The sequence below is a fragment of the Scyliorhinus torazame genome, chromosome 14, assembly GCF_047496885.1.
Source record: "Scyliorhinus torazame isolate Kashiwa2021f chromosome 14, sScyTor2.1, whole genome shotgun sequence".
In the NCBI taxonomy this organism is placed as follows: Eukaryota; Metazoa; Chordata; class Chondrichthyes; order Carcharhiniformes; family Scyliorhinidae; genus Scyliorhinus; species Scyliorhinus torazame.
Genome location: NC_092720.1, coordinates 93,218,335 through 93,362,513, shown reverse-complemented (window position 1 = coordinate 93,362,513; position 144,179 = coordinate 93,218,335). Strand labels below are relative to the sequence as shown.

General features: G+C 47.0%; 1 protein-coding gene across 2 annotated transcripts; it reads left to right on the top strand.

The window, feature by feature from the left end:
• Window positions 1-39,542: 39,542 nt before the first annotated feature.
• Window positions 39,543-105,912, top strand: mfsd1 (major facilitator superfamily domain containing 1). Of its 2 annotated transcripts, XM_072474491.1 has the most exons (17): window positions 39,543-39,756; window positions 49,479-49,531; window positions 54,352-54,464; window positions 54,555-54,597; window positions 56,331-56,398; window positions 60,183-60,291; window positions 64,189-64,291; window positions 74,474-74,572; window positions 77,842-77,953; window positions 84,092-84,148; window positions 87,268-87,424; window positions 88,463-88,560; window positions 92,311-92,423; window positions 95,060-95,107; window positions 95,198-95,258; window positions 104,565-104,676; window positions 105,328-105,912. In XM_072474491.1, exons 1-17 carry the CDS (start codon window positions 39,585-39,587, stop codon window positions 105,385-105,387), a joined length of 1,578 nt encoding a protein of 525 aa, XP_072330592.1. In that variant the 5' UTR covers window positions 39,543-39,584; the 3' UTR covers window positions 105,388-105,912. The 2 variants fall into 2 exon arrangements, with proteins under 2 accessions (XP_072330592.1, XP_072330594.1); XM_072474493.1 differs by lacking the exons at window positions 104,565-104,676; window positions 105,328-105,912 and adding an exon at window positions 103,002-104,024 and having other exon boundaries at window positions 39,546-39,756.
• The last annotated feature ends 38,267 nt before the right edge of the window (window positions 105,913-144,179 follow it).

Here is a 144,179-nt window from a genome sequence, read left to right as displayed (position 1 = left end):
ATTGTCCTTCATTTGGGCTTTTCTTCTTTGGAACTTTAAATCTTCCCCCAGACATTGCAGAACCTTGTTTATTACCCCCAAATTCTCCCATATGTATGGTCTCGAATATAGTATCCACTGTTTCTATCGACATTGTACCATTTTCCAAAGAACATTCCGTTTCACTTTTCTTCTCAGGTACCTCATATGTAACTTTGTTTGATGTACATGCCTTCATGGTCTCTGGGTCTGATTTTGCTGGGACTGGCATGGTCACAGTCTCTTTTTTACTGTTCTCAATTGCCCACATTATACTCCCCATACATAACTGCTTGAGCACTGGGGTTAGTGTGGTACAATGGATAATCGGTTCGACCTTATCTGCATCTTCATCATTAGTGGAAAGCACACTTGGTTCACTTGAAACTGCTGTGGGTGTTAAATTCGTTATCTGGCTACTCGATGTCGGTGTCCTCAGGATTCTTGCTCCAATGTTCTGCTCAATAATCAGTGGAGTGTGTATAGGTTCAATGCAATTAATGTTCCCCTCCAGGTTTGAAGAGTCATTACTGACTAACTGCTGGTCTCCGAAGTTGGGATTTTGCGGCATTGTGTTGAAGGGAGACATTTGTCCCTGCTGTAGATATGAGTCAGGTTGTGTTATTTCCATTACCTGAGGATCAATGTCTTGTCCATTTTTTCGATCCGTACTAAAACACTGGCAATTCTCAGTCTGCTCCTTGCAAGTTAAACATACAATTAATTTCGTTAGCAAATCCTCAGCATCCTTCTGTGGCCGTGCTGCATTATTAATCTCTGTTCGGCTACAATGATCCTGAAGGTCAGCGCATAAACCTTTTTTCTTCGGGCTTGGACGAGGCGATTCCTTTGGCTTGTCTTCAGTTGGGCTTGAACAGTCTTCAGCGCTGTGCCCTTTATTGTAGCATGAGAGACCGTCATGGTCATGCTGCTGTGTAGTGGAGCATGGTAGGCTGTTATAGCCTTCTTGCTGTTCACGGGAGCATGGCAGACTTGCATCGTCTGCCGCTGGTTGGTCAGGAGAGGTTGCTAGACCCTCATGGTCTTGTTCCTGCAAGGACTGCGCTCTGGAGTCTTGCGTTCCTTCCATCGTGGAGTCCGTCCACGAGCTCTCTGTGGAGGCTTGTGACACTGGAGTCACTTCTTGTTCGTGCAAGGACTGCGCTCTGGAGTCTTGCGTTGCTTCTATCGTGGAGGCTGTCCACGAGCTCTCTGTGGAGACTTGTGACACTGGAGTCACTTCTTGTTCGTGCAAGGACTGCGCTCTGGAGTCTTGCGTTACTTCTATCGTGGAGGCTGTCCACGAGCTTGCTGTGGAAGCTTGTGACACTGGAGTCACTTCTGGTTCATGCGAGGACTGCACTCTGGAGTCTTGCATGTCTTCTTTCATAGAGTCGGGAACGTTGAGCGGGACGTGGACCACGCTCTGTGTGGCAGCAGGGCACTCTCCGTGTGCTTGCACCGCTCCCTGTCTGGTAATGTCAGGCTGCAGCATCATCCGGTACTGATAAGTTGGAACGTCATATCTGCTGGGTTGAAGATCCTCAAATCCGAAAAATGAATCCGCATCTGCGTCGGATTCAGTATGGGGGCCGCCAATGTGCAACACGAAAGGTTCGTCCGAGTCATAGTCATATAGGACCACGGAGCTATCATTGGGCTCGCGAGGTCCGGAAACACTGTAAAAATCGTCATCGAAGTATTCAAGGTCGGAATCATCGGCTTGTGCGTAGGTAACTGCTTGTCGGAGGGTTCTTCGGAGGTAAAATTCATCTCCTGGGTCAATTTGCGGCACTGCGCTGTCATTCCAGGTGAGGGAAGGTTGTTTTACAGCTTTAACAGATTTTTGTTTTTTTGATTTGGGACGTTTCCCTTTTAAATTGGATTTGGGACATTTCCTTTTTAAATTGATCCAGTCTTGGGCCTCTGACATCCTGACGCTCGGTATGTAGCACGTAGGAAGCGACTGCGCATGCTCAGATCGCTGTTCCTTTACCGATGGCCATTTTCTTAACTGCGGATGCGCACCATATTGCGCATGCGCAAACGAAACTTCCGGTTCTGCGCACTTCTCGCGCAACTGTGCTAGCGTTATACCTTTAGCAAGATGGCTGCCGACCTCGACCCAGCCTTTTCTCAGGCCCTGGATTTCGGGCTCCGGGATCCCAGCCACGATGTGAGTACTGCAGCTTGTCTTACCTTTAAGTCCCCATTGGATTGCGTATTCTTCACAGTACTTGGCGAATTTTCCCATGACTGCCTGGTAATCGTGCCTTTGCTGCCTCCTGAAGAACCTGAACCTTCTGAACATTGCTCTTGCCCTTGCACCGGCGACGATGAGGAGAAATTCAATTTTTTCCTTATCATCCAGGTCTTGGAGTTCAGCTGCCGCCAGGAACAACTCGAACATTTGCCGGAATCGCCGCCAGGAACAACTCGAACATTTGCCGGAATCGCCGCCAGTTTTCGTGGAGGTCGCCGTCGCACTGGAGCGCCTGCGGAACCGGGAGCTCTTGCATTATGCCTGGGCACTGCTGGTTGTCTCTGTACACTGGATGTATGCCGGCAGGTATCGATCCACTCCTGTACCATGTGGTGTTGGGTGCTCTGGTGCACAGATGAGCCAACACAGTTGTATGTGGTACAACTCTATTTTATTATAACTCTTATAATACAGTTCGTTCTGGATACTCTGCACGTGCTGTCTCCCTGAGTGTCCCCGGCTATAGCTGTGTCCTGGTTCTCCTCTGCCGCTCTTACTGACCACCAGGGGTTGTGTCTGTGCTTTTATATCTTTCTGTCATTGGTTGTGGTGTTGTGTGTTCTGATTTGTCTGTTGGTGTGTCTATCATGATGTGTGTGTTTGAATATCATGACAGGGACTTTTCACAGTAACTTCATTGCAGTGTTAATGTAAGCCTACTCGTGACAATACAGATTATTTTTTTAAAAATCGATTCTAATGAGAAACGGTGCCAGTTTCACGATTGACACTCAGGAGGCTGACATGCTGCAGCCGCATAGGCGCAATTCACTCTCCATCCCAGCCAACAAGATGGCAGCGAGGAGAGCAGCCCCAAGACTCACGTCTACCGAGCTGGAGACCCTCCTGGATGCGGTGGAGGAGAGGAGGATGACCCTGTACCCTTGCCCGGGAAGGAGGCTGCCAGCCGCCGCCATTCGCTGTGCCTGGGCACAGGTGGCAGAGGTGGTCAGTGCCATGGGCAACGTCATCCGGACCGGCTAACAGTACCAAAAAAAACTGCATGACCCTCAGGGCGGCCAGGGTGAGTAGGCAGCACTGTGCCCCTGGCACCAAACCCCCTCCCACACACCCGTGACCCTATCACCCCTCACCCCCCCACCCGGAGGGCAGGCGAACCACTGCCGGCACCCATGGCCGGATGCCCTGGCCACTGAGGACACCAGCTACCCACCCCTTGGGCTGCATGCATTGGACTGTCGAACTGTCGTTTTGTTTCCCCTACATCCGCCCCGCCCAGGAGCCCAGGAGAGGTATGTGCACAACCGCCAGGAGTGGGAAAAGACAGGAGGGGGACCTGCGGCCCCTCACTGTGGCAGAGCAGAGGGCCCTGGACTCTGTCGGCAGCCCGTAGGAAAGGGAGGTTGCCGCGGTGGAGTTCAGCTTCGGGCGAGGAAGTGAGACCCCGCTTAGTTGTAGTTCCCTGTGACATGTTTGTCACCCACCACCAGCACCCATCACCACCCTCACCCCCACCCACATGCTCACCCCAACCACCCCCCAGCCCAGGGTCCAATCACACGTCTTGCAGGAGTTGCTGAAGATGGGGCGGGTCCATCTGGCATCCCCCCGCCCCCAGCAATGACACAGCCGGAGCCCCCCGTGAGCCAGGCAGCGACAAGAGCAGCTCGGGTGGCAGCCCTCCACCCGAGACTCAGGAGACCCTGGAGCTCGAGTCGGAGGATGACACAGATTTCCAGCTGGCCCAAAACCCTCCACCATCCCAAAGACACTCACCTCGGTTGGATACTTTAGTGAAGAGACTCCTGGGACACTATCTGATGCGCACCACACAGCTGATCCAGTAAAACAGTTGGAAGTAAGAACACCCGAGGGGACGGATGGTCGGTGGACAGGGCAAACCTAGGAACTAGCTGCCATCCAGAAGGGTTTCGGTCTTCTGGAACGGACAGTCCCATCAATCATGGAGATGTAGTCGCAGAGCCAGAGTCTGCATGAGGGGTTGTCAGCGAACATCCAGTACCTGCAGGCGCAGTTGGAGGAGTCGACAATGCGTACCACCCAGGCCAACACAGCATGGTGGCGTCCGCGGTGGAGGCATTGTGGGTGGGGGAGGGGGGGGAGGAGGATGATGGTTTTGGCTATGGATCAGCATGTCCAAGACCTGAGGTGTTCTGTGCAGGCACTGGTCGAGCCCAGGACAGGGTTGCCGCCTCACAGGCAGCCATGTGCCAGAGCCACCTGGAAATTGCAGCGGCGCTTCTACGCGTGGCCGTCACAGCAGGCCTTGACTGAGAATGTCAACGGCATTGCCCAGGCGCTGGCCGAGATGGTCCACTCCCTGTTCTCCATGGCAAATCTGGTCAAGACCAGAGTGGGCCTTCAAGACGGCAACGTCAGGTGGCGGGAAAGCCTCAGGGGATAGCTCTCCTCGCACCCCTGTCACATGGAATAACCCTGGGGCCATGGGGCACCCCGAGCGAAGAGGAGGTGATGGGGCCCGTGCCGGGGACTCCCACAGGAGAGATGCCAGAACACGGCAGCACCTCGAACTCTCCCCACCCCCTCCCCCCTCCTGTCTCTGGTGCATCTGGTGGGCAGCAGGCGGAACATGTGGCACCATGCCACCTGGGACACCCGCCCAGTAGCCGGGCCCATCCGGGCCGGGACGCCCCAGACGACACCGCCAACACTGCTCACAGGGCGGGAATCACAGCAGGTCGCCTCCACTCCTGCTGTACTGTCTGGGGACCCACCTAGACATAGCGTTAGGGTCCGTAAGGCCAGAAAGTTAGACACCAGTTAAGTTGGCATGGGTGCAGGGCACAGTTTAGTTTTCGGGACTAGGGCACAAACCTGTAAATATTTGTTCACATTAAACACCTGTTACTACTGTTGCAAGCTGTCTCGGTGCTCTGTCAGATGGGTGTGAGTAGTGGGCTGGTCTGGCTAGCCAGAGAGTGGGGGCGCTGAATGAGCAGTTGGGTAGGGGGCGCTGAATGAGCAGTTGGGTAGGTGGCCTGGGCTCCCCACTCTGCCCCCACCACTCACCCCCGACTGTCCACACCACCGTTGCCCCAGGGATTCGATGGGACCGTATGATGGAATGGCCAGCCTGCATGCAGTGATCACCCAAGTGGAAAGTGTTACCGTTGGCAGGAGTCATACGATGCAGAGCACCAGAACTCATCGCAAAGCAGATTGTCATCATCCTCCATCCCATGGACCAGACCCACTGTTACTGCCAACCATAGTGTGGCAGGTATCACGGGGGGGGTGTGGAGTGAGGGGGCATGGGGGTGGGATGCGGTGTTCATGCCCCTGGCCAGTCCCCCCTCCCCCTGGCCAGTCTTCACTCCACCCCCCCCCCCCCCTTGTTGTTGAACCTGGAGGCGATCAGAGTCCCATGTGCGTTAGCCCTGGCGCACATGTCGTGCGGCCTCCTGTGTCTGCCTGGGCCTCGTGTGCTGCCCACCCTCCCCTCCCCCACATCATGAATGAAAATCGCTTATTGTCACAAGTAGGCTTCAAATTAAGTTACTGTGAAAAGCCCCTAGTCGCCACATTCCGGCGCCTGTTCGGGGAGGCTGTTACGGGAATCGAACCGTGCTGCTGGCCTGCCTTGGTCTGCTTTCAAAGCCAGCGAATTAGCCCTGTGCTAAACGCCATCCTCGTTGGACGAGGACGGGCATTCCTCCTCCATCAGTACATCGCCCGTCTACTGCGCGATATTGTGGAGGACGCAGCAGGTGGCCACAGTGTGGGCAACCCTCTCTCCGCTATACTGGAGGGCCCCTCCAGAGTGGTCCAGGCACCTGAACTGCAGCTTCAGGAGGCTAAAGCACCACTCGATCACACTCCTGGTTGCTGTATAGGCGTGTTGTAGTGGGTCTCTGCATAGGTCTGTGGCCTCTAGGACAGTGTCAACAGCCACGAACACAGCGGATAACCCCTGTCGTCGAGGAGCCAACCCCGCAGCCGGTGGGGCTTCTCAAACATTTCAGGAATTGATGAGTGTGCACACTGACCGGATATCAGGCGCAGACGTGAATGATGCGCAGCAGATAGTCCACATATCAGCTGCATGTTCATCGATTGGTACCCCTTTCGGTTGGTGTAGAGCGGCCTGTCATTTGCAGGCGCTCGTAGGGGGACGTGCATCCCGTCGATCACCCCCTGGATCCAGGACATCCCATCGATGACGGGGAACCCCGCCACCTGGGCATCCTGTTGAGCTCAGTCCACATTGAAATGGATGTATTGAGCAGCCTGGACATATAGAGCCTCCGTGATAATGCGGATACACGTGTGCACTGAGCTCTGTGAGATCCAGGACAGGTCCCCACTCCGCGCCTGGAAGGATCCTGTCGCGTGAAAGTTCAGGGCATCCTTGACGGCCATCGGGAGCGGGTGTCCTCCCCCATACCCCACAGTACCAGGTGTGCCATGATCTGGCAGATATGTTGCACTGTCTCCCTGCTGAGCCGGAGACTTTGACGGCATGCCTGGTCCGGCAGGTCCTTGAATGATGGGCGCTGCCAGTACACGCGAGGCCACGTGCGGCACCTCCTTGGCACCTCGTCCTACTCAGCCTGTTGGACGGCTGGCTCTCCAACATGGGCGGCTGCCACCTGCTCCTCTGTTGCATGCTCCACTGCTGCAGCTTCCTCCTCCTCGAGCAGCTCCAACTCGTACAGCCTCAGGGCATCCCCAGGGGCTGCGGCAACTAGCAGGAAGGCCACTAATGCACAATCAATTACTCGTGAGACAAGGAGAGTCATAACTAATCGGCTTTAATCTGCTAGAACTGTACCCAGCAGCTTCAATACAGAAAGTAAAGGCTGCTGGGACAGCATTGGTTCTTATACCCCACCTCTCAGGGCAGAGCTATGTTCATTAGCCAATGGTAGACTCCTAGGTCTAGCCAATGGGCATCCACCTCTCATGTACTGCAATACCTGGTATTACCACATTCACCCCCCTGTTAAAAAAGGACCCAGCGGGGTGATGGCCAGTGTTACTGTCGCCTTTTGCATGGTAGGACCAGGTATTGCAGGTACCATGATGTCGAGGGTAACAGAGAAAGTTTTTATTGTTTTATGGTGCAGCAATCAGACGATCGGGTGGCCTGGTCGTTCTTCTGGAGCGTCTGGGCTTCGGCGACGATCCTGGTGGAGGCCCCGGCGGTTGTGGCGCCGGGAACGTGGTGTCTTCCTCCCTGGCAGCTTTGTCACCCCTAGGCGGCGCTGTTGGGGCGAAAAGTGGGCAGGGGGAGGGGAGTCTGTAGGGGGCGGCGGTGCCTGTTCGGCGCTGAGTAGGGGCGGCGGCAATACTGACCCTCCGGCCAGGTGCTGCGGGGAGGGTGGGTGTGGTGGCAATGGTGCAGGTGCGCGTGGGGCTCCGGCGGGCGCCAGGTCCCGAAGGGCAACCGTGTCTTGCCGGCCGTCGGGGAACGCTACGTAGGCATACTGTGGGTTGGCATGCAGCAGGTGGACCCTCTCGACCAACGGGTCTGACTTGTGCGCCCTCACATGTTTCCGCATCAGGACGGGTCCGGGTGTCGCTAGCCAGGTTGGGAGCGAGGTCCTGGAGAAGGACTTTCTGGGGAAGACAAGGAGACGTTCGTGAGGTGTCTGGTTTGTGGTAGTATAGAGCAGCAACCGAATGGAGTGAAGGGCCACTGGGAGGACTTCTTGCCAGCGGGAGACAGGGAGATTCCTGGACGGAAGTGCCAGCAGGACGGTCTTCCAGACCGTTCCGTTCTCCCTCTCTACTTGACCGTTTCTCCGGGGGTTGTAACTGGTCGTCCTGCTGGAGGCGATGCCTTTGCTGAGCAGGAATTGACGCAGTTCGTCGCTCATGAAGGAAGACCCCCTATCACTATGTCTGTCGGCGGGGAAACCAAACAGTGTAAAAATACCCTGGAGGGCCTTGATGATTGTGGTCGTGGTCATGTCTGGGCAGGGGATGGCGAATGGGAACCGGGAGTATTCGTCAATCACGTTCAGGAAGTACGTGTTGCAGTCGGTGGAGGGGAGGGGGCCCTTGAAGTCCATGCTGAGGCGTTCAAAGGGACCGGAAGCCTTTATCAGATGCGCTCTCTCTGGCCGGTAGAAGTGCGGTTTGCACTCCGCGCAGATACGGCAGTCCCTGGTGACTGTCCTGACCTCCTCGATGGAGTAGGGCAGGTTGTGGGTCTTAACGAAATGGAAGAAACGAGTGATCCCCGGGTGGCAGAGGTCCTCGTGGAGGGCTCGGAGGCGGTCCACTTGCGCGGTGGCGCATGTGCCACGGGACAGGGCATCAGGAGGCTCGTTCAGCTTCCCGGGACGGTACAGGATCTCGTAATTGTAGGTGGAGAGTTCTATCCTCCACCGCAACATGTTGTCGTTCTTAGTCTTGCCCCGCTGTGCATTATCGAACATGAAGGCCACCGACCGTTGGTCCGTGAGGAGAGTGAATCTCCTGCCGGCCAGGTAATGCCTCCAGTGTCGCACAGCTTCTACTATGGCCTGGGCCTCCTTTTCGACTGAGGAGTGGCGAATTCCGGAAGCATGGAGAGTGCGGGAGAAGAAAGCCACGGGCCTGCCCGCTTGGTTGAGGGTGGCCGCCAGAGCTACGTCAGACGCGTCGCTCTCGACCTGGAAGGGGAGGGACCCGTCGATGGCGCGCATTGTGGCTTTTGCGATGTCCGCTTTGATGCGGCAGAAGGCCTGGCGGGCCTCCGTCGACAGGGGGAAGGTTGTGGACTCGATCAGGGGTCGAGCCTTGTCTGCGTAATTAGGGACCCATTGTGCATAATAGCTAAAGAAGCCGAATGAGGGAGGGGGAACTCCATGAGGGGGCGCATGCGTTCAGGGTCGGGGCCTATGACTCCATTTCGCACTACGTAGCCTAGGATGGCTAGACGGTCGGTGCTAAACACGCATTTCTCCTTATTGTAGGTCAGATTAAGGAGGTTCGTGGTCTGGAGAAATTTCCGGAGGTTGGTGTTGTGGTCCTGCTGGTCATGGCCGCAGATGGTGACGTTATCAAGGTACGGGAACGTTGCACGTAAGCTGTACCGGTCAACCATTCGGTCCATCTCACGCTGGAAGACCGAGACCCCGTTCGTGACACTGAAGGGAACCCTTAAAAAGTGATAGAGTCGCCCATCTGCTTCGAAGGCAGTGTACTGGCGGTCACCATTACGGAGGGGCAGCTGGTGGTAGGCAGACTTGAGATCCACCGTGGAGAAGACCTTGTATTGCGCAATCCTGTTTACCAGGTCGGCTATACGGGGGAGTGGGTACGCGTCCAGCTGCGTAAACCGGTTGATGGTCTGGCTATAGTTGATGACCATCCTATGTTTCTCCCCGGTCCTTACCACCACTACTTGAGCCCTCCAGGGGCTGTTGCTTGCTTCGATGACCCCTTCCTTCAGCAGCCTTTGGACCTCGGACCTGATGAAGGTCCGGTCCTGGGCACTGTACCGTCTTCTCCTGGTGGCGACGGGTTTGCCATCCGGGGTGAGGTTCGCAAACAGGGAAGGCGGGTCGACCTTAAGGGTCGCAAGACCGCAGACAGTAAGGGGGGGTATAGGGCCGCCAAATTTAAAGGTCAGGCTTTGTAGGTGGCACTGGAAATCCAGCCCAAGAAGGGTGGCTGCGCAGAGGTGCGGCAGAACGTACAGGCGGAAATTGCGGAATTCCCTGCCTTGGACAGTGAGGTTCGCTAGGCAGAACCCCTTTATCTCCACTGCGTGTGACCCGGAGGCCAGTGAGATCCGTTGGTTTACGGGATGGGTGACAAGGGAACAGCGCCTTACCGTCTCGGGGTGGACGAAGCTTTCCGTGCTCCCGGAGTCAATCAGGCACGCGTCACAGGCTGCTGGGACGGCATTGGTTCTTAAACCCTGCCTCTCAGGGCGGAGCTATGTGAGTTAGCCAATGGTAGACTCCTAGGTCTAGCCGATGGGCATCCACCTCTCAGGTACTGCAATACCTGGTATTACCACAGCCACCATTGCTGGTTGAATTCCAATATCCATTATCTGCAGGGGGTCAAAGGCCGACATGTTAGCATGGTGCGTATCCCCATGCCCATCCAGATCCAACGGGCTACATGGTGGCCCCGGTTGGCACTGCGGACTTTGCTCCCATAGGACGCCTCCAATCCCGCCAATACCTGACACCATGGGGGCCTCTGACCCTGGCAGCTGCCCCTGATGCCAAGGGTACCAGAAACCTGCCCGGCGCCCCCGTAAGGGTTACTGTGGGCATTGCCCTGGGTGGGTAGCCAGTGGGTGGTGGCCGGGTGGAGGTGGTTGTGGCGGAGGGTCGGATGGGGGGAGTGGAGGGACCCTTACGGCCGGTGTCACTCTGCAGAATCAGGGGCCAAGTGGGTGGCAGCAAGGTGGCTGCCTTGCAGGCTGTGCTAATGGCGGACCGGGATTGGACACCGCCCCAGTCCCATGAGGGGTCACCCCAGCCACTCAGCCTGTTCCCGTCACCCACTCCCTCTCCCGCCTGGCAGAGCCGCTCCCCACCACAGCCAATGTCTGGCCTGGCAGCCCACAGTTTCTCCTCTCTGTGTCGTACTACCTCCTCTTTCCCTCAGCAGCCATGAGGCCTTTTACAGGGATCCCAGTGTCACTCACTGACAGACTCCCACACTGCTCTGGTTGCTGATCGTCAAGGCATGCTTAGGCATTACGCGGCTCAGGTCCACTTGCCCAGAATCTTTCATGTGTTGTTTTAATTACTCAATTGTTTCAAACATATACCACCTCATTAGCTCCTCTTTCCATTGGGCCTTTCTTCTATCCCATTTTTTGGACATTCCCTGTAAGGTGGCTCATTTGGCCACAACTCCAACACTCTGGAGGACCCAGCCTGCGTTTGAGGAGATTGCTGGACAGGGAGCCCATATTTCATTTGTCCCTCATTCTTCCATGGGGTGTCTGTGTGTGTGTGTGTGTGTGTGTGTGCGCGCGCGTTGCAGGGCAGTGGAGCACATTATAGAGTTGGAATGCCTTTTGGGATTTCCCTTCCCATTTCTACTTCATCCATCCTATTACCTACTCCTCATTGTCGCTATCAATGGACGGAATAGTAAAAATGACGAATTGTACGATATCTTTCATGCACAGCCCTATCAATTACTGAATCTGCTGCCTTACTTAAAATTTGTCATAATTATTACAATCATCCCTGGAAAAGGCAGCCTGACAGTAATTTCTGCAAACACATTGTGCTTGCATTTCAGCAGGCCTTTTAGGACTTAGCAATCGGATATGGACACGTGACCCATGGCTTTCCACACTGTTTCTTTCACCCCTCTCCAGGTCCCAGTGCCTTTCCAAATTGAGGTAGAAAGAGACTTACATCTATCTGCTTGACAGATATGGAGGACTAATTTCACCTCATCTTCCTCATCGCAATTTTGTAAGTCAGCTACATATTCTAATGTAATTCTACTGCTACTCTGATCCTCCCAAGGTTTAATTTGTGGGATATTCTGAGCTATCTCTCTTGATTGTAGAACATCAACCAATAATGTGTAGTTCCCACATCTTCCCCTTACCCTTTGGGTAACAAAGAAAGGTGTCCATCAAACGTTTGATCAATTCCTTTCCCTCTGAGTCACTTATCACAACTTGCTTTCAGGTCACTCCCTTATTCCTCTCCCCACACATGCTATGTGTTCTACTTCTCATCCTAAAATGTGCGGTTCTCCAATGGTTGATATGATACTGCAAACGTAAGGTCCTGCCATTGCCTCAAATGATCTTTCAGTTCCTGAATCTGGTTTCGGTATATCTCATGACTTCTTCCATTTCCAATGGTTTTCGGTCTTTCACTTGCTGCTTAAGAACATCTCTTAAGCTGGTGCCCAGTTCAGGGTTTTTCCTTTGGTATTGTTCTACTAGCACCTTCTCTCCCAGTTCTGGCACACATCAATTTTCTGATCTTGTCACATATCACAATCCGTAAATAAGACCGGGAATTGCACTGCAGCTTTTTGTTCACTATCATTTTCTCAATTTCACTCAACCTACTCTTAATTATCTCTGCCTCTCCTTTTTCTCCTTTCTAATTCTTCTTTTTTAAAACATTTTCTTGGTATTTTCCAGTTTTACAACGTAACTGTCCATGTGTATCTTGTATTTAGTTTGTGTCTTATTTACAACTATTTTTACATGAGGTCCCCCCTCCCCCCCCCCCCCCCCCCCCCCCCCCCCCCCCACCACCACCACCACCACTCCCCTTTCCTCGTCAGTAGTTTAGTTCCTGTCTTCGTGTTGCCGTCTGCTCTGGGTGCCATTTTCTGCTGGGGCTTTTAGTTTTTATTGTTGGGGGGGAGGGCCACATGGCCCTTCCCCCCCTCCCCTTGTCCCCAGGCTTCGTTTTGTGATTCCCTTGGATCCCCCACCCCCCCACCAAACCACCCCTTTCTCTTGTGTGTGCATTCCTTTGTCTTCCTCCCTCTCTTCCCCTCCCCTCTCTTCCTGGTCGCTATTGGCCTCAAACAGGTCTTGGAACAGGCTTATGAATAGCCCACGCATTGTGGAAGCCCTCGTCCGACGCTTGAGCTATTTTCTGTGTTCGTCACAGAATAACCAAGGCTTTCCAATCACGCTGTTTGATTTTCTTTCCCTCTGTAACTTTTTATGTAAATTCTGATATATGTCACAGAGTGTCGACCTCGTATATCAATGGTCTGAAATCAAAACAAAAATACTGGAAATACTCAGCAGGTCAGGCAGCGCGGGAAACAGTGTTGAACATTGCAGCTCACCGATATCCTTTCATCTGCAGTATTTTGCTTTCGTACTAATATTCTGCCCACTCCGAGCTTTTTGTCCACACATCACTGAATAATACTGACCAAATCTTCCACTATGGCGCTTAATTCCAGTACTCAATATGTCAGCTAGTGACGGCCCACTAATTTATTGCACTGTACCATTCACATTGCAACTGTGCCTAGCTGTTTCTTTTAACATTTTAATTCAAAGCCACCAGGGGACACCAATATGTAAGGAATTCTGCTTAATTAGTTAAATGATTCCTTGTGGTTCAGGCTCAAGCATGTTGTCCAAATGCAAGTTTGTTACTTTAGACAGTAAAAATAGAGTAATTATTACAGTTACACAAAATTATAGCACCTGGTTTCTTGCGGACCTGAGGTAATCCGTTTGGATTCTGTAAGTATTTTTCTTCCGACTATCCGTAAGCTCTTCCCAGATGGGCCATCACTGTCCTAGGTGTTGTGTTATGCTGCTTCGGATAACACAGGCTGCTACTTGATGCAGCCTTAACTAAAGGATGCTCCAGACTCTGAAATGAGTTCAACGTGTTTCTTGAACGATTAACACAGTTCTCAAATGAGCTCGACTCTCTGCTAATCTAACTGTAGTAACTCAGTCTAACTGGACCAGCTTGCTCTAAGCCATGTGCTGGGGTGTGATGCTGCTGATCAACCCTGTCTAACTCTCTAGATGTCTGTCTGTGGAAAGAGGCAGGGTGTGCGCCTCATCCCTTTTATAGTGTTTATGTCATGCCCCCTTGCGGTGATGCCATCTCTAAGTGTCCTGACTGCCCATTGGTTGTGTCCTATTCTGCGTGTTCATTGGTTGCATGTTTGCATATCATGACATAGAACATAGAACAGTACAGCACAGAACAGGCCCTTCGGCCCTCGATGTTGTGCCAAGCATTGTCCAAAACCAAGATCAAGCTATCCCACTCCCTGTCATTCTGGTGTGCTCCATGTGCCTATCCAATAACCGCTTGAAAGTTCCTAAAGTGTCCGACTCCACTATCACAGCGGGCAGTCCATTCCACACCCTAACCACTCTCTGAGTAAAGAACCTACCTCGGACATCCCTCCTATATCTCCCACCCTCAATCTTATAGTTATGTTATGTCCCCTTGTAACAGCTACATCCACCCGAGGAAATAGTCTCTGAACGGCCACTCTATCTATCCCCTCATTATCTTATAAACCTCTATTAAGTCGCCTCTCATCCTCCTCCGCTCCAAAGAGAAAAGCCCTAGCTCCCTCAACCTTTCCTCATGAGACCTATCCTGCAAACTAGGCAGCATCCTGGTAAATCTCCTTTGCACCCTTTTCAATGCTTCCATATCCTTCCAATAATGAGGTGACCAGAACTGCTGGTCAATACTCCAAATGTGGTCTCACCAGGGTCATGTACAGTTGCAGCATAACCCCACGGCTCTTAAACTCAAGCCCCCTGTTAATAAACGCTAACACACTATAAGCCTTCTTCACGGCTCTATCCACTTGAGTGGCAACCTTCAGAGATCTGTGGACGTGAACCCCAAGATCTCTCTGTTCCTCCACATTCCTCAGAACCCTGCCATTGACCCTGTAATCCGCATTCAAATGTTTTCTACCAAAATGAATCACCTCGCACTTATCAGGGTTAAACTCCATCTGCCATTTTTCGGCCCAGCTCTGCATCCTATCAATGGCTCTTCGCAGCCTACAACAGCCCTCCACCTCATCCACTACTCCACCAATCTTGGTGTCATCGGGAAGTTTACTGACCCACCCTTCAGACCCTTCCTCCAAGTCATTGATAAAAATCACAAATAGCAGAGGACCCAGCACTGATCGCTGTGGTACACCGCTGGTAACTGGTCTCCAGTCTGCGAATTTTCCATCCACCACCACCCCCCGTCTTCCAAGTGATAGCCAGCTACATATCCAATTGGCCAAATTTCCCTCTATCCCACACCTCCTTACTTTCTTCATGAGCCGACCATGGGGAACCTTATCAAACGCCTTACTAAAATCCATTTGTACGACATCAACTGCTCTACCTTCATCTACACACTTAGTTACCTCCTCAAAGGATTCAATCAAATTTGTGAGGCAAGACCTACCCTTCATGAATCCGGGATTTAGCTGCACCTTTCCAAATGGTCATCAATCCTATCCTTAAGGACCTTTTCCATTATCTTCCCGACCACCGAAGTAAGACTAATTGGCCTATAATTACCAGGGTCATTCCTATTCCCTTTCTTGAACAGAGGAACAACATTCGCCACTCTCCAGTCCTCTGGCACTATCCCCGTGAACAGCGAGGACTCAAAGATCAAAGCCAAAGGCTCTGCAATCTCATCCCTTCCTCCCAAAGAATTCTTGAGTATATCCCATCTGGCCCAGGGGACTTGTCGACCCTCAGGTTTTTCAAAATTGCGAATATATCCTTCCTCAGAACATCTACTTCCTCCAGCCTACCCGCCTGAATCACACTCTCATCCTCAAAAACATGGCCCTTCTCCTTTATGAACACTGAAGAAAAGTATTCATTCAACGCCTCTCCTATTTCTTCTGACTCCATGCACAAGTTCCCACTACTGTCCTTGACTGGCCCTCCCCTCACCCTGGTCATTCTTTTATTTCTCACATAAGAGTAAAAAGCCTTGGGGTTTTCCTTGATCCGACCCGCCAAGGACTTCTCATGCCCCCTCCGAGCTCTCCTGAGCCCTTTTTTCAGCTCATTCCTTGCTACCTTGTAACCCTCAAGCGACCCTACTGAACCTTGTTCTCTCATCCTTACATACTCTTCCCTTTTCCTCTTGACAAGACATTCAACCTCTTTTGTGAACCATGGTTCCCTCACACGGCCATTTCCTCCCTGCCTGACAGGGACATGCCTATCAAGGACATGCAGTATTTGTTCCTTGAACAAGCTTCACTTTTCATTTGTGCCTTTCCCTGACAGTTTCTGTTCCCATCTTATGCTCCCTAATTCTTGCCTAATGGCATCATAATTACCCCTCCCACAATTATAAATCTTGCCCTGCCTTGTGGCCCTATCCCTCTCCATTGCAATAGTGAAAGACACCGAATTGTGGTCACTATCTCCAAAGTGCTCTCCCACAAACAAATCTAACACTTGGCCTGGTTCATTACCCAGTACCAATTCCAATGTGGCCCCCCTCATTGGCCTATCCACATATTGTGTCAGGAAACCCTCCTGCACACACTGTACAAAAACTGACCCATCCGAACTGTTCGACCTATAGAGGTTCCAAACAATATTTGGAAAGTTTAAGTCACCCATGACAACTAGCCTGAGACCTCCACACCTATCCATAATCTGTTTTGCAATTTCTTCCTCCACATCTCTATTATTATTTGGGGGCCTATAGAAAACTCCTAACAATGTGACCGTTCCTTTCCTAATTCTAACTTCGGCCCACATTACCTCAGTAGGCAGATCCCCTTCAAACTGCCTTTCTGCAGCCGCTAAACGATCCTTGATTAACAATGCTACTCCTCCACCTCTTTTACCACCTTCCCTACTCTTACTGAAACATCTATACCCCGGAACTTCCAACAACCATTCCTGTCCCTGATCTAACCATGTCTCCGTAATGGCCAAAACATCGTAGTCCCAAGTACCAATCCATGCTCCAAGTTCACCTACCTTATTCCGGATGCTCCTTGCATTGAAGTTGGCACACTTCAACCCACCTTTCTGTCTGCCAGTACACTCCTGCGACCTTGATACCCTCCTCAGTTCCTCGCTACTCTCAACACTGGCTTCTGGGCTACAGCTCGTTTTCCCAGCCCCCTGACAAATTAGTTTAAACCCCCCTGAAGAGCCGTAGCAAATTTCCCTCCCAGGATAGGAAGGAGGTTGAGGGGCGACCTGATAGAGGTATACAAAATTATGAGGGGCATAGACAGAGTGGATAGTCAGAGGCTTTTCCCCAGGGTAGAGGGGTCAATTACTAGGGGGCATAGGTTTAAGGTGAGAGGGGCAAGGTTTAGAGTAGATGTACGAGGCAAGTTTTTTACGCAGAGGGTAGTGGGTACCGGGAACTCGCTACCGGAGGAGGTAGTGGAAGCAGGGACGATAGGGACATTTAAGGGGCATCTTGACGAATATATGAATAGGATGGGAATAGAAGGATACGGACCCAGGAAGTGTAGAAGATTGTAGTTTAGTCGGGCAGTATGGTCGGCACGGGCTTGGAGGGCTGAAGGGCCTGTTCCTGTGCTGTACATTTCTTTGTTCTTTGTTCTTTGATATTGGTGCCCCTCTGGTTCAGGTGCAAACCATCCTGTCTGTACAGGTCCCACCTTCCCCAGAATGTGCTCCAATTATCCACGTACCTGAAACCCTCCCTCCTACACCATCCCTGCAGCCACGTGCTTATCTGCACTCTCTCCCTGTTCCTCACCTCACTAGCACGTGGGACCGGCAACAAACCAGAGATGACAACATGACTTCCACCCCAGTTCCCTAAATTCCTGTTTTAAATCCCCGTCCCTTCTCTTACCTATGTCATTGGTACCGATGTGTACCACAGCTTGTGACTGCTCCCCCTCCCCTTTAAGGATTCTGAAAACACGGTCCGAGACGTCACGGACCCTGGCACCCGGGAGGCAACATACCGTCCGTGAGTCTCTTTTGCTGCCACAGAACCGTCTATCTGTCCCTTTAACTATCGAGTCCTCAATAACTATTGCTCTCCTGCTCTCACTCCTTCCCTTCTGAGCCACAGGGACGGACTCAGTGCTGGAGATCTGTTCACCGTGACTTACCCCTGGTAGGTCATCCCCCTCAACAGTATCCAAAACAGTATACTTGTTACTGAGGGGAACGACCACAGAGGATCCCTGCACTGACTGCTTCCTCCCAGCCCCTCTCACCGTCACCCATCTATCTTGATTCTTCGGAGTAACTACATCCCTGAAGCTACTATCTATGACTACCTCTGCCTCCTGAATGATCCGAAGTTCCTCTAGCTCCAGTTCTCTAATGCAGTTTCTGAGGAGCCGGAGATGGGTGCACTTCCCACAGGTGAAATCAGCAGGGACACTGACGGCGCTCCTCACCTCAAACATTCTGCAGGAGGAACATTGCACTGCCTTCCCTGTCATCCCCTCTAGATAAAAAAAGAAAAAGAAAGAAAGAGCTTATCTGTTATTCACTCTACCCCTTGGGTTAAAGGGAAACTATTTACCAGTCACCAGCCAATCACTTACCTTTAGGCTGTGACGTCACGGTTCAACTTCTTTCTACTTCTACCTGCCCTCGAGTCTCCCTCTTGATCTTTGTTGTGCTGGGACCCGTACAGTGATTGTCTTTTTTTTTTGGTTTGAGGAGGAGGTAGGGAGGGAAACACTGAAGAAGTGTTTCGTATTTAACTGTCACTTGACAACAGCTCCTCCACAAACCACCTTCAAGATACGGTGACCGCAATGCACTGATGCTAATTTTCCCCACAACAGCCAGTCAGCAGCTCCGCTCTCCTGCCCTCTGCTGGATGCTTGCCTTCACTTGAACACCTAGGGTGTCTTGCTCAGATACACTTTCTGGATGCAGTGACTGCAATGCACTGATGCAAATTTTCCCCGCAACAGCCAATTAGCAGCTCCACTCTACTGCCCTCTGCTGGATCTTCCCCCCTTTTTTTTTAGATGTATATACATGTGAATGTGTCTGTCTAATGTGACTGACTGAGGAATACAGAACAGAACAAACAAACCAAATGCTCATAAGTCCAGTCTCTGAGGCTTGTGTCTGATCCTCGTCGACCGCCGGAGAGGTGGTGGAGGGGATGACGGTGTCTTGACAGGTGAGTGGGAGGCACGACTGGTGGCTTTGTGGTTCGAGGTGTTTAGAAATGGCAATTCGACATGTGGAAATGGAGGGGAAAGTGGTTGTGGGCAAGCAACTTTTCGCAGTGCTCTTCGATTCCTTCACACAATGGAGCCATCAGCCATACGTGTGACATAGGATCTGAGCGTGGCCTGTTGAACAACGACAGCCGGAGCAGACCACCCACCATCCGGTATCTTGATCCTGTCCGTGTCTGCCGGGGATAGTACGTCCAGATCGGTGGCATGTGCGTCATAGCCCTGCTTCTGGCTGTCGCGAAGCTGCTGCATCTTCTGCAACATTGGGAGGTGATCAAGGTTGGGCAGGTGTATGGCTGGAAGCGTTGTCTGCAGGTCCCTGTTCATCAGCAGTTGAGCTGGCAACATGCCAGTGGACAAGGGAGTCGCCCGGTACGCAAGTAGTGCAAGGTGAATGTCGGAAGTGGAGTCCGACGCCTTGCGGATGAGCTGCTTAACGATGTGCACCCCTTTTTCGACTTTGCCATTGGACTGCGAATAGTGCGGACTGGAGGTGACATGCCTGAAATTGTAGCTCTTGGCAAACGTGGACCATTCTCGACTGTGGAAGCACGGGCCATTGTCGCTCATGACGGTGTTCGGGAAGCCATTGTTGCTAATTGTGTTTCTCTTAGTTTGGCTCTAAAGGTGGCGGCCAATATGGTCGCCTTCCTTAATTCTAATTACGTTTGCTCTAGAGTCGCCAGGTATCTTTCGATACTCGCGACTCTAGTCTGTGAGCAGGAGAGCAATTGTTATTGGGGACTCGATAGTTTGAGGGACAGATAGACGGTTCTGTGGCAGCAAAAGAGACTCACGGACGATACTGCCACAAGGTTCAAAACCGAATACTGATCAAAGACTCGATACACCAGTTAGTAAGTTCAAACTCAATGCTCATTTATTTACACACATAGTCAAATATACTCATGCATAAAACTCTACAGACTAAACTATCACTACTGCTAAAGCCTATAGTTGGCTTCGGGCGCCCACTCAGTCAGAGGAACAATGGCCGTTGTTCGGTTCTGAGGCTGCTGGGGTCGAATTGGTACGGAATAACAGCTAGGAGCATCTGTTTCGTAGCGTGCGTTGACCTTGGACTTACTTGTTCTGATGTTGCTGTTGGGCAGGTCTCTCTTTGGTGAAAGCCGGAGCCACAAGAGAGCGATTCTCTCTTGGTGATTCTTCTTATACCCAAAAGGGGCTTCGCGCACATTTGGGCGGGCCTTGAACTTGGCCCCAATTAATTGGGCCGTTTCCCAATCGTTCCCATTGATTTCCTCCAATAGAGGGGTGGGTGCCCTGATTGCTGGGCATGTCCTAGGTGGCCGTTGGCCTGCTTTGTTCTGGTCTCCTTTGGCGCCGGGGTGTCTGTCTTGGTATCGTTTACTTGAATGTTACCTTTTTGTTCCCGGGGCTGGCTCATTAGTATGGAAATACTTTGCAGAATCGGTCTTGTCTGGGAGCTATGGCTCCAATCAACAGGCTAACTTTGCACCTGCTTGCTTTCTTAGTATTGTCCATTTTCCCTGCAATCTTTGCAAAGTGTCCATTTTGTAATCAGGAAGTGGCCATCCCAGATGGCTACACTTTTTCGACTTTACCATTGGACTGCGGATAGTGCGGCCTGGAGGTGACATGCCTGAAATTGTTGCTCTTGGCAAACGTGGACCATTCTCAACTGTGGAAGCACGGGCCATTGTCGCTCATGACGGTGTTCGGGATGCCATGCCGTGAGAATGTCTCTTTGCACGCTTTGATGATGGTCCGTGAGGTGAGGTCTGCAGCTTCAGCACCTCGGGATAGTTCGAAAAGTAATCGATGATTAAGATATAATCGCGACCATTCGAGTGGAATAGGTCAATGCCAACCTTGGACCACAGAGAGGTCTCTATGTCATGTGGTTGGAGCGTCGCCTTGCCCCGCGCTGGTTGGAACCTCTGACAGGTTTTGTAGTTCAGGACCATGTCCGTGATGTCGTGGTTGATGCCGGGCAGGTAGACAGCTTGCCGGGCCCTGCATCTGCACTTTTCTACGCCCAGGTGTCCCTCATGAATCTGCCGCAGCACCATGCTCTGGAGACGTAGCGGGATGACTACCCTGTCCAGCTTGAGCAGGATGCGTCGATCAGCGTCAGGTCGACCTTGACGGTGTAGAATTGAGGGCATTGCCCTTTCTGCCAGCCATTGCTGAGGTTGTGGATGACTCGCTGCTACAGGGGATCTTTGGCCGTCTCTTCTCGGATGAGAACGATCTTCTCATCTGTTGCCGGGAGAGTGCTTGCACACAGTTGTACCTGCAATTCAATGTGCTGGATGATCTCCAGTGGTTCACTGGGTGAGTTGACGGAGAGGGATAATGCATCAGCGATGATGAGCTCCTTGCCAGGTGTGTACACCAAATTGAAATCATAACTCCGGACACAAAGGATGTTGACAACTGTGTTTTCTTGTTTTTTACATGTTTTTATTGGATTTTTATATTTTATATTTGATGTGTTGGGTGTTCTGGATCACAAACAGGTCACCAACACTTGAAGTGGTGCAACGCTATTTTATTATAAGGTTAACTATATTAACATACTTGAACTGTGGGTAAATGCAATACCAGCTTTAACTGTTGACCCTTGCCTAGTCCTAACCAGGTGATGCACTCAGCACATGGTGAATGTCTGTGTTGCAGGCTGTGAGCTCTGTGCTCCGAGCTGGCTGCTACTAGAATGAGCGGGAACTCTCCTGTCCCCTGTCTTTATAGTGCGTGTGCTCTCACTGGTGATTGGCTGCGGTGTTGTGTATGCTGATTGGTCCCACTGCATGTCCATCAGTGTGTGTGTGTCTGCACCATGATATACTGGTGTATATTATGACAATATTCACCAATTAGAAAACAGTGCCAAAAAGGAAAAGAAAAATGAAAAACAGAAACCAACACATATTTACAAGCAAGTGTCTTCCCTCCCACTGTGGCCATGACCCCCCCACTCTACTTTAGGCTGACATACATATGTTGCAATCCCCACCCATTATGGCCAGAGCATGCATTTCCAAGTCTCTATTTACAGTTTGGTTTGGGCTATAACTCGCATTCGGACAAGTCCCCTGTGGTTTTGACCCTTGTCCCTCACATTCTCTTTGTGTGCCTTCGTCTCCCCCCCCACTCCCATCCCCCCTCCCCAACCCCCTTCACTGTCCCCACCTTTCCTTTTCCTCCTTGACCTGTGGCTCTCCGTGTCTTCCCGCCCTGGTTGCTGGCTACCAACAGGTCTTGAAATAAGTTGGTGATTGACGTGGAAGCCCTCTTCTGACCCATGGATGGCATTTTATTTTCTCCAGCCTGAGAAATTCCGCCAGGTCAGACAGCCAGTCTGCAGGCTTGGGTGGTGTTGCCAGTCGAGCAGGATTCTCCATGCAGCCGATCAAGGCCAAAGGCTAAGGTGTCGGCCCCCCTCTCCATTAAAAGGTTGTGGCTGATCTGCTACCCGAAGACCGCCACTTTTGGGCATGGCTCCACTCTCACTCCCACAACTCTGGACATGACCTCAGAGAAGGTCGTCCAGTACCCGACAAGTCTGGGGAAGCCCAGAACATATAGGTGTGGAAGGCCAGGCCTCCCTAGCACCGTTCACCTCCAGAAAGAACCCACTCATTCGAGTTCTGGTTAGGTGCACTCTGTGCACCACTTTTAGCTGCATTAGGCTCCGCCCTGCGCACATGGAGGTGAAGTTCGCCCTGTGCAGTGCTTCGATCCGAGTCCTCCCCATATCTCTGTGCCTAGTTCCTGTGCCCATTTTTTCCGCGTCTCATCCAGGGGGGACTGTACCTCCTCCAACTGTCGCCCACACATGTGTGCACAGTCTCCCTTCCCTAGGTCGCCCGCGTCTAGCAGTTCTTCTACTAACGAGTGTCCTGGCATCTGGGGGTACGTCGCTGTTTCTTTATTGGCAAAGTTTTTGACCGGAATGTATCTCAGATCGTTTCCTCTTGGCAACTGAAACCTCTCCGCGGGTTCCCTCAGGGTCGCTACTCTATCGACTTGTATATCTCCCTAACCGTCAGAGTCCCCTCGTCCTATCTCGACCTTTTGAAAGTGGTGTCCATTATTATGGGAGTGAACATGCAGTTGTTGCAGATGGGCGCCATGGTAGATATTTTGGTTAGGCCGAAGTGTTGCCTCATTTGGTACCATGTCTGGAGCATGGCTGCTAGACTAGGGCTTGGAGGGGGATACCTATGCAGGAACTCTCCTCCATCTTCACCTACTCTGCTCCTGGTTCATTCACCCATCTGCCCCAATGTCCAGGTGTCCCTCCCACTTTCAGAACCATGGATGCCTTGCCCAATTCAGGATCTTTTCCTGGTCTTAGTACACGTGCAATTTCGAGATGATGGCCCGTGGCTGCTCACCAGCTTTGGCCGGAATGACCTGTGGGATTTGGGGAAGCTTTCCCCTCCAACCAGCTTCCCCAGCATCTGGACCTCATACTCCATAGGGTTCCTGCACTCGGTCCCTCTGGTAGGCCCACAATGCGGATGTTTTGACGGCGTGACTGGTTAACATGGTTTTCAATCTTCCCCCACAGCGTCCCTTGGGTTACCACCAACCTTGCCATCATCGTCTCCAGTGAGGCAATCGGGTCGCTATGATCAGTCGCATCCTTCTCCAGCTCTCTGATCATCATCTCCTATATCTCCAGTCACTGCTCTGCCTTTTCCAGCACCGCTTGAAAGGGGACCAGTGCCTCTGCTACCCGCTGCCTTCACCATCGCCATCATTTCTAATTTGCTGCTGTTTCTGTGCAATTAGAGCTCATGTATTAAGGGGTCCATCCATTTGTTAATGGCCGTAGCCGGGCATATGACCTGGTAGCCCATCCTTTTGGCTGCGGCCGATTCCTCGTCGCCCTATGTGGTCGTCACCTCAATCTTCTTCTCCAGGCTTTTGCTGATTCTGTCATCCTTTCGACTCCTCAAATTGTTGCCTGGCATGCCTCGTTCGTTGTGATGGTGTTGGAGGAGGATGGTTTTTCTTTCCAGGTTTTAGCCTAATTCCAAGTTTCCAGGAGGAGAGGCATCTTTCATATATCCGCTCAGCACAAATGTGTGTTTTCTAACCTCGAGTCAAATGTTCCTGTCAGGATAGCAGACCAGACCAGACACTAATGTATGTTAGGAAACTAGAGGAGAAACCCCAGCAATTTGTAAACTGTGAGGAAGGGATACTTCACCCCAGGCATGATTCCACTGTGAAGCAGGGATTCATTTTTATATTAAAACAAACGTTATTCTTAACACATTAACATCACAGAAAATAGCTTACATTTAACAGTTAAGCCATTAATAATGAAAGGAAACACTTTAATTTCTAACTTATACCATCTCTATCTCCAATTAAGCAAAGCCCATTACAGGTCAAAAGCCACTTGTAAATAAAGTTAGCAAACAAAGAGGTACTTGCTTTTCTCTTTGTGGAGAGTTGCTTTCAGCAAAGGAGAGACCCTTTCAGACACGAGCTGCAAGTCCTTCTGTCTTTTGCCGATTAAAAGCTAAAACTGTTGGCTACAGTCCTGGCTTCTCCCATTAATTACATCATCTCTATCCGATTAACTGTCTTATGACCATTTTACTAAGGCTGAACACAACCCCATAATTATCTAAACCTCAGGGAACAATAGGGCAGCACGGTAGCACAGTGGGTAGCACCATTGCTTCACAGTTCTAGGGTCCCAGGTTCGATTCTATGCTTGGGTCACTGTCTGTGTGGATTCTCCCCTTGTCTGAGTGGATTTCCTCTGGGTGCTCCAGTTTCCTTCCAAAAGTCTCGAAAGACGTGCTGTTAGGTAATTTGGACATTCTGAATTCTCCCTCTGTGTACCCGAACAGACGCTGGAATGTGGCGACTAGGGGCTTTTCACAGTAACTTCATTGCAGTGTTAATGTAAGCCTATTTGTGACAATAAAAATTATTATTATCACATTCTTTCTACAAGCAAAATTACATTAGCCCTATATAGGTAAACAAATAAATAGTTATAATAAATGATTCTAATAATCTCACTTTTACGATATTTTAATTGCATCTTTTGCAGACACATCGCCTGCCTGTATGTTCAACCAGGATTTATAAAAACCTACTGCAACAGATATGTAATACAATATATTTAACAATTTCCTACATTCATCACAGTTCCATATTGCCAATGTCTGCTCATCATCTGCATTATATAGTTGGCCATCTACCAGCAGCAGCCTTCTGTGATGCATGTGACAATATTTCTGAACAGTGAGGGTTGGAAAAACAAAACTAACTCTGTTGGCAATGGCTGATACCTCAGTTGTGCTACAACAGGCAGTGTGGTATTACATACATTTTGAACAGTGACATGGACAGATAACTAGTCATATTGGCCTTTTACATCCTTGTTGATTGAGAGAAAGCAGAGTTAAGAGCATGCACAGATGTCTACATAGAGCTGAGCCTACCCAGGTTTCAAAAAAAATACGAAGATCTAAACAAGAAATTCAACAGTATTTCTGAGAAATGAAAAGACAGTTGGATAAGCTGCTTATGTTTATATTTTGAAACTTAACAAAAACGAAAGAGAGCTGATTCTTACAAAAGTTTCGTAAACTAAATATTTGCAAAACAAATGCAGGATTGAGTCAGTTGCAAAATTTGGCACATAATCTGAGCTGACACTGGAGTGCCATATTGAAGGAATGCTACATTAAGCTCAAGGTGCTTGCTATCTTTTGGATAAGACCTTAAACAGAAGCCACATCAACATTTTTATCCATAGTTCCAAAGAGGTTTTCTTTGTCCTAAACAATATTAGCCCTCAACCAATATAACCACCTGTTTAACTCAATGTTATTTGTGTGCAAATTAGCTGCATTGTTCATCTAATTAACAACAATGACTGCATTTCAAAATGTGGTCATTGTTTGTAAAGAACTTTTGAGATGTTCTGATAATGATTGCCAGAGGAGCCAGGCACCCAGGTAAGTGGGACGATTTTGCTGGGGCCTGGTAGAGCCCAAATTTCCAAACAGGAGGGCCCCTCTGACCCGAACGTGTGGCCACACGGTTGGGCTCCCGAGCCACTGCTAAAGTTTCAGCAAGGGTGAGAGGAGGCTCTTCAGTGGTCATTAATTGGTAAAATTATTTGATATGTGGAGGTTGCTAAGTGCCCACAATTGTACCCCCCCCCCACCCCCCACCCCCTCCCGTCCCCTGCTTGCCACTCTGCTCCCTGGTGAAGGAGAGAGTGAGGTGTAAAATTCCACTCTGCGATTCCATCGTCAGAGCTAAGTTTCTCTGAATCTATTCTTGCAAAAGATTTGAGGTGTTCAAGAAATGTGATCACCTGTCAACCATCAAACATCAAGGGTATACACACAGTTTTTAAGCATCCCCAACCCTGTCCTCAGAATTTAAATCTTGTTAACCACAATATCCTCCTGGTGAATCTGCGCTGCACTGCCTCCAAGGATAATATATCTTGTACTTGCTGATGCACTATCAATTACGACGAGACGAGAGTAGAGAGTAATCGAGGCTTTATTAAACAGAGATATGTGGCCTCCTGCAGCTGCTGCCGAAATGGCTGCAGCTCGCCTACTGGGAGGAGCCAGCAGGCAGGGATCTACCCCCGTATCTGTAGTCCAGGATCCTTACCGTATTACCTTTCGTATGTGATATATACAACAGTGGTGACTACCACATTCACCCCCTGTTAAAAAAAGAGTCCAGCGGGGGGGGGGGGGGGGGGGTGGAAAACTATTTACATGCATTTTAAGGTAAACATTTTGGGGAAAGTTCACAAATTCGGCCGATCGGGTGCCGTGATCCTCCATTGTGAGCGCCACAGTTCCGGTGGCAATGCAGGCGTCGGCTTGGTCGCCGGTGACTCCGGGAGCGTGTAGACCTCATTTTCATCCCCGGGTGGGACCAAGGGGAGGACGGATCATCCTGGAGCGGGGACTGTGGTAAGGTGCGCTGAGGGGAGGAAGGGTGGCGCCGGGGCAGAGGGGGAAGGGGGGGGGACCCAGCTGGCGCCAGGTCCCTGAGGGAGACTGTGTCTTGGCGGCCGTCGGGGTACGCCACGTAGGCGTCCTGCGGGTTTGCATGGAGTAGCTGTACCCTCTCAACCAACGGGTCCGCCTTGTGGAGCCGCATGTGCTTGCGGAGAACGGGTCCTGGAGCTGCCAGCCATGTTGGGAGCAAAACACTGGAGGTGGACTTCCTGGGGAAGGCAAGGAGGCGTTCATGGGGGGTTGCATTAGTCGCAGTGCAAAGTAGTGACTGGATGTAGTGAAGGGCGTCGGGGAGGACCTCCTGCCAGCGGGAGGCCGGGAGACTTTTGGACCGTAGGGCCAGCTGGACAGCCTTCCAGACCGTCCCATTCTCCCGCTCCACCTGCCCGTTTCCCCGGGGGTTGTAGCTGGTCATCCTGCTCGAGGCGATGTCCTTGCTGAGGAGGTACGGACGCAGCTCATCACTCATAAATGAGGATCCCCGGTCGCTGTGGATGTAGGCGGGGAAACCGAACAGGGCGAAGATAGTGTTGAGGGCTTTGATGTCATATCGGGGCATGGGACGGCGAAGGGGAATCTGGAGTATTCGTCCACCACGTTATGGAAGTACGTGTTTCGGTCAGTGGAGGGGAGAGGCCCTTTGAAATCCACGCTAAGGCGTTCAAAGGGGCGGGGAGGCCTTCACTAGATGCGCGCGGTCTGGCCGGTAGAAGTGCGGTTTGCACTCCGCGCAGACCTGCCGGTCTCTGGTGATAGCCCTGACCTCCTCAATTGCGGGCCTTTATGAATTGAAAGAACCGGGTGAACCTTGGGTGACAGAGAGCGTCGTGTAGGGTCCGGAGTCGGTCCACTTGTGCGCTGGCACCTGTATCTCGGCATAGGGCATCGGGGGGCTTGTTGAGCTTACCGGGGCGATACAAAATCTCGTAATTGTAGGTGGAGAGCTCGATCCTCCACCTCAAGATTTTCTCAATTTTGATCTTGCCCTGCTGTGTGTTACTGAACATGAAGGCAACCAACCGTTGGTCAGTGAGGAGAGTGAATCTCCTGCCAGCCAGATAATACCTCCTATGCCGCACAGCTTCTACGATGGCTTGGGCCTCCTTCTCGACGGAGGAGTGCCGAATTTCGTAGGCATGGAGGGTGCGTGAAAAGAATGCCATAGGCCTGCCTGCCTGGTTGAGGGTGGCGGCCAGAGCGACGTCTGATGCATCGCTCTTGACTTGGAAGGGGAGTGTCTCGTCGACCGCGTGCATCGCAGCCTTGGCGATGTCGGCCTTGATACGGTTGAAGGCCTGGTGAGCCTCGGCCGTCAGGGGGAAAACGGTGGAGTGAATGAGTGGGTGGGCCTTGTCCGCATAGTTAGGGACCCACTGGGCGTAATATGAGAGGAACCCCAGGCATCGTTTCAGGGCCTTGGGGCAGTGGGGGAGGGGGAATTCCATGAGGGAGCGCATGCGATCGAGGTCGGGCCCTAGAACTCCATTTTGCACCACATAGCCGAGGATGGCTAAGCGGTTGGTGCTGAACACGCACTTCTCCTTGTTGTACGTTAGGTTGAGGAGTTTGGCGCTGTGGAGGAATTTGGAAAGGTTAGCGTCGTGGTCCTGCTGGTCGTGGCCGCAGATGACGTTATCCAGGTATGGGAAGGTGGCCCGCAGTCCATACCGGTCAACCATTCGGTCCATCTCCTGTTGGAAGACCAAGACCCCATTAGTGACACCGAAGGGAACCCTAAGGAAGTGGTAAAGGCGGCCGACCGCTTCAAATGCAGTGTATTGGCGGTCCGCCTTGCGGATGGGGAGCTGGTGGTAGGCAGATTTCAGGTCCACTGTCAAGAAGACCCGGTACTGTGCAATCTGATTGACCATATCAGATATGCGTGGGAGGGGTACGTATCGAGCTGCGTGTACTGATTGATGGTCTGACTGTAGTCAACAACCATCCTGTTTTTCTCCCCAGTTTTCACAACCACCACTTGGGCTCTCCAGGGGCTGTTGCTGGCCTCGATAATACCTACCTGCAGCAGCCGCTGGACCTCAGACCTGATGAAGGTCCTGTCCTGGGCACTATACCGTCTGCTTCTGGTGGCGATGGGTTTGCAATCCGGGATGAGGTTTGCAAACCGAGAAGGCGGGTAGATCTTAAGGGTCGTGAGACCGCAGACAGTAAGGGTTGGTAGGGGCCCGCCGAATTTTAGAGTGAGACTTTGGAGGTTGCACTGGAAATCCAGACCGAGTAGCAAGGCAGCGCAGAGGTTGGGGAGGACGTAGAGTCGGAAGTCGCTGAACTCTACGCCCTGGATGGTGAGGGTGGCGGTGCAGTACCCCCGGATCTCCACGGAATGGGATCCGGAGGCCAGGGAGATTCGTTGTGCGATGGGGTGTACCGCGAGGGAGCAGCGCCTTACTGTATTGGGGTGGATGAAGCTCTCTGTGCTCCCGGAATCAAGAAGGCATGATGTCTTGTGCCCATCGACCTTTACCGTCGTCGACGTGTTTGCGAGGTTGTGCGGCCGGGACTGGTCGATCGTGATGGAGGCGAGCTGTAGCTGGTGTTGGAAGGCTTTTGCAGGCGATGAGCGGCCCGATGAGGTGCCCGACGAGCAGGGATCCTGAGGCGGGGAAGACGGCGGCGCCCATGGGGCGCACGTGGCTGGCGGCGTTAAAGATGGCGGTGCCCACGGGCTGCACGAGGCCTGATGGGGGGAAGGTGGCGGCACCCATAGGCCGCACATGTCCTGAGGCAAGCAAGATGGCGGCGCCTACAGGCTGCACGTGGTCTGAGGTGAGGAAGATAGCAGCGGCCATGGGCCGCACATGGTTTGCAGGGGCGCAAATGGCGGCACCCACGGGTCGCACGTGGGGGGTGCAGGAACAATGGGCCTGGTTACAGCGGCAATCGAGCGGGCCTGGCACACAGCAGCGAAATGTCCTTTCTTCCCGCAGACCTTGCAAAGTTCGCTCCGCGCCGGGCAGCGCTGCCGGGGGTGCTTTGTCTGTCCGCAGAAGTAGCACTTGGGTCTCCAGGGTTGGCTGGCTGCCGCGCGGCGCAGGCTTGGGGTTGGCTGGGGGCGGTCGCTAGTGGGGTCCACGATGTACAGGAGGGGGGGGCGCCGTGAAGTCGGGGGCGTCCGCTTGTACATTACGGGAGGCGACTGTTAGTGAGATCATGAGTTTCTTGGTCGCCGCGAGGTCGAGCGTAGCCCCTTCTAAGAGGCACTGGCGGATGTACGCCGACCCTATGCCCGTCACGAAAGCGTCCCTAATTAGGAGTTCGGAATGTTCAACGGCCGAAACGGCCTGGCAATCGCAGTCCCTCGCCAGGGCGTGCAGGGCACGCCAGAAATCTTCCACAGACGGGACGACGAAGGGTATTCTGTCGGTTGTGTCCCATGTTTGTCTTCTGAGGAGGTCGGTGCGGTTTTTTGCTGTGGCGCGTTGGAACTGTCGATCGATGAGTCGAGTGCCATATCCCGTTCTGGGACACAACCGACAGAATACCCTTCGTCGTCCAGTACTTCCCCGGAGCGGAGAAACTACGTCATCTTCTTCACAGCCTTCAACACGTCATTGATGACGATGAACATCTTGCCAAGGTCATCCCCACACCCCCACTACTTGCCTTCAAACAACCGCGCAACCTCAAACGAACCATTGTTTGCAGCAAACTACCCAGTCTTCAGAACAGTGACCACGACACCACAGAACCCTGCCATGGCAATCTCTGCAAGACGTGCCAGATCATCGACATGGATACCACCATTACACGTGAGAACATCACCCACCAGGTACGCAGTACATACTCGTGCGACTCGGCCAACGTTGTCTACCTCATACGCTGCAGGAAAGGATGTCCCGAAGCGTGGGACATTGGCGAGACCATGCAAACGCTGCAACAACGAATGAACGGACATCGCGCGACAATCACCAGGCAGGAATGTTCCCTTCCAGTCGGGGAACACTTCAGCAGTCAAGGGCATTCAGCCTCTGATCTCCGGGTAAGCGTTCTCCAAGGCGGCCTTCAGGACGCGCAACAAGGCAGAATCGCCGAGCAGAAACTTATAGCCAAGTTCCGCACACATGAGTGCGGCCTCAACCGGGACCTGGGATTCATGTTGCATTACATTCATCCCCCACCATCTGGCCTGCAAAATCCTACCAACTATCCCGGCTTGATACAATTCACACCTCTTTAACCTGGGGTTACCCCATCTCTGGATCTGTAAAGATTTAATCACCTGCTTATGGTCGCATTCCAAGCATTGTTTGGCATCTTTGAATTTGTCTATATATGTGTTTCTGGAACATACCTCTTCATTCACCTGAGGAAGGAGCAGCGCTCCGAAAGCTAGTGACATCGAAACAAACCTGTTGGACTTTAACCTGGTGTTGTAAGACTTTGTACGAGGCTCTATTAAGTAGAGATGTGTAGCCTCCTGCATCTGCTGCCGAAATGGCTGCAGCTCGGTGAGCACACACATTTATACTGCGCCTACTGGGCGGAGCCAGCAGGCAGGGATCTACCTCGTACCTGTAGTACAGAAGCCTTACCGTATTACCTCTCGTGTGTGATATATACAACAGTGGTGACTACCACACTTGCCAGTGAAGACTAAATGTGCAGTATGTACTACTCACAGGATGCACAGTAGCTACTCACTAGACTTACTATAACATCACTTCACAGCCCAGCAATCAACCTTAAAGTAAGACGAGAGCGGCAAGATTATGGGAACAACATCAGCTCGAAGTCAGACACCCTCCACCTTCCTGATTTGAATATTTATTGCCGTTCCTTCATGATAATTGGATCAGAATTCTGGGTTTATCCACATGAACTCCATTCCCTAGCTACTGACTCCACCCGTTTCTCAGGTTGTGGTGACCTATTTGGGCCCTACTTTTCGACCCAATTAAAATTGGCCATTTTAAATTAAAGAATTGGACACTTTAAAATAGCCGCAGTCACTCCAGCACAGAGCCCCATGGGAATTTGAACTGGCCCAAGTTTGAATACACTAAAGGTCAGACAGGCTGCGAAGACATTTCCGGACCTGCGCTGTCAATTGACCATCAAGAGATAATAGATCCGATTGCTATGCATCGATCTATTGTTGCAAGTCCAGGCTGGGCCAGACACTCGGGCACCTAGAGTTCCGTCGTCACCTTATTTGGTAAAGGTGTATGTGCGAATAATGTCACTGGGGATGGAGACCTGGGGCGGGCCCAGGTGACCTGTCAATCGGATCATTGAACACTGAAACCCCCTCTCGATACACATTGGCAAAAGGCCACAGGAAGTGGGAAAAGGTTGCAAAGCCAAAGGGGGATAAAAGTAGGCACTCCGGACCCCTCAGAAGCGAAGACTCGACATGGGAGGTGACCTTGACCAGACCAGAGAAGAGAAGACCAAACCAAGGAAGGAAGGGACTGCCAGTGCGAACCAGCTTCGTGATGACGGACCAGAAGAACGCAGTGATCAAATTCATAGCCCTACAAAGCCATGTTTGCGGGTAGTATACACTGATCTTGGGTACCTCTAGTATATTTTGTGGGTAATTTAAGGGTTAATTGTGTTAAATAAACATTGTTGAATTTGAACTTGTGTTTGTAGTTTGTTCTCCTTGTTAATAAAGGCACCTAGGTAAAACCTTTGAGTAAGCAAACTGGTCAAAAGTATTTGAGGTTTTACAAATACAACAAGGTAAAAGTCTGAGATTTAGCCAGTCTGTTCACAATCTTGCTGTTACATTTGATCCTAAGATGAGGCTTCCAACCTCATATTCGCACCATCACAAAGACCACCTATTTTCATCTCCAGAACCTCTCCCCTTTTTCAGCTCACCTGCAGCGGAAACCCTCTTTCAACCTTCAACCTCTTGACTCAACTATTCCAATGTTGTCCTGGCTGGTCTTCCACATTCTACCCTCAGTAAACTATAGATCATCCAAAACTCCTCCGTTCATGTCTTAACTCCCAGCAAGTCCTATTCCCGTTACCCCGGTGCTCGCTGACCTAATTGCCTCCTGGTTAAGCAACATCTTGATTTTAAAATTCTCATCCTGGTTATCAAATCCCTTCCTATCTTTGTGATCTCCCCCAAGCCTTCTTGTGCAATTCCAATTATGACTGCTCCACCACTGGTGGCTATAGCTTCAGTTGCCTAGACCCCAAGCTTCTTGAATTCCCTCCCTCCACCTCTCTACCCCATTTTGCTCCTTTAAGACACCCCTTAAAATCCACCTCTTTGACCAAGCACATGATCAATCTGACCGAACATCTTTGTGTGTGGCTCGGTGTCACACTTTATTTTATAAAGCACATTGAGACATGTCATGATATTCAGATAAACATCATGGTGCAAACATACATACACACTGATGGACAGATCAACGGGCCAATCAATACACACACATCACAGCCAAGAGCATACACACTATAAAACGGGGAACACGACACTTCCCGCTCATTCCAACAGGAGACAGCTCAGGGCACAGAGCTCACAGCAAGCGACTCAGACATTCACCATGTGCTGAGTGCTTCTCCAAGATAGTGTTAGGGCTAGGTCCACAGGTTAGAGGGTAATGAACGAACCACAGTAACCAGTTTACAGATGTTATTATTGTTAGTAATAAAACTGAGTTGTATCATCCGCAACCGTGTTGGTTCGTCTATATAGCAGAGCACCCGACACGACATAGTACCAGGATTGGAACCCAGTAACTGTGAGACCTACCTACGCATCTAAAGGAATCCGCCATCCTGCGCCATGTACACCATCAGCCCGCCGCAGCCGCTCCAAATCGCTGGAAACCTTGCCGTCAACTGGAAGCTGTTTAAACAGCGCTTCCAGTTCTTCCTAGAAGCCACTGAAAGGGAGAATGCTTCGGACACCAGGAAAATCGCCCTTTTCCTCTCCACGGCAGGGCAACACGCCATCCACATTTACAACTCCCTGGTGTTCGCGGAAGGTGAGGACATGACGAAGTACAAGACGGTCCTTCTCAAACTCGAGCAACACTTCAGCGTCGAGGTAAATGAGAGTTTCGAGAGGTACCCCTTCCAGCAGCGCTTGCAGGGTAAGAATGAGCCTTTTCAATCTTTCCTGACACACCTCCGTATCCTCGCGCAGTCCTGCGGTTACGAGACCACCTCCGATTCCATGATTCGGGACCAGATTGTTTTGGGGGTCACCTCGGGCACCCTACACCAGCAGCTCCTCAAAATTAAATGCCTCACCCTAGCCACCGTCATCGAAGCCTGCGTCCTCCATGAAAACGCGACCAGCCGCTACTCCCAATTCCAGGCGGCCGAATCGGCACGGCAGGAGTCCTACGCGGCCGAATCGGCAAGGCAGGGGTCCTACGAGGCCGAGCGGGTCCAGCCGATCGAGTTCCTCCCGGACAAGGGCAACCATTTTGCGTGCTTTCTGTGGCCTCCCGCGTTTCTACGCACCAAAAGAGACGTCGACGCAGAGAGACGTGACGCACAGGAGCGCTCTACGCAGGACCGAACTGCGCATGCGCGATGGCGCAACGAACGCCATGTCGTCACGACGTGCGGCAACTGTGGATCCGCACATTTAAAGCGGCAATGTCCAGCAAAGAACCGACAATGCCTCCGCTGTGGCAAGATGGGCCACTACGCTGCCTGCTGTCGAGCAGCTCAACCTGCCAATGCTCCCCAATTCCAACAGCCTCGCAGGGACATGCGGACCATTCAGCCTCCGTACTCTGAGTCATACCTGGACGATATACAAACCGGTGATACAGACGACCGGGAAGCCTTCCGTGTTGCGGTCATTGACAGGAACTGGATGTCTCCAAGCAGGACCCATCAGCCGATGCCAGTGAACAGTGTCAATCCGGGTGATGAATTGTGTGCCACCCTAACGGTCAACCGATCACCAATAACATTCTGTTTGGACACTGGTGCCTCCGCCAACCTAATAGCATGGTCAGCCTTCTACGCCTTGAAGGTCAGACCACCAATTCGGCCATCCCGTTGTAAGATGGTCGACTACAACGGAAACGTTATCCCGGCCATGGGATCCTGACGGCTCCAGGTGACACACAATACATACAAGGCCACACTCTCCTTCGAGATAGTTGGATCATCGAAGGACACCCTGCTAGGCGCACAGGCATGCAAGGTTCTCCATCTCGTTCAGCGGGGACACGCTCTGTCTCCAGAAGGCACATCAGACTTCCTGGATGCGGAATTTCATAGATCATAGAATTTACAGTGCAGAAGGAGGCCATTCGGCCCATCGAGTCTGCACCGGCTCTTGGAAAGAGCACACTACCCAAGGTCAACACCTCCACCCTATCCCAATAACCCAGTAACCCCACCCGACACTAAGGGCAATTTTGGACACTAAGGGCAATTTATCATGGCCAGTCCACCTAACCTGCACATCTTTGGACTGTGGGAGGAAACCGGAGCACCCGGAGGAAACCCACGCACACACGGGGAGGATGTGCAGACTCCGCACAGACAGTGGCCCAAGCTGGAATCGAACCTGGGACCCTGGAGCTGTGAAGCAATTGTGCTATCCACAATGCTACCGTGCTGCCCAGCTCCACTCGCTCCTCGTCCACAACCAGGAGGCATTCGTGAGCATGGCACACTGCCCTATACCTACAGAATACGGCTCAAACCGGATGCCACACCGGTCATTCACGCACCTCGCAGGGTCCCAGCACCACTCAAAGACCGCCTCAAGCAGCAGCTGCAGGATCTCCAGGACCAAAGGGTGCTATCCCGGGTCACGGAACCCACGCCATGGCTCAGCTCCATGGTGTGTGTTAAGAAGCCCTCTGGCGAACTCCGGATCTGCATCGACCCGAAAGACCTGAATAACATCATGAGGGAACACTACCCCATACCCAAATGGGAAGAGATCACGAGCGAAATGGCCCGGGCTAAAATCTTCACAAAGCTTGATGCCTCAAAGGGTTTTTGGCAGATCCAACTGGATCAGTCCAGCAGGAAGCTGTGCACCTTCAACACTCCTTTCGGCAGGTTCTGCTATAACAGAATGCCGTTTGGCATCATCTCGGCATCCGAGGTATTTCACAGAATCATGGAACAGATGATGGAGGGCATCAAAGGGGTGCGCGTCTATGTTGACGACTCATCATCTGGTCCACCACACCACAGGAGGCACATCAGTCGTCTCCAGCGTGTCTTTGCGCGGATACGGGAACACGGCCTGCGCCTCAACCGAGCCAAGTGTTCTTTCGGCCAAACTGAGCTAAAGTTTCTGGGGGACCACATATCCCGGTCAGGAGTGCGTCCAGATGCAGACAAGGTGAGCGCCATTACAGCCATGCCGCAGCCGGCAGACAAGAAAGCAGTGCTACGCATTCTAGGCATGGTCAACTTCCTGGGGACGTTCATTCCCAACCTTGCCTCGCACACAATGGCTCTTCGCCATCTGGTAAAGAAGTCCACAGAGTTCCAGTGGCTGCCCGCACACCAGAAGGAATGGGAGGAGCTCAAAATTAAGTTCACCACAGCCCTGGTATTGGCGTTCTTTGACAACTCTCGTGATACGAAGATCTCGACGGATGCCAGCCAGTCCGGCATTGGGGCGGTGCTCCTGCAACGGGATGACACTGCATCATGGGCCCCGGTCGCCTATGCCTCACGGGCCATGACCCCCACAGAACAGCGCTATGCGCAGATCGAGAAGGAGTGCCTGCGTTTGTTAACCGGCATAGACAAGTTCCATGACTACGTGTATGGTCTCCCCCAGTTCACCGTGGAAACCGACCATTGTCCCCTGGTCAGCATCATACATAAGGACCTGAACGAGATGACCCCTCGCCTCCAGCGCATCCTACTCAAGCTCCGGAGGTACGACTTCCAACTGGTCTACACCCCGGGAAAGGACCTCATCATTGTGGATGCCCTATCCAGAGTAGTGAGCACACCACCCGACTCGGAGGGGTTCGTCTGTCAGGTCGAAGCGCAGGTGGCCTTCACATCGACAAATCTGCCAGCTAATGATTCAAATCTGGTCTGTATTCGCCAGGAGACTGCGGCTGACCCCCTTCTACAATGTGTGATGCACCACATGACGGGAGGGTGGCTCAAAGGACAGTGCCCACAATTCTACAATGTCTGGGACGACTTGGCCGTCATTGACGGTGTCCTCCTAAAGCTGGACCGGATTGTGATTCCACACAGCATGCACAAGCTGGTCCTCGACCAACTACACGAAGGCCATCTGGGGGTTGAGAAGTGCAGACGGAGGGCCCGAGAAACTGTATACTGGCTGGGCATCAGCGATGACATTGCCAACATGGTGCTCAACTGTCCCACCTGCCAAAGGTTTCAGCCGGCGTAACCCCCTGAGACGCTTCAGCCCCATGAGGTGGTGACGTTCCCCTGGGCGAAGGTGGGTGTGGACCTTTTTCATGCGCTTGGCAGGGACTACGTCATCATCATAGATTACTTTTCTAATTATCCAGAGGTCATACGCCTGCACGATTTGACATCGTCCGCTGTCATAAGGGCCTGCAATGACACCTTCACTCGCCATGGCATTCCGCTGTCATGTTGGACAATGGGCCCTGTTTTGCAAGACAAGAATGGTCTTCTTTTGCTGCTTCGTATGGCTTCACACATGTGACGTCCAGCCCTCTGCATCCCCAGTCAAATGGCAATGCGGAAAAGGGCGTTCACATCGTCAAGCGTCTCCTCTGCAAGGCTGCTGATGCCGGATCGGATTTCTGCTGAGCCCTGCTGGCCTATCACTCGGCCCAACTAGCCACTGGCCTATCGCTCGGCCCCACTAGCCACTGGCCTCTCGCTCGGCCCCACTAGCCACTGGCCTCTCACCAGCCCAGCTGTTGATGGGTCGCGCCCTAAGGACCACTGTGCCATCCATTCTGGTCCCTACACCCAACTATGCTCCAGTACTGCAAAGGATGCGACAGCAGCGTGATCAGCAAAAGGTGTCCATGACACTCGGGCAACTGACCTTCCTGCCCTGGCGCCTGGTGACAACGTCCGCATTCACCTACCAGAGGGTGGCTGGTCGGCAACTGCCGAGGTTCTCCGACGCGTGGCTCCCCACTCGTTCCTGGTTCGCATGCCTGATGGCTCCATTCGCAGGCGCAATCGCGGGCTCGTCGCCTGCTTCCGCGCTCGCTACGTGATCATACACCGGTGCCACGCCCTCCTGTTGTTCCTGATGTCGACTTCGTGGAGCTTCCTGCCACCATGCCCATTCCTCTGTCGCCTGTGGCCAGGCCCATTCCTCAAACGGTGGATCCTGACTCACCCTTGAGGCAGTCAACCCGAATTTGTCACCCACCTACTCGGCTGGACTTATGAGCCTGTTTGAACATTGAACTCACTGACGTATTATGCCACAATGTTAATATGTTTCTCTCTTTGTCGTTACAGGAGTTCGTTTTGATGCTTAATGTTTACACGTGTTTTGTTTATGGTACAACCTCGTTGCTATGTTGCACCTGACACCTTCCTATGTATATAGTTTAGCCTCATGTACATGTTGTAGATATTGCACACACACATTCAGCGGCACTCAGTACACATCTATATTTATTACCACATAGGCACATATTCTTGTAAAAAAGGGGGATGTCATGATATTCAGATAAACATAATGGTGCAAACATACATACACACTGATGGACAGATCAACGGACCAATCAATACACACACATCACAGGCAAGAGCATACACACTATAAAACGGGGAACACGACACTTCCCGCTCATTCCAGCAGGAGACAGCTCAGGGCACAGAGCTCACAGCAAGCGACTCAGACATTCACCATGTGCTAAGTGCTTCTCCAAGATAGTGTTAGGGCTCGGTCCACAGGTTAGAGGGTAATGAACGAACCACAGTCACAAGTTTACATGTTATTATTGTTAGTAATAAAACTGAGTTGTACCATCCGCAACCGTGTTGGTTCGTCTATGTGGCAGAGCACCCAACACGACAGGACACTTCATTACATGAAAATACAGGTTTTGGGTGTTGACACGCCAGTGAAGCCAGGTCTGGTTAAGGCAACTGGGGATGGGCAATTAGCAAGGCCTTTCCTGTTTCACTATAAAATGGATTGTGGCTGGCACAGTGGTTAGCACTGCTGCCTCACAGTTCCAGGGACCCCGGTTCAATCCTGGCCTCGGGTGACTGTGTGGAGTTTGCACTTTCTCCCCGTGTCTGCGTGGGTTTCCTACGAGGGCTCTGGTTTCCTCCCACAGTCCAAAGATGTGCAGGTTCGGTGGTTTTGCCATGATAAATTGCCCTTAGTGTCAAAAATATGTTAGGCAAATGGGTTACGGGGCTAGGGTGGGGGAGTGAGCTTAAGTAGAGTGCTGTTTCCAAGGGCCGGTGTAGACTCGGTGGGCTGAATTGGCCTCCTTCTCCACTGTAAATTGTATGATTCTCAAATTTAATACCTCCTCCATCGAGGACATGTGAACATTGTTGCGATTCGGAATGAGGGGGGGGGGGGTGGTTGAGAACGACTTGATGGTTCAATCCAGCCCAGCGCCTCTCACCTGGTCTCCAGGAAGTCCCCGGCCCGTCTCCAGGAAGTGAGGCAGCCGGGCTGGGGAGTCAGGTGATCTGGATCACGTGAGCGGCGGGAGGCAGCAGCCGGGCACGGGATGGGGGAGAGAGAGTCTCTGCTGGCCGGGGATGCCGGCGAGCCGGGCCGGGAGTCGGACGGTCAGCCGAGCCCAGGCCGGGAGTCGGATGGCTGTGCCTCGGCCCTGTGTGATCCCCGGAGGTTACCGCACCGCTTCGTGGTGTTGATGCTCATGTGCTTCCTGGGCTTTGGTGAGTGGGGCGGGCCGGAAAGGGCCATCCTGTCGCCGGGGAATCGGCTTCAGTTGCCCGGCCACAGCTGCGGCGGGGGGGGATATTGGTGTTTGTGATATTGGAGAAGCTGGAAGTTGCTGCTGAATGTGTTCTTTTAGGATGCTTGAAGTTAGTTGTGGATTTTGCAGTGACCGTTAATGTCAGTTGTCCGTGAGGTTTGGGGCGCTGCTTTCTGACTATCGTGACTTGCTGTGAATCGACAATGTGTTTATGTTGCACGAAACTTGCTCTGAAGTTGGGTAAAATTCTTAGAGGCGCAGATGCAGAGAGACCTGGGTGTCTATGTACATAAGTCATTGATGATGGCAGGACAGGTGGAGAGAGCAGTTAATGAAGCATATCGTATTCTGGAATTTATTAAGGAGGACTGGAGTACCAGAGTAATGTGGTTGTGCTGGACCTACACAGGGCACTACTTAAATCTTGGCTGGAATATTGTGTGCAGATGTGGGTACTGCACTATTGAAAAGATAAGAATGCAATGGGGAAAGTGCAGAACAGGTTTACAAGAATGGTTCCAGGTCGGCACAGTGGGTAGCACTAGTGCCTCACAGCGGCCTTGGGTTACTCTGTGTGGAGCTTGCACATTCTCCCTGTGACCGTGTGGGTTTACTCTGGGTTCTCCAGTTTTCTCCCACAGTCCAAAGATGTGCAAATTAGGCAGATTAGCCATACTAAATTGCCCCGTTTGTGTCCAAAAATGTGCAAGTTAGGCAGGGATGCAGGGTTACAAGATTAGGGTGGGTGAGTGGGCATAGATAGGATGACAGTAAGAAGTCTTGCAACACCAGGTTTGTTTCAAACACTAGCTTTCGGAGCACTGCTCCTTCCTCAAGCTTCTTACTGTGCTTACCCCAGTCAAACGCTGGCATCTCCACATTATAGATAGGAGGGACAAGGCTGACATGAATGGCCTGTAAGGGTTTTGTGAATGAGAAACTTCAGTGATGAGGATAGATTGGAGAGGTTGGGACTGTTCTTCTTGGAGAGAAGAATACTAAGAGGAGATTTGATAGAGATGTTCAAAATCATGAGTGGGTTGGACAGAGTATATTAGAAGAAACTGTTCCCACTCGTAAAAGGATCGAGAACAAGAGGGCACAGATTTGGAAGTGATTTGCAAAAGAAGCAAATGGGAAGTGAGAGAAGTGAGAAAAAGTTTTTCTCTCAAGTGGTTCAGGTCTGGAATGCACTGCCTGGAAGTGTGGTGGAGGCATGTTCAATTGAGGCATTCACAAGGGTATTAGTTGACCCTAGAATAGAAATAATGTGCAAAGTAGGCAGCAGAGTGGCGCAAAGCCATGATGCTCTTGTGGGAAAGCCGGTGCAGACATGATGGGCCAAGTGCCCCCTCTCTGCGCTGTAACAATCCTGTAATTCTGTGAAGATGTTTGCGAACTCGAGGAACTGCAGTGTGCACTTTGGAATATATTTAGGAACTTAATAGTTCATTGGAAAAGTGGGTTTTCTTCTAAGACTGTCAAGTATTAATTAATGTTTGCACTGTTATTTCTCATCATGGTTTATACTCTATAGAAGAAGCAATCATGGCAGTTTAGAAAACTGGAATGAAAGAATGTAAGGATCAGATGTGCCTTCAACCAGACTAATCTATTGTTGAGTTCAATCATGTATGTGTGATAGTTTCTGTTATCCAAAGATAACCGATAACTTAATTCAATTAGCAATAAATGCAATAGGGGAGGGTCGATTGAACCAGACATTTAGGAAAGAGGTGTACAGAGGGAAAATTAAACGTGTTCAAGAATACAAAGTACTGCATGTACTATGTGAAAAGTGTAATCATGAAAACCAGAAGAGCAATGCAGGGGAGCTGGGTGGTCAAGGAGTAGATGCTATTTAATGTGACCAAATGAAAGGTTGCGATCTGGTGATGAAATGTAAATCCATTTGACTTGTGGAATAACATTTATACTATCAACTGTGAGGTAGTCATAGCTGACCTTGAGGATATATTTGAGTCCCTCTCAAGTGATGCTCTCGTAACTTAGGAATCCTATGGCGAGTAATTCACCTGATTCCCCAAAGCCTGTTCACTATCTACAAGGCACAAGTCAGGAATGCTCCACGTTTGCCTGGATGAATGCAGCTCCAAAAGCACTCAAACATGACACCATCCAAGGCACACACTCTGCTTAATTGCACCCCATCCACAAACATTCACTCCCTCCCCAGTGGATGAACAGTGGCAGCAGTGCATGCCATCTACAAGATGTACTGCAGCAACTTACTGAGGCTCCTTAGACAATATCTACCAAACCCACAGCCTCCATTTAGAAGCAGATATAGGGGAAACATCACCCCCTAGAAGAACCCTTCATCACTGTCGCTGGTTCAAAATCCAGAAACTCCCTCCCTAACAGCACTGTGGGTGTACCTACACCACATGGACTGCAGAGGTTCAAGAAGGCAGCTCATCGCTACCTTCTCGAGAGCAATTGGGGATGGGCAATAAATGCTGGCCTAGCCACCAAACGCTCACATCCCGTAAATGAATTTAAAAAAAACATTTGCATAATTTATTGGTCCTGGATTGGAACACGGGGCACCCGAGTGGCTTAGAAGAATCACAAAGCAGCAATCAAGTGTTCAGAATAGGGCTTGCGGAGTCATTCTTGGTCCTAATTACTATAGTTACTCATGACTCACATGATTGTGGACTGGGGGCACTCAAAATCAGATGTGATGAATAATGCCATTCTTTTGCACGATCGCTGCCAAAATGCAAACTTCACGACTTGTTAACCCTCACACACCTATCTATGGAACTTAAAACAGCTAACTAAGCAGCAGGATTTAGGAATAGTCCGATGAACAAACTGTTGATTTTCAAACTTGGACCCTAATGACATAATGACCTTCATCTATCGATCGGTACCTTATTCTACTCTTTGTTCTTTTTGTCACTTCTTTGTATTTTTCTATTATACTTAGTGATTGATGGTAAAACTTATTTCAAAATTCATCCCTTGGCAATGACATCATTTTTCAATAAATAAATCTTTGGTAATAAAGTGTCAAGCGGAGGATTTAGCTATTCAAGTTCCAAAATTGAAATTTGGTTGTGAATTTTTAGCTGAGAGTCATACTTTCCGATGCACCAAACATTTGTCCTATGAGGAATGTCTACGCAGACTACATAGAGAGATATGAAGTTTGCCGAATAAAGCGGAATGAATTCTTGCTGCATGAGTGTGATATAGGATCTACAAATAGTATTTCCCTGAGATGATCATTTTGTAGCTTGCAAAGTCCATTTTCCGCATGGCAAGATCCGAAAGTGGTTGGGTCTGAAGCACTTGTGTTAAGTCGCCATAATCCCAGATGACCATAGACCGCTTTCCCCTTTGAGGGGGGTGAGCTGACTGGTGGTGATTTAACCGGAGGGTCACAACACCTCAGGCAAGGGCAAGGTTGAGAAGGCGGGCCTTCGTGTTGGAAGCACTTGTAATTTCATGAGAGCACTCTTAGTAATGCTTCTATAATAGTATAACACAAGATTTGAAAGTTAAAGATGAGCACTTCAATATTTCCAAGTTTTGTTTTGAGATATTACTGTATGTACTTGAGTAACGGTTGATCTCATGTAAAAGGTGATTCCCGGCTTGATGCACGCCTAATCATTGATAGAATCATAGAATTGTGCACCATTGATGCATCTGTTCAGCTGCCAATGTCTGTGCATATCAATACATGCTGTCAAGGCTACCACCTTGTTGGCCTTTTAATTAATAAATATATATATAAAACCTGTTAATAAAACCTGTATCGTCCCAGTTTGGAGCAGAGACATTAACCAGGGCCACCGAGGTGCCCACCAAAAACCCAGAGACAGTAACATGTCTACTATTGGGGTCAGCCAAGATCCTCGCGGCAGAAAAATTCACCCTTTTATTGATTAAAACTGCTGCACCCTGGTCTCTACCATCAAAACCGGCAGACCCAGAGAGAATGCTTGTCATTTGAATTTGTTATCCCGAAATGTTATTGCCAATTCTACAGAAAGCACCATCAATTCATGCATGTGTATAAACACACATGCACACCCAGACATGCACATGTTTAGACACATACACACTCAAGTTGATAATTTCTGTTCAAGTCCACACATGACAACATTCCTAATACCAGTGGTCATTCTTCACAAGCGCTACAAGTCCAGCTTTTCTTTATCAGCTTCTGTTCCTACAGATGGTAACTTTTTCTGAGATCCACTTTCTGAAGGTGTTGACTCACTGGGGTCCAGTTCCTGAAGATGCTGATTCTCACTGGGGTACAGTTCCTGAAGATGCTGATTCTCACTGGGGTAGTCCCTGAAGGTGCTGACTCTCACTGGGATACAGTGGATATTCAGAGACTTTTTCCCAGGGTAGAGGGGTCAATTACTAGGAGGCATAGGTTTAAGGTGCGAGGGGCAAGGTTTAGAGTTTCTTACACAGAGGGTAGTGGATGCCTGGAACTCTCAGCCGGAGGAGGTGGTGGAAACAGGGACGATCGTGACGTTTAATGGGCATCTTGACAAATACATGAATAGGATGGGAACAGAGGGATACGGACCCCGGAAGTGTAGAATGATGAGACAGAGTACAGGAATGAGATAGAGAATCTGGTGAACTGGTGCGACAATAATCTCTCCCTCAATGTCAACAAAACGAAGGAGATTGTCATTGACTTCAGGAAGCGTAGTGGAGTACATGCCCCTGTCTACATCAATGGGAACGAAATAGAAAGGGTCGAGAGCTTCAAGTTTTTAGGTGTACAGATCACCAACAGCCTGTCCTGGTCCCCCCATGCTGACACTATAGTTAAGAAAGCCCACCAAAGACTCTACTTTCTCAGAAGACTAAGGAAATTTGGCATGTCAGCTACGACCCTCGGCACCTTCTGCAGATGCACCATAGAAAGCATTCTTTCTGGTTGTATCACAGCTTGGTATGGAGCCTGCTCTGCCCAAGACTGCAAGAAACTACAAAAGGTCGTGAATGTAGCCCAGTCCATCACGCAAACCAGCCTCCCATCCATTGACTCTATCTATAATTCCCGCTGCCTCAGAAAGGCAGCCAGCAAAATTAAGGACCCCACGCACCCGGACATACTCTCTTCCACCTTCTTCCGTCAGGAAAACGATACCAAAGTTTGAGGTCACGTACCAACCGACTCAAGAACAGCTTCTTCCCTACTGCCATCAGACTTTTGAATGGACCTACCTCGCATTAAGTTGATCTTTTCTCTACACCTTGCTATAACTGTAACATATTCTGCAGTCTCTCCTTCCTTACGGTACACATTGTTTGTACAGCATGCAAGAAACAATACTTTTCACTGTATACTAATACATGTGACAATAATAAATCAAATCAAAGACGATTTTAGTTTAGACGGGTAGCATGGTCGGTGCAGGCTTGGAGGGCCGAAGGGCCTGTTCCTGTGCTGTGCTTTTCTTTGTTCTTTTATAATATATAAAAATCACCCCTTTAACCCCCTCCTGCACTGCAATTTTTATCTGCCAAATATTGTATGCAAATTTCCCTTCCTGATTCCCCTTTATGCGCTTCTGTCAGTGTGTCTGAATTACTTGAGATTAAGGCAGCCCTCTGGGAATCAAGACATGATGGGATGGACATGTAGATTTATAGGGAATTGTTGTTTCAGTGATGGGAGGTGAAAAATCATCAAAATTAAAGTCCACCCTAAGCTATTGGGCAGAAAATGGAATAGATTGTGACCTATGGAGTTTGTGGCTTCAGTCCTAATGCTTCACTGAAGGAAGTTGCAGGGGGCGGGATATTTAAACATGGCTACAATTTCAGATGTAATTTGTAACATTGGTTATAGCCATTTCGGTGCTATACCGGGATGGAAACCTGATTCGAAAGATACAAACAGAGTTGTGTAAAAGATGTGAACAGGTTTGCAAGGCAACAGCGTGTTCAAGGAGTTTGGAGAGGAAAGAGAAAATGGTGATGGGTTGCTAGGACACAATTGAGGCCGGGTATTTTGAGGAGGGAATTATAACACTTTAAAAACAAGAGAGAGGGTTTGAGAAGAGGCAATCATTTGCAAGTCCACTCCTCTGGACCAGAAAGGAAAGTTGGGTGGGCAGTAGTTTATTTGGACAGGTCTTGAATGAGCAGGTGACAGTTTGCAAGGAAATGAAATTTAAGCATCTAGGCAGAGGGGAGGTGGAAAGAAAGAAAAAAATAATCAAGTTCAGGGCAGGGGAATCATGTCGGGTTTGTATGGTTTAGTGGGTATGGAGACAAGAGAATTAGCAGAGACATTATTGATACCATGATCATCATTAATGGTTGATCCATGAGATTGGAGGATGATGAGTCATCAGTTTTTGCATATTGCAGTTGCGAGCAAGGTAATTTGTTGCCAGTAGGACTTAAGTACACTGTCCATGCATAGTCCCATACATTGGGTTGCCTATGAGATTACCTCAGCACTACAGGAATTCGAATCTAGAGTTGATTTTGCCAGAAATTGCTGATGAGTAAACACTAATCAAAACATTCTGGCTGCTTCTAAAAACAAAATGCTGATGCCACTGCAAAGCTCCGATCCTTCACCAATACCATCAGTGTCAGATGCAACATTGCACTTGTAAGTTGAGTTTTGCTGATTGGTGTCTTCAGTTTCATAAGGAAGTGCAAGTTAATGTGCATTTTAGGCTTATAGACACAGCCCTTAATTTTAGTATTGTTGAATCATCTTGCAAGGGAGAAAGCAGCAGCAGTTGTGTTATTAGTTGCACATGCACTAAAGTAACATTCTCTACAGTAATGAATCCCAATCGCTGTGATCATTTTCCATTTGTAAAGATACAGCCGCTTGGTTTCAATTTCATTGTTCATTCATAAATAATGATGTATCACAGGCATTGGCGTGAATTGTAGCCAGAGTTACTAATGGGCCTGCCTGTTCTGAGTGTGCAGACAGTCTGGGATCAGCCTGCGCAAGCTGAGTTGCTACCGGAGACATTTCTGTCCAGTAAATAACAGTGACAGGCATACTCCCTTCAGCCCTGGCACCTCCGGTCCAGCAGTAAAACACAAGGCTGAAAATGTGATGGAGTAACCGCGTGTTTATCCTCTGTCCCTCAACCCACTACAAAACATTTTTAAAAAGCTCCTTCACGTCATCCCTGTTTAATTCTACATGACTGTAACATGCCTCATGGATCAGTGCAACTTTACTTGACTCAGATATGTTGACAATCTGCGGCCCTGAAGTTGCAGTGCAACAGTTGTTAAATTCTGGAAGACTTTGTCCTGCTGAGAATGGACAGAGGGATGTAAGCATGTGAGACACATGGTTAAGAATAAATAAACCGTTTCCCGTACAGGAGTTGGCTAAGAAATGTGATTAGAGGAACAGCACGTCACTGCAAAATAGGTTAAAATCAATGTCCCAGGATTTCCACAAATTGAAAGTCACATTATTAGTTTCAACCTCGATTAAAGCTTCAAACATAAGCAGAATTCCCAAAACTGCAATCTAATGAATTTGCTTTGACGTTTGCCCTTTCGTGAGACCATAATTAGATTAACGAAGTAAATCTGACGATCATGAGCAACAGATTCAGCTGGAAAAAAATGGGTATGCCATGGAATTGTGTGTCTCATTAAAGTGTGCCGTGTTACTGAAAAGGTTGGGAACCATCTCTCTACAGCATCCTGAAGTGACTTGGGGCAGTGCAAAGCTATAAGTCCAGTGCTATTTTTGTTACTAATGCTGACTGGTGGTCACTGCAAAATGTTGATGGTTGGCATTTTGTGCTCGGTACTAAAGAGTATGAGCGAGAAGGCCTAACTGAGTTTGGAAAATTACTTGCTTCCAATTTGAGTCAGTCAGTTGTTTGGCCAGGCTTCTCAGGGCTTCTCTCCTCTTCTCTCCTTCCACACCCCCCCCCCCCCGCCCCCCCCCCCCCCCCGCCCCTCCAAGTTAAGAAATCAGGACATCCATGAATTAACCAGCACAACTACACCACAAGCTTTCAATTTTTTAAGCAAAAATAAACTTTATCGTACTTCAAAAAGAATTAAACAATGTAAGGACGATTAACTTGACACTAGTTTATAAAGACTTGTGCTATAAACTCAGTTTTACTTCTTCTACCCTGGCTCAAATGTAGAGGAACGGTGTCACAGGACTACTAATTAGTTTTTAATAACAAAAAAATAAACATTTATTCAACACAAAGTTTTATTATAATACAATACTCCTTTATTCTCCCCTTAGGTTCACAAATGTATACAGTTTTCAATGATAACGTCTCACACTAAAACAAAATGGCCATTGCCACTCAGCCGACCTTAAGTGGTTTGCTCCTCAAATTCACCTCAGACGATTGTCACGAGTGTTTCCAAACTCCACTCAAAAAGTCACGCTTTGAAATCTTCTTTCAAACCGTTCTTTTCTTCTGCTGGTTTCATTAATATTCCACTCCAGGTTTTCCACTTATGTCAAACAAAGCTTCGACTCTTCTTTCAACAAGGAATCCAGCACCGGATTTTCTTCTCCCCCCCCCCCCCCCCCCCCCCCCCCCCCCCATTGGACTTGTATCCTGTTCTTGAGGCAGTTCCTCTTTGTTTCTTTCACTTCAGACTTCTATTCATTTCTCTGGTTTTCTTAACTAGCTGTTCTCCCTACACTTGTTTTCTTAACCACTACTCCGTGGTATGACTTTTCTTCCAGCAAAGCTGAGAGGTGTTCCCTCTCTAACCTTCTAAAACCAACTGCCAAGAATTCAGTTAATACTACACTTAAAAAAACCTTCCTCCCATGGTTGCTGAGCAATGACTTTTACTTCTCTCCACTTGTTTACTTTTCATGCCGTAAAGCCCTCTAAGTACAAGAGAAGCACAGTTTGGGCTGAGCAACCCCTCACATATGAAAGCACCTTTGTCTAGCATGAATCTAACTATAGTTTTACCCTTCCTGACACATCCACACTAAATTCAACCCACTTAAAACTACTTTATTTCTACTTTTTAAAAATTTAGAGTACCCAATTATTTTTTTTCTAAGTAAGGGGCAATTTAGCATGGCCAATCCACCTAACCTGCACATCTTTGGGTGAAACCCATGCAGACACGGGGGAATGTGCAAACTCCACACGGACAGTGACCCAGGTCCGGGATTCGAACCCGGGTCCTCAGTGCCGTAGTCCCAGTGCTAACCATTGCACCACGTGCCACCCCCATTTCTACTACTTAACAATACAATTATAGATCTTTTAATATTACCTGTTTCCTGACAATTCACAAAGATAAACTCAAATCAAAGAATCCTCAAAGAAAGCTCTGCCCACCTCCACGGCAATATAACATACACAGCCTGTTCCCTGGTAAAAATACAAATTAGCTCCTTTTTATTTCAAAGGTTTCCTTAATTCTGGGAAACCACACGAATGTCTCCTGTTCTTTAGCTAAGCCAGACCACCGCTGCTTTTTGACTGTCACCATTTTACTAAGTTACATTTTGAGTTATCTTGTTTTTTTGTGTGGTTTGCTAGCCTCTGGATATTTCCCAGGATTTTTCCCAACTGAACTTGTATTTAAATTTGATACTAAGGCTAAAGAGCTACACCTCTAAAGCATATGTATGACATTGACATTTGTAACAATATTAATATTTTTTCTCTCTTTCAGGTAGTTATTTCTGCTATGATAACCCAGCTGCTTTGCAGACCCAATTTCTGAGTGTAAGTTGAAAATCTTAAAACATATGGTACAGCACTTGCTAACTTCAAAGAAAACTATTGGAGTGCACCTGGTGCTATGAATATTTATTATATGGTTGCTGTCTTGACCGTACCTTGAATTCTGTGATGAATATTTAAGTCCTTCAGATGTTTTTGGCAACATTTAATAGTCATATATTAACATCAATGATACTTGTATAATGTCAACTCAGTCATTTGAATGCAGTAGTGGCTACTGAATCTGTTGACCACTTTTACAGAATACACAAGTTTATTATGTGAAAGGCACAAGAGTATTAGAAATGGTTGCTTAGAACAGTTTTGATTTTAATTTTAGGCACCATTTTGCAGACAGTTTGAAGTCTCTTTCTCTCTGTTTAAACCCTTTAACCACAACTTTAAGAACACATTTGTAGCCCTGCCCTACAACTGGTCTTTCCCCCAGATTGAATTTAACATTGTTGTGACTTTGCATTAATTCCCACTGTTGGCTCGTCCCCGAGAAGGCTCTTAAAATTAAGTTTCTTTTAGATATTGCATTTTTTTGAATTTAGCATGACACTGCACCAAATATCAAGTAAATTGTTCTGCATTTAAAAAAAAATCATTTTCAGTTCTTTAAAATAATGTTCTCACAGTTGGCGGAGTCAGCACTGAACACAAGTTATTACTTTGGTGATGATGATGAATCTATTTTCAGCTGTTCATGTGATGCAGGCAAGGCCACTATTCATTGCCCATCCCTAATTGCCCATGAGAAGGTGGTGAGCTGCCTTCTTGAACCACTGCATGTCTATGTGGTATAGGTGCACCCACGGTGCTCTTGGGGAGGGAGTATTAATAAAGCTGCAGCAGGATTTACTCTTCAGTACCTCAGCAAATATTTGAATACTTTTTTAAAAAGTACGTTCTAACGCTGCCCAAATGCTCTGGTTCATGGCAAATTTTATGTTTGATATCCAAAAACTCTTTGGCCTGCATATTTTTGTAGTTTGCTCGTCTATTGAGTTATATATTAGAGGATTGATACCATTGAATACTTCTAAGTGAATTCAGCAGTGATGTGACCCGGAGTGGGGTTGTTGAGATTGAGCTTTGGGACTTACAAACCACTCCACTTTTCCTCTGTGCTTTGGGATTTGCAAACCATCCTGCTTTTCCTCTGTGCTTTATTTAGCTGTCAGAAAGTAATTGTATGTTAATTTGTCGTCCATTTGAAAATGAAATACAAACTGCAACAAAATGTACCGTTTCTTTTTACTTCTACCAAGCTGTTAATGGAAAGCTTTGGAGGAAAGCGCAAATACTGCATTAAAAAGTTAATGATGTGGAGATGCTAGCGCTGAACTGGGGTGGGCACAGTAAGAAGTCTCAACACCAGGTTAAAGTCCAACAGGTTTATTTGAAATCACAAGCTATCAAAGTGCTGCTCCTTCATCAGGTGAAGTGGAGGCAGGTTCACAAACACAGCATATATAGGCAGAGACACAATTGCAAGACAATAACAGATTGGAATGTGAAGAATGGTTGGAATGTGAGTTTTTACAGGTAAACAATTCTACAGGTAAACATTTTCTCTACAGGCAAACCTTTTCTCTGCAGGTAAACTCATCTCTCCAGGTAACCACGTCTCTATAGATACAAGCAGTGTGAATGGAGTGAGAGATAATCACAGGTAATCGAGGTGTGAATTGTTTCAAGAAAGGACAGTTAGTAGGATTCTGCAAACCTGGACAGTATGGTGGGGGTTACATGGAATGTGACATGAACCTGAGATCCCTGTTGAGGCCGTCCTCATGTGTGCAGAACTTGGCTACCAGTTTCTGCTTGGCGATTTGCATTCTTGTGTGTCTTAAAGGCCGCCTTGGAGAATGTTTACCCGAAGATCGGAGGCTGAATGTCCTTGACTGCTGAAATGTTCCCTGACTGGAAGTGAACACCCCTGCCTGGCGATTGTTGCGCGGTGTCCGTGTCACCGAACAGAAATTAGTAACCAAGTTCTGCACGCAAGAGGATGGTCTCAACCTGGATCTCAGGTTCATGTCACATTACATGTAGCGCCCACGATACTGCCCGGGTTTGCAGAATCCTACTAACTGTTCTGACTTGAAACAATTCACACCTCGATATCCCTCGCTCCACTCGCACTGTTTGTCCCTGTAAAGACTTGTTTACCTTTTAAAGACTCTCATTCCAACCATTCTTCACATTTGATCTGTAACTGTCTTGCAGGTGTGTCTGTGAAGCTGCCTCCACTTCACCTGATAAAGGATCAGTGCTCCGAAAGCTTGTGGTTTCAAATAAATCTATTGGACTTTAGCCTGGTGTTGTGAGACTTCCTACTTAAAGTTAAATAATGGAATTAGTTTGGAAGTAGCTGTGAGGTCAAATGTTATGGCATTCCTTCAAGCCTTAGTATATTTAATGCCTTGATAAATATGCTTTGGACAAGCGTTATTGAAGTATTATTGAATTAAATTGTGTATATTAATACTATGGGTCATGCTATTCGATTGGCAACCTGAAGGTTGAGAGTTAAAATCCAACCATGGAAAAGTTCTGAAATTAAATTCAATATGTCTGATAACTTGTGGACTGGCACCAGGGGATAAGTGACCCTGAAAGCTTCTGGATTGTCATCAAAATGTAACTAGTTTGGGCAAAGGAGTTTGCTACCACTTCCATTCTGATCTACAGCTGACTTGAGTTCCATCCCACCTTGCAGAGTATTAATGCCCTCTGAAGGACCGATTATATGTGTTGTACAAAACACAAATTAGTGGTATCTTTCATACATCATGTGCAGGCGGCAGGGTGGTGCAGTCGGTTGCACTGGTGTCTCACAGTGCCAGGGACCCGGGTTCGATTCTGACCTTGGGTGACTGTGTGGAGTTTGCATGTTCCCCCTGTGTCTGCCTGGATTTCCTCCAGGTGCTCCACTTTTCTCCCACAGTCCAAAAATGTGCAGGTTAGGTGGATTTGCCATGCTAAATTGCCCCTTAGTTAGGTGGGGTTATTGGGTTGCGGGGGAGTGGGCTTAGCTGGGTGCTCTTTCAGAGGGTCAGTACGGACATGATGGGCTGAATGGCCTCCTTCTGCATTGTAGGGATTCTATGATATAAAATGAGCAGAGCGATGATAAAGCCAAAGACCGACTTCCATCGTCTTATTTCACAAATTAGTACGTTTGCCCTTGTGGCTCCAGCACAAGATGCTGTCATTTAGCCCACAATGTCTGCTGTTCCTCTGAAAGAGCAATTCCCCCTTGGGCTTGCAAATTTTTGCTTTTCAGATTATGATTCCATTCTCTGTTGGAAGCCTCGTTTTACCCTTCCTCCACCAGTCTCGGGCAGTGCATTCCAGATCCTAATCACTCATTATGTGGAAATGTTTATCCTCATGGTCATCGCTTCCTTTGCCAGTTATCTTAAATCTGTGTACTCTGTTTCTTATCCTTCCACCAATGAGAACAGCTTCTCCCTATCTACACTGTCCAGACCCCTCGTGATCTCTAAAGGCAAATCTCTAAAATTTTGTTTTTCTCTGTTTAACATTAGTTAATAAGTGCTTGTGTTCCTGTTGAAATCTGGTCGTTAAAAGTATAATCAAATTATGATCCGTAAATCCCAGAGCTTTTGACTGGTTTGTGCATTTTTATTTATGTAACACCCAATTGAAGTAATCAGTTACATTCAAGCATTCATGAATTGAAAACAGTAACTTCATGGGGAAAAAGTGCAATTAACACATGTTCATTCCTGTTTTTATGAATACTTTTGGTGTGTAGGAGAGCATATTCGTGCAATATTTGGCATTTAACACCAAGCATTTAGTGAGTCAAGGGCATACTTGGTTTCAGCTTAGCATAGGTACAAATGACATTACTGTGAAAAACACAAACCAGGCAACTGCACTTGCACAGTGTGAAAATGGTCTCATGGGACACAGTGCTATTGCACTTGTAGCATCAGAATAAGCCTATGATGTTAGTGGTTTAAAATGCTTATGTTGAGATGTAGGACCATGTATAAAGCTAAGTCCTAGATTATAGAAATTGTCCATTGTGGTGCACAGGTTGATGTCTTAATGTTGTAGTGTTGTAAGTATATGTTTATCTATAGATCTGTTATTTCTGGAGTTATGGTTTTGATAATTTGAAATTTCTGAGTTTCTTATTGGAAATTTTCCAAATTATAAATTGGTTGAAATTAAATATTTTTCTATTGACTATGCAATATGGTAAGAATTGCAAATGAGCTGTGAATTAATATGCAAGATTGGCTGCAAACATTGTAATATGCTCAATTTGGAATCAAAGAATTAGTTTTGTCTTTTAAACCGGAGTTTAAACCTATAAATATGGAGGATTTATATTGATTTTCTATTTCTTTTCTCAATTTTTAAACTTTACTTTGAATGCCTAACATTTCTGTTGAGTTGTCACTATACAGTTCCCTCCTGATGATGACAAAGTATTATGATGAAACTGAATTATCTGATTTATTTAGTAACTTAATCCGGAAAAGTGGGGAAAATGGCGCGAGAAAATTTGGAATTATAATTTGAAGTAAGAGAAATTAGCTGGATTCTAAAACACACTCCTATCCAGTAATATAATCCTTATGTAATAACTGTCGCATTGCTCCTTGATGTGGCATATGACTTCATTGTGTCGTTGTAAGTATTGTGTAAGTATTGTGCATTATGTTGCATTGTTATGTTGTTTACACCAATGCAGTTGGCTGTTTTGTAAAATTTCAGGATTCTTGACTGCAGTATTTGAAATTCCAACTTGGCCTGAAAATTTTCTCCTTTAATAGGATATGAAGATTAATACTGCCACATTTATGCAACTGTATGCATGGTATTCCTGGCCCAATGTTGTCCTCTGCTTTTTTGGAGGATTTTTACTGGACAGGGTATTTGGAATGCGGTAAGAAAATCAACTAATTTTCGTCTGAAGACAAGTGAAATTGTGTGATGAGAAATGCCACAAATCTGACATTTAAAACTTTTCTTGCAGTTTGGGAACAATAATCTTCAGCCTGTTTGTCTGTGTTGGACAAGTGAGTAAAAATTCACATTTATTCTGTGACTATTTATACAACAACCGGTGGAATTGAGACTACTGCATTCTTGAGTATGTGCCTTTTTAAAATTCTTTCATGGATATGGGTATCGCTGTTACCCGTCCCTAATTGCCTTTGAGCTGAGTGGCCTGTTAGGCCAAATTGGAGGGCGGATAAGAGGGCGGCACAGTGGTTAGCATAGGGGACTCACAGCTCCAGAGTCCCGGGTTCAATTCTGGCCTTGGGTAACTGTCTGTGTGGCGTTTGCACGTTCTCCCTGTGTCTGCGTGGGTTTCCTCCGGGTGCTCCGGTTTTCTCCCACAGTCCAAAGATGTGCAGGTTAGGTGGATTGGCCATGCTAAATTGCCCCTTAGTGTCCAAAAGGTTAGGTGAGATTACTGGGTTACAGGGATTGGGTGGAGGCGTGGGCTTAAGTAGGGTGCTCTTTCCAAGGCCGGTGTAGGCCTGACCGGCTGAATGGCCTCTTGCACTGTAAATTCTATGATAACTATATTGTTGTGAGTCTGGAGTCACATGTAGACCAGACTGGGTAAGGTCAGCAGATTTCCTCCCCTAAAGGGCGTTGGTGAACCAAATGGGAGTTTAAACAATCAATGATATTTTCATGGTCACCATTACTGAGACTAGCTTTCACTGAACTGAGTGTGAATTCCACTGGCTGCAGTGCTGAGATTTGAACCCATATTCCTCACAGCATTGACTCTGGATTGCTAGTCTACTGACATTACCACTATGCCGCCATCTCCCCAATGTCAGATTAACAGATAATTTTAATACCTGATCCTGTTTGAGTGCATGTAGAATACAACTGCTAGTCTTGGATTTCAGCTAGCCAGCACCGTTTTACATTTCCCTCCTGTTCCTTAACTTCTGCTGGATATGCAGAAGTTATCTCCCAGAAGTCAGATTTTAAATGTTTCAATAGTGTGTGTGGACTTTCTGCCCAAACATTTTAATTGCAGCTATTCCCCTCAGTTTCAAACTGAAATGCCATCCCTCTAGAGACACCTTTCATTGTAATTTCCTTTAATTGCCAAAGTTATGTCGCCAAAGTATTTGTTGAATTTTTGATGCCCAAAGGAGGTTGTTAGCAGTCTATACGCACAAGGAAAATGATCAGTTTTGAGGTCTTGGACTCTTTAAAACCACAGCTCATCTGAAGTTATGTTGTTTCTGGTTCACTGCAATATGCACCTCGTTAGACGTCATCTGACGCCAGAAATCAAGTTATGACTAGAGCACCTCCTAACTTGGTTACTCGATTTTTTAAATTCATTCATGGGATGTGGGAGTTGCTGGCTGGGTCAGCATTTATTGCCCATCCCCGAGGGCAATTGAGAGTCAACCACATTGCTGTGGGTCTAGAGTTATATGTAGGCCAGGCCAGGTAAGGATGGCAGCTTTCCTTCCCAGAAAGAACATTAGTGATTTACAGTGAACTCAAATTGCACCATTTGCTGTGGTGGGATTAATGCCCCAGAGCATTACTCTGGGTCTCTGGATTACTAGTCCAGCGACAGTATCACTACGCCACTTCCTCCACTATATATGTCTGGTCACAAGGTGTCTAGTTTGGTATTGCGAAGATTGAGTGTATAGCCATTATTCTGTGGGTCAATTTGTGTCATTTTTCCAAGGTGTGGAAGACCTAATAAAGGTGACGAAATCGACATGGATGGAAAGCAATATAAACATATGCTTTTTTAAAGGTTATTGTTGCTACTGGAGCATTGTTCAATGCATTTTGGCTGATGGAACTGGGAAGATTTGTCTTTGGGTGAGTTCATTATTTTATGCTAGTAAATGTACAACACAATCATTGAAGCAATATTTAGATTAATGCTGGGCAAAGTAGTACAAGTTTTCCAATCAAGTATTTTAATGTTGCCATCAACCTATTTATTCAAAACTAGTCATGCTTAATGTTAAGATAGCACAGATCAGGATGTTGACGGTTGTCAGCTAACCATGCCCAAGTAATCTTAAGTAATGAAGTGGCAGTGTATATTTTGTTCCTCCTCATCAACATGTAGAAGATCATACTCGTGCAGTACCTGGCCTCTACATGGGAGTGTACTGTTTCTGACTTGCATCTACAATGCAGTTGGGTGGTATTGTAGGATCTTTGGATAAAGATATTACACATATTGTTAAGAACATTATAAAATAGGAGAATGATTAGACCATTTGGCCCATTGAGCCTGCTCCACCATTCATTCAGGTCATGGTTGATCTTGTATGTCAAATCAGCTTTCTCACTCGATACTCACCCTGCTCAAACATCTGTTAATAATAATGATCTTTTATTGTCACAAGTATGAAGTTACTGTGAAATTCCCTAGTCGCCACATTCCGGCACCTGTTCGGTTAAGCTGGTATGGGAATTGAACCCGCGCTGCTGGCCTTGTTCTGCATTACAAACCAGCTGTCTAGCCCACTGAGCTAAACCAGCCCTTGTTGACCACAGCCTTGAATATACTCAACGTCAGAACATCCACAGCTCTTGGGTGGAGAATTCTACGAATTCTCAGTTTTGTTTTCACCTCATTCAAATGAACAAAGAACAAAGAAATGTACAGCACAGGAACAGGCCCTCCAAGCCCGTGCCGACCATGCTGCCCGACTAAACTACAATCTTCTACACTTCCTGGGTCCGTATCCCTCTATTCCCATCCTATTCATGTATTTGTCAAGATGCCCCTTAAATGTCACTATCGTCCCTGCTTCCACCACCTCCTCCGGTAGCGAGTTCCAGGCACCCACTACCCTCTGCGGAAAAAACTTGCCTCGTACATCTGCTCTAAACCTTGCCCCTCTCACCTTAAACCTATGCCCCCTAGTAATTGACCCCTCTACCCTGGGGAAAAGCCTCTGACTATCCACTCTGTCTATGCCCCTCATAACTTTGTAGACCTCTATCAGGTCTCCCCTCAACCTCCTTCGTTCCAGTGAGAACAAACCGAGTTTATTCAACCGCTCCTCATAGCTAATGCCCTCCATACCAGGCAACATTCTGGTAAATCTCTTCTGCACCCTCTCTAAAGCCTCCACATCCTTCTGGTAGTGTGGCGACCAGAATTGAACACTATACTCCAAGTGTGGTCTAACTAAGGTTCTATACAGCTGCAACATGACTTGCCAATTCTTATACTCAATGCCCCGGCCAATGAAGGCAAGCATGCCGTATGCCTTCTTGACTACCTTCTCCACCTGTGTTGCCCCTTTCAATGACCTGTGGACCTGTGCTCCCAGATCTCTTTGACTTTCAATACTCTTGAGGGTTCTACCATTCACTGTATATTCCCTACCTGCATTAGACCTTCCAAAATGCATTACCTCACATTTGTCCGGATTAAACTCCATCTGCCATCTCTCCGCCCAAGTCTCCAAACAATCTAAATCCTGCTGTATCCTCCGACAGTCCTCATCGCTATCCGCAATTCCACCAACCTTTGTGTCGTCTGCAAACTTACTAATCAGACCAGTTACATTTTCCTCCAAATCATTTATATATACTACAAAGAGCAAAGGTCCCAGCAATGATCCCTGTGGAACACCACTGGTCACAGCCCTCCAATTAGAAAAGCATCCTTCCATTGCTACTCTCTGCCTTCTATGACCTAGCCAGTTCTGTATCCACCTTGCCAGCTCACCTCTGATCCTGTGTGACTTCACCTTTTGTACTAGTCTACCATGAGGGACCTTGTCAAAGGCCTTACTGAAGTCCATATAGACAACATCCACTGCCCTACCTGCATCAATCATCTTAGTGACCTCCTCGAAAAACTCTATCAAGTTAGTGAGACACGACCTCCCCTTCACAAAACCATGCTGCCTCTCACTAAAACGTCCATTTGCTTCCAAATGGGAGTAGATCCTATCTCGAAGAATTCACTCCAGTAATTTCCCTACCACTGAAGTAAGGCTCACCGGCCTGTAGTTCCCTGGATTATCCTTGCTACCCTTCTTAAACAGAGGAACAAATGGGTGACCCTTTAGCCCGTAGTACAAGAGTCCCCTCAACATTTGCACACAACATTGCATGTACAGTCTCCTTTTCCTCTCAAGTCCTTGAACCTGTTGTCATCTCCTAAATTTGTGCCCATCTTTCTTGCAACCTGTTGTCACCTCCTAAATTTGTGCCCATCTTTCTTGCAACTTCTTAAACCCCTTCAATTATGTTTCTGCCACTGTCACGGCTACGCAAGGGCCTTGCGGTAGCACAGTGGTTAGCACTGTTGCTTCACAACGCCAGGGTCCCAGGTACGATTCCCACTTGGGTGACTGTCTGTGCGGAGTCTGCACGTTCTCCCCGTGACTGCAAGGGATTCCTCTGGGTGCTCAGTTTTCCTCCCACATGTCTCGAAAGATGTGCTTGTTAGGTGAATTGGACATTCTGAATTCTCATCGGTGTACCCGAACAGACACTGGTATGTAGCGACTAGGGGATTTTCACAGTAACTTCATTGCTGTGTTAATGTAAGCCGCCTTGTGATAATAATGAAGATGATTATTGTTAATAACCAAAGCAGTAAATGCTCTATGAATTTGAACACAGTGCACTGTCACTTCTCATTCTTTTTGATCTCTGGAGCTTTTAACAAGGTTGTCCATCCATACTCCTGCAGTGTATCTTCTCCATTGTCCAGCTGAGTACAGCTCCCGTTGCCTGGTTCCACTCTTGCCTATCAAGAGCAGACAAAGAATCTTTGGCAGTGGTTTCTCGTTCTGCTGTTTCACACCATTACCGCAAGCCTGAATAGGAACCACCCTTGACCCCAACCTATTTCTTTACATGCTGCACCTTGGACGATCATTCATCAAGACTTCATGTATGTTGATGTCATCCAGCTGTACCTCCTCCACTTCTTTCTCACCCCCCCCCCCCCCCCCCCCCGCCCCCCTTCAACAGTGTATCTGATGTCCCCCTGCTTGTCTGATATTCTATCCTGAATGAAGTGAAATATTGTTTAATTAAACATCGGAAAGATCAAAACCTTTGCATTTGTCCCCCCACAACAAACTCTGTTCCTCACCATGAATTCCATCCTCGTTCCCAGCTAGTTTGCGGTTGAACCAGGTAATTCCAAGCCTCTGCTTCCTCTTGACCCTGAACTGAGCCTCCAATTCTATACTCTTCAAAAGCACATCTACTTCCACTTGTGTATGTTTTACGGGTAAATGCATTATGTATAACTTTACACTTTCTGTTACCTTTCAATTGGCCCTTGTTGCTCTTTTGACTTCATGCCAAGGCTACCTTTAAAGTATCAGCTTGCATTGTGATCAAGTTCTGAGTGTGCTTGAATGTTCATTGGTTACCAAATGACATTTAATTGAATAGCTGATTAATTTAGAATGTAGATTTTGATATGATGGTCTTTGACTTCTTTTCTAATCTTATTGCCATTTCCTCTGACCTGAGAATGGTTGGGTGCACAATGCCTTTACTAACATGAGATCAGAACGGCTCTGCTTAATTTGTTCTGGAGGTAATTGAAAGTAAAATGGAACTGTAAAGCAATTGAAAGTTAATCGCATGTTTCTTTTCACTTTTATAGGATTGGTGGGGAATCATTAGCTGTTGCACAGAACACGTATGCAGTCAGCTGGTTCAAAGGCAAAGAACTAAACCTTGTGTTTGGGTTGCAGCTCAGCATGGCTAGAGTGGTATGAGTAGCATTTATTAGATCCAGAGATGTAACAAAAATCCAAATAGTTTATCATGATTGCATTAATCTTATCCAATTCTCTGGAAATAAGCAACATCCTATGCAGTATAGGAAAATAGAAAACTAATTTGAAAAGGACACTTCTAGAGCTGTAATGCAGCAACATATTATGCTCTGCTAGTTTACATTTATATCAAGTAAGGAAGCTATTTGATTCATACACTTATGGAACATTCTACTGCTTTAGGCAGCTTGTTTAATCGAGAGGGTGCTAGACAAGGGGCGGGATTCTCCACTCCCGCGCCGAAGTGTCCACGCCGTCGAGGTTCACGACGGCACGAAACGGACCCGATCCCGACCGATTCAGGCCCCGACAATGGGCTAGGATCGGGGCCACATCATCTACACGCGCCAGGCCTTGTCGCCGCGTAAAGGCGGCGCTGCATAGATGGCGCAGCCGGCGCCGCATAACTGGCGTCACCCGCGCATGCGTGGTTGCCGTCCTCTCTGAGTCCGCCCGCAGGAAGATGGCGGACGGATCTTGCGGGGCCACGGGAGGAAGGAGGTCCTCCTTCAGAGAGGACGGCCCGACGATCGGTGGGCACCAATCGCGGACCATGCCACATTTGAGGTACCCCCCGGTGCAGGATCTCCCCCCCCCCCCCCCCCCAAGAGCAGGCCGCCCCCCCAGCGTTCCCGTGCTGTTCCCAACGGCAGCGACCAGGTGTGGACGGCGCCAGGGGGAACCCGCCGTTTTGGCCTGGCCGCTCTGCCCATCCGGGCCTGAGAATAGTGGGGGTGTTGGAGAATCGCCATTTTGGGTGTCTCCGGCCCGCGGAACTCGACGGGGCAGTTCCCGCCGCTTGGGAGAATCGCGGGAGGGCGTCGGACCGGCGTCCCAGGAAATTTTGGCGGCCCAGGCGATTCTCCCAACCGGCGCGGGAGTGGAGAATCTCGCCCAAGGACTGGGAGAAGTAAGAAGAAAATGCCAGTGCAACATCCATTTAACATAAAAAGCCTAATTGTATCCTACATTGATTTATTTAAGCAACCTTTTCTGAGAGTGTGCTTGCCACAACACATATGGTATGTTGGTTTTATTTGGATGCAGTTCTGTTGCGAGCATTCTTAATTCTTTATAATTATTTTGGGAGATAAAGTGATGAAACCCTGTCAAGAATTACTTCTAGTCTCAAAACATAGGGTACCATTTGGCATCTGTGATCCCTCAAGAGAAGTTCTGGACGTCACTAGATAATTACAAGTAAAGAGCACTGTTTAGTCCATCTTGGGTCATTGATCCAGAATAATCCTAAAGTTCCTTCACTTCAGTCTATTTGGTTCTTAAAAGATTCCAAGGGTTTCGCCTCCAATATTGTTGACTTTGTGTGAAGAAGAACTTGATATAATGGTGCAAAATGTGTCTTTTACCACCTTGAACCTGTGGCACCTTGTCCTACTCATATGTATGTTATGGGCCAGGGTTTAGAAATTCCAAAGTATATTATGGAGTTCATCTGACCTATAACCTTTTTATTGAATTTGGCTAGGATGAGCACAAGAGCCTTCACTTGAGGTGTGATTCAGCAGTCTTCCTAGACACTTTAATCAAAATAAGCTTTATCCTAAGAACTTAATCAGCATTTATATAAACATACAGCAAGAAGCTTTTATCAATTACAAACATAAAGGTGCCCCACAGCTATATTAATCCATGTATAACACTTAATGAATTCCCCCATGACTGTTCCAATTCAGAAACAAAACCCCATAAGCCAAAGGCCTGGCCCAGCACTCTGCATTCTCACTTGAACAAGACTGGCTTTCTGAGATTCTGACCCCGTCTCACCAGCATGTTTAAATCCTTGCCAGAAAGCAAATATGTCTAAAGCCACCACCAAGGTGATTTTTACTGGAACAGATATTTAAAATGAAATGGCCCAAACACTTCTTTCTCCTGTCTGAGTCCACAGCAGTTAAAACAAAATGAGAGCGAAACCAAAATAATCACACAGCCACAGCCCAGCTCCACCCACAAAATGACATCACTGAAGCCACGTCATAAGACAAAAACTCTAGGGCAATTTTGGGCAATAAGTGCTGCCGAGTCAGAGGCGTCCACATCACATGACAATGATAAAAAATAAAATCGCATTTCGGAATCCTGCTTTGAAGGTTGAAAAGCTCAAAGTTACTCGGAACCTTCTTCACAACATGATCAATCTGTAGCTTGAGCAATGTGTTCACTCCTGGTTACAGTAATATTAAGATAACATTCACACACTGAGCAGTGCAGAGGAGAGCGATTGCAATTGCTCTCCTCTGCATTGCTCCCTGTATGTAAATGTTATCTTTTAAAAAAAAATTTAGAGTATCCAATTCATTTTTCCCATTACGGGGCAATTTTAGCGTTACCAATCCACCTACACCACACTTGTGAATGTTATCTTAATATTGCTGTAGCCAGAAGCAAACACGTTGCTCAAGATACAGATTGATCATGATTTCTTTCCAACTTCTTGTCTTATTGTTTGGCTGTGTTGTAGCCACTCTTATTTACTTTATGATTGCATTGGGAAGCCGGGTCAAATATCAAATTACTGAATGTCCGAGGCCTTGCAAACTTCTTTCCTCATTATTCGAGCACCACTCCGAGACCGGAGGATATTTCCTATTTTTTGTCTGCCCAAAACTTTATATTAAACAAGGTGGAGCTGGGCTGTGGCTGTGTGATTATTTTGGTTTCACCCATTGTTTTTGTCCATATGAATATTCACTCCGATTTCTAAGTTGCTTCCTCTGATTCTACTGATCTTTGGTAGTTTTGTTTTTTGCTTCCTCTGATTCTACTGATCTTTGGTAGTTTTGTTTTTAAAAATTTGACCAATGTTCACTCTCGGAAAAATATATTTTCCAATTTCCTTCCACAAGGAGTGGAATAACGGAGGAAAGCATGTTTGGTTTCCATCTGTGTGTCTCGAAACAGCAGTTTCTACAGTATTTTTTTGGAGGTTCTGGAAAATGTCTACTGCAGAGAGACTTTTCAAGGAAAAGAGTTTAACCCACATCCCCAAATTAACTCAACTATTTTAAGGAAATGTGCATGAGTACTGACTACATGGTGATATTCTCTTAAACTTAGTTGACTGGAGAGGTGACCAGGACTGTTCTTTGTTTGAGATCCTAATTTTCTCTGTGTCACTCGGTTGTTGCTTTTTCATTGTATTTGAAGGAAGGACAATTTCCCCCAGGCTGCACTTGCTTCCTAATGGCTATTTACATTGGTGAAGTTCTTTGTCCAAGGAGGAAATACAGAACTGAGCAGTTTTTCGAAAACTAAAGATTTTAAACCAGTTTTTTTTAATTAAAAAAAAAAAATGCTATAATGTACCCACACGATTACAAATTGACATTAATTGACACCGAAGGAATGGTCTTCTCACTCAAATGAAACTTGAGTGTTGGGGGGGGGGGGGAAGAAGTTTAGTTGTGTGTAATTTACTTTAGATCCAGTGTTATTTGCTTGAATTTAATTCTCTTTGATTAATCAATTCAGTTGACTTTACTAGATGCAGCACTTTGTAGCAACTGGTTTCATAAAACTCAATCCATGACGGAAGTGCAGTTTTGAAGGACCCCATAGACTGGACATGCCAAAAATTATCCAACCTCCTTTTGGGTTGGAGGAGGAAGTTGAGGCTGTGGAATCTATCTCTGGAGTGATAAATGTAGTTTGTATGGCTATTGAATCTTTTGAATATGCAATTTTTAAACTTGATTTTTTTTATTGACGTGCAGATTTTAGAAATTAAACACATGACCAACAGCGTGCATGAATCAGTCTTGCATTGAAGTAGGTGTGCAAAGTTTAAACTACATTCTTTTTTTTCTACAGGGTAGTACTGTGAACATGAACGTTATGGGATGGATCTATGCAAGAGCAGCAAAGATGGTGGGCTCTATGAATCACAGTGCCCTTGGCATAAGTCTCATGATAGGTTTGTAACTTTGTTTTAATTCAGTGCAACTGACATGAATACCAACTGGAATTTCTTTTGGCCACATTTGATTTGCCTTTGCTGATAGCTTGGATGTATTTTTACTCTCCTGCAATCCCAATTTTGGAAGGTCCACTTCCTCCAATGTCATTGATTAACAGGCACAGAAGTTTAAATGTGTCTCTTGGAGGGTCAGTAAAGCTCACTTCACAAGTTTGATCACTGAGTAAGCACAACAATTTAGAAAGTAAACACTGTCTTTAACTTACATTGTCTTAAGAGTTGGTTACATTTTAAACCTTCCATCTGAAAGATGAGTTTCCTTTCGATTAATATAGTCTGCATTTATTTGTTCACGTATTGTAGGCCCGGGTTAGCTGAAGAGTTCTCTTCAGAATATAGCAAAAGAGTCAGGAATAAACAAAAAACGAGAGGGCCAAGGATGCTCATTATTTTGGCATATTAACTGGCGCGTCATGACCAGAGATCACATGTCAAGAATGGTTGTTCTGTAGCATAAATATGAGTGAATTATGCTAGTGAGCTGTGTCCTGGAATACAGTTGTTTCAATACAATATTCCCTTACGGTGAGCAGAATTCTTTGATCAAAGTTAGTATCCGCTATGGTATTTGCCTGTCAATGCAATTCCTTTAACGTACATAACCAGTTCAGCGAATAAATCTTGGGAATGTTGTTTGGCACCAACAAAGAGCAAAATTATTCCATTGACTTCCAAGATGTTCATTTGGTTTTGTACTTGTCTACTTAAAGTTTTTTTAAAATAGGAAGACGTGCAAAAGATGTTTCCTTATGTTTGAAATCTTGTGGGATTCCTTAATTCTCTTGGAAATTTAATAATAATAATTGCTTATTGTCACAAGTAGGCTTCAATGAAGTTACTGTGAAAAGCTCCTTTTTAATGTTGCATGGAGTTTGCATGTTGGAATTTGGCCGTTATGACTCTTCTTTGAGTCAACGTTAACAAAAGACAAACAATTGCAAAATTACAATGACAATTTGGCCAGTGCTCAATGTAACTTAACCTATTTAATAAATTCTATATCCTTTCTTTGCATAATTCCTTTCTTTTTAATATCATTCACCAATCGACAAAATGCAAAATGACTTGAGTTTACTTAGTTTGTTATCACCTCTTTATTTTAATAAGTGTCAGGTAGAAATTATTTGATTTGAAACCGTTTTGCCATATTGCTCACCACCACTCACTTCAGTCACTTCGCCACTTCAGTCACTTCACTGTAGTCACTATCAGGCTCAAGCCACAGGTTGTGAATTTAAGCTCTGTACAAGGCTTAAGTGAATCATCTAGGTGGATGTTTGTGTTGTGTATCACTGCATCCATTAGAATTATCAATCTTCAAATTAGACATTAAAACAATGGATCTGCCTATTGTGAGTATTGCACATCTCATGGCATTAGTTGACCTGTGATACATTTATTCCAGAGTTCTGGTTCATATTTCCCATGTACAACCAAATATCTTGTAGGAAAATGTATTGGTTATTTTATGCACAGTAAAGTTCCATAAACAACAGTGAGAGAGGTGACAAATCCATACTTGTGTTGGTTGAGGAATGAATCATCATAAACTAGATTCTTGGACTCTTTTTTTGAAAATATTTTATTAAGACATATATAATTTTAACAATTTTCAAGAGGACAAAAAATAACAGAACAAATAACACCCACCCAACCAACAACCAAACCCAGCCAACGTGGTTTACCTACACAGTTCCCCAGTCTCCCTTTCCCACAAACTATTTCCCATCTCAACCAGCCCCCCATGCCTCCCTCTTTCCCTTTTCACCTTATATCCGCTGACAGCATAATTTTCCCCAAAGAAGTTGATAAATGGCTGTCACCTCTGGCTGAACCCTTGCATCGTTCCTCTCAGGGCGAACTTGATCTTCTCAAGCCTGAGAAACCCGGCCATGTCACAGACCCCTGCCCTGATTTCGGGAGTTCCGAGACCCTCCACGCCAATAAGATCTGTCTCTGGGCTGCCAGCGTGGCAAAGGCCAAAACATCAAGCTCTCTTGCCCCTGGACTCCCGGATCTTCCGACACACCCAAAATTACCACTTCTGGACTCGGAACCACCCATGCCTTTAATACCATTGACATGACATAGGCAAATCCCTGCCAAAACCTCCTAAGCCTCGAACATGCCCAAAACACGTGGACATGATTTGCGGGCCCTCCTGTACACCACCCACACCTATCCTCCACCCCTTCAAAGAACCTGCTCATACGGGCCACAATCATGTACCCACTGTGGACCACCTTGAATTGCACTTTGAATTGTATCAGGCTAAGCCTGGCACCGTCGAGGACACGTTGACTCTACTCGGGGCATCCTCCCACAACCCCGTCTCTAACTACTTGCCCAATTCTTCCTCCCATTTTCGCTTCACTTGCCCTATCGCGCGCAGCTCCCTCCCATTCCATAAGCTCTTTATAAATTTCCGAGACCTTCCTCTCCCCCACTCCCGTTTTCAATACTATCTGTATCCCCTGGGGCGGTAGGTGCGGATAGGTCGTGACCTGCCTCCGCGCAAAGTCCCTCACCTGCAGGTAGTGGAACCCATTTCCCCAGGGCAGCGCAAACTCCTCCAAGCACGGAAAGCTGCCATCAGTAAACTGGTCCCAAAACCACTCGATCCCAGCTCACTGCCACCTCCGAAACCCCCCCCTTTCAGATTCCTCCCGCCCCCCGACGCAAACCGGTGGTTGCCACAAATAGGTGTCCATGCCGACGCTCCCTCCACTCCCATGTGCTTCCACCACTGTCCCCACACCCTCAAGTCCGCCACTACCACCGGGCTTGAGGAGCCGTTACCAGTGCCCCTAAACTTGTGCCCCTACATGAGACATAGAACATTACAGCGCAGTACAGGCCCTCGCTGTTGCGCTGACCTGTGAAACCAATCTAAAGCCTATCTACAGTATTCCAAAATCATCCATATTTTTATCCAATGACCATTTAAATGCCCTTAATGTTGGCGAGTCCACAACTGTTGCAGGCAGGGCATTCCACACCCCTACTACTCTCTTGAGTAAAGAACCTATCTCTGACATGAAAATGAAAACCGCTTATTGTCACGAGTAGGCTTCAATGAAGTTACTGTGAAAAGACCCTAGTCGCCACATTCCGGCGCCTGTTCGGGGAGGCTGGTACGGGAATTGAACCGTGCTGCTGGCCTGCCTTGGTCTGCTTTAAAAGCCAGCGATTTAGCCCAGTGAGCTAAACCAGTCCCTATGAAGTTACTGTGAAAAGCTCCTAGCCGCCACATTCCAGCGCCTGTTCGGGGAGGCTGGTACGGGAATTGAACCCGTGCTGCTGGCCTTGTTCTGCTTTACGAGCCAGCTGTTTAGCCCACTGTGCTAAACCTGTCCCTGGTCCTATATCTATCTCCCTAAATCTGTCCTATATCTATCTCCCCTCAATTTAAAGCTATGTCCCCTCATGCTAGCCATCACCATCCTAGGAAAAAGGCTCTCACTGTCCACCCGATCTAATCCTCTGATCATCTTGTGTGCCTCAATTAAGTCACCTCTTAACCTTCTTCTCTCCAACAAAAACAGCCTTAAGTCGCTCAGCCTTTCCTCATAAGATCTTCCCTCCATACCAGGTAACATCCTGGTAAATCTCCTCTGCACCCTTTCCAATACTTCCACATCCTTCCTATAATGCGGCGACCAGAACTGCACGCAATACTCCAAATGCGGCCGCACCAGAGTTTTGTACAGCTGCAACATGACCTCATGGCTCCGAAACTCAATCCCTCTACCAGTAAAAGATAACGCACCGTACGCCTTCTTAACAACCCTATCAACCTGGGTGGCAACTTTCAGGGATCTATGTACATGGACACCACGATCTCTCTGCTTATCCACACTACCAAGAATCTTACCATTAGCCCAGTACTCTGTCTTCCTGTTACTCCTTCCAAAATGAATCACCTCACACTTTTCTGCATTAAACTCCATTTGCCACCTCTCAGCCCAGCTCTGCAGCTCATCTATGTCTCTCTGTAACCTACAACATCCTTCCGCATTGTCCACAACTCCACCGACTTTAGTGTCATCTGCAAATTTACTCACCTATCATTCTACGTCCTCCAGGTAATTTATAAAAATGACAAACAGTGGCCCCAAAACAGATCCTTGTGGTACACCACTAGTAACTGAACTCCAGGCTGAACATTTCCCATCAACTACCACCCTCTGTCTTCTTACAGCTAGCCAATTTCTGATCCAAACTGCTAAATCACCCTGAATCCTGTGCCTCTGCATTTTCTGCAATAGCCTACCATGGGGAACCTTATCAAACGCTTTACTGAAATCCATATACACCACATCAACTGCTTTACCCTCATCCACCTGTTTGGTCACCTTCTCAAAGAACTCAATAAGGTTTGTGAGGCACGACCTACCCTTCACAAAACCGTGTTGACTATCCCTCATCAAATTATTCCTTTCTAGATGATTATAAATCCTATCCCTTATAAACCTTTCCAAGTCTTTGCCCACAACAGAAGGCTCACTGGTTACCAGGGTTGTCTCTACTCCCCTTTTTGAACAAGGGGACAACATTTGCTATCCTCCAGTCTTCTGGCACTATTCCTGTAGACAATGACGACACAAAGATCAAAGCCAAAGGCTCAGCAATCTCCTCCCTAGCTTCCCAGAGAATCCTAGGATAAATCACATCCAGCTCAGGGGACTTATCTATTTTCACACTTTCCAGAATTGCTAACACCTCCTTATGAACCTCAAGCCCGTCTAGTCTAGTAGCCTGTATCTCAGTATTCTCCTCGACAGCATTGTCTTTTTCCTGTGTGAATACTGATGAAAAATATTCATTTAGCACCTCTCCTATCTCCTCGGACTCCACACACAACTTCCCACTACTGTCCTTGACTGGCCCTACTCTTACCCTAGTCATTCTTTTATTCCTGACATACCTATAGAAAGCTTTAGGGTTTTCCTTGATCCTACCTGCCAAAGACTTCTCATGTCCCCTCCTGGCTCTTCTTAGCTCTCTCTTTAGGTCCTTCCTAGCTAACTTGTAACTCTCGAGCGCCCTAACTGAACCTTCACGTCTCATCTTTACATAAGCCTCCTTCTTCCTCTTGACAAGTGATTCAACTACTTTCGTAAACCACGGTTCCCTCGCTCGACCACTTCCTCCCTGCCTGACAGGTACATACTTATCAAGGACACACAGTAGCTGTTCCTTGAACATGCTCCAGATTTCAATTGTGCCCATCCCTGCAGTTTCCTTCTCCATCCTATGCATCCGAAGTCTTGCTTCATCGCATCATAATTGCCTTTCCCCCAGCTATAACTCTTGCCCTGCGGTATATACCTATCCCTTTCCATCGCTAAAGTAAATGTAACCGAATTATGGTCACTATCACCAAAGTGCTAACCTACCTCCAAATCCAACACCTGGCCTGGTTCATTACCCAGTACCAAATCCAATGTGGCCTCGCCTCTTGTTGGCCTATCTACATACTGTGTCAGGAAACCCTCCTGCACACATTGGACAAAAACGGACCCATCTAAAGTACTCGAACTATAGCGTTTCCAGTCAATATTTGGAAAGTTAAAGTCCCCCATAACAACTACCCTGTTACTTTCGCTCCTATCCAGAATCATCTTTGCAATCCTTTACTCTACTCTCTGGAACTTTTCGGAGGCCTATAGAAAACTCCCCAGGGTGACCTCTCCTTTCCTGTTTCTCACCTCAGCCCATACTACCTCATGAGACGAGTCCTCATCAAACGTCCTTTCTGCCACCGTAATACTGTCCTTGGCTAACAATGCCACACCTCCCCCTCTTTTACCACCTTCCCTGAGCTTACTGATCTAAACCCCGTAACCTGCAACAATCCTGTCCCTGCTCTACCCATGTCTCTGAAATGGCCACAACATCGAAGTCCCAGGTACCAATCCATGCTGCAAGTTCACCCATCTTATTCCGGATGCTCCTGGCGTTGAAGTAGACACACTTCAAACCACCTTTCTGCCTGACGGTACCCTCCTGCAACCTTGAAATTTTACTCATGAACTCGCTACTCTCAGCCTCCTGTATACTGGAGCTACAATTCAGGTTCCCAACCCCCTGCTGAATTAGTTTAAACCCTCCCGAAGAGCATTAGCAAATTTCCCCCCCAGGATATTGGTACCCCCTCTGGTCCAGGTGTAGACCATCCCAATTGTAGAGGTCCCACCTACCCCAGAATGAGCCCCAATTATCCAGGTATCTGAAACCCTCCCTCCTGCACCATCCCTGTAGTCACGTGTTCAACTGTTCTCTCTCCCTATTCCTCGTCTTGCTGGCACGGGTAACAACCCAGACATAATAACTCTGTTTGTTCTAGCTCTAAGTTTCCACCCGAGCTCCCTGAATTCCTGCCTTACATCCCTATCCCTTTTCCTACCTATGTCGTTGGTGCCTATGTGGACCACGACTTGAGGCTTCTCCCCCTCCGCTTAAGGATCCCGAAAACATGATCCGAGACATCACGGACCCTGGTGGAGACCACCTCCACCTGCTCCCACACCGATCCCTCCCCCACTTCCTGGCCATTGCTATGTTCGCCGCCCAGTAGTAGTTCCTGAAATTCAATAGGGCCAGCCCCCCGACACCGCTCCAACAGCACCTTCTTTACCCGCGGAGGTCTTACCCGCCCACACAAAGCCAGAGATCACTGCATTCATCTGCTTAAAGAAAGCCTTGGGGGATACCAATGTGCAAGCACTGAAATACGAACAAAAACCTCGGGAGAAGTGTCATCTTTACCATCTGCACCCTTCCTGCCAGTGATGGCGGGCGCGTATACCATTTTCTGAAGTTCTCCATCTGCTCCACCAACAGAGCCAAATTCAGCTTGTGTAGCTGCTCCCACTCCCGTGCCACCTGGATACCCAAATACCGAAAGGTCCCTCCCACCACATTGAACGGCTCCCCCCCCCAATCTCCTCTCTTGTACCCTCTCCTGAATCACAAAGACCTCACTCTTGCCCATATTCAATTTGTGGCCCGATAACCAGCCAAATTCCCCATAATCTCTCCAATCCCCCCCCCCCCCCCCCCCCCCCCCCCCCCAACAAGCGGGAAATATACAAAAGTAGGTTGTTCCCATATAGCTCCACCCCCTCCCACCTGCACAATCCCCTGCCAGTCCTTTGACACTCTCAGCACCATCGCCAATGGCTCTATGGCCAAGGCAAACAACAGTGGGGAGAGTGGACATGGTGCCGTATACCCTGGTGCAGCCTGAAATAATCCAAGCTCACTCGGTTCGCCCACACGCTCGCCACCGGTGCCAGGTCCAGCAACCGGACTCGGTCCACAAAACCCTGCCCAAACGCAAACCGCCCCAGGACCTCCCACAAATACTCTCACTCCACCTGATCAAAGGCCTTCTCCGCATCCCTGGAGAAGAGATTGGGGGGGATGCCGTTCAAGGTGGTGGGAGGGACCTTTCGGTATTTTGGTATCCAGGTGGCACAGGAGTGGGAGCAGCTACACAAGGGAACCTCCCTTCCCTCGGAGGGCATCATAGTCACATTTTGCAGCCTTCTAACGTACGCCGCTAAATGTCTCCCCTTCACAAACCCTGACTGGTCCTCGCCTATTACCCCTGTTCTCGATCCACGATTCTCCAGGCCAAGATCTTGGCCAGTGGCTTGGCATCTACATTTAGAAGGGAGATTTGCCTGTATGACCCGCATTGTTCTGGTCCTTATCCCGCTTCAGGATGAGAGAAATCGAGGCCTGTGACATAGTCGGGGGGAGCACCCCTCCTCCGAACCTCATTAAACTCTCTTACTAGTAGGGGCCCCAGCACGCCTGAAAACTTTTTCTAAAACTCCACTGGGTACCCATCCGGCCCCGGGGTCTTACCCTACTGCATCGCCTCCAGCCCCTCCTCCACTTCAAACAGCCCAATTGGGGCCCCTAGACCCTCCACCAGCTCTTTCTCCACCCTCTGAATCCCCAATCCCTCCAAAAACCGCCTCATCCCCTCCACCCCCGCTGGGGGTTCCGACTCATATAACCTACTGTAAAAGTCCCTAAAACACCCTGTTCACCCCCACCGGGTCCAAGATCGTGTTTCCCCCTTCTGTCCTTCACTTTTCCAATCTCCCTCGCTACTTCCCGTTGCCTTAGCTGGTGTGCTAGCATCCTGCTAGCCAAACCTCCATGAATCTACCTTCCCCATCTGTTCCATAAACTCCTTTAGTTCCTTCAAGGCCGCTGACACCCTCCCTGTCCTCGAACTCGACTGATCCAGCCTTGGATCTATAACCGTATTAAAGGCCTCCCTATAATCAGCCGATGCGAGTCCAGATCAGGGTTCTTCCCAATACATGCCTCATGTACTCTATGTCGTCCAGTTCGGTGCACCACTGGCATCCCCTCCAACTTCCCGTTCACCATAACATATCTTCCTCCCCGGGTCCGCCACTATGTTTCCCACTTCGAATGCTCCCGCTTATTAATCAGAATCGCCACTCCCCTTGTCATAGCACCTCCTGGGCCAGCTTCCAGCACGCATCCTGCACCTCCTCAGGCCCGCCCTCGGGCGCCCACTGTCATCAACCTTGCCATGTCACCCTTCAACAACCCCTCCCTTGTCAAAAGATTTCTACCCCCCTCCCTCTTCCCACCCCACCCCCAACCCATGATAGATGCGCAGCTCGCTGCCTTCCCAAGTACAGGGCCTCGTCTGCCTGGCCCACCTCAAAATCTATTCCTCATCCAGGAACCGGTGCAGTTGCTCCTCCATCGCCCTCGGCGGCTCGTTCCCTTGTGGTTTCCTCAAAAGCACCCTGTGCGCCCGATCCACCTCCAAGGGTCGAGCAAACGCTCCTTCACCCAGCAGCTTCTCGAGCATTCGCGCCACATATGCACCGGCGTCCGCTCCCTCACTGCCCTCCGGCAGGCCCACGATCCTCAGGTTCTGCCTGCGCGATCTGTTCTCCAGGTCCTCCACCTTCTCCTGCAGCCTCCTCTGTTGATCTCTCATCAACCCCATCTCCACAGCCATCGAGGCAAGCTGCTCCTCTTGCTTCCCCCACCGCCTCCTCCACCTTCTGGATCGAGTGACCCTGACCCTGGGCCTCTAACCTAATTTCCATGCGGTCGATCCCCGCCTTTATCGGATCCACCACCCTGGCCAGGGCCTCCAAGTTCTCCCTCCTCTGCTGGGCAAACTTCTCGTGGAAGAAGCTCACTCGCTGATCCGTTGACCATGGGCTGGCAATCTCGGACCCTGACCCTCAGCCATCGTCCCCTGAGTCACAGGCTCCGTACCAGCTTTCAGCAATTGTTCCCTCCTTTTTCGACCACTTCTGATCCACAAATCCATACACCGGTGGGATACTCTTCTTCCACCCCTACTGCACCTTTTACAATCGCTCAGTTCCGCTGTTAGCCGGGTAAAAGGTCCAAAAAGTCCACCACGAGTGGGAGCCACCAAATGTGCGACCACTCACACCATGGCCGCCACCGGAAGTCCGTTTCTTGGACTCTTTGGAGTATGTTTTACATTTGTTCCTGCTGAGTGTTTAAATCATAGAATCATAGAAGTTTACAGCATGGAAACAGGCCCTTCGGCCCAACCAGTCCATGCCGCCCAGTTTTTACCATTAAGCTTGTTCCAGTTGCCTGCACTTGGCCCATAACCCTCTATACCCATCTTACCCATGTAACTATCTAAATGCTTTTTAAAAGACACAATTGTACCCGCCTCTACTACTACCTCTGGCAGCCCATTCCAGACACTCACTACCCTCTGAGTGAAGAAATTGCCCCTCTGGGCCCTTCTGAATCTCTCCCCTCTCACCTTAAACCTATGCCCTCTAGTTTTAGACTCCCCTACCTTTGGGAAAAGATGTTGACTATCTACCTTATCTATGCCCCTCATTATTTTATAGACCTCTATAAGATCACCCCTAAGCCTCCTACGCTCCAGGGAAAAAAGTCCCAGTCTATCCAGCCTCTCCTTATAACTCAAACCATCAAGTCCCGGCAACATCCTAGTAAATCTTTTCTGCACTCTTTCCAGTTTAATAATATCCTTTGTGATCCTAATGTGTGGCTTAATATTCTTAATCCGTGTTTAAACCTTTCTCTGTACAGCTGCCTCAACATGTGTGTTCTCCTTGATATGTGCATTATCCATTGCTTACTTGGACAAAAGAGCTAAGAGGATTTTAAATAAAGATCAAGGAAAAACAGGTTAGTTCAAAGTTTGGTTATTTCTCACTCTGGCTGTTTTGAGATAGGGAATTGAAATTGGAGAATTTTTAAAGTTCAGCAATAGCAGTAATCAATATCATTTATTTTGAGTACTTTGCAAATATCAATTGATTTTATTGTTGTGTTCGTTGAAGTAATGCCTTTTCTTTAAAATGTTAACTGTTTAGAATAAAAACTTGTCAGTTATTAATACTCTGAAAGTCAAGAAGATTGACAATAGGACTGAACTTGACAGTATCACCTGTGCTGTTGACCAAAACTGAGAACCCTGAGCACTTGACCTATAGACAACCTGGCTAAGCTATTTAAATAGTGTTCACTGAGTTCTTTGCAACTTAATATTCCAAATGTTTCTTAGTAAAGTAGCATTCAGGAAATGTTTCAAACAATACTTAATGCTGTGTGAATAAAATGTCATTCTGCTGCAGAATGCTTCTGGAGTGTTTTAATGCCTGGGGATTCATATTATTTTGTGTCATATCAAGTTATGCTGTTGTGCTCTCCAGGAGGTATGTGGCAGATTTTTCTTTGCAAGTTTTTGTGGGGAGGGAAGTTTTTTTTTGAGAAATATTTTTATTGAAGTCATTTTCATTTTTGCAAAAGTACTAAAGTCAAACCTTGGCAACTGGTAACAAAATTCCTGTCACTTCCAAGCCCACCTCCTCGTGGCGAACTTGACTTTTTTCAGGTGCAAAGTTCTGCCAGGTCACTCAACCATACCCTTGCCATTGGCAGCTGAGTCCCGCCAACGCCACAGAATCCAATTCAGGGCTATCAGGGAGACAAAGGTCAGGTCACGTCCTCTCTCCCCACCTGAAGTCCTACATCTTCCGACACAGAATATCACCACCTCCGGACTCTGAGCTGGCCCTAGGCCCCAGATTTTGGACATTACTTCCGACAACCCCTTCCAGAACCCCCTCGACCTCCAACAACCCCAAAACATATGCACGTGATTTGCCTGCCTCCCTGCACACAGTCCACACCTATCCACCATCCCTGAAAAGAACTGGCTCATCATCAAGACCATCATGTGGGCTCTGTGCACCACCTTAAATTAGATGAGGCTTAATCTCGCGCACGACGAGGAAGCATTCACCCTCCACACTCCGGCCCTCAACTCTTCCTCCCACTTGTGTCTGACCTCCACAGGAAGGCCCACCCTATCCCTCAGCTCTCATTATATATCCTCCACTCTCCCCTCTCCGATGTCATCCTCGGAGAACAATTTTTCTTGCAGCACCAGAGGTGGCAGCTCTGGAAAGCATGGCACCTTTTTTCTGACAAAGTCCCTCACCTGAACCTGCTTCCCTTAGGCAACTGCTACGTCTCTTCAAGTTCCCCCGGGCAAACTTTCCTCCCACAAACAAATCCCTGAAGTACTCTATCCCAGGGTGGAAAATTATCATTGCTAGGTTTGATGTTGTAAATTTTTTATCATGTAAGTTGAGTCATAGTTTTCAGCACAAAACGAGGCCCTTTGGTCCATCAAGTCTGCATCGACCATCAAGCACTTATCTATTCTAATCCCATTTTCCAGCATTTGGTCTGTAGCTTTGTATGCCATGGCATTTCAAGTGCTCATTTAAATGCTTCTTAAATGTTACCACCCTTTCAGGCAATGAGTCCAGATTCCCAGAGCCCTCTGGGTTAAAAACTTTTTTCCTCCGAACCCCCCTATAATGGCCCCAAATAACTACCAGGTTATTGGCACCTCAACTAAGGGGAAAAGCTTCCTATCTACCCTATCGATGTGTCTCATGTTGTACACCTCGATCACTTTCCCTCCTCAGCCTTCTCAGCTCTAAGGAAAACAATCCCAGCCAAACCAGTCTCCCTTCTTAGTTGAAACGCTCCAGCCCAGGCAACATCTGGTGAATCTAGTGCAACCATGTCACTCCAATAATGTGGCGACCAGGACTGCGCACAGTACTGCAGCTGTGGCCCAAGAAGCATTTTGTACAGATGAGGGGCAAGGTTCAGAAAGCAGAGCCTTCATGGATAACCTCAGCTGGTATGGGAATCGAACCATTGATTTTGATTTTGATTGATTTATTGTCACATGTACCGAAGTACAGTGAAAAATATTTTTCTGCGGCCGAGGAGCGTACACAGTACATACATAGTAGACACAAGAATAATCAACAGGGAACATTGACAAATGGTACATCGACAAAACAGTGATTGGTTACAGTGTGGAACAAGGGGCCAAACAAAGCAAATACGTGAACAAAAGCAGCATAGGGCGTCGTGAATAGTGTTCTTACAGGGAACAGATCAGTCCGAGGGGGAGTCGTTGAGGAGTCTTGTAGCTGTGGGGAAGAAGCTGTTCCTATGTCTGGATGTGTGTGTCTTCAGACTTCTGTACCTTCTGCCTGATGGAAGGGTCTGGAAGAAGGAAATACCTGAGTGGGAGAGGTCCCTGATAATGCTGTCTGCCTTCCTGAGGCAGCGATAGGTGTATTCAGAATCAATGTGGGGGTGGCAAGTTTTTGTGTGATGCGGTGGGCTGAGTTCACCACAGTCTGCAGTTTCTTGTGATCTTAGACCGAGCAGTTGCCATACCAGGATGTGACGCAGCCGGATAGAATGCTCTCTTATCGCACATCTGTAGAAATTTGTGAGAGTCGATGCAGACATGCCAAATTTCTTTAGCTTCCGCAGGAAGTAGAGACATTGTTGGGCTCTCTTGACTGTTGCATCAACGTGAGTGGACCAGGACAGACTGTTGGTGATGGTGACGCCCAGGAACTTAAAGCTATCGACCATCTCCACTTCAGAGCCATTGATACAGATGGGAGTGTGTGTTGTGCTGCGCTTCCTGAAGTCGATGATCAGTTCCTTGGTCTTTCCAACATTTAGAGAGAGGTTGTTTTCGGTGCACCATGCAACCAAGTGATTTATCTCCCTCCTGTAGTCTGATTCGTCGTTGTTTGAGATGCGGCCCACCACAGTCTTATCATCTGCAAACTTATAGATTGAGTTGGAGTTAAATGTTGTCACACAGTCATGGGTGTCGTCCTGCACTGTTGGCGCCACTCCGCATCGCGAACCAGTCATCCAGCTAACTGACCCAATGTAGGTAGTCTTAAAAAATTGGCTTCTTTTCAACAACTTTGTCATTTTGTTCCATTTACAATCACAAGTGTGTGAGCTTTCAACCGATGTACAGCAAGTTAACAGCATTGCTTTAAAAAATGACATGATAAATTGCTTTTTAATGTTGTATTTTTTTAAAATCTTTCTAGGTGAAGTTGTTAAACTGAAAGATGTGAAAGATTTCCCATTATCCCTCTGGATGATGTTCCTTATTTGTGTTTTTTATTATGTGGCTATTTTCCCATTTATTGGACTTGGCAAGTGAGTGCGTTTATTTTTTCAACCTTTAGAGTAATCTATATTTATGGGTTTAGTAGCAATTGGATTAATTTGACGGTGTTAACCTGACATTGGGCAGACTAAGTACAGGTAAATCAGAATCTGTTGTACATAAAATTGATGTTTGTGAGGTGGACACATAGCAAATCTTTAACCAAGTTTGAAAACATAAACTTGAAGGATCATAATGCCTTGACATAATTTGTAATATCTTGCATGCAGACTTGGTAAAAATAGCTCTGGAGGGAGAGAAAACATACTGCAGATTTGCTGAATTGGAGCTGCAAGATCTCCAATGAGATAAATTCAATAATAAAAATGAAATGAATGAAAATCGTTTATTGTCACAAGTAGGCTTCAAATGAAGTTACTGTGAAAAGCCCCTAGTCGCCACATTCCGGCGCCTGTTCGGGGAGACTGGTACGGGAATTGAACCGTGCTGCTGGACTGCCGTGGTCTGCTTTCAAGGCCAGCGATTTAGCCCTGTGTGCTAAAAAAGAAGGATGAATAATTTTCAGTGGACATCTGGTAGTTTTAACTACACTAAGAAATTATCCGGCCTTGATCTCAAAAAGAATAAATTATGTTTTCTTCATTCTTTATTTAAAGAATAAATAGACACAGAAGCAGGTAATACTGACTGATGATTCCAAGTGCCAATTTATTAAAAAACCATCACCGTAGTGGTTTCCTGTTGTACAGGATTTAAAATAAGCCTTCAGTTAGGTTCAACAGGAAGAGAAAAGATGCCTTCAAATGGCTATCATTGTAATGGCCAGGAAAGAGAAGAGCTCAAAATATCAATCCCGAAGGTAAGCCATGTCACAAGATGATGGTACTCAGCAGAAGAAAATATATTATTTAGGAATGTATATTGCTGGAGTGGATATCTGTGACATGCATACATGACTTTTTTTGCATCCTTCAGCTCAAAGATCCTTTGCGTCATAACTTTGAGTGCAAGATAAAATTAGTATGGTGAGGACAACAGGGCATCTGGGTGAATGGTGGAAGCAGTGGTATATCTCCTTATCAAATTAGCTTTAAAGATCAAGAAAGCAGCATACAAGTAACTGTGAAGGATGCGAATTAAGAGTAAAACCAGGCAGAGAAAGAGAAATGGAGAAGGAAAGAAAGATCAGATTCAGAGGAGAAAGAAAATAGGAAAGGGAAAATAAGATGTGGCTTTCATATCTTAGAATTTGCCACATGGAGGAATGAGACGTCAGAATAAGTAGCTCAGTTTATGAACCAGAGGCATTGATTGATGTTGCATTAACATTCAGCACATTTATTGGAGCTACTGCGGGTATTTGGGTCTTTCCCGGGGTACAAACTGAACCTGGACAAGAGTGAGTATTTTGTGGTGTCTCGGCCGGGGGTGGGGGCAGGGGCAGGGATGGGGGGGCTGCCATTCCGTAGGGCAGGGACTCACTTTAAGTATCTGGGGGTGCAGATTGCCCAGGAGTGGGGGAGGCTTCGCAGGTACAACATCACTAGTTTGGTGGGGAGAGTGACAGCCGATCTGGCTAGGTGGGATGGTCTTCCTCTGTCACTGGCGGGTCGGGTAGAGGCGGTTAAAATGAATGTGTTGCTGCGATTTCTGTTTATTTTTCAATGCCTACCGATATTGCTGCCAAAGTCTTTTTTTCAGGGAGATTGAGGGAAGGATTGCCTCGTTCATATGGGGAGGGAAGGTGGCCAGAGTGAGAAAGGTGCTGCTACAGAGGGGAAGGCAGGCAGGGGGTTTAGGTCTCCCGAACCTGTTGTACTACTACTGGGCGGCGAATGTGGAGAAGGTGCGGAGCTGGGTCAGAGAGGTTGATTCCCAGTGGGTCAGAATGGAGGAGAGTTTGTGCAGGGGGTCGGGGCTGCAAGCACTAGCAACAGCGCCGCTCCTGATAGCTCCGGGGAAATATTCAGGGAGTCTGGTAATAATAGCTTCATTGAAAATCTGGAGGCAGTTTCGCCAACACTTCGGGTTGGGGCAGGGTCAAGGGAAATGCCGATTCGGGGGAACCACAGATTTGAGCCAGGGAGGTGGGATGGAAGTTTTTGGAAATGGGAAGAGGGGGGGATTAAGATGCTAAAAGATTTGTTTCTTCGGGGTCGGTTTGCAGGACTGAGGGAGCTAGAAGCGAAGCATGAGCTGGAGCAGGGAGAAGGTTCAGGATTTTGCCAGGAAGGAGATACAGAGCTTCCCAGAGGAACTGACCTCCACATTGCTGGAGGAGGTGCTGATGACAAGGGGACTGGAGAAGGGTGCAGTGTCAGCGGTGTACGGAGCTATTTTGGAAGAAGATAAGGCACCACTGGAAGCGATCAAAGCAAAGTAGGAAGAAGAGCTGGGAGAGGTTATGGAGGAGGGGGTCTGGTGTGAGGTGCTCCGGAGAGTGAATGCCTCCACCTCATGTGCAAGGTTGGGGCTGCTACAGCTGGAGGTGGTATATAGAGCGCACCTCACGAGGGCGAGGATAAGCCTATTTTTTTGAAGGAGTAGAGGATGTGTGCGAGTGTTGCCGGGGGGGGGGGGGGGGGGGTGGGGGGGGGGGGGCGCACTAATCACGTTCATATGTTTTGGTCCTGTCCAAAGCTAGGGGAGTACTGGAAGGAAGTGTTTAGGGTAATTTTCAAGGTGGTGCCCGTGCAACTGGACCCGGGTCCCCGGGAGGCCATATTCGGGGTGTTGGACCAGTCAGGGTTGGAAATGGGTGCGGATGCAGATATCGTAGCCTTCGCCTCGTTGATCGCCCGAAGGCGGATCCTGCTGGGATGGAGAGCGGCCTCTCCACCCAGTGCCCTGGCGTGGCGGGGGGACCTGTTGGAATACTTGACCCTTGAAAAGGTTAAGTTCGAACTGAGGGGAAGCTCGGAGAGGTTCTACAAGTCATGGGCACTATTTATTATGCACTTTCAAGAACAGGATAACATCGAACATTAGTTGGGGGGGAGGGGGGCTGTGTATATTAAGGGTGACTGGGTAATCCCTGATTCCTTTTTGTCATTTCTTTATGTAAACATGCGAGCTGATGTTTGGGGGTTGGTGGGAGGATGGGAGCGTTGTTACTGTTATGGGGATTGACATATCTGTTGCTGGTTATGCAGGAGAAAATGTGAAAAAGGAGAATAAAAATATTTTAAAAAAAAAACATTGAGCACATTTGAAAAGTTGCATGTGCTATTAATTACTAGATTTAACTTTCTGTGGTGAGTTTAATGGACAATTAATGTGTATTTCCAGCAAGGGCTTAAAGATAACAGGGTGGTTAAGGTGAGATGATGTTCATGTAAAGCAAATAGTGAAGCACCATAAAACAACCAGAACGTTCTGGAAATTTGCAATTTTCGGCACACCTCATAATCCCCTGAATTTGCTGATTGATCTTCACATTAATGAGACTTGCAATGTTAACACACTTTTATTTTAAGAATGATCTGGCTCATAGTTTTGACATTTCTCTCAAATCCATAAGTATTTTGTGCACAAATTACTTTCAAGATCCGTTTCTGTTGTGTGGTGAGAGGAAACAACTACTTTGTGCATGGCATATTTCTGCAAACAGAAATCCGATTAATAACCAGTTAATTTAGTGGGAAAAGAAAGGAAAAGGTTGCAGAAAATGAGAGCAATACCCTTCATCAAACTATTCCACTGTCCTAGGCCCAATCATCTTAATCAATTACTTTTCCTTCATCATATGGTCAGAAGTGGGGATGTTTGCTGATGACTACACAATGTGCAAAACCATTTGCGACACTCATACTGACGGAATCCATGTCCAAATGCAACAATATCAAGGCTTGGGCTGACAAGTGACAAGTAACATTCGCGCTATATAAGTACCAAGCAATGATCATCTCCCACAAGAGATAATTTAACCATTATCCCTTGACACTCAATAGCATTACAATCACAGAATCCCCACTGGGGGTCGCCATTGATTAGAAGCTGACCTGGACCAGCCATATAAATACTGTGGCTACAAGAGCAGATAAGAGCGAGGAATGCTGCACCAAATACTCATCACAATCTACAAGGAACAAGTCAGGAGTGTAATAGAATACTCTTCACTTGCCTGAATGAGTGCAGCTCCAACGAAACTCAAGCATGACACACATTCAGGACAAAGCAACCCGCTTGATTGACACTCCATCTACAGCCATTCGCTGCCTCCACCACCAAAGCACAGTGATAACAGTGTGTACCATCTACAAGATTGGCTGCAGGAACTCGCCAAGCCTCCTTAGACAGCACCTTCTAAATCCATGGACGCTACCATCTAGAAGGACAAAGGCAATAAACACATGGGCACACCACCACCTGGAAGTTCCTCTTCAAGTCACCCCACCATCTTGACTTGGAAACTTCGCTGTCCCTTCACTGCTGCTGGGTCTAAATTCTAGAACTACCTCCCTAACAGTACTGTGGGTATACAGACACCACACAGATTACAGAGGTGCAAGAAGACAGCTCACCCCACTAACTCGAGGCAATTAAGGATGGACAATAAATTCTAGCCTCGAAGGTGATGCCCACACCCCTAGAAAAAATATTTTAAAAGTCAAACTGGACTTAGTTTTAATATCGAACCTGGAGTGACTCTCAACCTTGCCAAGTGCCAGATGAAAATATGGAATCTACGGGTTGAGCTTGGAGTGGAATTTCAACTGTTTATAACCACAAGGCTGAAAATGTGCAACGATAATCAGATTCTTGTTGCAACATGAATTGTTCCACAAAATAATTTTTCAGTATAAAAGGCCAGCTCACTTTTGCAGTACAATTATTGATAAAACAGGAGAATTGAATTGTTCCAAAAGCCATGCTAAAAGAGCGGAGCTGCTGTGCTAGAGAAATCTGATTGTTGAAGAAATCAAAGCCCTTTTAGTTGAAGAGTATTCTGGAAAGCAAAAGCCTTCAACAGTCGCCTTCTATTTAATGGGCCGTGAACACATTACCTCAAGACTGCTTTCTTATAGTAGCTATGTTAAGATCTCTGTAGAGAATAGTATTGCCTTTAGTTGTTTAAGAATTCAAAACCTCAGCTATTTACTAAAAGATTGAAGCCACAAGGTTCACTCTCAAATCAATTTTAATACATCAAAATCAACGAACATGAATATTCGTAACTACTTTCATAACACTTTAATCTAACTATTTCAGATGTAAAGATATTAAAAGTACAATGAACACAAGTTGCTTACAATCTAAACCAACCTCCTTGACTTCATTTTCTTTCCACATCTGTTTGAATGGCACCCTAAAATTCAAGTCAGGTATTTCTCCAAAATTGGTAGATTAATCACTTGGTCTGAGTGCCACTATTAGGGTTGAATGTTTTTGGATCGTCTTCCTTCGGGCAAAGTTTTTCCTTCAAATCCCCTCCATCTCTATCTCCCATTGTCTTTCATACTCTCTCTTTGAAGAGTGATCTATGCTGTAGTATCTGTAGAGAATGTTCGCGATGTTTTTAAAAAAAAATCATATTCATAGAATATCATAGAATTTACAGTGAAGAAGGAGGCCATTCAGCCCATCGGGTCTGCACCAGCTCTTTGAAAGAGCATCCTACCCAAGGTCAACACCTCCAACTTATCCCCATAACCCAGTAACCCCACCCAACACTAAGGGCAATTTAGCATGGCCAATCCACCTAAACTGCACATCTTTGGACTGTGGGAGGAAACCGGAGCACCGGGAGGAAACCCACGCACACACGGGAAGAACGTACAGACTCCACACAGACAGTGACCCAAGCCGGGAATCGAACCTGGGACCCTGGAGCTGTGAAGCAATTGTGCTAATCACCATGCTACCGTGCTGTTACTTTACTCTTCGTTCTGATATGAAACTTTTCTGGGCAGAGTTTCTACTCTGGGTCCATAAGGCAAGCCCAGTGTTACTCTTGTCAGCCAGTTATATAGATTTGTGTTATTTTCTTCTCTCCACTTTCTCCTCTCCTTGTCGCCCACCTCAAAGTAAAATTGGAACTCTGCATTAAACTGTGCTTGCCAATTGGTATATAACTTAGTATCTATTAGATTTCAGTTTCCATACATCAACAGCGTGTCTATACTTAAATTTGTGTGTTTGATCAGTGTATTTTTGTATTTATACAGAGTATTCTTCATTGAAAAATTCAACTTTTCCCTGAAACAAGCCAGTTTAATCAACAGGTAATTAATTTATGGCCAAGTAAGTGGTCCTGATGAATCTTGAATTACTGTCCAATATTAGGACGGCATGGTGCCACAGTGGTTACGGCTCCCAGGACCCGGGTTCGATTCCGGCCCTGGGTCACTGGCCATGTGAGTTTGCACATTCTCCCCGTCTCGCGTGGGTCTCGCCCCCCCCCCCAATAAAATAATCTATTCTTGAGTTGTTGAAAGTTAATAATGGACGAAGCACTTCATAGGTTTGGTGTCTCTTTTCAAAAAAAGAGCTACATGCAACAATTGTAAACGCCATTCTTTCACTTGAATTACAAAATCCTATTTTTTTTTTTTTGTTGCGTTCTGTTTATTTGGCTTGGATTTTTAAACCACTTTTTTTTTTCATGCAAGTTGTGCCTGTTTTCTTAATTAAAAGATTAAAACGCATGAATTGAGATTCTCTTTTTTTGAGGCGTATTTTGAAAATGATTACTTTCCTCGCTGGAATAATATTCTGAATATTTTGACCATTTGTTGATGATGCATTCTGGTCAGTCGGGTTACCCTACATTCCGATATCACCTTCCTTCAGTAAGCACATGGACGGGGGGGCACAGAAAATGAGAGAGGATCCTTGGAAATATTAAGATAAAAGTAACCAACTGTGGATGCTGGCATATGAAACAAACACGGAAAATCTCAGGTCTGACATCTGTGGGGAGAGAACAGAGCTAACATTTTGAGTCTGGGTGACTGTCAGAACGAGACAGAACTGGAAAATGGGTTAAGATTTAAACTTGTGGCGGGGGGCTGAGGCAGTGGGGCTGGATAGAGAGTCAGCGAGAGTTGGAGTCTGCGGAAAAAGTGACCGATGTCGTGGACAGAAAGACGAGCGGAATGTAAATGATGATCGAGGCTTCGAATGGTGCTGATAGCGGCAAATTAAGAGACCTGAATGTGTTAATGGCAGAACAAAAGTAAGCAGTGTGTCGAAGGACAACCTGGAACGGGGGGGGGGGGGGGGGGGGGGGTTGGTGATAAGGAAAAACCAAAATGGAACGCAAGATGGAAAATGGAAGAAATGAAAATAAATTGATAGAAATAAAAATGGGGTGAAGGTGAAAGAGAGAGTTCAGTCTAAGGTTGTTGAACTGCATGCTAAGTCTGGAAGACTTTAATATGCCTAATCAGAAGATGAGATGATGTTCCTCCATTTTGCTTCGGCTTCTCTGGGAAATTGCTGCAGGCCAAGGACAGACATGGGGACCTGAGAGCAAAATGGCAAGCATTAGGAAGGTCTGGATGCTGGTTCGTCCACAAGCATGACCCAGACCTTGCTGTCATTTGCCCTTTCCACACGCCATCTTGGGCTCATGTCCACATGTGCACTATTGGCCTGCTGCAGTGTTCCAGTGAAGCCCAACGTAAACTGAAGGCACAGCACATCTTCCAATTAGGCACATTACAGCCTTCCAGACATCAAGTCAACAACTTCAGGCTATGAATTCCCTCCTCCACCTTCACCCCAATTTTATTTGTCAGTTTATTTTCACTTCTATTGATTCATTTTTCCATCCCAGCCTTTCATACTGGGTTTCCCTTATCACTGTCTCTCCTCCCACCCCACCTCACTAGGGCCATCTGTGTCTTGTTCCAGGTTGTCCTTTGACACAATCCTTATGTTCTGCTATTAACATATCCTGATCTCTGAATTTGCCATTATCAGCACCCTTGCCATGATCACCACCATTCACATTCACTTTGTCTACGACATCTGTCAATCTCTTCCCCAGCCTCCACCTATTGCTGGCCCTCTATCCAGCCCTACAAAGCTTTGTTTTGAATAATGTCCGACCAGACTCCTCCCACTCCCACCCCCTTCCGCAACAGTATAAACCTCATTCTATTTCCAGTTCTCTGTAGCTCTGATAAAGAGACATCTAGACTTGAAATGTTAGCTCTGTTTCTCTCTCCACAGATGCTGTCAGACCTGCTGTAAATCTCCAGCATTTTCTGTTTTTGATCCTTGGAAGCATGATATTAATAATCTAGAAACCAAATTCATCAACATCATCTACTTTAGTTTGTAATTTTTCTTGCCCGAAGACAACTGTAGTTCAGCTCTCAACTTCACTATATTTGAGACTTTCCGTACACTATCTGTTGTTTATTGCGTCCATTACCTTTGCTCCAGGCTCTCATGTTCTGGGATTTCTGGTGAATAAAGTAGGAAACAATGCATTTTGGGTTGTGTGCTGGTCACATTGGTTACTCTTAAAGGGGAAACCAGGTTGTTTTGCTGGGAAGAATGTGCAAGATATTCATGCCTGTAAACAATGACATGAACAGCTAAGTTGACGATAGATAGATGGTTAGCCTCAGCCAGAAAAGTGTTTAAAATTGGCAGATTTTATTAACGATTACACTTCAATCTGTCTGTTTAATTTCAAAATAGATTAAGACAGTTGAGGCTCCAGAGGACAGCTAATTAGCATTTCTACCTGGCTATGTGATTCATGTTGCCATGGAGATAGGCTTTGAGGGAGGGCAGAAGTGAAGAGTGTAGGAAGCCATTGGATGAGCGGGTTGTGAATTTTCCTGAAATGTATCTCTGAACCTCATAAATGGGGTCCATCTGCAAGAATCACAGAGAGACAGAGACAGCAAGTCTCTATGGTTCACCATGCAAAGATACAAGAGGGAGCTTGTGCTTGGAATGAAAAAAAATAATTTGTGAGGATTTAAACAAGTCTGGAAGCTTCATCTAGCTTTGACTACAGGAAGGATCTTCAAGGTAACTGTCACTAAGCAAGCCAGTTTGGGGAATTAGACGTTATCTAGCTGAAAAAATAAAGGAAGCAAGCCCTCGGGAGATAAGAATCACTTGGACTGGCTCCAGGAGAATAGAGTGTCTGCTTAAGGGGTAGAGTGAAGTATAACAGCGGAGGAAGATTTTTGGTCACATTAAAGCATTAACAAGGGATTTTTTTCCTGCAGTTTAAAGTATAATTTACAAAATAATATTGAGGTAATGTTGCTTTTAGTTAGTTTGTTATGGTAAATGTGCTGAAACTTAATTTTGTTGTGCAGTTCCTTGAATGGGTCCCTGGGAATTAAAATTTATGATTGTTTTTCTTTTTTAGCATTGTGTACATTATCTCTGCTCCAGCTTCACCCGTTCTGGGACTTCTGGTGGATAAAGTAGGAAAGAATATATTTTGGGTGATGTGTGCTGTACTGACCACATTGGCTTCTCACATGATGTTGGCATTCACGTTCTGGAACCCTTGGATTGCCATGGTAACACAACTCAATAGGTTAAGGAAACTTTAATCGTGCCTTCTCCTAAAGATTTTTATTCCGTTCACATCTTTTAATAAGAGGGAAGGAGAAAAGGACAGAGGTTAAAAGAGAATAAGTTGGAATCAACCACAAACAAACACACTGTGACTTCAACTATTATTCAGTAGCAGCTAGATTACTCACGCTTTTTAAACATAAATTCAAAGTTAGTTGTGAATAGATATAATTCATCTGTCTAGGCTGGGTATCAGTTAATTCCTACCCAAATCATTTTTGTGTCAAGCCGAATAGAAATGCTTTACAGAATTTAGCATTTTTCTCCCCATCCCCCACCCTCGCCACTTTTCAATAAGAAATCTGATCAAATTGTTTTGATGCTTCAAGGCTGTAAAGTTGTGATTATAACTGCAAAATAGCAATGTGCTGTGGAAATGAGGAATCTACTGCAGTTGAAATAGAATGAAGACCTTAAAGCTTCCGATTTTTATTTCAGATTTTGGAGGTAAATCTGTGCAGGATACTTTTCTCCAGTGAGTAGAAACTTAACCTATTTCCTGTGATTGTCATTCTCATTGGCGAAAGGTTTGACAAATCACACATTTTTGTTTCTCTTCCCACACCTAGTGGTGCACAAGGCAGACGTACATCTTTTCCCTTAGCAAAGCTTTTCCTGGAACACATCTCTGGCCTGTTACTTAGAGGCTTATAGCTTGAGGGACACCACTCCGCATCAAGAATGGCGGAACACGAGTCTCTCCCATCTGCCATTGGCGAGTTGGAAAGATTTTGCAGGTTAATTATCAACCTGTTGACCACGTTATGAAATCTCCTTCCTTGGCTGTCAAGTCCTGGGGTGGGACTTGCACCTGGAATTCAGGCTCAGAGGCAGGGATGCTACCCACTGCATCACAATACTTCCGCTGTCTCACTTCTGCAGACTAGAAAATTTCCACTAGCTTTATTCATTTTGAGGCCAGTTTTTTTTTAAAGGCTTTGCTTTCAGGTACAGATTTTTAATTTTTATTTTTATTTCAGTGTCTGATGGGACTGTCCTATTCTTTGCTTGCCTGCGCATTGTGGCCAATGGTGGCCTTTGTTGTTCCTGAACACCAGCTGGGAACAGCTTATGGCTTGTAAGTAATAACAATCCAAAATCGCTTCATTATGGCTGTAGATATTTGTAGATTTAAAGTAAGCTGGCAGTAAAGAGTTTGGATGCCATGGTTGGAAGGAAAATATCAAAGTGTCCTTAATGTTTGGAAAAGTAGTATCTGTGGTCTGTCATCTTAGTGGAGTTGAGGTCAAGTCGTTAATGCAATCTGTCCTCAAATGAGGCATTGCAACTTCACAGCTGTAAAAATTAACCCATTTGTTTTCCACCTGTTTGCAGTACAGGTGAACTGTTGATGCATAGAACACCCAAATATGTGCTGATAACTACAGGAAGGGGGCCTAACTGTTGAATCACATGAGTCCTAATTTTGTGTAATGACCTGTTTTGTGACACTTTATTGAAAATGTTTTCAAAATCCACACTACATCCACAGGTTCCCCCTTACCTCTCTTACAAGTTACATCCTCAAAAGAAAGTTTTAGCGATCATGATTTCCCTTCATGAATCTGTTGACTCTGCTTGGGAGTTACCAGGAGTTCTTTGTGATTGTGCCAACAGGCTGAAACCTGATATCCCCAATTTGCTTCTATTTGTATTTTTTTGTGCCTTTGTTTTCTTTTCTATAGCAACCTCCAGTTACCAGATCACTTCTCAGAAATGATCTCGCAGCCAGGAAATCCAGTTGCACCAGCCTTTACAGAATGTTGTTGATTTGCATAAAACATAGAAAAATACAGGACAGAACAGGCCCTTCGGCCCATGATGTTGTGCCGAACCTTTGTCCTAGATTAATCATAGATTATCATAGAATTTACAGTGCAGAAGGAGGCCATTCGGCCCATTGAGTCTGCACCGGCTCTTGGAAAGAGCACCCCACCCAAGGTCAACACCTCCACCCAACGCTAAGGGCAATTTTGGACACTAAGGGCAATTTATCATGGCCAATACACCTAACCTGCACATCTTTGGACTGTGGGAGGAAACCGGAGCACCCGGAGGAAACCCACGCACACACTGGGAGGATGTGCAGACTCCGCACAGACAGTGACCCGAGCCGGAATCGAACCTGGGTCCCTGGAGCTGTGAAGCAATTGTGCTATCCACAATGCTACCGTGGTGCCCTTAAGAACAAATTAATCTACACTATATAATTCTACCATAATCCATGTACCTATCCAATAGCTGCTTGAAGGTCGCTAATGTTTCCGACTCAACTACTTCCACAGGCAGTGCATTCCATGCCCCCACTACTCTCTGGGTAAAGAACCTACCTCTGACATCCCCCCTATATCTTCCACCATTCACCTTAAATTTATGTCCCCTTGTAATGGTTTGTTCCACCTGGGGAAAAAGTCTCTGACTGTCTGCTCTATCTATTCCCCTGATCATCTTATAAACCTCTATCAAGTCGCCCCTCATCCTTCTCCGTTCTAATGAGAAAAGGCCTAGCACCCTCAACCTTTCCTCGTAAGACCTACTCTCCATTCCAGGCAACATCCTGGTAAATCTCCTTTGCACCTTTTCCAAAGCTTCCACATCCTTTCTAAAATGAGGCGACCAGAACTGTACACAGTACTCCAAATGTGGCCTTACCAAAGTTTTATACAGCTGCAGCATCACCTCACGGCTCTTAAATTCAATCCCTCTGTTAATGAACGCGAGCACACCATAGGCCTTCTTCATAGCTCTATCCACTTGAGTGGCAACTTTCAAAGATGTATGAACATAGACCCCAGGATCTCTCTGCTCCTCCACATTGCCAAGAACTCTACCGTTAACCCTGTATTCCGCATTCATATTTGTCCTTCCAAAATGGACAACCTCACACTTTTCAGGGTTAAACTCCATCTGCCACTTCTCAGCCCAGCTCTGCATCCTATCTATGTCTTTGCAGCCGACAACAGCCCTCCTCACTATCCACAACTCCACCAATCTTCGCATCGTCTGCAAATTTACTGACCCACCCTTCAACTCCCTCTTCCAAGTCAATAATGAAAATCACAAACAGCAGAGGACCCAGAACTGATCCCTGCGGTACACCACTGGTAACTGGGCTCCAGGCTGAATATTTGCCATCCACCACCACTCTCTGACTTCTATCGGTTAGCCAGTTCGTTATCCAACTGGCCAAATTTCCCACTATCCCATGCCTCTTTACTTTCTGCATAAGCCTACAATGGGGAACCTTATCAAATGCCTTACTAAAATCCATGTACACAACATCCACTGCTTTACCTTCATCCACATGCTTGGTCACCTCCTCAAAGAATTCAATAAGACTTGTAAGGCAAGACCTACCCCTCACAAATCCGTGCTGACTATCCCTAATCAAGCAGTGTCTTTCCAGATGCTCAGAAATCCTATCCTTCAGTACTCTTTCCATTACTTTGCCTACCATCGAAGTAAGACTAACTGGCCTGTAATTCCTAGGGTTATCCCTCGTCCCTTTTTTGAACAGGGGCACGACATTCGCCACTCTCCAATCTCCTGGTACCACCCCTGTTGACAGTGAGGACGAAAAGATCATTGCCAACGGCTCTGCAATTTCATCTCTTGCTTCCCATAGAATCCTTGGATACATCCCGTCAGGCCCGGGGGACTTGTCTATCCTCAAGTTTTTCAAAATGCCCACCACATCTTCTTTCCTAACAAGTACTTCCTCGAGCTTACCAGTCTGTTTCGCACTGTCCTCTCCAACAATATGGCCCCTCTCATTTGTAAATACAGAAGAAAAGTATCACTTTGACCAGGGGATATTACAAGAATACAAGCTTTTTGCGAACTGCAAAGTTTATCAAACTACATAAATTGCTTTGTTCAGGTTTAAGACCCTTGTTTTGGATACAATGAAATTACTTTCAGATTCAATAGAAAATTCTGTACTATGATGGTCACTCTTCCAGAGAGGGGTCTTTACTAGAACGTTATTAATTAACATTTTCTCTTTGCACAGTGCTAGATTCAAAATAACCTGTCCAATAATTGATTCCTCAGTATGGTGATTTAGAATAGTTGAAATCTCAAACACAGTTTTAAGAAGATTAGACAGATGTTCCTGAGGGAACATGAGTGGGAAACTTAACAGACAAAATCACATTCGCATGTGCACTGGATGGACCTAAATAAGGATAGAGTACATGAAGTTCAGCTTTTAAGAATTTGTTTGATGTTTCCACTGCAAGCTTGTCATAATCTCAAAATGAAAGAACCTCTCCATATTGGCTTACATGGGATCCTTGGCTTAAGGCCAACTTGTCACATGATGTGTTGACACAATTTTAGGAAAATCCTCATTTTATTATAGATTGTAAATTGATCATGTTCCACAACTGGGCAAGCCTTTGCCTAGAATGTGTGTGAAGAAGGTTTTATTAATTCATTTCAACATTTAGTATTTGTGTTGTCTGCTTATTGTATTCTTAAGGTTGCAGTGGTGTAAAATGAATTTGTATAGTATAAACATGTCATTAGATTTAATGAAGCGTAAACATCACAAAAAAATCTCTTGGGACCTTGGTGTGAGCAAATTGGCTGCTGCGTTTCCTTTATTATCATTGTGACTACACTTAAAAGTTGTTAAAGCCATTGCATCTTTTCTTTATCACTCTTCTTGAATGTTCCATGTTGAGCACCCTTCTGTTTCACAGTCTTGAGGCACTGAATGTTGAACTACTTTAAAATATTTCAGATTTTATTTTTCTTTGCAGAATTCAACTGTTTGTCAGCTTGTAATTTTTCCCCATTTTAATGCTCAAACATGTCATTTCAGCATGCAGTCCATACAAAATTTGGGTCTTGCAGTGATTTCAATTGCTGCAGGTTCTATATTGGATTCCAAAGGATATCTACTTCTCGAGGTATTTTTCTGTGCTTGTCTTTGTGGTAAGTATCGTATTTTCAGCACTTGTTTTTCTTTGGACCATTTGGATGGCTGGTACTGTTGACGTTTAGTGAATGATATTTCAATTTTAGATGGGCCAATCTGGCCAGCATAAATACTAAAATATCAAGATTTTATGACTTGAAAGGAAACATTAGTCCTCAATCTTTAAGATATTGAATGTTAATTAACAATATAGAACTATTATCAAAGAGCACTTAAAAAGTAGATGATGTGAAAATGTGTTACCATTGCCAAGGAGACTGATAATTTAAAAAAGAAATTGAGCTTCCACTGACAGAATCACACTATTTCAAGTTAAGGCATTCACTAACAAACTAAAGCAACATTGAAACACTATTTTCATAAGCAACATATTCTAAACTATAGGAAGATTTCCCATTGTCTTCTAAAAAGACTGACTATATAATTTCTTTAAGTGGTCACTTCTCCGGAAACAAATCAAGATGACTTTTTTTCCTTTGCCACATGGGTACCTCTTAATCCCAGAATAGTCGTTCACAGCGAAGATTCATCCCTCTAGCCAAGACTAGGCAAATCTTCTACCGTCATTTGAACCCTTTCAAAATTGGTTTCTTTAATCCGAGTGTAGAATCACGTCTGCCTTCTTTATGGTGAGTAATAGAGACTTGCTGACTCTATCTCTCTCTGCTCTCTCCCTCAGGTTCTTGTAGACAGATTGGGCGGGATTCTCCACTCCCGAGCCGAAGTGCCCACACCGTCGTGAACGCCGTCAAGGTTCACAACGGCGCGAAACGGCCCCGATCCCAATCGATTCAGGCCCCGACAATGGGCTAGGATCGGGGCCGCGTCATCTACACGTGCCAGGCCTTGTCGCAGCGTAAAGGTGGCGCTGCATAAATGACGCGGCCGGCGCCGCATAACTGGCGTCACCCGTGCATGCGCAGGTTGGCCAGCGCCAACCCGCGCATGCGTGGTTGCCGTCCTCTCTGAGTCCGCCCCGCAAGAAGATGGCGGACGGATCTTGCGGGGCCGTGGAAGGAAGGAGGTCCTCCTTCAGAGAGGACGGCCCGACGATCGGTGGGCACCGATCGCGGGCCATGCCACATTTGAGGTACCCCCCCGGTGCAGGATCCCGTCCCCCAGCGTTCCCGCGCTGTCCCGACGGCAGCGACCAGGTGTGGACGGCGCCGGGGGGAACCCGCCGTTTTGGCCTGGCCGCTCGGCCCATACGGGCCTGAGAATAGCGGGGGTGCCGGAGAATCGCCATTTTGGGTGTCTCCGGCGATTCTCCGGCCTGCAGCCCACGGAACTCGACGGGGCCGTTCCCGCCGCTTGGGAGAATCGCGGGAGGGCAACGGACCGGCGTCCTGGGAAATTTTGGCGGCCCAGGCGATTCCTCCAACCGGCGCGGGAGTGGAGAATCTCGCCCATTGTGTCTTGAGAGTTTGAGGGATATCTGGCCTTGTATCCAGGTAGAAATGCTAATTAGCTATCCTCTAGACTCCAAATTATCTCCATTAAATAAACAATTTAAAGTGTGCCGTTTACAAATTCTGACATTCTAACACCTGTAATTAAACGACTGTCCACTCTTAGCACAGTCGCTTAGGTCATTGTGTTCAGGTATGACTATCTTGCACCTTCTTCCCAGAAAACAACCTGCCACTTTTAATATTTAACAACCAAGCCAGCCAGCCAACCTTGTTGTCGGGCAGAATTCAGAATCTATCACATGACCTCTCCACCCCACCAGTTTTCCCTGAAATTGAAGTTCCAAAACATCATAACTGGTCTAATTAAAGGTGAATTTTTGTTTATTTTGTCATTTAGAAAAACTGTCTTGAGTATAACAATTATATAAGTACTTTGGATTAGTTTGTTTCAGTTTTGTACAAGTTTGAAATAAAATAGAACTAGATAGTACTTTTATTGCGAGATGACTATATCTTTTTGAGTTCTGGTGTGTCATCTATGTATGGTGAAATGGGTAGTAGTCTCCCCTTTCTCTCTCCAACACCAGCACAAACACCCTGAATAATGGTGGTTAATTGGTAGAACATTACTTTATTACAAAACAATGGAAAAGTATTCTGTGACCAGGAATGTGATGGAGTGCATTACCCTAAATTGAATGCCGTTACCTCTCCTGGTGAGGAAGTGTTCCTCCACAGAGGCTCGTAGTATTTTAACCAAGATCATTGTTTCCTTAAAATGCCATTCTGTGGTGGTATCTTCTTTAACTTGTTTCTTTCAAATGTATTCTCTTCTAAAATTATGTCAAAAGTGCTTTATCATACAATCAAAATTTATAATGTTAGTATTCATGCTTTGCAGCTAGTTTTTATCCTCATCAAGGCCAGAAATATAAATTCCAATGCCTTCAAATAGGTTCTCCAAATCGCAATGGAATTTTAACAGGCATCTATTAGAAGTTTAATATGAGGTGGCACTCTTCTCATGAAATATAAATTATTGTTCCTTTTACATTTGGTATTCTTGTGAATGTCCTGCTGAGTGCAAAATGAAAAGCTTCGACATGTTCTTTCTCAGCGATACTCAAAAAGCTTTAATTCTGAGACTAGGTTTGCATGTACCTTTTTGTTTTTTTCAGTTCAGTGTTGCGTGTTTATCAGTTTTCCTTTTTATCTTCCAGTGGCATTTATAGCTGCTGTAGTGCTCTACTTTGTGGATCTGTTGTCAGGTATGAACAAAGCAATGACATTTTTCTTTACATCACGTTCCAAAGTGCCGCCAAAATTATTCGTAATGATCCTTGTTTTAAACATTTTAGGAGGTGACCTCAATGTGACTACAGGGAATCGTTTAAAACGGCAAGCTGTTGCTGCAGAAAAGTAAGTACTCTTATTTGGATGAAGCGGCTGAGGTTTTAAAAATTAGATCAATGAGTGTGGAAGAATGGCAGCCTGAAAATTTGGTTAACACTGTCAGTAATTGAAAAATGTGGTTAAGTTTCAAAGATAAATGTGCAATTAACTGTTTTGAGAGATAGATCCGCTTTGTACTGACTACTTCTATTTAAAACATTTGGATATGTGAATTCTGTGAGCAAATCACCTTTTTGTTGAGAGGAGGGTGAGAAAAATAAATCATTTGCAGACAAATATTAATGTCTCAATAGCCCAAACTTTCAGTAATCTCTACTGTTTAGGAAATGGCATTCGACAAAGCTTCCAGTGTGGACATTTCCCGGTTCCAATGTATCTCCTGTAGCTGTAGCAAATGCTGTGATATCTAGGGACAAAATAATAATCTTTATTGTCGCAAGCAGGCTTACATTATCACTGCAATGTAGTTACTGTGAAAGCCCCTAGTCCCCACATTCCGGCGCTTGTTCGGGTCCTCAGAGGGAGAATTCAGAATGTCCAATTCACCTAACAGCATGTCTTTCGGGACTTGTGGGAGGAAATCGGAGCACCTGGAGGAAACCCACGTAGATATAGGGAGAACGTGCAGACTCCGCGCAGACAGTGACCCAAGCTGGGAATTGAACCTGGGACCCTGGCACTATGAAGCAACAGTGTTACCCACTGTGCTACCGTTCTGCCCTCACCAAATAAACATTCTTCACAAATCAAATCTTGACTGTTATCAAATTAATGAACAGTACTTACACTTTTGGAAATAGTTCAATGATTTTGGGGCATGAACAGGATTGGATGTGGAACACACATTCTGTGCATATGGCTTTAAAAATCCATTAAATTTAATAAATATTTTGGGGCAGCATGGTGCCATAGTGGTTAGCACTGCTGCCTCACTGCGCCAAGGTCCCAGATTCGATCCCGGCTCTGGGTCACAGTCCATGTGGAGTTTGCACATTGTCCCCGTGTTTGCGTGGGTTTCGTCCCCCACAACCCAAAGATGTGCAGGGTAGGTGAATTTGCCACGCTAAATTGCCCCTTAATTGGAAAAAAAATAAATTGGGTACTCTAAATTTTTTTTTTTTTTAAATTAATATATATTTAGAGACCAACAAAGGATATGGGTTGGGGGAAAAAAGCGCCTTGTCTGTTCTAATGCATTATTTGTCATTATTCACATAAAAACAAGCTAATATGGGTAGAGTCACCAAGAAACATTAGGTGATTGATAACTTTGATCCCCCTGTTCTAGTTAACTGTGAATACATAGCGCCATTTTGGACTTCCTGGCATCTTTTTCATGTCAATGTAGCAATCTCAGCTGTGGGTCAGTGGTTTGGAAAATCTGAATTCTCTCACGTACAGCCAGTTACCATATAAACCATAGAATCCCCTCAATTTTGCTAAGCCCATGGACAGCACAGTAGCACAGTGATTAGCACTGTTGCTTCACAGCGCCAGGGTATCAGGTTCGATTTGACTCTCACTTCTGCCAGCTACTCGTGTCTTGCCTGGTAAAGATAAAGCATCACAGTAAGGTGACTGGCTCCATCTTAGCGGAATGACGGCGTGCACCAGCTGAATTGTATCTTCTGCTGGTTGGTCAGCATGGTTGCCGGCACAATGGTTAGCACTGCTGCCTCATAGCTCCAGGGATGCGGTTTCAATTCTGGCCTTAGGTGACTGTCTGTGTGGAGTTTGCACCTTCTCCTTGTGTCTGTGTGGGTTTCCTCCCACTGTCCAAAGATCTGCACGTTAGGTGGATTGGCCATGCTAAATTGCCCCTTAGTGTCCAAAACGTTAGGTGGGGTTACTGGGTTACGGGGATAAGGTTGGGGCAAGGGCTCAAGTTGAGTGCTCTTTCCAAGGGCTGGTGCAGACTCGATGGGCTGAATGGCCTCCTTCTGCACTTTTGGGATTCTATTCTATTCTAATGGAACAGTGTCTGCTGTTAAGCCAATTATTCAGAGTAGCTCCTCTTGCCGTAGAGTATTGTTGGAAAATTGTATGTGATAAAATATTTCAATATATATGTAGCGAAGAATATCATGTTTGACTAAAACTTCACTCGGGGAAAATGTCAGTTTTAACTTTCCATGTTTTTCGGTTATTTTAATGACCTCCTTGATGGGATTCAATCCAGTATTACAGCATTGAACGTAATGTGGTAGCAGCATTGAAAGATTTTGCAGTATACAATACAATTGCAACGAGAAGATTTGTTTTTCATTTGATATGTACCAAAATTGACTAATGTTTTGTCACTACTTTTATTGCACATATCCTTTGGCTTATTTCAGTGCAATTGATTTAAGCAGCAAATTTCACAGCTATCAATTCACTGATGCTGAAAAAAACTTTCCTGTATTTTCTTTCGAGTGAAATTGCTCAACGCTTTGATATTATAAAACAGTAAAACTCCACCTGTTTGAAAATCCCAATTTCGATATCAAATTTATTGTAAAAGTAGTACTCACTTTGCTTACTTTCCTTTGCTCTTGTATGTAGCTCAACCTGACAATTGCCAAATTGTTTAAGCTTTTTGCTTGAAGATAACTGTTCTGTCTAAACTATCCTGCTCAAAAGATTAAACAGCAATCCATTGTGCTCTAAGCATATGGTTAAATATATTTAAACATGACCTAGTCACCTATGCTTTTATTGAATTGAATGAATCTATTACCTACGCCAGACGGGATGTAATATAAAAGCTTCAAGCTCCAAGTTGTACCAGAAATCCAAATTCCACCATACCTTGAAGGCTTTTACTATGAACTGTGAATCTTTTATATTGGGTTTTGCTGCTTTACTCTCCCGAATGCTGCTATCGAATAGCTTCATTTATTTGCTTTGCCCAATACCGGGTCCTTGGCTAATTGTCTGCAGATGGATTACCGTGAGCCATTTTCTTGGCAGTTTTGGTCAGTGGTGGTTTGCTATTGCTTTCTGGGAGAGGAGGCCCAAACCTACCTCAGTCAGAATGGGAATCAAACCAGTGCTGTTGGTGTTACTCTGAACCACAGGCTAACCATCTGCAGCTTATAATATTTACTTCCTGCAGTGCTGGTATGCAACAATGGTCTACAGTAAAGGAAAGCTGTAGTTCTAGCTCTTAAAGCAATGATTGTGTATGCATGGCTAGACATTTTAATTTTTAAAACAAAAAGTAATGAAATTTCTATCCATGAGCAGCTTAGTTTCAAGATGTGATTGCTGAGGTTTCCATATTCTCCCTCCTACTTTAAGTCTCCCAGTCTGATTGATCAACTGCTGCAGGGCACTCTGCTCTTCGCCTCTGTAAATGCCAGTTACTGAGAGGAGGTTATGAGTAGTCTGATGAATTGAGCTCTAATTCTCTTCCTACAACCACCCATCCCGGCCCAAAGATTAGTTGGAGGAATTGGCAGGTAGGACGAATGGTGACCTGCAAGCACAAACCAAACCTGGGTTGGCCTGTTGGAGCTCCTGATGTGCTGTCTCACGAAGTACCAATGATCTATATCACCCACCAAGTTTACCTGTTTTGACAAAGGCATAATTCGCATATTTACTGTATGTCACCCACTGAGGAACTAAATTATCTTATTTATCCTGTTTCAATTGCTTTGCACACTCGATGCTTTTTATGAAAGAGGCTATTTTTCCTGCTGCTTGTCCAGCGTTTCCTGAAGTTCCTCTTTTTCTGCATCTTATTCCAATGACTTCAGTGAACAAAAACTAACCTCTTTCAAAGGAATTGGAAAAGCTATGATTGATCAAAATCCTAGTTCAGAGGTAATTTCTTTTGCTTTTGAGGCCTGAAGCAATTGCTTGATTCTGATTGGTGAAGTTTATTTACTGCTTGATTGTCATGGTTTATTTCTGTTTAACAGTTCAATATACCAACATGCTTCAATTATAAAAAAATAAAATCCTAATTGTTGTCAGCTGCCCAGATATGTCTGCAGTTGATTACCTGTAAGACTGTTCAGAAACATAATCTGTTAAGATGCCTTATGTTCCATCATTGGGCCAACCTTTGCAAAGGATTGAAGAAACTTGAGTTGTAGAATTGTATTTATGACTGAGATAATTAACATTAAGGTGCTGCAATCCTGAAGTCGCTGAACTACACATAAATTTAGAGTTATGGCTACTCGTAGACTTTTCCAGCCAAATAGTTTTGGTTTGCAAAATAGGAAACACAAGATATCTGTATAGTAAATTTATGGAATTGCTTCAAATAAAATGATTGGAAAATATAAGTTCTAATTTTTTTTTTTACAATTTTAATTCCATTTTTCGACCAGAGGGTACAATTATTTTGTTTTCCTATAACGAACTGGCCAAATATTTGCATAATTGGTTGGAAAGTATATTTGAGACTGTGCAGGACAAAGGTTTCCACACAATCACCCATGTTTCACCTGAATCTGGGGAGTGCTTGTTGTGCACAGATTATTTTTCAAGCACCATTATTTTATTTTTTACTCTAATTCCTGGCTATCTAATAGAAATAATTGTGGACAATAGTTTTTCTAAAAAATTGGCAATAGGAAATCCAGAACTCTTCAAGCGAAGCTTCCTTAAAACTATTTTATTATACCCACATCTGAAAGTTTGTTTATATAGTCCAGTCATTAGCAGTAAGAATGGCACTATCCTAACATATAGACTTTATCTGACATCTACCCTTTATTGTTACTTTCCAAACTCCCTTTTCTGTAGTTTTGTCCTATTTTGTTTGGGATGCAGACTAGTGCTATGGTTTCTCGGCTTTTTGTCGCTGCTTTGGGTCTCTTCCAGACTGAGTTTTGCTTAAATGAAATATGTGATGCAGCTAGGGGTTGTAAAGCTTTCTGATGCGTTCTGTACTGAAGATATTTCAATCAATTGTGCTTGCAGCAACAATCAATAAATAAGTAGTTTGTTTCATATCCACAACAGGAAAGTGATATAGGGACTACAATTGTGCTTTAGTAGTATTTTAACGTCACAAATTTTGGCAGTTTCACAGAGTTCTGAAATTTTGGCAAATTGGTGAGGAAAGGCAGAGCATTCCCTGACCACAAAATGCATCGGGAGTGCAATGTGCTGAAAGGATAAACACACTTGCTTGCAAGCCACTTCTCAATGAGTAGTGTACGCTATCCCAGACTGTACCTTTGGACCTGGCAAGTGTGCACGCATTAAAATATTGACACCACAATATAGAATGGAAAGAAACATTTGGATATGGCTTTTTCTTTGTAAAATAATGGAGGGACCCCCAGGACCAGAACAGAAAAATGCAGAAGAGCCATAAAATGTAAACGAGAAAGACAAGACATTTGGGAAAATTAGAATATCAGACATTTTATTCTGCACCCTACACAAATTAATGTCTGTGACATTCACTAGTTAGTTACATTCAAATCTTTGAATTCTGTTCCTTTGAAATGTTAATCTTTTTTATAGATGAGACGTTCACTCTGTAGAACAGATTTTTTTCATCAGGTTTTAAATTTTAACGCTGGGGAAGTGTGATACATTGGTAATTTTGGAAGAATTAAGTTGTAACTGAGAGCAGTGACAAATTATGGAGCAGTTCCAGATATTCTGAAGCTCAGTTGACCTCAAACCTGTGCTCTTCTTTGGTAATTGTTAGGAACCAGATTGTGTGTTTGAAGGTTGCCATATATTTGACTAATTTTTGGTATTGAAAGGATCTGCCTTGAGTTTTCTAATCGGTGAAATGTCAGGTTTAATGTTTTCAATCTGCACTCGTGTTTGTGTTGGTTGTCTTGATCTGATGTATTCTGACTTGGTTGCACGTTCTAACATTTTGCCTTCAAGCACTATTATGGAGAAAGATCAGGCATTAATACCAGTTCTTATGGTAAAAATGAAAATGTTAAATTCAATTTAATGTACAAGCTAGCAACAGTTGTCCCATTTATTTGAGTGATTAATAAACTTATTCTATTACACTGATTCAGTGGTGAATCGGACATTTAAGTGAACCCTTTGATTTATAACCTCATTTTGAACATCATAAATCTCTCAGATGTGTAGGGTGTTTAATGACCCCCTTCTGATTCATGAGGCTGCTACTCAGTCGTAACGTATACCATGAGTTTTCAAACTGCTATTTGGAACTGGTAAAGATGACAATAAGGTTCTTTGCTTTTGACCCCACTTCTGAACCACCTTCCCCGAACTTCCTTGGCTTTAGTACTTCTTTGGACTTCAAATGGAACTCTTAACGTTTCCATTACCAACAGCATTGCTAACGGCTTGATTTGAACATTTGTGCCATGCAATTCTTTCTTCAAAATCTGTTTATAAAAATATTACTGATCCTATTTTTGGGCAGATCAGTTTCGGTGTGAGGAAAGGTTTGTCTCCCTCCCCTCTTATGATATTTCTTGTCTTTATTGATATTCTATTCCTTGAGTTCCTAATAAGCTGCAGACACATTGAAAGTGAAATTCAATGAGGCAATAATGGCCATGAGGTTGGCAGAGTTGCTGCTTCACATCTGTTCTGTGCCACCTTAAGCCAGAGCCAATTTTTGCTTTAAATATTTAAATTCTGCCAGCAAACTGATCCCCAACCAAGTGCCCAACTGCAGCTTGGTGGGGTATCAGCTGGCTGCTGCACAGAATTGGTCAGTAGGTTGGATCCAGGCAAATTCTCAAATGCACTGGCAGTAGACTGCAGTTGTTCTGTGGGCCCAAGAGGAACATTCCTGCTTCGTTTCGGCATCCTGATTGGAGATTGCCCGACCCATGATGTTAATTGCATTCCTGGTCCAAATCAGCTGCCACAGATTGCAACATGACATTTGGAGGCCTCACCTCCATTTTGTGTGCACAAAACAGATGGCCAAAGTTGAAATTCTCTCTCAGCACTGTGTTCTTTTTTCCTTCCTGTATTTCCACTGTTTTTTATAATCAAGACTTACCATGTAATCGCCTATTTCTAGCTACTTGGACGCTACTTCTACACCACCTTAACTTTGTTTTTTCTTTCTAATCAGATTTTATTTGTGTTTTATTTTTTGCTTCTTTGGGACCCTCCTGTGCAATAGTCCATCGTTTGTCGCCACCACCTTTCAAATTGATTATTGTTTCTTGTTTTCACACTTCCAAACTTGCATCTTCATGAATGACATTGACTGTGGTCTGGATATACGTCTATTTGGAACTGGGCTTGTTATTTAAATGAAAAGACAGCCTGATCACCTATGAACTAATCCATTTAAAAATGTCTCCATCACTTTATTTAAGTAAATCTAACAGATTGTAATCATGTTATCTGGTTTAAGTACTTGTCTGTTAGCCCTTTTGAATCCGAATAGTTTCTTATCCTTATTTCTCTTTAACTGAGATAAATATTGCTCGATAATCACTTCAAATCCAGTCAGAATCAATCACACTATGCAGAGGGACTGTTAAAACTGCTGTCAATGCTTTCCTCACCATATTTTTGAGTAAGCTTTTGGACTTGTGCAGTCAAACCTCAACAAATCAAATCACCGGAATGAATAGTATCTACCATTCACAATTATATTATTTAACAAAGTGTGACACTCTAAATAGATGTAGTAACTTGTAGCACAGGACTAACTATCTTGTAACCTAGGAAAGCAGCTTGTGTAACTGGAATGGAAACCCATAAGTGGTCATTTTAGTGTTCATAATTCCATGTAGCTGAATGCATAACAGTAATTTATACCACAATTTTTTACAGATGAGAATTAGGACTAGCAGCTCTCGGCCAGAAGCACAAAGCCTTTCAGCATCAAAACATCAACTTGAAGAATATATTTAATGTACTAGAGGTTTTGGAAGAGGGGGAGAAAAGCACTTAAATTAATTGAAAACCACTAATAATTTGGTTGCAATCAATTGTAATTTTGACAAAGGTTTATAAAAGGCTGAATATTAAAATATGTAATTGTGACGTTTTAGGTGGTCGTCAAATATTTTTGGTATATTTTCTCATTTTTAAGAAGGAGCTGAGTTGATGCCTGCTGAGATTGATTGATAATGGTTGTAAAATGTGGTACATATACATGTGGTGCATGTCCTGTCATATCTAGTCTATTGTCAACATTTGAGTTGATAATATCCCATGAATGGGTAAGTTGTCTAATTTTGTTCTTACACTTGTAACCACTTGCATAGCATTGATTTTAGATTGTGTGATAATGCTGATGAAAGTTGGATCATACTGCCGTGCTACTGAATGATGTTGAAGTTCAGAATAATGTTTCTTAAAAAGCAATTAGCTGCTTACTATTAAAACCATGCATATTGTCTTCTAAACCAAATAAAAATGATGGATATTGTCAGTGAAACAATTGGAATGGCTGTGTGAATAATACATTGTTAAAAAAACATGCAGTACTTTTGTACTTGTGTATTGCAATGCACTTACCAAATGCAAGACTGCTGGCCAGTCCATTTTCTATTTACTGTTTAAATGCAAGTTAGTTGTGTATTGCAATGCACTTACCAAATGCAAGACTGCTGGCCAGTCCATTTTCTATTCACTGTTTAAATGCAAGTTAGTTTTTATTTGATAAACAAGTAGAACTCATTTTTAAAAATTCTTTAAATAATCACATTGCATTATTTTCCACCTCAACTAAGAATGGAACTTCAATTAGTTGACAAAATCAGATGTACTAAATGCTCAATGTGAAAGGCTTTGTATGCTAAAATGAACTAACAATTCACAAACAAATAAATGGAAACCTAATTCATTTTACCTATGTCTCCTTTTGTTAGTGAACAAAAATACATGCTGCTCAAATTTCTGCTTGTGCTTTGCTCAAATTGTATTCTTGAACTTGTTTAATGATATTTGTTACAGGAGTGTCCAAGCTCTTGGTTTTGTGCAACGTATAAGTGCAGACCACAAAGCCTCCACTATGAATAATGTTCATTAAAGTATATATTTAGGCACAAGCAGATCTTGAACTTATCCACCATGAGGCACGAGGTTTAAGGGGGCAGTTCGCAAACCTTCGTCCCACAATTTAGAGAACAAACAAATTGAATAAGGAATGAAGATGCAAATGGAGCTGTGTTACCTGGACTTTGGGTGCCATTTATGGTCCGAGGGAATGTAGATTGGACACTCCTGCTTAGTATCTGCATAACGTGAAAAATAAACATGAAATTAGTGACCTCTATTGATCAGTTCTTAATAAGCTTTGTCATTAGCTGCTTGGCATTTTGTTTGGTTTGAAGCCTGACCACACCAGTAATCTAAATGATTGCTGTAATGATTTGTTTTGTTCTGCAGAGCTGAGAAAGAGGAACTCATTCGTCAACAGCAAGTCGAGGACTTGGTTAGAATTCAACCAATGAATGCTTTTGCAGTAAGGAACAGATACCTTTCCAGACTTGGTGCACAAGTAAGGGAACGATATGATATAAAATTCATTTAAAAATATTCTAATATAGCATTGAGATCACATCAAATATAAAGGAGTGGGATAAGTTGCACAGTGATCACCTTTATTATGATTGTGTGATGGTGTGTTGAATATTCTCCACAGGAAATCAGAAATAACTAAATGTCATGAACAGGCAGCTAGTGACTTATTGCACCCTAGATGCAGTTAATTCTACTGAACAGGAATTCATCATCCAGGATTAGTTTAAAGAGATTTATTGGGTGGGATTCTCCGCCCATTTCTGGTGCGGCGCGCCCCCGGGATTTTGCGTCTCGCCAGCTGGCCACTGTGGTTTCCCATTGTGGACAGCCCCGTGCCGTTGGGAAATACCCGAACTGACGGCGCAAGGGAGAATCCCGATATCGGAGAATTCAGCCCACTGTATTTTTAATTAGGTCTGGAATTCAGTCATTGATTTTCAAATCATGCCCCATTATTTTGCTTTCTGAATAATATTTTGCTTTTTGCTGTTCGCAGCATTCCAGGTTAGATGGCGACGCTAGAACTGAAAGATTTGTATATGTTTTTAATTTTATTCATTAATTTTCTGTAAAATATGTTGTTTGCAAGATGTGGTGAGATCTTTACCTGTTATTTTTGTTCTTGCAGTTACCAGAACATTGCAGCCTCCATGTCTCTGCACTGGCATATAGGAGTATACTCAAATAACTTGAAGAGAACACAAGGAGAAAAAATTGCTGCCTTTTAATTGTCATAAGTCTGAAGGTGGTGAAAATGCATGGACATCAATCTTTTTTTTTCCTAATTATTCATGGATACACTATCACATAAAGTTGTTTATTTCATACATGCTGTTTTCTACTTGGAGAGATGCGGTTTTCAATATATCTAAAATTATAAATATTTTATTTGTATAATAGCCAATGTTTTAGTTGAATTGGAATATGAGTAGTTCAGATACCTGAGCAATCTTTTAAAAAGTCTGAGCTTCAACAAACTTGAATATCTGGAAAATTCCAAAGGTTTTAGATAATTTACAGTTCCATAAATTTTGGCTTTGTAATTTGGGCTGGAATCATTGTTAAAGCTGCAGTTGAACAATTCATAATTTTGTGAGCGCAGATACAAATTTTATTCAGTCTTCCAGCATGTTTTCATGAACATGCCCAAGAAATGTACATTCACTGTAAATTATATTTTTGTATTGAATAAAGTGTTTTTTAAATCCTTTAAGCCAGACTTTGTTATTGCTAAAAAAGGGTACGTGGTTGTAATTAATTGTAGATTAATTTACCCAAGTGCAGGCCAGACAACATCACGATAATGGAATGAGGGACTTTGATGTTGAGGATTTTAAATTTAATATGGCACGTGTAAATCAGCATGAATGTGGCTAATGAGCAAGTATGGGCGGGATGCAGGTGGCTGTTTTGTAGCTTTTCAAGGATGTGTTGCCTTTTCTGTGGCTCTGCTGTAACTGTGGCAATCAGTGAGGTTGCCCTCCTTTCTTTTGATATCTATATTCTAATGCTCAGAGTCGGCAGGTATCAAATGATACCACCACCAAGGTTCAACCGGCTATCGATCAAAGAGCCAAACACCAGTTAGTGAGTTCAAGGTCAAGGATACTTTATTTACACACAATTAGTCATGCAACATAAACACTACTGGTTAACTACGCCTATCGACTAAGACAACCTGTACTTAACTTCAGGCACCTGGCTTAGGTCAGAGGAACAGTGGCCGTTGTTCGAGTCTGGATCTGTCGAGTCTGGAGAAGTAACTGCTGCTCAGCTAGGCTCATCCGTCTGGTAGTGAGTGTTGACCTTGGACTTGCTTCTGATGGTGCTGCGATTGGAGATGGTCGGTGCCAGGGCGCCAGGTTCAAAAGAGGACGAACGCATGGTGGACTCTATTCTTATGCTTGGGAGTTTTCGTGCTCTTTTGAGCGGTCCTTCAGTTTGTACCCCACTAATTGGGTGATCCCTGATCACTCTGTTCGATTCCTAACCAATAAATGGGCGGGTGCCTGGATGGCTGGGCGTGTCCCAAGCGGTCACTGACCCTGTTGTTTACGCTTCCCTAGTACAAGGAGTGGCGCCGAAATGTCTGGAACTGTACCAGTCACTCAAGTATCAGCCCTTTGTCTTGGTGGAGATGGGCCATCAAATGCTAATCGGTCTATCAAAATGCCAATTGGTCGGAGTTTCGATACCGTCTGGATTCCTCGCTTACAAATATACATTTCAGTCTCTGAGCCTGCCTGAATCTTGCTCTGTCCATTTTAAACGCTATGCTTTGTGAGCTTCTCTGTTCCTGGTTGTAAGTGGCCATCCCAGATGGCTACAGATGAAGCAAGAAAGTCCAACGGTAGTAGATGGGCTGAGATACAAATACGGTCAGAATATATTGTAGAGGAGGCAGCACGTGTCAGATAGGACATGGGACTTGAAGCTTAATTTTGATCTGAGCCTTGGCGTCACAGCTTTGCATGACTGTTTCAGCCAGAGAAGTGTAAAAAATCTGTGGGAATGGAGTGAAAGTTTGTTTCAAACAATGGCTTGGATATTTCTGATCAATCAAGGTGGCATTCAACATTGATAGTGTCAGACAAACAGTTGAACAACACAAGTGGCGGAGGGATCTAAAGGGGTGATTGACATTCACATGGACCTGATATTATTAGCTTACACACAGAAATTGACCCTGTGATAAATGTGTGATGCTATTTAGGGGAAAAAAGTTTGTTGGACCTCAAACTTGGGTCAACTAGCATTACGGACAAAACACTCAAACTCAGATTATCTAACAACAATCTCCTTTATTGTACCTTACTGTGAGGACTCTTATTTTTCTCTTCTAAAAAGAATCGATGGCGGTTCAAAAATACAACTTTGTTCATAGATCATAGAATTTACAGTGCAGAAGGAGGCCATTCGGCCCATCGAGTCTGCACCGGCTCTTGGAAAGAGCACCTTACGCAAGGTCAACACCTCCACCCTATCCCCATAACCCAGTAACCCCACCCAACACTAAAGGCAATTTTGGACACTAAGGGCAAGTTATCATGGCCAATCCACCTAACCATATCTTTGGACTGTGGGAGGAAACCGGAGCACCCAGAGGAAACCCACACACACACACGGGGAGGATGTGCAGACTCCGCACAGACAGTGACCGAAGCCGGAATCGAACCTGGGACCCTGGAGCTGTGAAGCAATTCTGCTATCCACAATGCTACCGTGCTGTGACGCCAATGCTCAGATCAAAATTAAGCTTCCCCTGTGTCCTATCTGACATGTGCTGCCACCTCCACAATATATTCAGTTACTGGTATACACTTGAATAAAAACTGCAGAACTGAACAAAATATCAAACAATACAGAAAAAAGTCAAGCACATGGCAAAAGTCAAGAACAAATTAAATCACTAAACACAAACAAACAGATAGATGATTCAAGAATTCAGGAACAAAGAACCTGAACCACAAGGTCCTATTTTTAAGGTAATTCTTGTCTCCGGTTTAACCCCTCTGCATTAATTGGCTTCAATTCTTAGCTGGGAACTCCCGGTTTGTTCAAACGAATATCTGTTTCTTAGAGGATAACTTGTTAATCAAACATTGGACATTACTTGAGATTGATTGGTGCCTATCAAACCTAGCTCCGTGCTTACGTGCGTAGTCTTACTGTGTTTCTCATGCTTTGCCATATTTCATAGCTGCCGGAGATTTAACTAAAATTGATTGGTTGATTACACACTGTTCTTAGTATTGAATACAATGGTTAATTCATTATATGAGAAACGACTGGGTTCCCACAGTCAAGACACTTTTAATATTTTGCTTATTAGTTATATGTATTCAACTAGCCCCTATATGAATAAAACCGAACTCTCACTTACCAAGTTACCCCAAAAGTATCAAAACACCGTATTGAAAGCTCTCTTACACACACTATCAAAATTCTGGTCAAAAGCTTTGTTCTACGGAAGGTATCAAAACTCATGGCTTGGGCCTAAATCCCACCCGTTAAGAGGCAAAGTGATCACACTCTCTTGGTCGATCCTGAGATCCTCTCTGGGTCCCGATCCCAGGGAATGCCTTCTTACAATGGTTATTCCTGCAGGTTATCGTTTCAGAAGCTTCTTTGTCTCTCCTTTTTATAGAGATCTTACTCCTGCTTCCAGTCACATACTCGCAGGACAGCACTAATTAACGGATGACCTTGAGTCATGAATGCTGAAAGAGTCATGACTCTCAGGGGTCGTAATTCTCTCAGGAATACGACACACGGGTCTGTGTTCAATCATTCTGTCCAAGGCATAACAACAGCAACTGTCCAATCGGCACCTGTGCTCACTCCCTGGCTGCACACCCTAATCTTCACTGCTGACCCCCGCAGTTTATGTTGCTTATGCTGATACAGGATTAGCCTTTTTTAATCATCAGGCTTTGCTGATGTCTTTCCGAATACCCATCAGGCTACACTATAGATAGATTGATGGAGGTTATCGATCTAGACAAAGGAACAATGTGAAGCCATTGACAGAGGTGTGCCAATTGTATTTCGGGTAAGAACTAAACCAGGTAAGAATGATTCCATGGACCAGGACAATGAAGGAAAAGCAGGGAAGGATGAATAGTTTATTATATGAAATGTTGTGGCAAGATTGAGGACGGAGGGAGATTCCACCACAATCATGTTCATAAACTGATTTGTATTTTAGCCTCGAAACATCCGAGTATTGTAAAAAAAAATATGTAAGCTGGGCTGAAGGGATGCAAACAAATTGTGAGAGAGATTGTAATGGAATTTAGTGCTATTCCACTTGAAACCCTGGACAGGAAGGGATCCGGGATGAGATTTCCAAGGAGGGGGTGATAACATTTATTTTGGGACTTCGTGGTGTCCGTGGATTGAGTGATCACACATTTGGTAGCTCCAGTTCAGGGTGGATTTTTCTTGGTCTTTCCCCACCTGAAGGATGTGGTTTTTGAGGGGGAAAAGGTGCAGGAGTACCCAGGGACGGTAATACTCCTCTGGTGTGGCTGGTACATGGATCAGTGGACAAGGAGCGCCATGAGAAAGAAAGTGCATTTGGAGCAGGAGAGTTTTCTTGGTGCACCACAGGTAAAGATGGTGGAGTGTAGGGTGGTGCGCTGCCCGCCCAGAGGTCGGTGGAGCAGCTGGTGGAGTCCTTGAGTAACAAATCTCCACCAGCTGCTAGCAGAGAAAAGAGGCCCTGAAAGACCTGGCCAAGGTGGTGGAACCGCCAAGGGCGATGGTGGTGCGACTGCATCGCTTTTTGGATAGGGAGAAGATCCTACGGTATGCGAGGCTGACCAAGAAGAGTACCTAGGAAGGGAGTGGGCTGCAGGTCTACCAGGACCTGGGTACGGAGCTGCAGAAGAGGAGGGCCGGGTTCAACCAGATAAAGGCTGCCCTCTTTAAGAAGAGGGTGAAGTTGGAGTTTTGTACCCAGACAGCCTGTGAGTGACATTCCAGAAAGAGGAGCTCTTTTTTGACACTCCGGAGGAGGCGATGCACTGGGAGGAGTGTGAGGACATTGAACTTTGGAGGAGATTTGTGTGCTTTGTAAAGTGCATGGGGTGGTTAACCCGGGGCAAGTCTTGGCAGGGGAGCAGTGATGGTGAGTGTGCCAATTATTACTCTGTGTGTTGGCGGTTGGGAGGAAACGAGGGTGACGTTTCTTGGGCAGGTGCAACCGTGCTAACTGGGTGGGCTAGTTAATGGGAGTGAAGTGAGGGTTTGCTACGAGGAAGGTGTGGGGGGTGGAAATGGGGTTGGATTGTTGTTTGAAGATGGGGAGGGTTGCTGGCAAGGTGTGGTTGGTGCGGCGCAGTGGGGAAAGGATCAATGATGGACATCTGGAGGCAGGCCAAGAGGGGCCTGTGATGCAGGCCAGGGGCTGGCTCAAAGAGGGGTATGGCTAATGGGCAGGGGAAGAGGCAGGGAGCCACCTGATCAGGCTGGCCATGTGGAATATGAAAGGGCTGAATGGGTTGGTAACAAGGTCTGTGTGTTCACGCATTTGAGGAGTCTGAAGGCGGACTTGGCATGGTTGCCGACCACGCACTGCATTGGGTGGATTTGTGGGTGGTTCAGGGGAGGCCCAATGGCCGCGATGGAGGCTAGACGTGGAGTTTCTGGTGATGAGGAGGTGTGTGAGCAGTGCAGGCTTTCATTCGGGGCTATGTGGAGTTGAACAGGGGTTCACAGCCACCATGTTGTGGGAGGCACTCAAGGCTGTAGTGAGCGGGTGTACAGGGAGAGGTTGAAATGCAAGGAGGGGGCAAGGCTGGTAGATGAGATTCTGAACGTGAACCGGTGATACTCGGTGGCACCGGAGGAGGGGCTGTTGAAGGAAAGGCAGAGGTTCCAGATGGAGTTTGGGTTAGTGTCTACGGGGAAGGCGATGTGGCAGTTGCGTAGGAGCAGTGTATGAGTACGGGGAGAAGACAAGTAGGATGCCATCAGTTGAGTAAGCAAGCAACTTCAAGGAAGATCGGTAGGGACTTCCGGGTGCGGCTATGCCGAGGTAGGTCGCACGTTCGGCAGTTTCCGCCGGGAATGGACTTTTGGGCTCTCCAGAGGGGCCCCAACGGCAATTGTTCGACGGCTTCCCGTGTGGGAAGGTGACAGCAAGGTCCCCCCGACTTTATATGGATTGGACCAGGAGTGGAGCGGTTAAAAAAGTGATCTTGGGGCAGCGGAAAGTGCGAGGGAGGAAAAGCAAGATGGCGACGGGTGGAGACCAAGCAACATGGCCGCAGTGGTCGCAGGAGCAGCAGGAGTTTCTTAAACGCTGTTTTGAGGAGCTGAAGACAGAAATGCTGGCGCCAATAAAGGCGGCGATTGAGAAGCTTGTGGAGACCCAGAAGGCCCAAGAGGCGGCGATCCGGGAGGTGCGGAAAAAAGCCTCGGAGAACGTGGATGACATCTTTGGCCTGGCGGTGAAGGTGGAGGCGCACGAGGCACTGCACAAGAGGTGGGCGGAAAAATTTGTGGACCTGGAGAATAGGTCGAGGAGGAAGAATCTTCGGATTCTGGGTCTCCCTGAAGGAGTGGAGCGGCCCGACGCCGGGGCATATATGAGCACGATGCTCAATTCGCTGATGGGCGCGGGAGCTTTCCCGAGGCCCCTGGAGCTAAATGGGGCTCATCGGGTCCTTGCAAGGAGACCCAAAGCCAACGAGCCGCCAAGGGCTGTAGTGGTGAGGTTCCACCGCTTTATGGACTGAGAGTGTGTCCTGAGATGGGCCAAAAAAGAGCGGAGCAGCAGGTGGGAGAACACGGAGATCCAAATTTACCAGGACTGGAGTGCGGAGGTGGCTAAAAAGAGAGCTGGTTTTAACCGGGCTAAGGCGGTGCTCCATCGGAAGGGGGTGAAGTTCGGGATGCTGCAGCCAGCGCGATTGTGGGTCACGTTCCAAGATCGGCACCACTATTTTGAAACGCCCAATGAGGCATGGAACTTTATACAGACTGAAAAGTTGGACTCAAACTGAGGGTTGGTCATGGGAGGATGTTTACTATGTTTATTGCGTTTGGGGAATGTTCTATGGGTTTGAATGCTGGGTGGGGATGGGTGAATGGATTTGATGTGGGAGCTGTGGGAGAGTGTGGGCGTCGGTGTTGGAGGGGCAGGGCCCCACAGAGGAAGAGGGGGAGTGGAGGCGTGGGGATGAGGAGTTGGGATTAGGCCGCATAAAGCTGCGCCAGAGGGGGGGGAGGAGCGGCTCAGGAAAGCGCGGGCTTTTTCCCGCGGTAGGGAAGGATGGGGGTGGGGCCGGGGGGGGGGGGAAAGGGCGGTGCTGGAGAGGGGCGCACACTGACTGCCAAGGGATGGGGGGATTCTCTCACTGGGGGGTCGATGGAATGGCGGGAGAGGCCGGGGTCAGCAGGAGTCAGCTGACTTACGGGAATGTCATGGGGGGAGCAAAATGGCTAGATGAGGATCTAGCGGGGGGAGGGGGGGGGGGGACAGGGTTGCTGCTGCATTGGCCAAAAGGGAGCTGGAGGTAGGAGAGGTAGTCGGAGGGGGGGTCCCCCGCCTGGGAGACTGGAGGGTGCGGGAGGCGTGGGCACGTGGCTAGGCTAAAAAAGGAGATGGCTAGTCGGCGGGGGGTGGGGCCGAGTAGCCCCCCAATCCGGCTGATAACTTGGAATGTGAGGGGCCTGAACGGGCCGGTCAAGAGGGCCCGGGTGTTCGCGCACTTAAAGGGACTGAAGGCAGATGTGTTTATGCTCCAGGAGACACATCTGAAGGTGGCAGATCAGGTTAGGCTGAGAAAGGGATGGGTAGGGCAGGTCTTTCATTCAGGGCTGGATGCGAAGTACAGAGGGTTTGCAATACTGGTGGGGAAGCGGGTGTCGTTTGAGGCAATGAATATTGTAGTGGATAATGGAGGTCGATATGTGATGGTGAGCGGTATGTTGCAGGAGGTGCGGGTGGTACTGGTGAACGTCTCTGCCCTGAATTGGGATGATGCCGGATTTATGAAACGTATGCTGGGTTGGATTCCTGATCTGGAGGTAGGAAGCATGATAATGGGGGGGGACTTCAACACGGTGCTGGACCCAGCACTGGACCGCTCTAGGTCCAGGAAGGGTAAGAGGCCGGCTGTGGCCAAGGTGCTCAGGGGGTTTATGGACCAGGTGGGGGGAGTGGATCCATGGAGGTTTGTCAGGCCGCTGGCCAGGGAATTTTCCTTCTTTTCCCACGTCCATAGAGCCTACTCCCGGATAGATTTTTTCATTTTGAGTAGGGCGCTAATCCCGAAAGTGGAGGGAACGGAATATTCGGCCATAGCCATCTTGGACCACGCCCCGCATTGGGTGGAGCTGGAGTTGGGGGAGGAGAGGGACCAGCGCCCACTGTGGCGCCTTGATGTGGGACTATTGGCGGTTGAGGAGGTGTGCGGGCAGGTGCGGGGGTGCATTGAAAGATATTTGGAGGCCAACGACAATGGGGAGGTGCAGGTGGGGGTAGTCTGGGAGGCGCTGAAGGCGGTGGTCAGGGGAGAGTCAATCTCCATTAGGGCCCACCGGGAGAATAGAGAGGAGAGGGAGAGGTTGGTGGGGGAGATTTTAAGGGTGGACAGGAGGTATGCAGAGGCCCCCGAGGAGTTCGACCTGTTGACCACAGGGAAAGCAGAGGCACAGTGGAGGAAAGCGCAGGGGGCGATGTATGAGTATGGGGAGAAGGCGAGTCGGATGCTGGCACACCAGCTTCGTAAGAGGGAGGCAGCGAGGGAGATTGGTGGAGTTAAGGATAGAGGGGGGAATACGGTGCGGTGCGGTGAGAATAAACGAGGTATTTAGGGACTTCTATGGGGATCTGTACAGGTCTGAGCCATCAGCTGGGGAGGAGGGGATGCGACGATTCTTAGATTAGCTGAGGTTCACGAGGGTGGAGGAGGAGGTGGCTGGTTTGGGGGCGTCGATTGGGCTGGAGGAGCTGGTTAAAGGATTGGGGAGCATGCAGGCGGGGAAGGCCCCGGGGCCAGATGGGTTCCCAGTTGAATTCTACAGGAATTACGTGGACCTGCTGGGCCCGTTGCTAGTGAGGACGTTCAATAAGACGAGGGAGAGGGGGACCTTGCCCCCGACAATATCTAGGGCGCTGATTTCTTTGATCCTGAAGCGGGACAAGGATCCACTGCAATGTGGGTCGTATAGACCGATCTCGCTCCTCAATGATGATGCTAAGTTGTTGGCAAAGGTGCTGGCTACGAGAATTGAGGACTGTGTCCCGGGGGTGATTCATGAGGACCAGACGGGATTTGTGAAGGGTAGGCAGCTAAATACAAATGTGTGGAGGCTCCTCAATGTGATTATGATGCCCCTGGTCGAGGAGGAAGCAAAGGTAGTGGCAGCTATGGACGCGAAGAAGGCCTTTGACCGGGTGGAGTGGGAGTATCTTTGGGAAGTGTTGCAGAGGTTTGGGTTCGGGTAGGGGCTCATCAGCTGGGTCAGGCTGCTATATAGAGCCCCGGTGGCGAGTGTGGCTACGAATCGACGGAGGTCGGAGTACATTCGGCTGTACCAGGGGACGAGGCAGGGGTGCCCCCTGTCCCCCTTGTTGTTTGCACTGGCAATTGAGCCTCTGGCCATGGCACTAAGGGAGTCCAGGAAATGGAGGGGACTGGTCCGGGGGGAGAGGAACACCGGGTGTCGTTGTATGCTGAAGACCTGTTGCTGTATGTGGCAGATCCAGTGGAGGGGATGGCGGAGGTCATGCGGATGCTAAGGGAGTTTGGGGACTTTTCGGGGTATAAACTCAACGTAGGGAAGAGTGAGCTCTTTGTGGTGCATTCAGGGGACCAGGGACGGGGGATAGACGAGCTAACGCTGAAGAGGGCGGAAAGGAGATTTCAGTACCTAGGGATCCAAGTAGCTAGGAGTTGGGGGGCCCTGCACAAGCTCAACTTGACGCAGTTGGTGGAGCAGATGGAGGAGGATTTTAAAAGATGGGATATGCTGCCACTCTCACTAGCGGGTAGGGTGCAGTCGTTCAAAATCACGGTCCTCCCGAGGTTTCTCTTTGTGTTCCAGTGCCTTCCCATTATGATCCCCAAGGCCATTTTCAAATGGGTAAGTAGGGGCATCATGGGTTTTGTGTGGGTGAATAAGACCCCAAGGGTGAAGAGAGTGTTTCTGGAGCGTAGTGGGGACAGGGGGCGGCTGGCGCTGTCAAATTTGTGCGGCTATTATTGGGCAACCAATGTGGCGATGATCCGTAAGTGGGTAATGGAGGGAGAGGGGGCCGCGTGGAAGAGGCTAGAGATGGCCTCCTGTGTGGGCACGAGCCTGAGGGCGCTGGCGACAGCACCGCTGCCGCTCTCGCCGACCAGGTACACCACGAGTCCGGTGGTGGCGGCGACGTTGAAGATCTGGGGGCAGTGGAGGGGACACAGGGGTAAGGTGGGAGCCTCGGTTTGGTCCCCGATTCGGGAGAATCATCGGTTCGTCCCGGGAAGGATGGATGGGGGGTTTCGGAGCTGGCATCGGGCAGGGATTAGAAGAATGGGGGACCTGTTCATCGATGGGACGTTTGCGAGCCTAGGGGCGCTGGAGGAGAAGTTTGGGTTACCCCCGGGAAACGCTTTCAGGTACATGCAAGTGAGGGCGTTTGTGAGGCGGCAGGTGAGTGAATTCCCGCTGCTTCCGGCATAGGGGATTCAGAACAGGGTGATTTCGGGTGTATGGGTTGGAGAAGACAAAGTTTCGGCGATTTACCAGGAGCTGAAGAAAGAGGAGGAGGCCTCGGTGGAGGAGTTAAAGGGCAAGTGGGAGGAGGAGCTGGGGGAGGAGATAGATGAGGGTCTGTGGGCTGATGCCCTGAGTAGGGTTAATTTTTCCTCCTCTTGCGCCAGGCTCAGCCTAATACAGTTCAAATTTACTCACAGAGCGCATATGACAGGGGCGAGGTTGAGTAGGTTCTTTGGGGTGGAGGACAGATGTGGGAGGTGCTCGGGAAGCCCAGAAAATCACGTCCATATGTTCTGGCCGTGCCTGGCACTGGATGGGTTTTGGAGGGGTTTTGCGAGGACTATGTCCAAGGTGGTGAAAGCCCGGGTCAAGCCGAGCCGGGGGTTGGCATTATTTGGGGTAACGGACGAGCCGGGAGTGCAGGAGGCGAAAGAGGCCGGTATTCTGGCCTTTGCATCCCTGGTAGCCCGGCGGAGGAGTTTGCTATTATGGAAAGATGCGAAGCCCCCTAGTGTGGCAGCTTGGATCAATGACATGGCAGGGTTCATCAAGCTGGAGAGGATAAAGTTTGCCTTGCGAGGGTCTGTGCAGGGGTTCCTCAGGCGGTGGCAACCATTCCTAGACTATCTCGCGGAGCGTTAGGAGGAGGTCAGCAGCAGCCTGGGGGGGGGGGGGGGGGGTCTACCCGGGTCTTCCAACATCACAAATGTCGCCACCTTGGAACTCTGAACCAGCCCTGGACTCGGAACAACCCCCACACCCAATACATTGGATATAACATCCGGAAAACCCCTGCCAGAAGCCCCTTAGTCTTGGATATGCCCAGAACATGTGGGCATGATTCCCGGGACCCCCCCCCCACCCCGCCCACACCTATCCTCTACCCCTGCAAAGAAGCTACTCATCTCACCACCTTCATGCGAGCCTATGCATCACCTTAAACTGGATGAGGCTTAACTCACACATGACGAGGACATGTTCACCCTCCGTAGAGCCTCGCCCACATCTCAGCCCCACCACCCCTCCCACCTCCTCCTCCCACTTACACTTAATATCCCCCATGGAGGCTTCCTTCCATTTCCTCAATTCCTTATGGATATCCAACACCTTTCCCTCTCCTATTTTGTCCTTCAACAGCAACTTATCCTGCAATCCTGGGGGCGGCAGCCCCGGAAAGGACGCCACCTCTCTCCTCACGAAATACCGAACCTGCTGGTGCCTAAAGCCATTCCCCCTGGGCAACTCATACACTACATCCAAGTCCTCCAGCCCTGCAAACTTGCCCCCTATCAACAAGCCCCTGAAGCGCTCAATCCCCAACTGCCGCCATCCCGAAACCCACATCCAGCCCCGCCGGTGCAAACCCAAGGTTGTCGCAGATCGGCGCCCACACCACGCACCCTCTAGCCCAAATGCTGCCGACACTGCCCCCCACACCCTTCAGATTGACACCACCACTGGGCTCGTGGAGTACCTGGCTGGCTGGAATGGTAAAGGCGCCAACAACAAAGCCCTCAAACTTGTTCCCCGACACGATGCCGCCTCCACGTGCCACCAAACCCACTCCTCCTCCACAGACCAGCATCATCATTTTTGCTGTCTGCATCCGCCCAGCCAGCGACAGTGGCAACACATCCCAACTTTTTCAAATCTGCCTTCATCCCCTCCACCAATCAAGTCAAGTTCAGTTTATGCAGCTGGGCCCAGCTCCGCACCACCTGAATAGCTGAAGCTCGTCCCCACCATCCTAAACGACAACTCCCCATTTCACCTCTCCTGCCCTCTGGCATTAATCGGGAACACCTCACTCTTTCCCATGTTCAATTTATATCCCGAAAACTGGCCGAAATCCCCCAGAATATCCACAATACCCCCAATGCTGCCCACCAGGTCCGAGATATATAACCGGGTGCCCACATATAGCGAGACTCTGCGTTTGGCACCTCCCTGCTCAATCCCGCGCCAATCCATCGGTGCCCCAAGTGCCATTGCCAATAGCTCTATCGCCAAGGCGAAAAGCAACAGTGTGAGCGGGCACCCCTGCATCCTCCCATGGTGCAGCCCAAAGTATCCCGAACTCACTCTGTTCATCCGCATGCTCACTACCGGCGCGTATACAGTGCCGGACGCAATCCACAAGTCCCTGCCCAAACACAAACCGCTCAGCACCTCCAACAAATACGCCCACTCCACTGGATCAAAAGCCTTCTCTGCGTCCATTGCCGCCACCACCTCTACCTCCTGCCCGCCCCGAAGGCATCATAAATACATTGAGTAGCCTCCGTACATTTGTCGGCAATTGCCTCCCCTTCACAAAAAACGTCTGATCCTCGCCTATCACTCCTGTCACACAGTCCTCAATCCGCAATGCAAGCAACTAGGGCAACAGCTTGGTACCTACATTCTGTATTGACATCGGGCGGTATGACCTACACTGCTCCGGATCCTTATCCTTCTTTAAGATCAGGGATATGGAAGTCTGCGGCAATGTAGGGGGCAGTGACCCCCTCTCCCTCGCTTCATTATACACTCTCATCTGCAGTGGCCCCAGGTCCGCCCCAAAAATTTTATAAAACTCAACAGGGAACCCGTCCTGTCCCCGGGCGTTCCATATCTGCATCACCCCCATACCATCCATCACCTCAGCCCAATTGGGGACCCCAGGCATTGGCTCAACCCCTCCTCCAGCTTGGGAAACTCCAACCCGTCCAGAACCATCTCATCTCATAAGGGCAGCACGGTAGCCTTGCGGATAGCACAATTGCTTCACAGCTCCAGGGTCCCAGGTTCGATTCCGGCTTGGGTCACTGTCTGTGCGGAGTCTGCACATCCTCCCCGTGTGTGCGTGGGTTTCCTCCGGGTGTTCCGGTTTCCTCCCACAGTCCAAAGATGTGCAGGTTAGGTGGATTGGCCATGCTAAATTACCCTTAGTGTCCAAAATTGCCCTTAGTGTTTGGGGGGGGGGGGGAGTCCAAGGGGTGAGAGACCGACGTCTTGGCCTTTGCCTCCCTGATAGCCCGGAGATGGATTTTGCTGGTCTTACGGGCCAGAGTTTAGAGAACCCCAACGTGTATCATGGAGTTCGTCTGACCCATAACTTTAAATAGATTTTGGTTATGGGGCGCACAAGGGCCCACTTTACAGGTGTGATGCAACAGAGAACTACAAGTATTTTTAAACAAAAAACAATGTTTATTCTATGAATCCAGTTAATATTTTTAAACACACAGTAAACATCTTAGCAACTATCAACTCAAATACTCCCCCCAAAGAATACAGTACTCTGTAAGTAACCCTTAATCTTCCCTTGCAACGTCCATAAGACAAATACACTTTTCAACACAGACATCAGGTTTAAATTCTCTACTGAGAGCAGTTATCACTTTTAAATTAGCAAGTGATTTGAAGACATTCCTTTCATGCAGAAAGAAATCAGAATTACACCTTCTTTCTCTGGATGCAGCTCCCAATCTGCAAAACGAAACTAAACACACTCTGTAGCTGCTAGCTCAAAGCGAAAGTAAAACAAACAGACAGCCCAGCTCCACCCACACTCTGACATCACTGCAGCTATTTGTTAAACACCCATTTCTTAAAAGTACAACCACTACAGCTATTTGATAAACACCCATTTCTTAAAGATACACTCATATGACACTGGGGTGGAGGGATTCGGTGCCACACTGAAAGCGGGAGTGTGGGTGAGCGACCTGGCAGAATTCCTGATGCTTGAGAAGGTCAAGTTCGCTCTGCGAGTGTGTAGAGAGGTTCATCTGAAGGTGGGAGCAGTTCATCGATTTCTTTAAGGAGGATTGAGGAGTCATCGAGGGGCCGTCAGGCGGGGGGGGGGGGGGGGTGTAAGAATTAGGGTGTTAAAATGGTTACCCCATGGAACATGGCAGAGTGTTGGTGTCAGGGGAGCAGGACGGTTGTGGTTGTTTATTGAGTTGATGTGTTGTTCTTCTGAAATTTTGTGCACATATGTGAAAATGCCTTGAATAAAAATATTCTTAAAGAACAGGTACTGGGCGGGATTCTCCGTAGCCCGATGCCGAAATCGGGATCGGGCTTAGAATGGCTTCCGAAGCCTGAATCGGGGCTTGCGCTGGTTTGACTCCGGTTGGCAATGCTCTGCCTTCTCCAAATCGCCATTATCAGGTCATGCGCCATGGGCAGTCGCAACACCGTTGGCACGTCACCAGCCAGTCCACCCACGATGCTCTGGCCCCGATGGGCCAAGTTCCCAACGGCTCGGGCTACGTATGGTTCCAGCGGTCGGAAACCTGGCATGCCGGCTGGGGGCAGTGTCCAGCGCTGCCATACTCGGCCAGGATCCATGCAACTGGCTGAGGGGCTTTTGCAAGTACTTGGGGGAGTGATGGGGGGTGGCCAGGGGGTGGGCTGTTGGGTCGGGGTGGGCGGGTACGTGGTCCAGCACGGCCGGTTCCATGTTTCCCGGCGCGATCGGTGAGGCGGAGGCGTGCGCGGCTGCAGCTTGTCAGCCCTACGCATGCGCGCCCTGAGACCCAGCGGTTCTCTGTCCATTCTCCGCGCAATCCACGGGTGTTCCACGCGGTGCTGGTGCTAGCCCCTCACCAGTACCGGAACCAGTAAGGGATTCGTGCCGATTTTCTCATCGTGGAGCACCCCGGATTCTCCATTGGCGCTTAGCCGCAGAAATGGAGAATCCAGCCCACTGTTTATTTTGTATGGAGGGAAAAGGAATGGTTTAGAGATCAGGTATGGAGTGGAGGGTGGAACAAGGGCAAGCATTGGATTCTGTAGAAGAAGAGGTGAGAGCAAATCATCAGAATGATGGGGGTAAAACAAGAGGTAGATGTGGCAGAGGCAGCAACACAGATTGTGTCTGTTTTTGTGACAATTCTTTACAGATCAAACTTGCAGGTGATGGAAAATGGCCTCAGTCGGCAATTAATCCTAGAAAACGAAATTGGTTACCATGCCCCCTGGAATGATTCTGGAATAATAGGTGGTTTTGGCTAACAGGATCAAGACATAGTACAACTTAACAAAGTGAAGCCAAATCTGGTGATTGATGACTGGATAGTATATATGCCAGGTACCCTGGAGTTAGCAGCGAGGGAGCTATCCACTTAAGATTGTTTTAATGTTTCATTTGGTTATATTCCAGCTTCATCAGATCCTTTCTGGGATATATTCTGGTTAATATTTCAAGCAGAAAGTAATAAAACTGGAGTAGTAACTAGTAAAATTCTCAGACCAGATCACGCTGCCCTGTTGTCATAATTAGGTAAAAGCTTTGGAAAAACATAGTTTTGTTACTAGGTGACATGGAATGGAGATCAACAGCATTTGAATGGTCTGAAATAAAACAGAAAATGCTGGATAAATTCAGCAATGTCTGGCAACATCTGTAGAAAGAAACAGAGTTAATGTTTTAAATCGAAATGATCGAACTGTAGAAGGATCGTTTAGATGCACAAGGTTAACTATTTCTCTCCATAGATGTTGTCAGACCTGCTGATCTTTCCAGCATTTTCTGTTTCATTTCAGATTTCCAACATCTGCAGTATTTTGCTTTCATTTAAATGATCTGAACAAGTTCAGCAATGGTATCTTTTAATGTCTGTTTTTTGTGGAATGATACATATCCAATGTCGGAACATGAAAGGCTGGTCTGGATTTATGTGATTACTGATCTTCATTTCCAGTTACTATTCAATATGAACTGTTTATTAAATGAACTCTGATCATGTTTGCTGATGACCCGACCGTAGTGGGTCAGATCTTGAACAACGATGAGTCAGAGTACAGGAGGGAGATAGAGAACCGAGTGGAGTGGTGTTACAACAATCTCTCCCTCAATGTCAGCAAAACTAAAGAGCTGGTCATTGACTTCAGGAAGCAAAGTATCCCACACACCCCTGTCTGCATCAATGGTGCCGAGGTGGAGATGGTTGACAACTTCAAATTTCTAGGTGTGCACATCAACAATCTGTCCTGGTCCACCCACGTCGACGCTACAGCCAAGAAAGTACAACAGCGCCTATACTTTCTCAGGATGCTAAGGAAATATGGCATGTCCACATTGACACTTACCAATTTTTTCAGATGCACCATAGAAAATACCCGAATCTGGCTGCATCACAGCTTGGTATGGCAACTGCTCGGCCTGAAAGTGTAAGAAAATACAAAATCGTGAACACAGCGCAGTCCATCATGCAAACCCACCTCCCATCCATTGACTCTGTCTACATCTTCTGCTGCGCTGGGAAAGTTGACAGCATAATCAAAGACCCCTCCCACCTGGGTTATTCACCCTTCTAACTTCTTCCATCGGGCAGATGATGCAAATATCTGACAACACGCACAATCAGGTTCAAAAACAGCTTCTTCCCCACTGTTACCAGACTCCTGAGTGACTCTCTTATGGACTGACCTGATCTCTTCACATCATCTTCCCTACTGAGTAGTTCTGCACTATGTGTGCTTACCCGTTGCCTGTGCCTATATATTTACATTGTGTATTTATGTATGTCCTATGTTTTTTTTCATGTATGGAATGATCTGTCTGGACTGTATGCAGAACAATATTTTTCACTGTACCTCGGTACACATGACAATAAAACAAATCCAATGGCCTAAATGCATTTAAAAGATACAAAAGCAAACACTGCAGATGCTGGAAATCTGAAATAAAAAAGGAAATTGTGGGAATGCTCGGCAGTGCGGGCAGCATCTGCAGAGAGAAACAGAATTAACATTTGAGGTCACTGATCCAATTCTGATGAAAGATCATCAACCTGAAACGACCATCTATTATGAGTATATCAAAAAGTTATTCTAAGATGGTATAAATTGAGGTCTCAGATGCAGAATACTATTTCCAGTTTTGTTACTTTTTCTTGGTGTATTGGATAGGGCCCGGATTCAATGTTATGTTGGCAAGCATTTTTTGCAGAGTACTATCATGTAAATATCATTGATCAAATTTTTTAAACATTTGTTCATGGGACATGGGCATCGCAGGCTGTGCTAGCATTTATTGCCCATCCCTAACTTCCCTTGAGGGGGCAGTTAAGAGTCACCCATGTCTGGAGTCACATGTCGGCCAGACCAGGTTAGGATGGCAGATTTCCTTCCCCAAAGGATATTAGTGAACCAGATGGGTTTTTACAACAATTGACAATGATTTCATGGTTGTCATTAGACTTTTAATTTCAGAATTTATTTTGTTGAATTCAAATTTCACCATCTACAGTGGCAGGATTTGAACCTGGGTCCCCAGAATCTTACTCTGGGCCTCTGGTTTACTGGTCCAGTGACAATACCACTACGTCACCGCCTCCCCAATTAATATGTATTGTAACTCTAGTTGTGGTTTACTTAGTAGGAAGATGATATGCAGGGCCTTCTATTAGGCAGCATAAATTAATAAGACTATAATGGTAAACATAATTATACATGATTGAAGTAGGCCATTTTCCAAGATCATATTTTTATCTCATCTCATCAAACATTCTTCATTCATTGGACTGTTTTATTGGACCGATTGGCACTGTTTATAATGTGCCCACAATGCAGAAGGGGACACCCGGATGGACATTCGTTTAAATCCCCTTCTGCACAGCTGAGAGACCTTTAATTCAAAATTGATGGAAGACCCTTGTTCTGCCCAGCAACAGCACGAGGCTGCATCTTAAAATGGCCCCATGGCCAGGAGATCGGGATATCTGTGAGTCAAGACCCTGGCAGTGGGATATATGGCACAACTGTATTGCAAAAACGTATGATAGAATGAAATAATATATTAATAAAATGGCCAAGGCAGGCAAAGAAACCAGAATAGGAGGAATAAAAGAAATGTATAAATTAGATTAGCGTCCCCCACACACACAGCACGACAAAGATGACATTAACACCTCATCTAGCAAACACAGAAATAAACGCATAGCACAGCCACAGACATCAGAGGTCGATTTAGCTAAGGAGACACATCAGGGGGATAATGGGAAACACATTAAAGAGGGGAAGGACACTCGGAGCAAGCACAGATAATCTCATCAACACGGACACACACCATACAGATGCAAATTGACAAAGATGCATATTCTCAGTTTAAACCTGTCTGAGAGATCTAAATCAAAACTACCCTTTAACTATTATGTATGAGCAAATGTTCCTGCTCGAATTTGGATTCCTATAAAAATCCAGAGCGAATGTGTAATTGTCGAGATCAACGTGGGCCAATCCACTGTTTGAGCCGGCTGCGTGGGTCTCCCTGAAGGCTTCAGTAATTGTACAATAAAGAACAACGCTTTGAACCTTGCCTTGAGACTCGGCCTCTTGACTGCACTGGTACAAGGGATTTTTCCCTACAATAATGATTATGTGGTAAACCTAATTATACATCCATTATATACAGAGGAAATTAATGAAATGAAATGAAAATCACTTAATGTCACAAGTAGGCTTCAAATGAAATTACTGTGAAAAGCCCCTAGTCACCACATTCCGGCGCCTATTCAGGGAGGCTGGTACGGGAATTGAACTATGCTGTTGGCCTGCCTTGGTCTGCTTTAAAAGCCAGTGATTTAGTCCTGTGCTAAACCAGCACTTGATGAGCCACAATGGCAGGTTCTTCCACTCTTTACATTCTTGCTAGGTTTCCAGTAGGGGCATTGATTGGGCTTGAGAATGGGAGGAATTGAATAGGGCAACAAAACTGCAACATTTTTAAAAAATGTATATGATTTCCTCTGGCCCAGAGCATTTGAGATTCAGGTTCCCAAGTGGTATATTTCTTTTGAAAATTAGAGCTTCTTTGAACTTCAGAGAATATTTTCACAGTTGACAGGTTATCTTTCAACTGTTGAGGATGGGCTACAATAAATCTCAAATTACAGAGAATGAAGCATTCATAGTTTGACATTTTGTTATGATTGTCATAGTGACAGATAACATTTAAGATTCAAATTTCCAGTAGCTAGCTGAGAATGACGCAAAAAGATTTCATGTTTTAAAACTTCCATTGTAACAAATGATTATAAACTTGTTTTTTTAAAGCAGTGTTTGCTTTTTGTAGGCAACTTTAAATGACAGAAAGTGACATACTCCCTTGTATATTTATCACTCTTGCACTCCGCAGAAGAATTGCAGTCCTTTTAGCGAACAGTCAACAGTTGCTCCCACTTTCCAATGGGTTCCTGCATCCCTATTTTTCAAGAAGCATCATCGAGCGATCATCTTCCGGCACTTTGCTCAGTTTTTGGAGAGTTTATTAAAGCCACCATCAGCAGTAAACCCTGTTCCTATCATCTTGGAAGTAAATGTAGAGCTTAACGCACATCTGTTTATAACTCAGCAACTTCTGGGACTTTGTAAAAGTAACAGTCTAATTTAAACGCAGGCTTCTGCATTGTCTCCAAGCATAAATACTTCACAATACCACCTCAGAAAAACAGTCAAAGCCTTTATTTGATCTCCTTCAATCAAACCACTCAAGCTTACTGTCATGCTGACTGCAAAACAGACCAGGCCACATGTCCCCCTAAATATAAACCTATAGTCTCAAAATATTATATTTTAAAACTTGACTGTAACAAACCAAAATGTGTTCATCATCTAAACAGTTTACTCAAGGAGCCAGAGTTGCTGGGACTACATGCATGTTCTATTCTGAAGCTATTGGTAGTGACAGCGGCTCTAATGTTCTTTCCACCATTTGGCTGACTCGGAAAATCTCCCGCTATTACTGCCTGTCGTTCGTGTGCAATGGATTGGCTAGCAGGTTGATACTCAACCTACATGGCCGCATTATGAATGTGCCTTCATTGGCCAACAAGTCCTGGGATGGAACTCGCCAGGGACATCTGACTCAGAGGCAGCCCACTGTGTCACCTCCTCATTCAACAAATAACTGCTTGTAAATCTGATGACTGCTAGCAATAAAAAAAAGGTCAGCTCTTCTGGCTCAGCCGGCCAGCCAAGAGAAAAAGAGATCCTTCCGTAATGCAGGGAACATTCATCAACATAATCGGAGGAACATCCAAAATAACTGGTGGGTCAAACTTGTTGTAAGATCAAGCTGATACTGGCGACATACACTTCTGTGAATAACCAAACTCTGTCTCTGGACAAACATATCAAATCCAAACCCGGGTAGGGTACCCCGCTCTGGAGAATGTTCAAACTTGGCACCCCCACATAATTATTTTTCACCAGGAGTCAGGTAGTGATCTGATGTAGGAGTATTACTATAATTTCTCTTCCTTGACAATTGGGATGTGCCAATTAGCAACCAAATCAGCATATCACAAAAAAATGGACAACAACATTCTCAAAAGCCTCCACCCTCAGCACGTAACTCCTGCATGTTTTGGAAAGCCAGACTCCAGTATATAGTAAGGTTGTACAGCTGTGGACAGCACTGACCACAATGGCCAAATCTTGACCTGTTACCCATCCGCTAACCCAGTGGTTCACATGGTGTGGCCTGCGATCCTGCAGGTGGCCAATGGGCGGGTTTAAAATACAAGTCATCAACAATGCAACGCCATGAGCCGAAGGCACATGAGAGAACGGGACAGCAACCTTACCCTCACCACTTGTGATGGCTCACAGCCAGACTGGCTCCTCTGCCCTCACCTGAATTATCATAAAACACCAGTGACAAGATCGTTGCTTTGAAAGTAAAATGTACGTTATTGTCAATTTTGTTTGATTAATATAGATAGGTGCAAGGTACGAGTTCCTCAGAAGGGAATTGAAATAATTGGATGACATATTAGGATTTTTCAAATAGACAATCGCGTCTCCTGTTGCGTTAATATGTGATAAAACATGTTGACTTTTTTCTGGCTTGAATTAATCGACTCACACCGTTTAATTTAAAAGGTGTATAAATTAGGCGGCATGGTAAAGGTAGCACAGTAGTTAGCACTGTTGATTCACAGCGCCAGGGACCCGGGTCCAATTTCGGGCTCAGGTCACTGTCTGTGCGGAGTCTGCACGTTCTCCTCGTGTCTGCTTGAGTTTCCTCCAGGTGCTTTGGTTTGCTCCACAGTCCAAAGATGTGCAGGTTAGGTGGATCGGCCATGCTAAATTTCCCTTAGTGCCCAAAAGGTTAGGTGGGGTTACTGGGATAGGGTGTAGGCGTGGGGTGCTCTTTCCAAGGGCAGGTGCAGACATGATGGGCCAAATGGCCTCTTTCTGCACGATAAACTCTATCTAGTAGCGAAAAAGCTGCAAAATGTTTACAGATTCCGTAAGTTCCCATTCATTCTGAAGAGGTTTTTTTTGTGATGCTGCGTGAAAGTGGGGGTGGAGTGGCGGGTGATTCGCAGGTTCTGTCGCCTCCTCCCCCCCCCCTCACATGGGTAAGGGGGGTGATGTGCCATTAATTAACACAAGACGAGTAGTGAATGAAACTGAGGCTAAGCAGAAAGCCTCCTGGCCACTGATCCCGAACTGGGGCAGGGCCGGTGGTCAGCTACCTTTATACTGAGCCCAAGGGGAGGCGGAGCCATCAAGCAGTGGTTTACCACAATACATGTAGTACAGTAACAGTTTACCACAATACATATAATACACTAACAGTGGTTTACCACATTCACCCCTTGTTTAAAAAAAAGAGTCCAGCGGGGGTGAAGTGGACTTAAAGGTCGAGTCTGTCGGGGGCTTTGATCTTCGGCCGCGATTGCCTCAGTCCCGCTGTGGTGTGTGCACTGGTGTCGAGACCTGCGCGTCCGGGATCGTGTTGTCTTCTTCTTCGCCCAGTAGTTGAGTCGTGGGGGGGGGGGTAGGGTAGGGTCGGGGGGGGGGGGGGGTGATGGTCGCTGGGGAACCTGCAGGTACCAAATCCCGGAGGGAGACTGTGTCCTGCCGCCCATCATGATGTGCCACGTAGGCATATTGAGGGTTGGCATGGAGGAGCAGGACCTTCTCGATGAGGGGATCCGATTTATGACTCCTCGCATGCTTCCGGAGGAGAACGGGCCCTGGGACTGTCAGCCAGGATGGGAACGAGACCCCTGAGGTGGACTTCCTAGGGAAGGCAAACATACGTTCGTGAGGGGTCTCATTGGTGGCAGTGCACAGGAGCGGCCGGATGGAGTGGAGCGCATCGGAGAGGACCTCCTGACAGCGGGAGACTGAGAGACTTCTAGACCGTAGGGCCAGACTGTCGCGTTCTCCCTCTCCACCTGTCCATTTCCCCGGGGGTTGTAGCTGGTCGTCCTGCTTGAGGCAGTGTCCTTGCTAAGCAGGAACTGATGCAACTTGTCGCTCATGAAGGAGGAACCCCGATCGCTATGGATTTAGGTGGGGAAACCGAACAAGGTGAAGAGACTGTGCAGGGCCTTGATGACGGTGGCAGAGGTCATGTCAGGGCATGTGATGACAAAGGGGAATCGTGAGTACTCGTCAACAACGTTGAGGAAGTATACGTTATGGTCAGTGGAGGAGAGGGGCCCTTTGAAGTCGAAGCTGAGGCGCTCAAAGTGGATTGAGGCCTTTACCAGGTGTGCTCTGTCGGGCCGATAGAGGTGCGGTTTGCACTCCGCGCAGACCTGGCAGTCCCTGTTCATGGTCCTGACCTCCACGATGGAGTAAGGCAGGTTGCGAGCCTTGATAAAATGAAAACAAATGGGTGACCCCCGGGTGACAGAGGACATTGTGGAGGTCCTGAAGTCGGTTTACTTGTGTGCTGGCACATGTACCACGGGATAGGGCATCTGGGGGCTCATTGAGCTTCCCAGGTCGATACAAGATATCGTAGTTGTAGGTGGAGAATTCGATCCTCCACCTCAGAATCTTGTCATTCTTGATCTTGCCCCGCTGTGTATTATGAACATGAACCAACCGACCGTTGGTTAGTGAGGAGAGGGAATCGCCTGCCGGCCAGGTAATGCCGCCAATGTCGTACAGTTTCCCCAATGTCTTGGGCTTCCTTTTCGACGGAGGAGTGTCGAATTTCGGAGGCATCGAGGATACGGGAGAAGAAAGCCACGGGCCTGCCTGCCTGGTTGAGGGTAGCCGCCAGAGCAAAGTCAGACGCATCGCTCTCCACCTGGAACGGAATGGACTCGTCCACAGCGTGCATCGCGGCTTTGGCAATATCTGCCTTGATGCGGTTGACTGGCCGCTTTCAGGCGTCAGGGGAAAAATGGCGGATTTCATGAGTGGACAGGTCTTGTCCGCATAATTGGGGACCCACTGGGCATAATAAGAGAAGAACCCCAGGCATCTCTTCAGGGCCTTGGGGCAGTGGGGAGGGGAAGTTCCAGGAGGGGCGCATGCGGTCGGAGTCGGGCCCTACGACTCCGTTTTCCACAACGTAGCCAAGGATGGCTAGGCGGGTTGTGGGGAAAACACATTTCTCCTTATTGTATGTGAGGTTAAGGAGCTTAGCAGTGTGGAGGGAATGCCAGAGGTTTGCGTCATGGTCCTGCTGGTCATGGCCGCAGATGGTGACATTACCTAGGTACGGGAACATGGTCCGCAGCCCGTACTGGCCAAGCATTCAGTCCATTTCTCGCTGGAAGAACGAGACCCCATTGGTGACGCCGAAGGGAACCCTGAGTAAGTGGTAGCGGCGGCCATCTGCCTCGAAGGCAGTGTATTGGCGATCCTCCAGGTCGATAGGGAGCTGGTGGTCAACTGTGGAGAAGACTCGATACTGCGCAATCTGATTGACCATGTCAGGTATGCGGGGGAGAGGGTACGCATCGAGCTGCGTGTACCGGTTGATCGTCTGACTGTAGTCGATGACCATCCGGTGCTTCTCCCCAGTCTTGACGACCACCACTTGGACTCTCCAGGGGCTGGTACTAGCCTCAATGATCCCCTCTCATAGGAGTCGCTGGACCTCCAACCTGATAAAGGCCCTGTCCCGGGCACTGAATCGTCTGCTCCTAGTGGAGACAGGCTTACAGTCTGGGGTGAGGTTAGCGAAGAGCGAGGGTGGGGTGACCTTAAGGGTCGCGAGGCTACAGACGGTGAGGGGGGGCAGGGGTCCACCAAACTTTAAGGTAAGGCTTCGGAGGTGACACTGAAAGTCGAGCCCCAGTAATAGGGCAGCGCTGAGATGGGGGAGGACGTAGAGCTTAAAGTTAGTGTACTCTACGCCTTGTACCAAAAAGGTCGCGACACAGTACCACCGGATTTCTATGGAATGTGATCTGGGAGCCAGGGAGATTTTCTGGGTTGCGGGTAAAATTGGGAGGGAGCAGCGCCTTACCGTATCTGGGTGGATAAAGCTGTCTGTGCTCCCGGAGTCGATGAGGCAGGCCATCTCGTGCCCGTTGATCCGGACAGTCATCGTGGATTTCATGAGATGATGAGGTCGAGACTGGTCGAGTGTGATGGAGGCGAGCTTCGGAAGGTGGTGGGTGCGCCGATCAGAGGTAGCGGTGGCCAGCGTATGACCAGGTGAGCAGGGGTCCCGGGAGGTGGCGGAGTGGTTCCAAGATGGCGGCATCCATGGGTCGCGGGTGGCATTGAAGGTGGTGTCAAAGATGGCGACTCCCATGGGTCGCATGTGGCGGATGGAATCAAAGATGGCGGCGAAGATGGGGGCCCCCACGGGTCGCACATGATGGGTGGCAGCGAAGATGGCGGCATCCACGGGTCGCACATGATGGGTGGCAGCGAAGATGGCGGCACCCACGGGTTGCACATGGCGGGTGGCGCAGCAGATGGGGCGGTCCCAACAGGCATCAGGCAGCGCTGCTGGGCCTAGGAACGTTAGGGACAGGTCGGGCCTGCAGACTTTGGTAAAGTGGCCCCTCCTCCCACACCCGTTGCAAATCGTGTTCTGTGCAGGGCAACGTTGTCTGGGGTGCTTACCCTGGCTGCAAAAGTAGCATTTCGGGCTTCCGGAGTTGGCGGGCTGCTGTGCAGCACAGGCTTGCGCCACACTCGAGTCGGATGATGGCGGCGCCCACAACGTCCATGAGGTGGTCGGAGGTGTAGGCCTCCATGTTCTGGAAAGCCACTTCCAGGGAGTTTGAGAGCTGCACTATCTCTGGGAGGCCGAGTGTACCCACTTCCAGCAAGCGCTGGCGGATATAATTGGATTTTATGCTCGCGACACAGGCGTCCCTGATCAGCAACTCCGTGTGTTGGACAGCCGATCCCGCCTGGCAAGTACAGTTCCGGCCGAGTACCCACAAGGCACGCAGGAATTCAGCTTGTGATTCTCCGAGGCGTTGTTGCCTCATGGCAAGGAGGTTCCTGGCGTACACCTTGTTTACTGCCTTTACATACTGTCCCTTCAGCAGCATTATCGCCTCCGTATACATGGGGGCATCTCTGATAAGAAGGAAAACTTGGGGGCTCACCCGTGCGTTGAGTATTTGAAGCTTTTGGAGGTCGGTGACGTCGTCGGTGGAGGATCCGAGGTAAGCTTCGAAGCGGCTTAGCCAGTGCTCGAATGTGGCAGTGGTGTCGGCTGCTTGTGGGTCCAGCTCCAGGCGATCAGGCTTGAGTGATGAATTCATCTTAAAAGTTTAGCTTATTAAATTGATGGGCCATCAATTAACACAAGACGAGTAATGAACAAAACTGTGGCTTTAATAGGCTAAACAGAAAGCCTCCTGGCCACTGATCCCGAACTGGGGCAGGGCTGGAGGTCAGCCACCTTTATACCGAACCCGAGGGGAGGCGGAGCCATCAAGCAGTGGTTTACCACAATGCATGTTGTACAGTAACAGCTTACCACAATACATATAATACACTAACAGTGGTTTACCATAGGGGGACTGCAGGATGTTTTGTGTCATCTGCTCTAGTCGCCTGTGGATTGGAGGGCGGGTTGCAGCTGTCAATCCTCCCAGCGTCTCGCGCGCCCTCGGATTAGCCCGGGAACCCCAGCAGAGCACACAAGGCCAGAACGGTGTGGATTGGCATCGGAGCAGGAACGCACATGCAGAGGAAGTCTCCAAAGGGCCACTTGTCCTTCCAGGTGTAGTTCACGATCAGCAAGGGGAGAGAAAGGAGGTAGAGCAGGTCAACTACTGCCAGGTTACTGGGATAAACAACAGTGCCGCTTCAGGTGCCCGCTCTGACAGCAGCTTAACCACAGCACTGTTGCATTGGACAGCAAGCCCTGGATGAAGACCAGGCAGTAAGTAATGGGCAACAAGATGTGTTTGTAGTTTTCATCAAACGGACACAGGAACCCCACCGGAGCATTCAATTGGGATGAATTGGCAGGGTCAAGAATTCTGCCTTCATTCATGTCTCTTCAGTCCATTAGTCCATTAGTTTTATAACGTTGTCTTCAGGAGGTGAATCTTCAATGTTGGATTGAAACCATTGACCTCCCTGGAACAGAGTGATATTTGTATCCTATCACCTGACATTATGATATTTTAAAATCATGTTGTTGCTAAGAAGTTCTATTTCTGTTTGGTAGTAGATTGAAACCTCTTATCAGCAGCTCTTTGTGAGAGCAAACAAAGACAAAACTTATTCTGCATCCCAGATACAACCGATCTGGAACATAAGGATCTCAGCAGTTTAGATTCAATAATAACCTTGCCCTGTCTACTGCTTTGAGACAGCTTGATAATTGGTTCAAATATTACCACTAAAAACAAGCTTTTGTCCCAGTGGGACGTATCCAATCTTCAGCTTCCCCAATCTCCTGAAGAAGGGCAATCTCACCGCAGGACAAGAGTTATAGCTGGGGGAAGGGCAATTATGATGCCATTAGATGTGACTTGGGGGGGATAGGTTGGAGAAGTAGGCTGCAAGTGTTGGGCACACTGGATAAGTGGAGCTTGTTCAAGGATCAGCTACTGCGTGTTTTTGATAAGTACGTACCGGTCAGGCAGGGAGGAAGGCGTAGAGCAAGGGAACCGTGGTTTACCAAAGAAGTGGAATCTCTTGTTAAGAGGAAGAAGGAGGCCTATGTGAAGATGAGGTGTGAAGTTTCAGTTGGGGCGATGGATAGTTACAAGGTAGCGAGGAAGGATCTAAAGAGAGAGCTAAGACGAGCAAGGAGGGGACATGAGAAGTATTTGGCAGGTAGGATCAAGGAAAACCCAAAAGCTTTCTATAGGTATGTCAGGAATAAGCGAATGACTAGGGTAAGAGTAGGACCAGTCAAGGACAGGGATGGGAAGTTGTGTGTGGAGTCTGAAGAGATAGGCGAGATACTAAATGAATATTTTTCGTCAGTGTTCACTCAGGATAAAGATAATGTTGTGGAGGAGAATGCTGAGACCCAGGCAATTAGAATAGATGGCATTGAGGTACGTAGGGAAGAGGTGTTGGCAATTCTGGACAGGCTGAAAATAGATTAGTCCCCGGGGCCTGATGGGATTTATCCTAGGATTCTCTGCGAGGCCAGGGAAGAGATTGCTGGACCTTTGGCTTTGATTTTTATGTCATCATTGGCTACAGGAATAGTGCCAGAGGACTGGAGGATAGCAAATGTGGTCCCTTTGTTCAAAAAGGGGAGCAGAGACAACCCCGGCAACTATAGACCGGTGAGCCTCACGTCTGTAGTGGGTAAAGTCTTGGAGGGGATTATAAGAGACAAGATTTATAATCATCTAGATAGGAATAATATGATCAGGGATAGTCAGCATGGCTTTGTGAAGGGTAGGTCATGCCTCACAAACCTTATCGAGTTCTTTGAGAAGGTGACTGAACAGGTAGACGAGGGTAGAGCAGTTGATGTGGTGTATATGGATTTCAGTAAAGCGTTTGATAAGGCTCCCCATGGTAGGCTATTGCAGAAAATATGGAGGCTGGGGATTGAGGGTGATTTAGAGACGTGGATCAGAAATTGGCTAGCTGAAAGAAGACAGAGGGTGGTGGTTGATGGGAAATGTTCAGAATGGAGTTCAGTTACAAGTGGCATACCACAAGGATCTGTTCTGGGGCCGTTGCTGTTTGTCATTTTTATCAATGGCCTAGAGGAAGGCGCAGAAGGGTGGGTGAGTAAATTTGCAGACGACACTAAAGTCGGTGGTGTTGTCGACAGTGTGGAAGGATATAGCAGGTTACAGAGGGACATAGATAAGCTGCAGAGCTGGGCTGAGAGGTGGCAAATGGAGTTTAATGTAGAGAAGTGTGAGGTGATTCACTTTGGAAGGAATAACAGGAATGCGGAATATTTGGCTAATGGTAAAGTTCTTGGAAGTGTGGATGAGCAGAGGGATCTAGGTGTCCATGTACATAGATCCCTGAAAGTTGCCACCCAGGTTGATAGGGTTGTGAAGAATGCCTATGGAGTGTTGGCCTTTATTGGTAGAGGGATTGAGTTCCGGAGTCAGGAGGTCATGTTGCAGCTGTACAAAACTCTGGTACGGCCGCATTTGGAGTATTGCGTACAGTTCTGGTCACCGCATTATAGGAAGGACGTGGAGGCTTTGGAGCGGGTGCAGAGGAGATTTACCAGGATGTTGCCTGGTATGGAGGGAAAATCTTATGAGGAAAGGCTGATGGACTTGAGGTTGTTTTCGTTGGAGAGAAGAAGGTTAAGAGGAGACTTAATAGAGGCATACAAAATTATCAGGGGGTTAGATAGGGTGGACAGTGAGAGCCTTCTCCCGCGGATGGAAATGGCTGGCACGAGGGGACATAGCTTTAAACTGAGGGGTAATAGATATAGGACAGAGGTCAGAGGTAGGTTCTTTACGCAAAGAGTGGTGAGGCCGTGGAATGCCCTACCTGCAACAGTAGTGAACTCGCCAACATTGAGGGCATTTAAAAGGTTATTGGATAAGCATATGGATGATAATGGCATAGTGTAGGTTAGATGGCTTTTGTTTCGGTGCAACATCGTGGGCCGAAGGGCCTGTACTGCGCTGTATCGTTCTATGTTCTATGTTCTAAGGGTTAGGGTTGCCAACCTTCCAGGATTGGCCTCAGATCAATTTGCAAGGTACCGCTCTGTGCAATCCTGGAGGGAAACCATCGGGACTTTTTTTTTGTCATTTACTTTGTATCGTTCTCTTTAGCAGATGATTTATGATTTATAGAAATATAGAAAATAGCAAAAATCAAGAGGCGGGATTTTCTGTCCAGCGACGCCGGAATCGTAAAACGCAATTGGGGTGAAAATTGTGGCCGGTGCCGGACACCCGACGGAATGCCATGTTGGTGCCTCAACAGTGGCGACAGCGGGTTATAATAATAGCTTTTATTGTCGCAAGTCGGCTTCAATGAAGTTACCGCGAAAAGCCCCGATTCGCCACATTTCGGCGCCTGTTCGGGGAGGCCGGTACGGGAATTGAATCTGCGCTGGTGCCTTGTTCTGCATTACAAGCCAGCTGTTTAGCCCACTGTGCTATACCAGCCCCTATCCTCCGCACGCACAGTAGACGCCGTTGGCATATCATTAACGGGCCTGGCGCAGTATTTTCCAGGGCCTCCTCAATGCTCTGCCAGGAAGCATTATCTTTTTTTCTTAAATGTATTTTATTCCAAACATATTCAAAAAATCATAAATAAATCGAAGAACATCTCACAGTTCACAATTTGGACAAGTTTTCCCTCCTTTTCACCCCCTCCCCCCACCCAAATGAACAAGTCCTCCCTTACCTCCTCCACCAACGTTGTTAGGTTCCATTTGTTCATCGTCGCCTGCTCCCCCGTCACCTGAACCCCCAATATCTAAACCTATCGCTGGCTACCCTAAATGGCAACACTCCCAAATTGGCTCCCCGACATGCCGCATTCACCGGAAACACCTCACTTTTTCTGACATTCAGCTTATGATGCTAGAAGGTCCCCCAACCTCTCTAATAGGCCCATAATTCTCCCCATACTCTCCAGTGGGTCTGATATGAACAGCAGCAGGTCGTCTGCATTCAACGACACCCAGTGTCCCCTACTCCCCCTCGTAATCCCCTGCCACTCTGCTGACCCGCTAAGGACCATTGCCAAGGGCTCTATCACCAGCACGAACAACAGTGGCGACAGCAGATCCCCCTGCCTCATTCCCCTATGCAACCTAACCTCTGTGAACTCATCTCGTTTGTCCATACACTCACTACCGGGGCCACGTACAGCAGACACACCCATGCCACAAACTTTGGCCCAAACCCAAACCTTCCCAGAACCTCAAACAGGTACCGCCACTCCACCCGGTTGAAAGCCTTCTCCGCGTCCATAGAGGTCGTTACCTCCGGTACCCGTCCCTTCGACAGGGTCATGATCACATTTAATAACCACCTGATATTACTGGAAAGTTGCCTGCTGTTCATGAAACATGATTGGTCCTCTGCAAACACCCCCAGAACGCTTCCATCCTCCATGCCACTAACTTAGCCAACACTTTCACATCCATGTTTAACAACGATAAGGGCCGATATGACCCACACTCTTGCAGGTCCTTCCCCTTCTTCGGAATTAGCGGGATTGATGCCTGGATCAGTGTCTGCGGAAGCTCCTCCTTCTCCAGCACCTCGCTAAACATCCCCAATAAATGTGGTGCCATCTCCCGTGGTAACTCCTTATAGAACTCTGCCGGGTAACCTTCTGGGTCCCAGGGCTCTATTTCCACAAGGCCCCGGGGCTAGCTCATTAATGGCTCATGAATTGCTCCGCGGCCTGCGTCAATTTAGTTGCCATGGAAGTCCACCAATTCAGTCCAGGCGTCAACACTTAGTTTCTGAAATGGAGAATCCCGCCCACGGTCTTTTGGCAGACAGTCAAACTTCATTCAGCTCGGCATTGAATCCTTTTGCTTTCCAACTGAATATGAATATATGGGTTAATGTGTAGGTGTGTTGGGGTAGGGTAAGCGTGGAAATATGGTGGAAGCTGGGTAGGGTGGTCAGGTCGAGGGGGGGGGGGGGGGGGGCGGGGTTGGGGAGGAGACAGGCGGCGGACCTGTGAGGAGTCAGGATGTGGGAACCAATCAGGTTGCTGTGGTGATATACATCACTGTAAGTACACAAAGGGCTAATGTACATACACTACACCTAGCTAGACACTAGAGGGAACACCAGAGACATGACACACAGGCAGTCTACCAATAGGTCAGTAAGATAGGACACGACCAATGGGCATTCACGATACACACAGAGGTGGCACTACCACAGGAGGGCATTACACCAACCCATATAAAAGGACACATCACACATGCTGAGTCTCTTTCCAGTGGAGACTCTCAGTGAGTACAGACACCGGGTTGATTGAATATCACTCCCACCACGTGGATTGTAGCAGACTGGTTTGTCAGTCTGAATACCTATAGCAGGATTAACAGTAGTGTCGAACCCATGTCCATCACTTTCCAGATAATTGAGAGGAAGCTGATGAGATGGTAATAGGCCGGATTAGATTTGACCTTTTTTGTGGACATGTGGAGTTTGGGTACATGCAGCAAGAGTTTTGAACAGCCTTTAGCACAGGGCTAAACCGCTGGCTTTGAAAGCAGACCAAGGCAGGCCAGCAGCACGGTTCAATTCCCGTAACAGCCTCCCCGAACAGGCGCCGGAATGTGGCGACTCGGGACCTTTCACAGTAACTTCACTGAAGCCTATTTGTGACAATCAGCGATTTTCATTTCATTTCATGTCGGAGAATTGTTAATAGTTTAACAAACGTGTTAAAGCTATCTCCAAGTCTGAACCTTCCTTTGTCAGAGTGCACATCAAGGAAGCAGCTTATGCTCCGACAAGAGCATAACAAAACATGGTTCCAGGAGTGTTAAATCCATATAGTTGCAACTCAGCGAACAGTGACAACCAGCACCAACAGCCAGGCAAGATGATGTTCGGGATTCCGGTTCCACAACCGCTCAGGTACCAAGGCAATCTCAGTGAAAACTGGCGTTGGTTCAGGCAGGGATTCGAGATCTACCTGGTAGCGACCGACTTAGATGGCGTGGCGGCTGTGGAAAAAAATAAAGCTTCTATTAACCATCGCGGGTCCAGAAGCAGCTGAAATCTTCCAGATCTCCAAATACTCAAAGGGCAAAACACGAGCGACTTCCAGACAGTCCTGGACAAGTTCCAAGAATTCTGCGAGGAACATACAAGAAGAAAAGGTAAAAGAGGCGGCAAAACTCACCGCGTGGTAGGCTTGCAGCAATGAATGGCAGTTTCGAATTGCAGCCATCTTGGAGAAGGTGCTGCACATGCGCAGTTGCGCGAAGAGCGCACAGAACGGGAAGAAGCCGCGCATGCGCAGTTGAGAACAAGGCCCAAGTAAAGGAACAGCGATCTGCGCATGCGCAATTGCTTCCTACGCACTACATCACATGCTTCATGATGTCAGAGGCCCGAGACCACGCCCACTTAAAGGGGAAATGTCTCAAAACACGAAAAAAAAATGTAAAGCCTCAAAACCAGATCCTTTCACCTGGAACAACAGCACACTGCCTGAAATTCGACCATTAGCTGAAAGTAACCTCCGCAGAACCCTGCAACAAGCAGTTAGCACCGCCCAAAGAGATGATACAGTCCTTGAAGACTATGACTCAGACCTTGAATTCTTCTTTGGACATCACAAGCCCAATGCCAGCTCCGACACAAAACGTGATGATATGGTCTTGGAAGACAATGACTCAGACAAAGCTTTCACCTTGTGAGGCTACCCCAGTACCAAATCCGAACCGCAATTAGATGTGTTGCACATTGACGACCCCGACGACGAGTTCTTCGGATTGGGGAATCTTCAGCCCAGCATATACGACATCCCGACTCATGCGTGCAGGATGATGTTGCGGCCTGACACCAAGAGACAGAGAGCGGTACAAGCCCACAGAGAGCAGCCTGCTGCCACACAGAAAGTGGTCCACACGCCACGAAGGGTCCCCGACTCCACACAGAGAGTGCTCCACACACCACGAAGGGTCCCAGCCACAGCGAGACAACTGCACGTCCCCACACAAGAAATGACTCCAGTGACACAAGCCTCCACAGCGAGCTCGTGGACAGCCTCCACGATAGAAGCAACGCAAGACTCCAGAGTGTAGTCCTTGCATGAACAAGACCATGAGGGTCTGGCAACCTCCTCTGAGCAACCAGCAGCAGACAATGCAAGTCTGCCACCCTCAAGTGAACAACAGAAAGACTATGACAGTCTGCCATGCTCAAGTGTACAGCAAGCAGACTATGACAGTCCACCCAGATTATTTGAGCCACCAGAAGAAGACACTGACGGTCTACCCAGCTCAAGTGAATGACAAGAAGACACTGAGGCTCTCCCCACTGTATGTGAGACAAGTGACGGCGGCATCCCACTTCCCATACCAGATGTGCAATGTGACAGACCTCAGCTCGTGCGCACAGAGGCACTCGACAATCACAGTTAGGCTACTGGTGACTCCGGTGACACCACGTTACTTCAAACCTCATTCGCTTGAGCCTCTCCACAAGCAAATGCATTCCTGAACGTTTTGACTCTGGACGGGGAGCATCAAGAAACCTCAGAAGATGCAAGTGAACCTGAAAAGGCTCCGGACTTGGAGCATCACAAAACCTCAGCTGACTCAAGTGAACCTGCAGTGACTCCGGACAGGAAGCATCAAGAAACCAAAGCTGATTCAGGTGAACCAGAAAGGGCTCCAGACGGGAGCATCGACAAACCAAAACTGACTCAGGTGAAACAGACCAGACTCCAGACGGGGAGCATCGACAAGCGAAAGCTGATTCAAGTAAGCCGGTCATGACTCCCGACGGGGAGCGCCGCAAACTCAGTGACGGCACACTCAAGGAGACAGCAGGTGCCACAAAGCACGCTTACACGAGTAACTGTGTGAAGGACTCGTATTATCCACAGAGTGTGGTCCATGAGCGCAGGAAACACGGCAACAAAACCAACCACCACAACCACAACATCAAATACAATAGCAGAAGCGTACCAAAGGCAACAACGTCGACAACAAGCACGACAGAAACAACACCACTGGAACAACGACAGGTACGACATGGTACAACTCTGCAAATGAGGGACACTGTTACTGCTCAGTAACAATGACATGCCACAGCAGGACAATGCATCTTACCAATTCACGTTTGCTGCACTACCAACAGGCAACCTGGCTGTCAGGACAGATGCCGTCAAGAATTACCACCACAAGCATCGAAAGAAAAAAAGTGTCCAAATCCGACAACGAAGTGATTTGACCACTTCTTGGTTCCTTCAGCACAGGGACACTGATGGTGTTTACAATGCAATGCCACCTTCAACATCACCAACTCACCAACCAAACAAGAAAGCCACTCGACCATAATAATTAATGAACTTTGGACTCATGCATATGATTTGGACTTATTGTTTAATGATCACTGTTGTCATAACTTGTACAGAGCATCACTCATCCACCTAGTTTGTTCAATTTTCTTTAACACTGTACAGAAAATATATAACACGAAAAAAGGGGGGATGTGGTGATGTACATCACTGTAAGTACACAAAGGGTTAATGTACATACACTACACCTAGCTAGACACTAGAGGGGACACCAGAGACATGACACACAGGCACTCTACCAATAGGTCAGTAAGATAGGACACGACCAATGGGCATTCACGATACACACAGAGGTGACACTACCACAGGAGCACAATACACCAACCCATATAAAAGGACACATCACACATGCTCAGTCCCTTTCCAGTGGAGACTCTCAATGAGTACAGACACAGGGTGGATTGAACATCACTCCCACCACATGGATTGTAGCAGACTGGTTCGTCAGTCTGAGTAGCTATAGCAGGGTTAACAGTAGCATCGAATCCAAGGAGGAGAATTGTTAATCGTTTAATAAACATGTTAAAGCTATCTCCAAGTCTGAACCTTCCTTTGTCAGAGGCCACATCTAGGAAGCAGCTTATGCTCTGACAAGAGCATAACAAAACAGTTGCGTTGAGGATTGTGATGAGGGCGGGGGGGAGTTGAGGGCAGGGGGAGGAGTTAGGCAGTGAGAACTAATCAGGTTAGATTGGGGAGAGATTGGGAGGGGGAGTCTGGTGGTGAGAGCTAGTCAGGTCGTGTCTGGAGGTCATTGGGAGTCAGGTGACGGGGATGAGTCAGGTTGTGTTGAGTGGTGAGTCGGGTAGTCAAGGGAAGGGGTGTCAGTTGAAAAGTTACCTTGGTGTTAGAGTAGGATTTTTCTGCCCATCATTTCCTGGATAACTATTCAGGTAAGTAAGTCAGAACTGTCCAAACTCTCCAACTTTAACTCACAATTGGAGATTTTTTCAGGGGTCCCAGGGAGCAGGGGAATTACCCTTCGGAAGTTTGCAATTCTCGGTAGTTGCACTGAGTTGGTGCATTGGGACATCCACGGAGTCCTGTAGTGCACCTCAGGGTGTATCCTGTCTCTGATGATTCGGAGACTGGAAGATCTTGGCCATGTGACTTTCTTCACACTGCCTCCTCCCCACCTGTGATCTGACCAAATCCTACACCATTTAAAAATGGTGTCCCGACCTTCTTCTGCACTGAGGAGTTCCGGCAAGCAGAGTTCCCTGGGGCAGAAAAAGGGACTAAGTGTGGCCTCATCGGGGCATTCTCTGATGATGCCCATATCTATCCAAATGGACGTTCAATTGTGTGGTGTTGTCGGCGCTCCAAGCGCCGGGAAACACATGACTAAATGCGCTTGCTACAGGACTCTGTTCTCATTTGGTAGATCGTGCCCTGTATCTAGATTCTAGAGTTTCCAGCTAAGGGAAACAACATCTCCATGTCTACACCATCAAGCCCTTCAGAACCTTGTATGTTTCAATGAGATCACCTCTCATTCTTCTAAATTCAAGGGAACATAGACACTATTTACTCAGATCATCATAAGAACAAAGCTAGTGAACCTTCACTGTACAATCTTCAAGATATGTATATATTTTCTTAGATGTGGAGACCAAAACTGTACATGGCACTCCACGTGTAGTCTCCCCAAAGTCCTAGAGAATTGTAGCAAGATTTGCTTGTTCTTGTAATCCCGTCCCCTTGCAATAAAGGCGATCATGCCATTTCCCATTGTAATTGCTTGTGATTACCTGCTAACTTTCTGTACTATTTCTATAAGTGCACCCAAGTCTCTCTGAACATCAACATTTAAAAGGTTCATGCTTTTTAAATGATATTCTGAATTTCTATTTTATATAGCTGTACACTTCTTAACATTATACTCTATCTGGCACCTTGTTGTCACTAACCCAGTTGTCCATGCATTTCATAGAATCATAGAAGTTACAGTGCAGAAGGAGGCCATTCGACTCATCGAGTCTGCCAAGGCTTGGAAAAAGCACCCTACTTAAGCACACATCTCCACCCTATTCCCGCAACCCAGTAACGCCACCTAACCTTTTTGGACACTAAGGGCAATTTAGCATAGCCAATCCACCTAACCTGCAAATCTTTGGACTGTGGGAGAAAACCAAGCACCTGGAGGAAACCCACACAGACATGGGGAGAACGTGCAGATTCCGCACAGAGAGCGACCCAGCAGGGAATCGAACCTGGGACCCTGGAATTGTGAAGCAACAGTGCTCACCACTATGCTACCATGCTGCCGCGTTCACTTGAGGGACTGGAGGTTATGGCTGCACCAGGTGGTATGACCAGAGTGAAGGAGAGTATTTGTTCGAATGGTAAACATGAAATCAAAGTTGGAAATGAGAGTGCCCGTGAAAGAATTACCTAGCTCCAGAATGCCTTGAATGTAGAGTCAAAGGTTAGAAGTTTGGATTTTGAAAGTGCAATTGTAAGTGGAGTGGAAGAGAGTTTTTCCAGGGTTAGATACGTTAGGAAGTAGAGCTGGGAGGAGAAAGGCTATTGTGGGCGAAGATCGATACAACAACATGATCAGAGATGGTCTCATCTGTGATTGTCACAATGGGAGTAGTGAGGCCCTGTGAGATGGCCGGGGGGATAACTGTGGAAATGTGTAGGGGAGGTCATGTGGAGGAAGTTATTTAGGGAGGATTGGAGGGGAATGGACTGAGGAGGGACAGCATCACCAGAAAAAGGTTGAAGTCACTGAGGCTGAGAAGTTGCTTGGTGCAGAGACTGAGAGGATTGCAGTGAAGATGGCTCATTAACACAATAGTCATGTTACCTGGGAGGGTTGTGGAGAATGAGGATTTTAAATGAGAAACGAGAGGAATGGAATAAAGTGAGATGCTCAAAGGAAGAGAAAGTGCTGGAAGAATAGACCAAGGTGGTACATTCAAGATAAGGATCAGACTGCTGCTCCATTCTGGGTGGGGAAAGTGGTGGAATGTATAGGCAGGCAGCAAGACTCCATTTAGAGGGAAGGTGTCATCAACCCTGGACTAGGTTTACGTCGCGGCCTGGATGCCGATACAATCATTTACAAGAAGCTCATGAGTGGCAAGGTCCTTATCACCCAAGTGAATGGTCATTCTGAAGGGAGATACAGAAGGGAGCGGTGATAACTGACCGGATGGCAGTGTTTACAGCACCAACACTGGGTGAAATCAAGGGGACATCTGGGTGGGAATGGGGTGGTAATGGTTGCTGCTTGTAATCAGGCAGCGATGCGTGCCTGAATGGATGGTTCGGAGGATGCCAAGTGAGGCAAAGAAGGAAGCTGCAGGTTTGTCTGCGAAGGTGACATGCTGTTTCTTTCTCAGTTCAGAAATGTAATCTGCAATCTCAAGTGTTCTTCTGATGCAAATTAGTTTCATGCCTGACATCATCATAGACGTTTCATCAGTTTCCATGGAAACATTAATTCTAATTTAGAGTTGGAATACATTTCAAATCCTTGACTCTGGGCAAAAGTCCAAATGAGAAATGAATACTCTTGCTATCTGCTGGGTAAGTTCCTTTTGCAAAAAAAATGCTTCTGGTTTGGTGCATGACTAATTAGATCTTGGAGCCAATCTTTGGCTGAGCTGTAAATTCTCACGTCTCAGAGACACCTGGTTAGTGGAGCGCAAAGCTCTGGCTCTGAATTCTGAACATCCAGCGGGATATGCAAGCAGAAATTATTCCTCCACATGCCTGACTTGTGACTTGTGATAAGACTTTGAAGAGTCAGGTGAGTCACTTTGCTACAGAATACCCATCTTGCGTCTCGCTCTTTAGAGTCACAGCATTTATGTGGCTTGCCCAGTTACATTTCTGGTCAATGGTGACCTCCAGAATGTTGATTTTGGGTCATTCAATGATAGTAATGCCATTGAGTATTATAGAGAGCTGGTTGGACACTCTCTTATTGAAGATGTACATTTCCTAGTATTTCTGTAGTGGGTGTTGCTCAGGTCCAGCATGCAGGAGTGGACTGCTTCGTTAATTGAGGCATTGCGAAAGGTACTCAACACTCCAATCATCAGTAAA

Excerpts from the sequence above, each read along its gene's own strand:
- mfsd1 (XM_072474491.1), top strand. The coding sequence starts at position 39,585 with ATGGGGGAGAGAGAGTCTCTGCTGGCCGGGGATGCCGGCGAGCCGGGC. Across the intron at positions 54,598-56,330 it reads TGTTTGTCTGTGTTGGACAA|GTTATTGTTGCTACTGGAGC; the intron begins GTGAGTAAAAAT and ends GCTTTTTTAAAG. Across the intron at positions 60,292-64,188 it reads AGCTCAGCATGGCTAGAGTG|GGTAGTACTGTGAACATGAA; the intron begins GTATGAGTAGCA and ends TTTTTTCTACAG.